This window comes from Chelonia mydas, chromosome 23 (assembly GCF_015237465.2).
Source record: "Chelonia mydas isolate rCheMyd1 chromosome 23, rCheMyd1.pri.v2, whole genome shotgun sequence".
NCBI classification, from domain to species: domain Eukaryota; kingdom Metazoa; phylum Chordata; order Testudines; family Cheloniidae; genus Chelonia; species Chelonia mydas.
Window position 1 is genome coordinate 9,537,261 of NC_051263.2, and position 126,108 is coordinate 9,663,368.

The 126,108-nt window shown below is 57.0% G+C and overlaps 6 protein-coding genes across 14 annotated transcripts; all 6 read left to right on the forward strand.

The window, feature by feature from the left end:
• Nucleotides 1-28,913: 28,913 nt before the first annotated feature.
• LOC102946517 (serine/threonine-protein kinase SBK2) lies at nucleotides 28,914-32,294 on the forward strand. The gene is made up of 4 exons (XM_037884588.2): nucleotides 28,914-29,001; nucleotides 30,435-30,602; nucleotides 31,013-31,215; nucleotides 31,551-32,294. The coding sequence occupies exons 2-4, from the start codon at nucleotides 30,437-30,439 to the stop codon at nucleotides 32,142-32,144; spliced, it is 963 nt and encodes a 320-aa protein (XP_037740516.1). The 5' UTR covers nucleotides 28,914-29,001; nucleotides 30,435-30,436; the 3' UTR covers nucleotides 32,145-32,294.
• A 20,135-nt stretch (nucleotides 32,295-52,429) lies between these two features.
• On the forward strand, nucleotides 52,430-59,037 carry ZNF628 (zinc finger protein 628). 6 transcript variants are annotated; one of them, XM_043534841.1, is made up of 3 exons: nucleotides 52,430-52,742; nucleotides 54,312-54,587; nucleotides 55,018-59,037. In XM_043534841.1, the coding sequence occupies exon 3, from the start codon at nucleotides 55,029-55,031 to the stop codon at nucleotides 58,029-58,031; it is 3,003 nt and encodes a 1,000-aa protein (XP_043390776.1). In that variant the 5' UTR covers nucleotides 52,430-52,742; nucleotides 54,312-54,587; nucleotides 55,018-55,028; the 3' UTR covers nucleotides 58,032-59,037. The 6 variants fall into 6 exon arrangements, with proteins under 6 accessions (XP_043390776.1, XP_037740507.1, XP_037740508.1 ...); XM_037884580.2 differs by lacking the exon at nucleotides 52,430-52,742 and adding an exon at nucleotides 52,916-53,078; XM_043534840.1 differs by lacking the exon at nucleotides 52,430-52,742 and adding an exon at nucleotides 53,128-53,231.
• Nucleotides 59,038-60,449: 1,412 nt separating this feature from the next.
• On the forward strand, nucleotides 60,450-65,037 carry NAT14 (N-acetyltransferase 14 (putative)). 3 transcript variants are annotated; one of them, XM_027825918.3, is made up of 3 exons: nucleotides 60,450-60,528; nucleotides 61,475-61,579; nucleotides 63,425-65,037. In XM_027825918.3, the coding sequence occupies exons 2-3, from the start codon at nucleotides 61,499-61,501 to the stop codon at nucleotides 63,968-63,970; spliced, it is 627 nt and encodes a 208-aa protein (XP_027681719.2). In that variant the 5' UTR covers nucleotides 60,450-60,528; nucleotides 61,475-61,498; the 3' UTR covers nucleotides 63,971-65,037. The 3 variants fall into 3 exon arrangements, with proteins under 3 accessions (XP_027681719.2, XP_037740524.1, XP_037740523.1); XM_037884596.2 differs by lacking the exon at nucleotides 60,450-60,528 and adding an exon at nucleotides 60,536-60,555; XM_037884595.2 differs by lacking the exon at nucleotides 60,450-60,528 and adding an exon at nucleotides 60,830-60,906.
• A 130-nt stretch (nucleotides 65,038-65,167) lies between these two features.
• LOC119564338 (soluble scavenger receptor cysteine-rich domain-containing protein SSC5D) lies at nucleotides 65,168-91,213 on the forward strand (the record flags this gene model as incomplete). The annotated part of the gene is made up of 10 exons (XM_037884301.2): nucleotides 65,168-66,510; nucleotides 66,983-67,009; nucleotides 68,082-68,396; nucleotides 69,078-69,191; nucleotides 78,709-79,023; nucleotides 80,231-80,545; nucleotides 83,821-84,027; nucleotides 85,342-85,464; nucleotides 90,413-90,553; nucleotides 91,026-91,213. Coding segments are annotated over exons 1-10 (1,833 nt in total), but the record flags the coding sequence as incomplete, so codon positions are not given.
• Nucleotides 91,214-92,226: 1,013 nt separating this feature from the next.
• On the forward strand, nucleotides 92,227-95,852 carry LOC119564383 (proteoglycan 4). 2 transcript variants are annotated; one of them, XM_043534845.1, is made up of 3 exons: nucleotides 92,227-92,798; nucleotides 93,051-94,263; nucleotides 94,966-95,852. In XM_043534845.1, the coding sequence occupies exons 1-3, from the start codon at nucleotides 92,352-92,354 to the stop codon at nucleotides 95,553-95,555; spliced, it is 2,250 nt and encodes a 749-aa protein (XP_043390780.1). In that variant the 5' UTR covers nucleotides 92,227-92,351; the 3' UTR covers nucleotides 95,556-95,852. The 2 variants fall into 2 exon arrangements, with proteins under 2 accessions (XP_043390780.1, XP_037740514.2); XM_037884586.2 differs by having other exon boundaries at nucleotides 92,227-94,263; nucleotides 94,966-95,845.
• A 12,482-nt stretch (nucleotides 95,853-108,334) lies between these two features.
• CD5L (CD5 molecule like) lies at nucleotides 108,335-114,051 on the forward strand. The gene is made up of 6 exons (XM_037884589.2): nucleotides 108,335-108,420; nucleotides 108,840-108,869; nucleotides 109,522-109,830; nucleotides 112,214-112,543; nucleotides 112,869-113,194; nucleotides 113,482-114,051. Exons 1-6 carry the CDS (start codon nucleotides 108,387-108,389, stop codon nucleotides 113,488-113,490), a joined length of 1,038 nt encoding a protein of 345 aa, XP_037740517.1. The 5' UTR covers nucleotides 108,335-108,386; the 3' UTR covers nucleotides 113,491-114,051.
• The last annotated feature ends 12,057 nt before the right edge of the window (nucleotides 114,052-126,108 follow it).

Genomic DNA, 126,108 nt, shown 5'->3' on the forward strand with positions numbered 1-126,108 from the left:
CAGGGGGGACCCAGCCCCCAGTCTCTGTGTGGGGGGGGAGACCCAACACCCAGTCTCTGTGCAGCGGGGCGGGAGAGGAACCCAGCACCCAGTCCCTGACAGTGGGGGGGATCCCAGCACTAGGGTTGCCAATTTCTAATCGCACAAAACCAAACACCCTAGCCACACCCCTTCCTTCCCCAAGGCCCTGCCCCCCACTCAGTATGTTCCCCCTCCCTCAGTGGCTCGCTCTCCCCCACCCTCACTCACTTTCACGAGGCTGGGGTGCGGGAGGGGGTGAGGGCTCTAACTGGGGGAGTGGTCTCTGGGGTGGGGTCAGAAATGAGGGATTTGGTTGGGGTTGATCCTGCTTTGAGCAGGGGGTTGGACTAGATGACCTCCTGAGGTCTCTTCCAGCCCTAATCTTCTATGATTCAGGGTGGGGGAGGGGGCTCCGGGCAGGGAGTTGGGGTGCAGGGGGGTGAGGGCTCCTGCTGGGGTTGCAGGCTCTGGGGTGGGGCCAGGGATGAGCAGTTTGGGGTGCAGGAGAGGCTCCAGGTTTGGGGGAGGGGGGCCTCAGGGCTGGCGCAGGGGTTGGGGCATGGGCTTACCTCCCACGGTTCCCTGTCAGCGGTGCAGCGGGAGGGCTAAGGCGGGCTTCCTGCCTGTCCTGACTCCACGCTGCACCCTGGAAGCGGCCAGCAGGTCTGGCTCCTAGCTATCTTCCCCGCCTATGTGCACTGCTCTCGCCTGCACGCACCGCCCCCACATCTCCCATTGCCCCTCCCTCCCACCTAGGAGCTGGACCCGTTGGCCACTTCCGGGGTGCAGTGCGGTGGCAGGATAGGTAGGGACTTACCTGCCTTAGCACCGCCGAGTGGACTTTTAAGAGCCCGTTTGAGCCGCCAGGGTCCCTTTTTGACCGGGTGTTCTGGTAGAAAACAGGACACCTGGTCACCCTACCCAGCACCCAGTCTCTGAGCAGCGGGTGACCCAGCACCCAGTCTTTGGGCAGGGGGAACCCAGCACCACGTCGGTCTGATTGAAGGTGTAGCTAGGCCCCGCTTATCCTGCACCCTGCTGTTGGAGTTCCACAACCTTCTCGGGTCCCCAGTGTCCCAGCGTAGCGCTTGTGAGCCTCTGCTGTGGGTTGTGGGGGAGGCTCAGTAGGGAGCGGTCACAGAGTCACAGGGCCTGTCCCGTTACCAGCCTACTGGGAGTGACCTTGTTAGTATGCCAGGCCCCAAGGACCCACACCATTCCACAGGGGTAGGCCCAGGACCTCCACAATTCCCAGCCTGGGACTTGAGCTCCAGCGACCCCTGTCTCTCCCCATGGCTCCCTGTAGTGAGTCCAGCACAGCTTTGCTGGGCTGGAGGAGGGGAAAGTGGATAGAACTGGAAAACCTGGTGGGATGATGTGTATTGACTGGAATGTTAGCGTCGCTGGTTGCAGCCCATAGAGGAAGGGGAGAGAGAATCAAAGTGGTGGGCTCGGTGGCACTTGACATTAGACATGTCATTACCTGTTTAAAGTTCTTGGTTATAGAGAACCCCAGGACCTCAAATGGACAGGGGTCAATCGGCTAACTAACACAGCCCAGCAGGGGAACCAGTTCACTGAATCCAAACCAGGGGATGTTTCTCCTTTAGCACCTGTCTGTGACTTGTAGGAAGACAATTGGGTAAGCCTGGGGGACTTCCTGTTGGGTGACAGATGGGGGAGGTCTCACGTAGCCAGTGGTAAATCATCCTTGGAAATTTAAAAACATTACAGGTACTTTTATAACACAAACTTTTGGACCCAACTAAGGGTGACTATATTGTGGGCCTCATTGTGGTGCAGTGGTTGCCCTGAGGCCAGTGATCATGTCTTGACTGTCTTCAGTAAGGACCAATAGAGGACAGCCCCAACCAGCCGTATTTACAGTTGGTGCGTTGAAAGGGCTAACTTTCTGAGCAGCTCTCTCCCTCTTGGGGTGGCAGCTGCCTCATCTCAGGACTTGGCCCTCCAGCCAGGTCAGTTCCAAGCTTCTCCCCTTCCAGGTAGTCCATAAACAAAAGCCAAGGAATCAACACCCAACAACTGGTTAGTAGGTGTGAGGGGGAAATGCCTCCCTCTCTGGGTATAACAGAGACAGGTCCCCTTTCCCTCAGGGAGGGACCTTCAGGCAGTTGCAGAAGGGGAGATCCTGCCTTCCCTCAGGACCTGCAAGAACAGTAGAGATTTTTCCCCTTGCCTGGTCGGCTCCCTTTTAAATCCTCCCCCAGTCTGTGCATCCCCTGCAGGTGTGTTGGGGTGGGGCTGGCTGAGGCCAGAACAGCTCCTTAACCCCTTGTTGCCCAGTGTGGGGTTTGTATTCCCCATCACAAGTCCAAACAGAGGGGAAAAAACCTTGAAGTTACAGCTTTCCACACTGTTAATGGCTAACAACCTAGCAGGCCTGAGGGCCTATTTTTGCAAGTTAAGCTTTCAGTTATATATGCTTCAGATGCATATTTTGGGTAGCAAATTGTTACCCCGCCTAGCAGGAACAATGTGAATTTTGAATCCTTTTTTATCCTGGCTTCTCCTTAACTCTTTGGAAGGCAAGTTTAGATGATGCTTCGTGCAGCAGGCATTATTTTGCCCTGTGTCGTCTTGGCTTTTCCGTTGCCTGGGTCGGAAGGAGAGTTGGGGAGAATCCACTCTGCTGCCTGCAGAAAACTGCATTCTAATCCAAAAGTTTGTTAATTTTTGTCCTGATTTCCTCCCTCTCCTGGAAGGTGATATTCGGAAGTTTTTCATGGAGCATGAATTCTAGATCGCTTTTTTAGATTTCTGGGTAGAGAGAATTTTTGTTAACCACCCTACCCCTGTCCCCGGTAGTTTACTAAACCGTTGCACTCATTGATGTGCTGTTCATGCACCATTTCCCTGAATAGCTCCTCTGCATAGTTTGACAGGATCCTACAACTCGCCTGGAAAATTACTAGGTTCCAATATTTCTAAAATATTAAGGGCTTCCCCTACCACAAACAAAGTCAGAGCCAGTATTGGTAAATGTCCCCAAAACACAACATCAGCCTACCCCGCATCAGCCAGATCCAGCTTCATTAATTTTTTTATTGATTTAAAGTAAAATCATTTATGAAAGAGTGACAGAGAAGCATTCCACAATGTTGCAAATCATGGCCTTGTGGACAGACAGAAAGCAAAGTGGGGGATTCTTCCTCCCCCCACCCCATGGTAATACAATGAATATAGCTAAGGCTATGAGTATTTTTAGTAAAAGTCATGGACAGGTCACTGACAAAAAACCACAGCCCCATTGTTAGAGGGCTTTCTCTCAACCCTCCCACTTCCCTGGTTTTTGTCACACAAACAGCAAGCAGCAAAAGACAGAAGTCCGAAGTGCAGACAATGTGATGTTTATTGGGGTTAGTTTCCAAACAAGCATATTCCGAAGCCCTTCACACCAGTTGGGCTTATCTCTATACGCCCACAGAGTCTGTTCCCCAGTGTTCCCTTCCCAGCTCTAACACCGCAGAGCATTTACCCTGTGTCCCCCTTCTCACTGTCCCAGCCCACTCCTGCATCAAACTCCCTCCCAGACCTCGCCCGCCCTCCATTAATATAGTAGAAATGCGCGGCATGTGATGACTTACCAAAATTTGTGGAGTGGCCCCCATATGAAAATTTTTGCCCGCCCCTGCTATAACCCCTGTCCAAGAGATGTACCCCTGTCTCCAAGACCAATGAGGTGGCAGAGCGCGTACTGGTTTATGCAGTGATGAGCTGCCAAAATCTTAACAACGGGTTGCCTCCTCACCCCACGAGGGGGTCGTTGCCCATCCCTGCCCCCCGGGACTCCTGCCACATCCAACCCCCCCACATTCCTTGATGCCCCCCCCCAGGACCCCTGCCTCATCCACCCCTGTCTCCTGACTGCCCCCAGAACTGGGCAGGAGGGTCTCATGGGCCACCGTAGTGGGTGCCCACCCCTAAGAGCAATGATGGGGACAGGGCAGTAATACAGAGCAATCCGGATCCCTTGATAAGCTGGACGCATTCAAACAAAACAAGTTTGAACAGAGCCAAGTGCAAGGTCCTATACCTAGCAACAAAGCATGCTGGCCACACCTACAGAATGGGGAAGTGTATCCAGGAAAGCAGTGACTCTGAAGGGGACTTAGGGGCCATAGTGGACAAGCCGTTCCACAGGAGTGCCCATGGTGATGCTGTGGTGAACAGAGCTAAAGCCATCCTTAGACATATGAGCAGAGCAGTGAGTAGGACAGGGAGGTGACATGGCATCAGTGAGACTGATATTGGAATATGACATCTGGTTTTGGTGTCCATGTTTGAAAAAAGATGTTGAAAAATTGGAGCTGGGGAGGCAAACAAAGGAGAGGCAAACAGAGGGAGTTTGCCTGGGAGTTCACCTGGGGGAGTTCCCACAGAGCTTTTTTGCCTTTCAGGCTTCTGTGAGCAGTAAATACAACATCTGAGGGGGCTCTTAGAAAGAAGACAATATGGATAGTGACTGATCAGCTGTTGTGACCTGCACAGGATGTGCCATGTTTGTCTTTCTCCCAGAGGATAGACATGTAACCCCCAAGGAGATTACCTAGACTCCTGGGACCCTGTCTGCTGGCAGCTCAGGGAGAGGGAGCCAAGGCAGACTCAGAGTCTGCCCGGCAACCAATAGGGAGCGAGAGGCCCTCCCAGGGAGTTGAGAAAAGGGGAGAAGCCACGTTGGAGGCAGTCTGGAGCCAGCCTGAGCAAGGGCAGGACTGGCCGTGTGGGGAGTTGGTGAGTCCCAGGCCTGCATGCAGGGTTCCCCCTGAGAACAGGCCTCTAGGGACCAGACAGCAGATCCCTCAGCTGGGCTTTTCCTTCCGCACTGATGATTCCCAATTTGTAGAGTTTGCTGGGAAACTTCCCCAGCCAGGCTGAGTTCGCCCCCCAGCTCCCCAGGTGAGACCAGTCACCACCACATGGTCAGCTCTGCTCTGGCTGCTCGTCCAGGGAATCTGCCTGCTGAGTGTGTGTCTGGAGGCTGGGCTAGGAGGCTACCGTTTGGGTGTTAGTGTAATTGTGTAACCTACCCCTTGAGCCCTGCACCCCTATGTGCTGAGGGGAAATCCTGGGACCGACCCAGCCTGATTCCTGCTTGAGGAGGATCCCTGCCAGCGGAGAGCAGCCCCTCTGCCGTGACTGAGGAGTCCAGAGTCCTCTTCGAACCTGAGGATCGTGCATGGAGTTTGTGAGTGCACCATCGTTTAGTTAGTTAGTCAGGGAATTTGTTTTGGGGACCCCCTACTCCCTGAACTGTGTCCTCAAGCCAGGGAGTAAGAGTTTGAGGATTTTATAACCTGCTGTATATTACACCTGTGGAGGGATTTACCACCTTCTCCCACTTGTGAGTCCTTTGGGCTGTACTGAACCCAGTCAGCCACGCTTCTAAACCACTGCAGAGAAGAATTTTGTGGTTATAGGTCATCAAGGGCCCCTGCAAAGTACGCGTACCAACGGGACACTAATTTTACATTTGCTACACCAAGTTACGGGTATTTTCAGTGTTGGCACTGGTGACCCTAAAAATAGTGTTTTACCCTGTTATGTTGTATTTGTCTCCTGTTTAATATAATTACTGTGTGTCTTTGTGTTATTTCTTGGAAGTCTCCAACTATCTGGCAAGTAATGGGGATTACCCGGTAGTTAAAATTTTCTGCCCAAGCTGCCCTGGTGACACTGTCAGGAAGGAGTGAGGGGGGTGGAGGCACCACCAAATAATTTCATAGGAAAAAAGAAAGAAGATACACCCTGCTGAGTGGGTGACTAGATCCAAAAGAACCCAGACCTGTTAGCGGATTGGCATTAAAGGAGGTAACCCGGTGGAAAGGGGGCACTACAGACGCGACTTCGTCTGTACGAAGTGAAAGCTGGTCTCCATATTGGGAGAGAAGGTTAAAGGACTAGAGCCCCAAGTATCAACCCTGTGTTGCATCAGATAAAATGAAGACTTTCTGAATAGAAGTCAGCATTTGGTACTGCAGACACAGCATGCTGAAGAATCAGAGTGGGCAGTGATCTGGAGGATGGCGTGGACTGCACCCTCAGCAAGTTTGCAGATGACACCAAACTGGGAGGAGTGGTAGATATGCTGGAGGGTAGGGATAGGATACAGAGGGCCCTAGACAAATTAGAGGATTGGGCCAAAAGAAATCTGATGAGGTTCAACAAAGACAAATGCAGAGTCCTGCACTTAGGACGGAAGAATCCCATGCACCGCTACAGACTAGGGACCAAGTGGCTAGGCAGCAGTTCTGCAGAAAAGGACCTAGGGGTTACGGTGGACAAGAAGCTGGATATGAGTCAACTGTGTGCCCTTGTTGCCGAGAAGGCTAACGGCATTTTGGGCTGTGTAAGTAGGGGCATAGCGAGCAGATCAAGGGACATGATCGTTCCCCTCTATTTGGCATTGGTGAGGCCTCGTCTGGAGTACTGTGTCCAGTTTTGGGCCCCTCACTGCAAGTAGGATGTGGAAAAATTGGAAAGAGTTCAGAGGAGGGCAACAAAAATGATTAGGGGACTGGAACACATGACTTATGAGGAGAGGCTGAGGGAACTGGGATTATTTAGTCTGCAGAAGAGAAGAATGAGGGGAGATTTGATGGCTGCTTTCAGCTACCTGAGAGGGGGTTCCAAAGAGGATGGATCTAGACTGTTCTCAGTGGTAGGAGATGACAGAACAAGGAGCAATGGTCTCAAGTTGCAATGGGGGAGGTTTAGGTTGGATATTAGGAAAAACTTTTTCACTAGGATGGTGGTGAAGCACTGGAATGGGTTACCTACGGAGGTGGTGGAATCTCCTTCCTTAGAGGTTTTTAAGGTCAGGCTTGACAAAGCCCAGGCTGGGATGATTTAGTTGGGCTTGGCCCTGCTTTGAGCAGGGGGTTGGACTAGTTGTCCTCCTGAGGTCCCTTCCAACACTGATATTCTATGAGTGCAGAACGAGGAAGAAAATTGGCGGCATGTGACCTCCAGAAGAAGAAAGATTAGAACCCCCAATGCAGATAGAGTTAAGAAAACATTTTCAGGGTCTCTGCACAGGTACTATGGTGGAGAATGGTTTGGAAGAGTCATCTGAGGAAAGGGATCAGGAGACCCCATTGACTGGAAGGCATGGGATGCATTGTCCTAGGAATGGGGGTTCCACAACCACCACTCCCAAGAGGAGGAGAACGGTTGGTGGTGGTCGGGGACTCCCTCCTAAGGGGGACAGAGTTCTCCATCTGCAGTCCAGACTGGGAAAATCGAGAAGTGTGCTGCTTGCCTGGAGCTAGAATTCAGGATGTGACAGAGTGTCTGCCGAGACTGATCAAGCCCTCGGACCGCTACCCCTTCCAAGTTCTCCACATGGGCACCAGTGATACTGCCAAGAATGATCCTGTGCAGGTCACTGCAGACTACGTGACACTGGGAAGAAGGATAAGAGTTTGAGGCGCAAGTCATGTTCTCATCCATCCTCCCTGTTGAAGGAAAAGGCCCAGTTAGGGACCATCGAATTGTGGAGGTAAATGCGTGGTTGTGCAGATGGTGTCGGAGAGAGGGCTTTCGATTCTTCAACCATGGGATATTGTTCCAGGAAGAAGGATTGCTAGGAAGAGATGGGATCCACCTAACGAAGAGAGGGAAGAGCATCTTCGCAGGCAGGTCTTGCTAACCTAGTGAGGAGGGCTTTAAATTAGGTTTGATGGAGAATGGTGGCCTAAGCCCAGAGGTAAGTGGGGGAGTGGGATACCGGGAGGAAACACAAGGAGGAGGGTACAAGATGAGAAGCCTCCTGATTCATACTGAGAAAGTAGGGCAATCGGCTAGTTATCTTAGGTGCGTGTACACAAACACAGGAAGTCTGGGAAACAAGTAGGAAGAATTGGAAGTCCTGGCACAGTCAAGGAACTATGATGTGATTGGAATAACTGAGACTTGGTGGGATAACTCACATGACTGGAGCACCGTCATGGATGGGTATAAACTGTTCAGGAAGGACAGGCAGGGGAGAAAAAGTGGAGGAGTTGCACTGTATGTAAAAGAGCAGTATGATTACCCAGAGCTACAGTATGAAACTGGAAAAAAGCCTGTTGAGTTAAGTATAGAGGCAAGAGCAACAAGGGTGATGTCGTGGTAGGCGTCTGCTGTAGACCACCGTACCAGGAGGAGGAGATAGATGAGGCTTTCTTCGGACAACTAACAGAAGTTTCCAGATCACAGCTTTTGCGAACAGGGAGTTTCGAAAGGGAGTTTTCCAGGTGAAGGAGGAGCAAATACACGACCCTTGGGGTAAGTATGGTGGCTTGCCTGCCTGATGCGAAGGTTGTGGATCTCTCGAGGCATCTAGATAGACTTATGTGTAGTTCTGGGGAGGAGCCGGTGGTCTTGGTACATGTACCAATGACATAGGGAAGGGTAAGAGGCCAAATTTAGGCTGCTAGGAAAGAGACTGAAATCCAGGACCTCTATGGTGGCATTCTCAGAAATGCTTCCAGTTCCAAGCGCAGGGCCAGGTAGGCAGGCAGAGTTTTGGAGTCTCAGTGCGTGGATGAGACAATGATGTAGAGGAGGGGTTTAGATTTATTAGGAACTGCGGAAACTTTGGTTTAGGTGGAGCCCATCCTTCCTGTATAGGCTCCCCCTATCCCAAAAGTGGATCCAGACTGCTGGCCCTTAACATTAAAAAGGTTGCAGAGCAGTTTTTAAACTAGGAGATGGGGGGAAAGCCGGTTGCTGCAGAGGCACACGTGGATCGGACAGAGACTTCTCCTAGAGGAGAGTCAGTGGATAGAGATTCTCTAGCTTTTAGTCAGGAGGAGAAGATGGAAGAGGATAAAGTATGGGCCAGATCAAACAAGAAACATTCACATAAGGAATCTGACACATCAGAAAAGGGCAGACAAATAAACAGTGACAAGTTTTTAAAGTGCTTGTACACAAATGCTAGACGTCTAAATAATAAGACAGGTGAGCTAGAGTGCCTCGTGTTAAAGGAGGATATTGATATAATAGGCATCACAGAAACCTGGTGGAGTGAGAACAATCAATGGGACACAGTCATTCCGGGATCCAAAATCTATCGGAAGGACAGAATAGGTCATGTGGGGAGGGGGGAGTGGCAGCACTATATGTGAAAGAAAATGTAGAATCAAATGAAATAAAAATCTTCAATGAATCCACATGTTCCATAGAATCTCTATGGATAGTAATTCCATGCTCTAATAAGAATATAATAGTAGGGATCTATTATTGACCACCTGACCAGGACAGTGATAGTGACGATGAAATGCTAAGGGAGATTGGAGAGGCTATCAAAATAAAGAACTCAATAATAGTGGGGGATTTCAATTATCCACATATTGACTGGGTACATGTCACCTCAGGACGAAATGCAGAGACAAAATTTCTCCATACTTTAAATGACTGCTTCTTGGAGCAGCTGGTACAGAAACCCACAAGGGGAGAGGCAACTCTCGATCTAGTCCTGAGTGGAGCGCAGGATCTGGTCCAAGAGGTAACTATAACAGGACCACTTGGAAATAGTGACCATAACATTTAACATTCCTGTGGCGGGAAGAACACTTCAACAGCCCAACACTGTGGCATTTAATTTCAGAAAGGGGAACTATGCAGAAATGAAGAGGTTAGTTAAACAGAATTTAAAAAGTACAGTGACTAGAGTGAAATCCCTGCAAGCTGCATGGACACTTTTCAAAGTCATCCTTATAGAGGCTCAACTTAAATGTATACCCCAAATTAAAAAACACAGTAAGAGAACCAAAAAAGAGCCACTGTGGTTTAACAACCATGTAAAAGAAGCAGTGAGAGATAAAAAGGCATCTTTTAAAAAGTGGAAGTCAAATCCTAGTGAGATAAATAGAAAGGAGCATAAACCCTGCCAAATTAAGTGTAAAAATGTAATAAGAAAAGCCAAAAAGGAGTTTGAAGAACAGCTAGCCAAAAACTCAAAAGGTAATAACAAAATGTTTTTTAAGTACATCAGAAGCAGGAAGCCTGCTAACCAACCAGTGGGGCCCCTGGACGATTGAGATACAAAAGGAGCACTTAAAGACGATAAAGTCATCGCAGAGAAACTAATTGAATTCTTTGCTTCAGTCTTCATGGCTGAGGATGCTAGGGAGATTCCCAAACCTGAGCTGTCTTTTGTAGGTGACAAATCTGAGGAATTGTCACAGATTGAAGTGTCACTAGAGGAGGTTTTGGAATTAATTGAGAAACTTAACAGTAACCAGTCACTAGGACCAGATGGCTTTCACCCAAGAGTTCTGAAAGAACTCAAATGTGAAATTGCGGAACTATTAACTATGGTTTGTAACCTGTCCTTTAAATCAGCTACTGTACCCAATGACTGGAAGATAGCTAATGTAACGCCAATATTTAAGAAGGGCTCGAGAGGTGATCCTGGCAATTACAGACCGGTAAGTCTAACGTCAGTACCGGGCAAATTAGTTGAAACAATAGTAAAGAATAAAATTGTCAGACACATAGAAGAACATAAATTGTTGCGCAAAAGTCAACATGACTTTTGTAAAGGGAGATCGTGTCTTACTAATCTATTAGAGTTCTTTGATGGGGTCAACAAACGTGTGGACAAGGGGAATCCAGTGGACATAGTGTACTTAGATTTCCAGAAAGCGTTTGACAAGGTCCCTCACCAAAGGCTCTTTAAGTAAATTAAGTTGTCATGGGATAAGAGGGAAGATCCTTTCATGGATTGAGAACTGGTTAAAAGACAGGGAACAAAGGGTAGGAATAAATGGTAAATTTTCAGAATGGAGAGGAGTAACTAGTGGTGTTCCCCAAGGGTCAGTCCTAGGACCAATCCTATTCAACTTATGCATAAATGATCTGGAGAAAGGGGTAAACAGTGAGATGGCAAAGTTTGCAGATGATACTAAACTGCTCAAGATAGTTAAGACCAAAGCAGACTGTGAAGAACTTCAAAAAGATCTCACAAAACTAAGTGATTGGGCAACAAAATGGCAAATGAAATTTAATGTGGATAAATGTAAAGTAATGCACATTGGAAAAAATAACCCCAACTGTACATACAATATGATGGGGGCTAATTTAGCTACAACAAATCAGGAGAAAGATCTTGGAGTCATCGTGAATAGTTCTCTGAAGACGTCCACGCAGTGTGCAGCAGCAGTCAAAAAAGCAAACAGGGATGTTAGGAATCATTAAAAAAAGGATAGAGAATAAGATGGAGAATATCTTATTGCCCTTATATAAATCCATGGTGCACCCACATCTTGAATACTGCATGCAGATGTGGTCCCCTCATCTCAAAAAAGATATACTGGCATTAGAAAAGGTTCAGAAAAGGGCAACTGAAATGATTAGGAGTTTGGAACGGGTTCTGTATGAGGAGAGATTAAAGAGTCTAGGACTTTTCAGCTTGGAAAAGAGGAGACTAAGGGGGGATATGATAGAGGTATATAAAATCATGAGTGGTGTGGAGAAAGTGAATATGGAAAAGTTATTTACTTGTTCCCATAATATAAGAACTAGGGACCACCAAATGAAATTAATGGGCAGCAGGTTTAAAACAAATAAAAGGAAGTTCTTCTTCACCCAGCACACAGTCAACGTGTGGAACTCCTTGCCTGAGGAGGTTGTGAAGGCTAGGACTATAACAGGGTTTAAAAGAGAACTGGATAAATTCATGAAGGTTAAGTCCATTAATGGCTATTTGCCAGGATGGGTAAGGAATGGTGTCCCTAGCCTCTGTTTGTCAGAGGGTGGAGATGGATGCCAGGAGAGAGATCACTTGATCATTACCTGTTAGGTTCACTCCCTCTGGGGCACCTGGCACTGGCCACTGTCAGTAGACAGGATACGGCTGGATGGACCTTTGGTCTGACCCAGTATGGCCATTCTTATGTTCTTACAGGTTCTGGTTCTCATGTGAGACTTCAATCACCCTGATATCTGCTGGGAGACTAATACAGCAGTGCACAGACAATCCAGGAAGTTTTTGGAGAGTGTTGGGGACAACTTCCTGGTGCAAGTGCTGGAGGAACCAACTAGGGGTCGTGCTCCTCTTGACCTACTGCTAACAAACAGGGAAGAATTGGTAGGGGAAGTAGAAGTGGGTGGCAATCTGGGCAGCAGTGACCATGAGATAGTCAAGTTCAGGATCCTGACAAAAGGAAGAAAGGAGAGCAGCAGAATACGGACCCTGGACTTCAGAAAAGCAGACTTTGACTCCGTCAGGGAACTGATGGGCAGGATCCCCTGGGAGGCTAATATGAGGGGCAAAGGAGTCCAGGAGAGCTGGCTGTATTTTAAAGTAGCATTATTGAGGGCGCAGGAACAAACCATCCCGATGGGCAGAAAGAATAGCAAATATGGCAGGCGACCAGCTTGGCTTAACAGAGAAATCTTCGGTGAGCTTAAACACAAAAAGAAAGCTTACAAGAAGTGGAAACTTGGACTGATGACTAGGGAGGAGTATAAGAATATTGCTCAAGCATGCAGGGTTGTAATCAGGAAGGCCAACGCACAATTGGAGTTGCAGCTAGCAAGGGATGTGAAGGGTAACAAGAAGGGTTTCTACAGGTATGTTAGCAACAAGAAGGTGGTCAGGGAAAGTGTGGGACCCTTAATGAATGGGGAGGCAACCTAGTGACAGAGGGTGTGGAAAAAGCTGAAGTACTCAATGCTTTTTTTGCCTCAGTCTTCACAGACAAGGTCAGCTCCTAGACTGCTGCACTGGGCAGCACAGTAAGGGGAGGAGGTGAGCAGCCCTCAGTGGTGAAAGAACAGGTTAAGGACTATTTAGAAAAGCTGGGCATACACAAGTCCATGGGGCCGGATGCAATGCATCCAAGGGTGCTGAAGGAGTCAGCTGATGTGATTGCAGAGCCATTGGCCATTATCTTTGAAAACTTGTGGTGATCGGGGGATTGGAAAAAGGCAAATATAGTGCCCATCTTTAAAAAAGGGAAGAAGGAGAATCCGGGGAACTACAGCCTCACCTCAGTCCCTGGAAAAATCATGGAGCAGATCCTCAAGAAATCCATTTTGAAGCACTTGGAGGAGAGGAAGGTGATCAGGAACAGTCAACATGGATTCACCAAGGGCAAGTCATGCCTGACCAACCTCATTGCCTTCTATGATGCGATAACTGGCTCTGTGGATATGGGGAAAGTGGTGGATGTGATATATCTTGACTTTAGCAAAGCTTTTGATACAGTCTCCCACAGTATTCTTTCCAGCAAATTAAAAAAGTGTGGGCTGGATGAATGGACTATAAGGTGCATAGAAAGCTGGAAAAAGAAAAGGAGTACTTGTGGCACCTTAGAGACTAACAAATTTATTTGAGCATAAGCTTTCGTGAGCTACAGCATGCATCCGATGAAGTGAGCTGTAGCTCACGAAAGCTTATGCTCAAATAAATTTGTTAGTCTCTAAGGTGCCACAAGTACTCGTTTTCTTTTTGCGGATACAGACGAACACGGCTGCTACTCTGAAACCTGTCATAGAAAGGTGGCTAGATAGTCGGGCTCAACGGGTAGCGATCAACGGCTCCATGTCTAGTTGGCAGTCAATATCAAGCGAGTGCCCCAGGGGTCGGTTCTGGGGCTGGTTTTGTTCAACATCTTCATTAATGATCTGGATGGTGGGATGGATTGCACCCTCAGCAAGTTTGCAGATGACACTAAGCTGGGGGGAGAGGTAGATACTCTGGAGGGTAGGGATAGGGTCCAGAGTGACCTAGACAAATTGGAGGATTGGGCCAAAAGAAATCTGATGAGGTTCAACAAGGACAAGTGCAGAGTCCTGTACTTAGGACGGAAAAATCCCATGCACTGCTACAGGCTGGGGACTGACTGGCTAAGCGGCAGTTCTGCAGAAAAGGACCTGGGGATTACAGTGGACAAGAAGCTGGATATGAATCAACGGTGTACCCTTGTTGCCAAGAAGGCTAACAGCATATTGGGCTGCATTAGTAGGAGCATTGCAAGCAGATAGAGGGAAATGATTATTCCCCTGTATTCAGCACTGATGAGGCCACATCTGGAGTATTGCGTTCAGTTTTGGGTCTCCCAGTACAGAAAGGATGTGGACAAATTGGAGAGTCCAGCGGAGGGCAACGAAAATGATTAGGGGGCTGGGGCACATGACTTACGAGGAGAGGTTGAGGGAACTGGGCTTGTTTAGTCTGCAGAAGAGACGAGTGAGGGGGGATTTGATAGCAGCCTTCAACTACCTGAAGGGGGTTTCCAAAGAGGATGGAGCTCGGCTGTTCTCAGCGGTGGCAGATGGCAGAACAAGGAGCAGTGATCTCAAGTTGCAATGGGGGAGGTCTAGGTTGGATATTAGGAAACACTATTTCACTAGGAGGGTGGTGAAGCACTGGAATGGGTTACCTACGGAGGTGGTGGAATCTCCATCCTTAGAGGTTTTTAAGGTCAGGCTTGACAAAGCCCTGGCTGGGATGATTTAATTGAGGTTGGTCCTGCTTTGAGGAGGGGGTTGGACTAGATGACCTCCTGAGGTCTCTTCCAACCCTAATCTTCTATGATTCTAGGATTCTATGATTGAGTCGTATCAGATTATGGCATAATAGCTGACAGATTCTATTTTATTTGTATTTTATTATTTTGAAATTGTGAAGATCAGCAACTACTTAGCTCAGACTGAAGCATCTCATCAAATTTTCTCCATCAAAATGTCTCCTCTTTGTGTGCGATGAGACAATTTAACACACTGTGACAAACAGGAGATGCTTTTGTTTTGCAAACAAATATTTTTGAAAAGAATTTTCATCCAACTTGTTATGATTTCAAGAAACAAACTGATTTAGTCTGAATGGGATTTCCTGAAAGAAAATGGTTTCAATTCAAATTTCCCCATCATCTTAATTCCTGGGCTCTCTCCCTGCCTCTGCGGGGTTTGTTGTGTGTTAGTTAGAACAGGAGTCAAGACTGTTGTCTGGCTCTGCCACCGCGTTACTGTGTGGGACCTTGGGTAGGTCACTTCCCTTCTCTGTACCTCAGGATTCCCATCTTTCCCATGGGAATGGGGACAATTCTCTACCTCCAAGCAGTGGTGAGCATGGGTGAGATAAAGGCTGTTAAAGCCCTCTGTGGGGGAGAAAGGGATGTTTCAAGGTGCTTAGAGCCAAGAATTCTCAACTTTGCGAAAATGTCTAGTCTAAAGAAACAAGAAATAGTTGGGGCCAAATTTTAACCATTGTCTCTTTTAAAGCCCATTCAGGGATATGAGTCCCACTGAGCCATAGAGAAGGGGAGCAACTTGCCCAAAGTCCCACAAGTCAATAGGAAAACCAGCAATGGAACCCAAGAGTCCTGACTCCCAATCCCCTGGTCCAGTCATAACCGCAGAGCGCACACTCTCTCAAAGGCAGGGGGACTGGACGGGAGGGCCTGGTTGTAATTGCCAGCTGTGGGAGGGAGTGTGCAGGACTGGTTAGTGAAGGGGCCTGGAAATAAGGACTGCTGGGTCCCATCCATGGCTCTGACACTTGGGGTGACCCTGAGTCAGGAGCTGGGAGGTGCTGTCACCCCCGCACTAGGAAGTCTTCTGGACCCCTGGATGCTGACTGAGTTTCTCCATCCCTTGGCAATAAGACAGACTCTTGTTTCCACAGCCAATAGATCACCCAGTGTCATCACCCTGTCTGCTGGCTGGGCAGGGTAACTCCTCAGGTCACCACCCTCTCCAACCTGCCTTGGGCTTGGGGAGTGATGAGGAGGGCGAGGGACAGCTGGCGACACTGAACATCCTCCATCCATCTCTCCATCACCTAGAGCAAGTTAGTCGTATTAGGGCTCCTCAGTGGCTTCCTCTGTCTGTCTGGGGAGAGGCAGAAAGAGGGGGAGAGATCCTCTGCCAAAGGAGATTGGATTTGCAAACATCCCCCAGGAGCCCCTCGCTCTCAGACTGGGCAGGGGCTTCTCTAGAGCCGTCTCCAGTGTGTTTGAAAACGTCCCAGCCATGGGGCTCCCAGCCCTTCCCTTGTGGAAGGCTGTTCCCCAGGCTGAGAGTCTCTGAGCTGGACCAGACCCTGTGAGCTGCTGAGCATGGAAATCAATGGGAAACGACGGGGCCCTGGGCTTCCTTTGCCCAGGGACTTTGTGACTTTGACGTGTGGAATGGTTTCCCAGGAGAAGTCCGGACTCCTGGGTTCTGTTCCTTCTCTACCCTGGGCGGAAGTGTGGCCTAGGATGGGAGGAGGTGGTTGCTTGTCCAAAGTGGCCGATGGTCTTTGTGACTGACCCCACTGCTCTAAAAGGGGGAGACTCCCTGGGTATTGCAGCACCGGGGATGATGAGGGGGAACGTTGGGAGCAGATCATGCAATGAACTCCTGCCAGTGTGTGTGTGTAGCTTGCACTCCCTGCACCCCTGTGGGGGGAGGAGGAGCTGCTCTGGCTGGGGCAGGGATGGGGAGGGAACGAAAAGGCCCGTTAGTGAGAGGCTGCCTTGATCCCAGACTCTCGACTGCTCTCTGTTTCGTTCCAGGATGGCCAGGCTCCTGAGGATGTTCAGGAAGAAGGCTCTACAGGTGGCCCCAGAGCCTGAGGGAAGCAGTTGCTATTTTCCCCAGGAGCAGAGCGGCCCCTCCGTCCCTGCTGGCGGGGAAGGAGCTCCCGGCCGGGCCAGGAGGTGGAAGTGCCCAGCCTTCTGGTGGAGAAAACCCGCTTCCGGCGCAAGCACTGATCTGGGAGAGGCACTGTCCAGGCCCAAATGGAGCTGGCCCAGGATGTGGCTGGGCAGGTGGGACCCAGCCCAGGAGGGGAGCTGGGCAGGGTAGCTCTGGGGCTTGTTGTGTGGGAAGCCCCAGCCCTGATTCCCGGCAGGAGACATCATCCGGTCACTGAGGACCTTCCAGCCTCCCCAGGGCAGGAGGTGGAGTGTCCCTGTCCCAGCAACAGCAGCTCCCCATGGGACAGCAGCAGCACCTGGGACTCTGGCAGCAGCGAGGCCGATGGCTGCCGCTGTTTTGTACCAGGTGAGGAGCCGGGCTGGGCTCAGGGAGGGGTGAGGACGGGGCTGTGAACACCCTGGGCCCAGGCACTCTACCGGTGCTATGTGGGGCGGGTCCCCAGCCCAGGGTCTGGACTGAGCACCATGAACCGCACTGACACCAGCAGCAGTCACACAGCTGCCCCTGCAGCAAGGGGAGCTGGCGGGTGGGGGCAGCGAGAGCTGCTGCCACTTTGGTCCCTTGATGCTCCGGGTTGCGGGGGGCAGGCACCTCCCAGGGAATCCAGCACAGCGGCGGGGGGGCTTCTCTACTAGGGGCTCCTGAAGCTATTGGAGGCTGAAGGCATCCCCGAGAGGGGGGAGTGTGGGGCCCAATCTGCCCTGGGTCCCTGAGGTGGGAAGAGGGAACATTAACCCTGCTCTCCCCATCACGCCCCTGTCCTTCCCCTGAGTGGCAGCAGGAGTCACCCTGTCCCCTTCTCTCCCTGGTGCAGGGACTCCCAGGGACTCAGAGGATGAGGAGGAGAAGGAACGGGTGGACGTGGCCATAGAGGAGGCTGCTCTCAAGGACATCCGAGAGCAGCTCCAGGGCAGAGAAAAGGTACAAATGTTCCCCAGCTAGGCTGGAACTGAAATTGTCCTGCCCACTCCCTGCCGAAGGTCTTGTCCATGATAATCTACCACCCCTAATGGGAACCTTTCTTCTCTGTGATCTGGGACCCCCAAGATGGGTTTGTTTGTCACACACCAGCCAGAGTCTCCTCCCCGCACAGGCACTGTCCCAGTTCCTGACCCTGCTTGTGTAAGAGTCGTGGGTGATTTGGACAATGGGTGGGTCCCCACTATCCCCCATTGGGGAGAGGAGAGAGGAGACATATTGAGATTGGTCACTAGTGGGCAGTGGGGCTGGAGGGGCAGCTGAGGCTGGGGGACAAGGAATCAGATGGTCCCAACTCAGTAGTCGGGATGGTGTTGAATGGGAGCAGTTTTGACGGGTAGGAGGGAAGAAGGGGAATGGGACCAAGCTGGCCGGGAATCCTGGGAGGAGGCCAAGTTTGTTGGGCAGGAAGGAATCGGAGGAGCGGGAGGCAGGTGCGGGGATCCTGCTAGCCGTGGTGGGCGCTGGCTATGTAATCTCCTCACTGGGAAGTGTCAGTGAGGCCCGAATCTCGCACGCTCCTTTGTCTCTCACAGGAGCTCATTGAGGAGCTGCTTGGCAACTCTCCACCTGGTGCCGTCCTCGCCAACTCCCTGATTGCTGTGGGCAACCTCAGGTACCGAGACCCTCTTGCCCAGTTCCCCTAACCCTGGTGCTGCTCAGGCCCAGGGCTGGGAGTCACGGCCCCTCCCACTCCCAGGTCACCTCCCAAGGGTGACTCCTCTGACAGAGGTGGTGGAGAAGGTTCACTCTCCTGGCTCGGCTGTTCTTTTCACTCCAGTAACATTACAGGGGCCTTGGGGCGAGGCTCACTCTCGGGGTCAGATACAGGAGGGGCAGCAGGGTCCAGGGAACAGGCGCTATTCCTGCCCTGCCCCAGATGTGAGGCTTTGGCCTGGTCCTTCCCTGGCTCGGTGCCTCAGTTTCCATTCTCGCCAGACTGTGCCTATTTCCTGCAGTTTCACATCAGTGTTGGTGCCAATCCCACCCCTGCACTGCACAGTCCGATACTGGCTCCTCTCTCTTGCCAGCATCATGAAACCTGCCCTGGAGCCAGAGCTGGAGACTCCCCTCCTGTGAGCTGCCCTGCATGCCGTCTTCACCCTGGGCATGGAGAAGGATGCCACCCAAGATGGCTCTAGATCATCCTTTTCCTCTCTGCCAGGAGCAGGAGTGGCCTATGGTCCCTGCTTCCCTCATTTGCTGGAGCTCCAGAGATAGGGGTGGGGAGGGCAGAGATGGAACAAGCTGCAGGGTTGGATCCTTCCCTCCAGGAGGGATGATGTTACCCCTCTAGGGGGAATTCCTTCCATCCTTCCACATGCTGTGTTTTGCCCAGCAGCCCAGCTTCCATCCATAGCAGCTTGGCTGTTCCATACTCTGCTGCCTACAAGGCCCTCTGCAGAGACCCCTCTTCCCATCCTGCCATGGATCGAAGAGCCAGCTGTCATCGTGCCATGAATCCTTGCTAATTGCCTGCAGTGGGATGTGAATGACAGAGGCTAGGATATGTATTTGGGGGTCTCACCAGTGCTTCCCAAAGACCCCTCTTCCCATCCTGTGGCAGGTATAGCCCCAGTTTCCCTAACTCTGACCCATGGTTCTCCCTTGCTTTGCAGGCTCTGCACAAAGTCTTGCCAGAGCTCCTGGACACCATGCTGGGGAACCTGCTGGCAGAGTCCCTAGACACCGGCAGGCTCCACTACATCTTAGAGGTGAGCCCCATGAGGAGGGGGGCGGGGGGCAATTTTACCTTAACTTTTAGGAGGACTGCTAAGGAGAGACTGGAAGATCCATTTTCCAGTTTGTCCTCCTAGCTGGTCCCACAGTGGGCCATCCTTGGTCGGGGCAATGCCGTGTCAGGCCCTTCGTCTTTGAAGGACAGAAGGAGGAGCTGGGACTTCAAGCCAGAGCTCTGCCTGGTTCTGTTGAGCACTAACCACAGGGCCCCTAGGTGGCTTGGGGAGTGAGAGTCTGAACCCCCCATGTGGGATTCAGGTCCTCAGAGAATAGGCACAGACTCCTTCTCAGAGAAACAGGAGGACCCCAGGGAATCAGCCCTTGTCTCCAACGGGCCCTGAGATTCCTGGGGGGAAGATGCTCACAGTCACTCCCTTCATCCACCAAAGGACTTGAGAGTCAGGGAGGGGTGAGGGTCTGTCTCTTTCCTGGTGAGCTGTTCAGGAATCAGGAGTTCAGGGAGGATGGGACCAGCCCCGACACCAAACACTTTCCCAATCTAGAGAGACACTGACAAGTTGTGACCTGCAGGATACAAGTATCGGGTTGGGGGCAACAATCCCCTTATAAAGCTCTGCGATCAATGCTCAGATATTCCCCCCTTGCGCACAGTGTCTCAGCCCCCTGGGGATGGGAAGGGGCTCATTTGCACAGCACGTGCACCTGCCTATTGATCCTGACCTGCCTCCTTCTCCCACAGCACGTCAACTTGTGGCTCATGTCCCAGGAGAGAGCCAGGGCTGTTAGGAGCATCACGGCCCTGCTCAGATTCACCATCACCCTCCCTGAGTTTGATGTTAGTGACCTCTGACCCCAGCTTCCTGACTCCAGGCGTAGACTGGCCCCAAGTAGGATTTGCTCCTGCAGGGGCTATCAGTTAGGAGTGTTCCCCTTGGGGACACAGAATCAGAGCAGGGAATGAGCAAGGCTTGAGTAAAGTCCTTCTTTTCCTGGTTGGTGGTGACCCTGGGCCTTTAAGGGGACCATGCGCCAGCCTGTGTTCCATCCAGGTTCATGCCTGGCCTTGGGTCCCTTCTTGGTATCCTGGAGCAACTCTAGGCTCCCTTGGGGGCAGAGAAAATGAAGGGTCTAGCTCTGTCTTCTCTCCCCCAGCATCTCCTGCACAGGGGCTGAGGGGAAGGAGACTCCTGGCCCAGGGGGGACTGGGAGCTGACAGAAAAATGTTGATGGAGTCCCCTCTCCTCTCCCTTCCCTTAGATCTCAGCCGAGTTCCATAGAATGGGTCACCATGTGGCACAGCTGGCTCTGTTTGTTGGTGACCCAGCCAAGGACATCAGCCAGCAGGCCAGGGAGGGGGTTTACCGGCTCTACCAGCTGCTGCTGCATCAGAGGGTAAGGAACCCAGCTGGGAAATGGGACCCAATAGGAGACTGTGAGTGACCACAGCTGGGTAATGGGACCCCAGCCAATTTCTCTCAGACTGACCCCAGCTGGAGGATGAGTCTCTCTCTGTCTCGCTCTCTGTTCTGCTCCACCCCCTCCAATTCTATTGGGCCAGGGATGCAGCGAAGACACTGCCCACTGTGCAGCCACCAGAGTTTCCTATCCAGCCCCCAGTGGGAGAGGCTGGTACTAAAGGTCCCACGTTGGAGCCTCTCTAGTTGCCATGATTTGTATGTCTCACATGGATCCATTGCTACGTGGCATAAGGAGAATCCCCGGGTGGGTGAATTAGCGTAGGATTGTGGCTATAGGTGTGTCTCCACAACTTGTCCCCCTGGCTGATACCTGAGGGTCAGAGAGGAGAGCACTGGGTCAGTGAGTCACTATTGCCTGGCCAGACCCTTGCTAGATTCCCTGCCCCATAGAAGCAGAGAAAGGAGGTGGGGTTTGCCCAATGCCATCACCAGTCAGGAAGCAGAACGCCCCAACCTGGGAACTGGGTAGGGGACACAGTGAACTCCGAAACCACTATGGACCATATGCGCCCCCTCACGTCTCCGGACCCGGCCAGGGAATGGTAGAGTGCCTGGACCTCAGCCGCTCTTCCAAAGAAGCCCATTGTCACTGACCCAAGTTGCGGCTACTTGATGCACAGGTAGAAAATCAAAGACTCCCCTTCGCACGTCTGTGGTGAGAACATTCAAACCCTTGAACACCCCATAACGCAGTGCCCCAGAATTGGAGTCCAAGGTGAAATGGGGGATCTCCACAACATCACAGAGGAGGCCTTGGAAGGGCTCCTGGATCTACAAGTGCATCTACAGAATGCTGCTCTGCAGACGCCGCGTGAGAGAGACACTGAGCTTGTCCTCCCTCCCACAAGCTGAACTGCTGCCCCAGAACAAAAGGTTCACAGGCGTGTCTGTGTGTTGGGGACTGGGACCTGAGTCTCCTGATCCTTGTCATGGTGCAGTTTGGATTCCCCTTGGGAGAAGCGCAGGAGCTGCAGGCGCCAGACCCAGCTACTAGAGAAATCACTCAGTTGGGGGGAATAGAGCTTTGGTCTGTCAGCTCCAAACACAACACCCCCCCCCCCACACACACACACACTCTACCTCTAGCCACTGAAGTGCAGGAGATCTCTCTGCTGGAAGCAATGCAGGGTCCTCTGTCATAGCTGTGAGCTGCACACCAGAGCGTCCCTGCTCCCACACACAGAAAGCCATTTCCAGCCCAGCCCCTGTGATAAACTGCCCTCCAGAAAGAGCCACTATAGGCTTTGGATCCCTAAGTGCCTGCCACCTTTTACTAAAGGGCTTCCCTGAGCAAGGGGCCCCTGAAAGCCTCCAGGGAATGAGCTGCCTGGGCTGGAGCAGCTCTCTGCCCCTGGGTCACTAGAGGGTGATGCTGTTCTAGCCCCAGCACGTGGAGCCTGGCTTTGGGCAACCTGCTAAGGCCTTGCGTCCTCTTGGTTTCAGGTCTTCGGAAAGTTCTTCTCAGAGGGGAGAGAAGATTCTTCCTCCAGATGGCAGTGCTGGCCATCCATTCCCCTCTGCTGCGTGTCAGCCAGGCTGGGCTGGTCCTGGCCTCCTCCCTCCTGGGGGAAGTCCAGCAGCTGATGGGGGACAAGGTGAGCAGCTGCATTGGACTCAGGAGATTGGGGCGGGGGGGCAGGGCCTCATTCCCATCCTGTCGCCATTCACTGGCCTGGGAGCAAGGAGCCTGGTGGGGAATGAGAGTCGGAGCAGGTGCCATCTTTAGCAAGGCTAATTAATTGCAAGCATTACCTCATCCTGGACTTACGTTCTTAGGACACGATACTATCGGTCCTGGGAAGGGCAGGAGAGTCCCCTAAGTGCCCTCTGCAAGCCTTTCCTGCCTGCCCCACAGGGCCGCACCCAGTTCCCCGTGGCCTAGTGTCCGTGTCACCCGAGCCACCATCCGAGTTGCTTCCATCACTGGCAGCCTGGGAGGCCAAGGATTGACTGGTGACGGCAACTGACCGGGCAGGGCCGAGGCACATGGGCGGGGGAAGCTTGTCCTGCTGCCGGCAGGGCTGGACCCGCACTTGAGAGAACAGGAGGATTCAGTCAGCAGGGGCTACGGACCTGTCCCATTCGCCAGGGCTGCCATCCTGCGGCTTCAGCATTAGTCACTGGTGTGACTTGGGGAAGGATCTCAACCTCCCACCATCCCACTTCACTGCTGCCAGAATCCCTCTGCCCCCCCACCCCCCCACTGGAGCCCCCTCCCTGCCCTACCTGGGTAGAGGTGGGGGTGAGGGTGGAGGAGAGGGTTCTGAGAACTTGAGCTGTATCCCCAGGTGGGTCGGGAGTGGAACAGCTGTCAGGGGCATTGAGGGGGACGTGGCAGGAGCTCACCCTACAGGGACGGCGGTTGGTACTAGAAGCCGCTAGAGAGGACAAGAAGACTCCATCCTGGGGGTCAGGAGGGTGAATCCATCCCTCGGACGTGCGCAGGTGCTGGGGGGAAATGCTGCTGGTTCCAGGTGCCCTTAATCCCGTAGGCGCCGACTCCGTGGGTGCTCCGGGGCTGGAGCACCCATGGGGAAAAATTGGTGGGTGCTCAGCACTGCCCCCCCCCCCAGCTCCCCTCCGCTCCACCTCTGCCTCCTCCCCTGAGCCCGCCACCACCACTCCACTTCTTCCCCCCACCCCCGGTTCAAGGGCACTGCAAGCCTGGGAGCGGGAGGGAGGGGGGAGAAGAGGAGTGGCGGCAGCGCGCCCAGGGGAGGAGGCAGAGCGGAGGTGAGCTGGGGCAGGGAGCGGTTCCTCTGCGCCCCCCCCCCCGGTTACTTCTTGAGGGGGCCCGCCCCCGCTCACCTCTGTTCCACCTCCTCCCCGATCGCGCCACCACTCCGCTTCTCCCGCCTCCCTCCCAGGCTTCCGGGGAGGAGGGGAAATGCGGCGCGCCCGGGGGAGGAGGCAGGGCAGGGAATTTTGGGGAAGGGGTTGGAATGGGGGTGGGGTCGAGGGCGGAGAGGGGGTGGAATTGGGGCGGGGCTGGGGGCAGGGGGACACGAACACCCACCGGCGCCGGCTAAAGTCGGTGCCTATGGTTAATCCTGGGGGGCGTCTGAGTCTATGACAGGTTCTCGTTCCCTTGCAGCAGGAGGACGTCACGGCCAATATTAGGCACCAGCTCCGCATCATCCGGCCCTTGCGCCTGCTGCCCAAGGTGCCGCATCGGATGCCTTGAAAGGTTCCCCTCCTATGGTCAGCAGCTCCCGCTCCCTGCTGCAGGTCCTGCTCTGGTTCCCTGTAAATGGGGAGCTAGCGGACAGGGAAATGGAGCCCCCCGGCAGTGATAGAAATTCTCTCCCCTCTCTGTGGAGCAGGGTCCTTCCCTCTGCCCCCAAAATTCCTTCATCTGGGGCATGAGCTCTTCCTCTCACTCTCTTTCCCCTCCCCCCATTCCTTGGCCTGACCCCTATCCCATTCCTCATGTGCCCAGGCAGAGCTCTCCCTGACCCATATGGTGCAGAGAGGTCTTTGGGTCATGGCTACAGCCCCTCTGCCCAACTGAAGCTCGGAAAGCTCCACTTTTGAGGAGATGGGGATGGGACAGAGACTCAGGGCTAGCTTCGCCTTCCGCCCTTTATTCTCCCCTTGGCCCTTTCACGGGATCTCCGAGTGGGAAATGGATAGGAGCCTCCTCCCCAGCTGTCTCCCAGGCCCTGGGATCTGTCACCGCCTCCCAGACGGGGGCAGCCTGCAGCTGAGCCACCTCAGGGAGCAGTGGGGACAGGTCACTTCGTCCCATCAACCCAAGCAGTGCTGGGTCTCAAAGCGGCTTAAATGGAAGACCCCGCCCCCTCGTGGAGGTAAGAGCCATTTACCCCTCGGGGCATCTCTGAAGGTGGGGATAATCCTGACCCGCATTTAGAAAGTGTTTGATCTTCTGCTCTTGCTTCCCAAGTCCCTGCCCTCCTTGCCCCATATGGGCCTCTGCCCTATTCCTCAAACTTCCACACACAAATCAGTGCCTGTCTGGACACACCCCCCCCGACCCACCCCGCAACTGCAAGGTCTCATATACAGTCTCCTGAAGCTGCCACTGGATCCGAAACAGGAAATCGCAGTTCCTGTGCACTGCCCTGCATGGAGTATAAACCATGGCCATGGGCAGGTAGATCATCAACCTACTCCTCTGTCCCAGGAGCAGGAAGGCCTCTGGTCCATGGATGCCACGCTGAAGAGCCTGCTGACAGCAACCTCCAGCACATCTGGGAGTTGAGCACAATGGGGAGGGGCAACAGGAATTTTACTGTAACTTGGGGAGGCCTGGAAATGAGAGACTGGATGATCCACATTTCCATTGTGTCATGCTACCTGAGAGCACATTGGGCCACCCTTAGTCAGGGCAGTCAGTGCAGAGCAGTGTTGGGGCCCTGCCTCCTTCAGGGACAGAGGGAAGGCGCTGGTGCTCTAAGACGGGGCTCTGCCTGGTTCTGCTGAGCACTAGCTCCAAGGCCCCAGGCAGGCTTGCAGAGTGAGAGCATCAGACTCCTGTGAGATCCAGGAGAAGGTCCGCAGAGAAGAGCAGTGGCTCCTTCCTAGGGAGCTGCTGAGAGTCACAAGGAAGGAATCAGCCCTTCTCTCCCGTGGACACAAATTATTGTAAGGAGCAGGAGACTGTCCTTTGTCCAGCAGAGACCTGCCCTAGATCTCACCCACAAACCTGGGAGAGACCTGGGAACTGAACTGGGTCTCACCCCAGCACTTCCCCTGCTACACTCTCTTCTCTTCTCCCACTTTGGCTATGTTGCTATGGGTCTATGAGCGTGAAACAAACAGGAACTACTTCTCCATCTTTGAGGTTCTGCTCAGGACACCCAGAACCATCAGCCACTGTTACCCTGTGCCAGACACGCCAGCCTCTCTACCTTGCCAGCAAACTCTTCAAGACTCTGCCAGACTAAAACTAACTTGCAGGTAACAATCAGTGAACCACGCCAGCCCGGCTCTGCCTTCCCTGGTGCTGCCGCAGCCCAGCCTGGGGGGCAGGCACCTCCCAGGGAATCCAGCACAGTGGCGGGGGTGGAGGGGGGCTCCTCTACTAGGGGCTCCTGAAGCTATTGGAGGCTGAAGGCATCCCCGAGAGGGGGAGTGTGGGGCCCAATTTGCCCTGGGTCCCTGAGGTGGGAAGAGGGAACATTAACCCTGCTCTCCCCACCACGCCCCTGTCCTTCCCCTGAGTGGCAGCAGGAGTCACCCTGTCGCCTTCTCTCCCTGGTGCAGGGACTCCCAGGGACTCAGAGGATGAGGAGGAGAAGGAACGGGTGGACGTGGCCATAGAGAAGGCTGCTCTCAAGGACATCTGAGAGCAGCTCCAGGGCAGAGAAAAGGTACAAATGTTCCCCATAAATTGTCCTGCCCCTTCCAAGCATCCCCACTCCCTGCCGAGGGTCTTGTCCATGATAATCCACCACCCCTAATGGGAACCTTTCTTCTCTGTGATCTGGGACCCCCAAGATGGGTTTGTTTGTCACACACCAGCCAGAGTCTCCTCCCCCCACAGGCACTGTCCCAGTTCCTGACCCTGCTTGTGTAAGAGTCGTGGGTGATTTGGGCAATGGGTGGGTCCCCACTATCCGCCATTGGGGAGAGGAGAGAGGAGAAATATTGAGATTGGTCACTAGTGGGCAGTGGGGCTGGAGGGGCAGCTGAGGCTGGGGGACAAGGAATCAGATGGTCCCAGCTCAGTCGTCGGGATGGTGTTGAATGGGAGCAGTTTTGACAGGTAGGAGGGAAGAAGGGGAATGGGACCAAGCTGGCCAGGAATCCTGCCTTCCCTGGTGCCGCCGCAGCCCAGCCAGCCCGGCTGTGCCTTCACAGGGCCCACGCCAGCCCAGTTGACCCGGCTCTGCCTTCCTTGGTGCTGTGCTGGCCCAGCTCTGCCTTCCTTGGTGCTACACCAGCCCAACCAGCCCGGCTCGGCCAGCCTAGGCAGCCCGGCTCAGCCTTCGCAGGGCCCACACCAGCCCAGCCAGTCCTCCTGGCGGCTCTCTGTCTTGAATACTATCCAAGGAGATCAGTACAGAGTCACACAGACAGTTCATAAAATGCTACAGACAATCCCCACCTTTGTCACAAGGCACTCTCCCCTCACAGTCGCTGCTGGCTCCGGCTGCCCCTCTTGGACCTGATGGCTGATGTTGAAAAACTAAGGACTCAGACTGTTGTGGAGGGTTCCCTAACCCAGGTCGTTTCCCCCTGGAGTCTGGGAGTGAAGCTTGGGGCCTGGACAAACCTCCACAGCCCACGCAGAACTGCATCTTGGCACCGGGCAAGGGGTCCCTGTATAAACAGCTGCACCAAACTAGAGGTGGCTGCATCTCAGCACCAGGGAAGGGGTCCCTGTATAAAGTCCCCACACTACCCCAAAGCGGTTTGGTGTCTGTGGGGTCTGGCCCTTGGGCAGAGAGCAGGAGCATGGCCCTGGTTGTCCTGCCTGGGAGCTGGGGGGGTGGCCGAGTCTCACCAGGTCTGGTGCCCCCTGTTCGTTGGCATCTGGTGTCTGCGAAGTGCAGCCCAGCCTGGTCTTGTTACCACCGGGCGTGGTGTCCCCAAGCCAACCTGTTCCCAGGGGAAGGCCCCATGCTGAGGAGGTTGCGTGTGGCCCAGAGGGTGGGGGGCTAGTGGTGGGGGAGTCACATGCTGTCCCTGCCACCACCACCACCCCCTGCCCAGAGCAGATGCCATGTGCTGTATCTGGGGCTGTCGCCATGGCACAAGCACAGAGCCCCCCTGAGGGGATCCCAGAATAGGCCTTTGTTGTGGCCATGTTGCCGTGGTTCTGGGAACAGCAACGGCCCAAGTCTCTGATGCCCGCCTGAGCCGTCCCTGCCCTGCCCCCAGGCCTCCTTTGCCCTTCCTCCCCCCACCCAGAGACTCAGGCAAACAACAGAGGGAGCGGGAGCAGGCCTCCGGGACTCGACCCTGTGGGGGTGTGGGGCTCAGTTGCTCATGAGCGCCCCAGAGCTTCCCCAGCCAACCCCAACCTCTGCAGTTCCCCAGACTGGCAGGGCCCCCCATGCTGCCCCTCACAAGCCAGAGTCTCCAGCAGGAAGCATACCTGGCAGGCAGGGCAGGATCTGCAGGGGGCATGGGGAAGATAAAGGGGTGGCAGCTTGTACCAGCAGGGCCGGGGACAGAACCCAGGAGTCCTGGCTCCCAGCCCCCCTGGTAGATTCTACCAAGGACAACCCAGAGTTGGGATGGGGGGCTGGCTGGGGGCAATTCCCAGCAGTCAGTGCTTACCCCCAATGCCCCCATGTGGTGAAAGGGGCCTCATATCTGTCTTACCAAAAGTAACACCACAGGCCCAGACTGTAAGTGGGGTCCTCACATTGCAGTGTGAGGGAGACATGTTCTCTGATGTCTCGGCATGAACCACACGTCCTGGACAATCCCGGCTACCTTCCTTCTTGAGAAATGTTCCCATCTCCATCTCCCTATGCCCATGCAGCCTGTCCAGGTGCTAGTCCACCACTTCCACACCCACCCCAGAGGTGGCTGCATCTCAGTGCCCGGCGAGAGGTCCCCGTTTAAACAGCCCCTGCTCCCAGCCCAGAAGGGCTGTATCTCAGTGCCCGGCAAGGTGTCCCTGTATAAACAGCTCCTGTGCCCCACCCCAGAGGTGGCTGTATCTCCGTGCCCGGCAAGGGGTCCCTGTATACCATGCCAGAAAATGCTTTGTGCTCTTTTGGGGGGAAGGTGTTTCCTGGAGCTTCACCCCAGCAGGGTCTCTGCCCTGCTCCAGCTCCCCAGTGGGTTTCCAGGGTGGGGAGCTCCCCTGCTGTCAGGAGCTGACTTTCCAGGAACATCTGGGACAAGCTAATCCTGGACAGAGGGTACTGGGGGGCCAGGGGGAGGGGAGCAGTAAATGAGAGTGGGGGCTGGGGGACTGGAGTATCCAGTGCCAGCTGGTAAAAATAACCCAGATAAGTGCCTGCTAATCCCGGCGCAGCGAGTGCCAGCCCCCGGCGCTGACCGCACCCGACCCCTGGCTCGCACTGCCAGCTGGGACCTGCCAGACACCACGGGACCCTTTCCAGCTCGGGGTGGACGGGATAAAAGGCTCATCCCAGGCCAGCGGACAGACAGACGGGAAGGTAGAGGGCTGGAATCAGCGGCTCCCCTGTGCATACTGTGGGGCTCCAGCTCCAGGAGGCAAGTAAGTGGGGTCCCTCTTTCATCTGGTGCCCCCCAAGCCCACAGGGCTCCACTGATTTATCTGGGTGGGCCTCTCAATGCTGCCCCTCTCTTGCTGCTGGCAGCTCCCAGCCTGAAGATGCCAAGGGGTGTCCAGGGCTGCTGGTCCCGCATTAACTGCACATGGTGCTGGGGGCACTGACACCAGGGCCACTTCCTCCCCTGCGCAAGTCCAGGTAGCAGCCGGGACTCCTGGGTTTTATCCCCAACTCTGGGAGGGGAGTGGGGTCTAGTGATTCCAGCAGGAGGGCTGGGAGCCAGGTTACTTCCCTGGCTCTGCCTCTGACTAAGGCCTTGACTGCGCTCGGAAGTGATACAGGGTTTGCTGTCGGTATGAATTTGGTGCCGGAACCCAGGGTTGTAGAGGGGCCTGGGGCAGTTCAGGCTCAGTGGGGCAGGAAGAGGTGTCACCGAGGCAAGGGAGCTGCTCTTCCCCAGGTGCAGAGCATCAGTGGGACCTGGAGTCTGCCCAAACTCCACAGGCTGGAAGGGGAGCCCAGTGCGGGGGGTATGTCCCCTTGGTCCACAGCTGGGCATCTACAGGAAGCCATGTCTTGGTGCCCCAGGCCCATGCAGAGAGGGATGGAGAAGCTGCTGTCAGGCCCCAAGGGGCTTGGGAGGGGCTGTTATTCAATGGGACATAACCTTGTGTGAAACAAACCCTGCACCCCATCACAGGTGGCTACGTCTCAGCACCGGGCGAGGTCCCTGTATAAACAGCCCCCCGTACCCCTCCCCAGAGGCAGTCGCATCTCAGCACTGGGCGAGGGGTCTCTGTATAAGCAGCTATCACGGATCCACAGGAGCAGTGCTATGCCCCAGCCATTAAATTGTCTCTTGGAGGAACCCTGAGTGCCAAACCCCTGAGGGGTCTCACTCGCCCTTCAGGGCAGGCCACGTGGCCTCACCGCCCCCAAGACTGAGCCCCTGGGCTCCAGCCTCCTGCTCCACCCTGTGAGCTCTGCCCAGTGAGCCCACCTGAGCCAGAGCCCTGGGGGAGACTTGTCCGCTGTGCAGGGGCCCAGGCGTCCCAAAACGGAGCAGGGTGCATTAGCCAGCTGGGCACGGCATGGGCATAGGGTTGCCAATTTTCTACTTGCACAAAACCAAATACCCTTGCCCTGCCCCTCCTCTGAGACCCCGCGGCCAACTGGACGGTCAATGGCCCAGTCAGCGGCGCTGACCAGAGCCACCAGGATCCCTTTTCGACCAGGTGTTCCAGTCGAAAACCGGACGCCTGGTCACCCTAGGTGGGCAGCCCTGAGGCCAGCATGGCGAAGCAAAGGTGCCGACGCCGGCCGTGTCTCAGTGCTGGGCTGGTGATGTCTGTGTCCCCGGGGGGCCGTCTGGACACTACTCCTGGTGGTAACAACCCCATCCCTCCCCATCCCGCAGCCATGACCCTGCCCGCCCCGTGGGGCGCAGAGCAGCAGCTGGAGGAGATGATGGAGCTGACGGCGCAGAACCTGCCCAGGCTGGAGGTGACCCAGTCGTACACCATCCTGAGGGAGCTGGGCAGCGGCTCCTATGGCCACGTGCTGCTGGCCGTGCACCAGCGGCAAGGTAGGGCCTGGGCTGCCCCGGGGGGGGGGGGGCAGTCTGTGTCCATGTGGCCCCACCTCCCACAGAACTCACTGCTCCTGTTCCCCCAGGAGCGCCAGCACTGAGCCCACCCCCTGATGGGCACCGGCTGGGGAGGGGGAGCCCTGTCCAGAGCCAGGCATGGAGCACTGAGCCCCTCTGCCCCCCGACTTCACACCCTGGTTAGCTGCCGGGCCCTGGGATCCTACAGCCTGACAGCCCTTGGCCCCACAGAGCAGCATGGGGTGGCAGGGGGCTGATCCATAGGGGGTGTGTGGAGAATATGTGGGTCTGATCCAGTGCAAGGGAAGGGTCTGATCCAGCATAGGGGAGGGGGTATGATCTGTGGGGGGCCAGCAGCCTTGACCCCTCCGCACGTCCCTCCCCCCCAGGCAGGCCGTTGGCGTTGAAGTTCATCGAGAAGCGGGACACTGAGCTGCGGGACTTCCTGAGCGAGTACTGCATCTCGCTGAGCCTGGCCGCCCACCCCTGCATCGCCAGCGCCCTGGGCATCGCCTTCCAGACCGAGCACCACTATGTCTTCGCGCAGGAGCTCGCCCCTGCCAGGGACCTCTTCTCCCTGCTGCAGCCACAGGTACTATGAGCCGGAGTCTCCGACGTAGCCACACTGAGGACGGGCATGGGACATGGGCCTGTCCCCTTTAGGGGACGCCCCACCCGGCCTCAGGACGGGGACTGGCTGGCTCAAGGGGTGGGGATTGGGACATGGGACCTTTCCCCTCTATCGGGCACCAACTCAGATCCAGCCCCAAGGCAGGCACAGGGAATGGGACAGGAGGCCTTTCCCCGCTGGGGGTGGCAGGGGGTGGCTCCCATCCGCCCCAGGGCAGGGACTGGCTGGCCGTGAGGTGGGCAGTGGGACCCAGAGCCCTTCCCCTCCAGGGCACTGTGTGTAACCTCTCTCCCTAGGTGGGGTTCGGGCTCGCGGAGCTGTATGTCAAGCGCTGTGCTCTGCAGCTCGCCAGCGCCCTCGAGTTCATGGGGGCCAAGGGGCTGGTTCACCGCGATGTCAAGCCTGAGAACGTGCTGCTGCTCGACCTTGAGTGCCGGCGTGTCAAACTGACCGACTTTGGGCTGAGCTGCCCACAGGGCACTGCCATCGAGGCCCTGCCTGAGAACCTGCCCTACACGGCACCCGAGCTGTGCCTCCTGGGGCCCTCGGCCCGCCTGCCGGCCCAGCCCAGCCTGGACGCCTGGGCCCTGGGCGTGCTGCTCTTCTGCGTGCTGACCGGCTTCTTCCCCTGGCATACGGCCGCCGACCGGCACTACCGGGACTTTGAGCGCTGGCATCGCAGCCCCCGTGTCCGCCCGCGCCCACCCCGCTGGGGGCGCTTCACCTACGAGGCCCAGGAGATGCTGCGAGGGCTGCTGACCCCTGACCCCAGCCAGCGCAGCCCAGCCAGCATTGCCATGGCCCACATCAAGTGCCTCTGGCTGGAACCCAAGGAGCCGGGCACTGCCCGTGGAGGCAGGACTCTGCGGGGGAGTAGCCATTGCCGCTGAGCCCCAGCCTCATGGGCACTGCCGCCAGGCACAGGCACCCGCCACGGCCAAGGGGCCGCAGGGACCAAGGACTTGCAGGACACATTGCTTAGCGGGGACCATGGCCAGAGGCTGGTGCTGGGGGCCTGGCCTGGGGGATTGCAGAGATGGCAGGGGGACGGGGGGAGGGAGTAAAAGCACAATCCTAACACTAGCAGCTCGGAGCTTCCTTCAGCATACCAGAGCAATGGGTCCACCTGCCTGACACCGTCCTCCACGACCCACAAAGCCCCAGATCAGACCCACGGCCCATTCCCGCTCCTCAGTCATTGCTTTCGTCCCACAGGCCCCAGGCTGATGTTACTGGCCCCAACCACCATGGACTCTCTGAGCTGGGCCAGCTGCCCACGACGGGAATGTATGGGGCAGGAGGGCAGGGACTGAGCCCCGTGGCTGTATGGGGCAGGAGGGCAGGGACTTGCAGTGGAGGTGCATGATTTGAAGGGAGGGCCTGAGACTCCCCACGGTGGGGCTGCATGGGCAGTGGGGTCAGCCCCTGTGGTGGAGACTGTGGGGCGTGGGGGCTGAGCCCCACGGTGCACATCCCGTACAGGAACAGGGCTGGCTTTGCACCCTGTTTCCTGGCTGTGTTTCCGGCATGTGGCCTGTTGCTGACCCCAGATGCCAAAGGCCTCAAGACACGAACCTCCGGGCACAGCTGTAATTGGAAACTGTCAACAAGTGGCGAAGGCATGCGGCCGCACACGGCCACTAAATATAACTGGGCTGGCAAGGGGGCTTCTGTACTGCAAATGGGTCCAAGACATGGTAGGGACCTCAGAGCTGGGGTAGCTGGAGGCTGCGGCTTGGGATTGAGGGGCATCCAATCCATGCATAGGGTGGGGGGAACGCAGCACCCAGTCCGTGCGTGGGGGGGGAACTCAGCACCCAGTCTGTGCATAGAGGGGTGGGGGGAGGGGAACCCAGCACCCAGGCTGTGCGCTGGTGAAATCAACAGGGCAGCAACATGCCTGACACTAAGCGAAGGGGGCTATCTGGACTCGGAGGACAGAGGATGAATTTTGGGGCTATGAGCAGAAGGCAGAAAGACCCCCTTTGTCCTGCACCTGGGCAGTGCGGATACACTTTAGCCAGATTAGCCTGGGCAGGTGGGTTTAGGGCAGGCTCCAGACACCAGGTGTTGCTTTTGGTTTATGTGGCACCCTTCTGTTGCCCCTGCCCTTCCTCACTGGCCTCTCTGGGACCAGAGCTCAGGGCGGGGCTGTCGTGCAAGGGGCTGCAGCGGAACTGGGCACGCTGGTGTGTGCCCCGGTCCCATGGGGGCTGCAGCCCCAGCATTACGGGGTGTGCTCAATGGAGAGGGGGCAGCACACCACAGCGGGAGGTTTTCTGAGGGGCTCAGGCCCAGCTGTTCACCCACGAGGCAAACGTGGGCTTGTACGGGGAGACTTTGGCAAACCAGTAAAGTGCCTGAAACCAGTATGGCTTCAAGGCAGCAGGCTCTACACTGGCCATTCAACAGTCTCAGTTTAACCAAGGTGGCGGGGGGGGGGGGGGGGGGGGGGGGAGGGGGGGGTGCCACAGAAAGGGCAGCTTGACCCCGCATCCTTCCTGATAAGAATTGTGTTGAAGTTGCTGATACACACATTTTGGAAGAGCAGGATGTGCCCCAGGAATCTCTACCTGGGCCTCAAGGCTGCAAACTCTGGAAAAACCCACCCCTGGTTAATCAATAATCAGAAGGAGCCTCTTTCTTGCCCATTGGAACTACTTGCTTAACAAGTTTTCTTTAAGGGACATGTCATGCTATTACTCATGTCTAAATAAGGATGGAAAGTTTGAGGTAGGGGGACTCTTCGGGACTGGACTCTCCCTCTGGAAGCATCTTGTGTTCCCCACCGGCAGACGGGCTGCCGCTGTGCCACTCGAGAGCCACACTCAGCTTTGGTAATGATCAAGGGTTGGGGGTGATTTACTAACCTGTTGCGGACGTGTGTATAAGTGCTTGAGACTAAGTAAAGTTTAGCTTTAAGTGAAAGCCCTCTTGTGTTGTCCTGTTTGTGCCAGCCATCGATGGGTCGGCCAGCCGCGTCTCCCCTGATTTATTTCCTGACACCACCTCGCACAGAGTAAAAGTTACCAAGCGCTTTGGGTTGAAAGAACCCCGGGTAACAGGCTGGCCAGTGGCTGCCAGGCTGGAGGGATCAGGGAGCTGGCACCCAACTAAGCACCAGCAAGTCTGTCTGTGGCTGGAGGCAGCAGGGGGTAACATGGTGACGCCCAACCCTGGGCACCCCGAGAGCCATCCCAGGGGCCATGGTGGCCAGGCTGAGGTGGTGCCAGCGTGAGAGGGCCAAGTCCTGTCCTGAGCAGAAACCGTCTCAGAGACCGGGCGAGGGCAGGTGAACAGCAGGTGCCAGGGCACTGCAGGGGGCCTGGTTAGGAGCAATGGGGAGCACCCAGTACTTAGGCTGCCTTACACCTTCCATCCTAAAAGAGTCCTTTCTTGTCGCCCCCCACCCTCATCGTTTGCTGCAGGCCTTTGCTGTCTGGCACAGGAAGACCCTGGCTCCAGCAGTGCCTTTGTTGCCCGTGAAAATCCACCGGGCTTGGCCAAAATGCTTGTTATTTCCAAAATGCGTCATTTCCCATCTTTCGCCGGCGCAGGGAAAAGGGGGCCGTGGCCGAAATCATCACTGGCCATGAACCTTGTGAAGATTTCGGCCACGGCCCCCTTTTCCCTGTTGCAGCAGCAACAGGCACGGCCCTGGGAAACGGCTGGGAGAGCCCCTAATGAGGGGGAGAGCCCTGAGCACCCCAAGTACCTGCCCCCCCTCACTGCCCATCCCCAGCCAGCCTGGATAATGGTCTCCTGCTGCTGCCAGCTAGCGCAGTCAGTCCCGCAGCTCAGGCGGTCGCGCTCCGGGCTGGGGGGCCAGAGCCCAGGCGCTGCTGAGGAAGCCTGGTGGGAGGCTCTTCGGGCCGCATTTAAATAAAGCCATTGTGCTTTAAGGCCCCGGGGAATGACACACAAGAGGCCATTCCCAGGACGTCTGGCAGCTGCTGTGGGAAAGGCTGACCCTGGCCTAGCTGCTGTCTCCCTGCTGCTGAAGCTGTGGGTCTCTGGGGCTGATACAGAGTCATGCACCTGGGTGGTGGGGGTGGGAGGGGAGGGACGTCATTTGACCTCCTCAGACCTCTCCCTGTGTCTGCACTAAATGTCCCTGCTCAGAGACCGGTCCATGGGTGGTGCTGCCCGGCGCAGGGCTCCGTGGGCAGGTGGCGATGCAGAGCAGGGGTGAGCAGTAAGACAGAGCCATGCATTTCAGGCTGCTCCCAGGGGAGCTGATTTCAGACAACACCCACTGAGCCTGGGGAACTCCCTGCCACCGGACTGCGTCGGGCCAGGCCTCAGCATGCAGCAAGCCTCTCTCTGGGTAACAGGGATGTCCAGGGTCCAACAAAAGGGGCAGTGCCCCCCCGCACCATGGAGGGGATGGGAAGGCTCTGGCTGTGGGGGTTTGGGCATCTCAAACTCCCAGCGCCCTGGGCACAGTTCAGGACTCTGCATCCCCCCTCTCCTGTGGCACAGATGTGATGGCACTGGCTCTGCCTGCATAACCACAGCTCTGCCCCATGGGGCCCAGTGCTTCCCTGCTGGGCAGTAGGTACCGATGCCCTGGCGTTTGGTGTTCATGTGGGGCGGGGCCCACAGGCTGAGGAGTTACACAGAGCACCGTGGCAGCAGGGTGCATTGGGCTCCCTGGCTGGCTGCATCCCAGCGAGATGGGCTGCCCCTTGGACCCCGTCACACGCCCCAGGGCTGTTGACCCCCATCCCTGTTTACTGGGCCAGATTTACTGTCCCTCCAGGGAACACTGGCTAATCCCCCCGTCCCCGCCTTGAATCGGTGATTAAAGGGAAGCCAGGTGCAGAGCCAACACCCCGTGCCCTACGCCTGCTCAGCTCCAGGCAGGTCCACTCTCCTGCCAGCCCAGCCCAAACCACTTCTGTTTATCGCTGAGACATGTCACTATCTGCAGGCTCAAGGTGTGACAGCAAGAGAGCAGCCAAGGGACCCGGGGCTGCGGTGGGGAGCTGCCACAGCAGGTGCTGTGGGTCGGAAGTGAGGGGCATTGGCAGAGAACTTGAGGAGGAGTCCAGGGCTGGGATAGTAGGGGCTGTGGGTTGGGATTGAGGGGCACTGGCAGAGCTGCCTGGGTGGAAGCCCAGGACTAGCAGGGGCCAGGGAGCTGCGGGTTGGGATTGAAGGGCACTGCGGGGGTCAGCCCACACCTCCCCCTTCCCCACTCTGTGCTCCCTGGCTGTGTAGCGTCCAGCTGAGTTGCAGCTCCGCAGCAGCCCCCTCCTCCCCTGCCCCCCGGCTCTGTGCCAGCCATTTCTAATTCTGCTCCTGGCAGCAAGCCAGCCTCCCTGCTCAGCCCAATGGAGGTCTGGCCCTGGCACTGCCCATAAATCTCTGGCCATGTCCTGGATCTGCCAGCACTCAGCACAGAGCCATGTATGTCATGGAATCCCACTGCACGTGGCTGGTTGAGTCCAGGGGACATAAGAGTGGCCATACTGGGTTAGATCAAAGATCCCTCTAGCCCAGTATCCTGTCTTCCAACAGGTTTCAGAGTAGCAGCCGTGTTAGTCTGTATTCGCAAAAAGAAAATGAGGACTTGTGGCACCTTAGAGACTAACCAATTTATTTGAGCATAAGCTTTCATGAGCTACAGCTCACTTCATCGGATGCATTCAGTGGAAAATACAGTGAGGAGATTTATATACACACAGAACATGCAAAAATGGGTGTTATCATACACACTGTAAGAAGAGTGATCACTTAAGATGAGCTATTACCAGCAGGAAAGCTGGGGGGGTTGGGGGGGGAAGAAAACCTTTTGTAGTGGTAATCAAGGTGGGCCATTTCCAGCAGTTAACAGGAACGTCCGAGGAGCAGTGGGGAATGGAGGGTGGGGAAAATAAACATGGGGAAATAGTTTTATTTTGTGTAATGACACATCCACTCCCAGTCTCTATTCAAGCCTCAGTTAATTGTATCCAGTTTGCAAATTAATTCCAATTCAGCAGTCTCTCGTTGGAGTCTGTTTTTGAAGTCTTTTTGTTTTAATATTGCGACCTTTAGGTCTGAGATCGAGTGACCAGAGAGATTGAAGTGTTCTCTGACTGGTTTATGAATGTTATAATTCTTGACATCTGATTTGTGTCCATTTATTCTTTTACGTAGAGACTGTCCAGTTTGACCAATGTACATGGCAGAGGGGCATTGCTGGCACATGATGGCATATATCACATTGGTAGATGTGCAGGTGAATAAGCCTCTGATAGTGTGGCTGATGTGATTAGGCCCTATGATAGATGATGTCCCCTGAATAGATATGTGGACACAGTTGGCAACGGGCTTTGTTGCAAGGATAGGTTCCTGGGTTAGTGGTTCTGTTGTGTGGTGTGTGGTTGCTGGTGAGTATTTGCTTCAGGTTGGGGGGCTGTCTGTAGGCAAGGACTGGCCTGTCTCCCAGGATTTGTGAGAGTGATGGGTCGTCCTTCAGGATAGGTTGTAGATCCTTGATGATGCGTTGGAGAGGTTTTAGTTGGGGGCTGAAGGTGACGGCTAGTGGTGTTCTGTTATTTTCTTTGTTGGGCCTGTCCTGTAGTAGGTGACTTCTGGGTACTCTTCTGGCTCTGTCAATTTGTTTCTTCACTTCAGCAGGTGGGTATTGTAGTTGTGAGAATGCTTGATAGAGATCTTGTAGGTGTTTGTCTCTGTCTGAGGGGTTGGAGCAAATGTGGTTGTAACGTAGAGCTTGGCTGTAGACGATGGATCGTGTGGTGTGGTCTGGGTGAAAGCTGGAGGCGTGTAGGTAGGAATAGCGGTTGGTAGGTTTCCGGTATAGGGGGGTGGTTATGTGACCATGGCTTATTAGCACCGTAGTGTCCAGGAAGTGGATCTCTTGTGTGGACTGGTCCAGGCTGAGGTTGATGTTGGGATGGAAATTGTTGAAATCATGGTGGAATTCCTCAAGGGCTTCTTTTCCATGGGTCCAGATGATGAAGATGTCATCAATGTAGCGCAAGTAGAGTAGGGGCGTTAGGGGACGAGAGCTACAGATACAATTAACTTCGGTTTGAATAGAGACTAGGAGTGGATGTGTCATTACACAAAGTAAAACTATTTCCCCATGTTTATTTTCCCCACCCTCACTCCCCACTGCTCCTCAGACGTTCCTGTTAACTGCTGGAAATGGCCCACCTTGATTACCACTACAAAAGGTTTTCTCCTGCCCCCCCCCCGCCCCCCCCGCTCTCCTGCTGGTAATAGCTCATCTTAAGTGATCATTCTCCTTACAGTGTGTATGATAACACCCATTTTTTCATGTTCTGTGTGTATATAAATCTCCTCACTGTATTTTCCACTGAATGCATCCGATGAAGTGAGCTGTAGCTCACGAAAGCTTATGGCCAAATAAATTGGTTAGTCTCTAAGGTGCCACAAGTACTCCTTTTCTTTTTGTGAATACAGACTAACATGGCTGCTACTCTGAAACCATTCCCTGTTGTTCATTCGCAGCTTCTGGCAAACAGAGGCAAGGGACACCATCCCTGCCCATCCTGGCTAATAGCTATTGATGGACCTGTCCTAGTTCTTTTTTGAACCCTGTTATAGCCCAGGGGCTGGGGGTTCTGCCACCCAGTGCCTCCTGCTCACACGGGGGGCCATGGCAGATGGAGAGCACCAGGAGCCACCGTGCTCCTCAGCCCAGCCACGGTGGGAAAACTGAGGCCCATAAAGGGACGGCTCTGCCTGCCACTATAGAGTCCATCAATTGAACAGAACCCAGGAGTCCTGGCTCCTAGCCCCCTGCTCTAACCCACTAAACCCCACTCCCCTCCCAGCACCAGGGACAGAATCCAGGAGTCCTAGCTTCCAGCAGTACTTCTCCCTCCCAGCTCTATTTCCTGGTCCCCTGTGAAGAATGGGGGATTTTTTTTTTCAGTATTTTTATGAAAAACAATTCACAGAATCATAGATTCCAAGGCCAGATGGAACCATTGTGATCATGTATACCTCCTGTATAACACGAGGCATGACTCAGTTTCCCCATTCCTGGTGCATGGATCCTCACTGGCTGGGAATGGGTTGATTTTTCCTTGTGGAGTGGGACTAGCCTAGCTCAAGCTGAGTGTCATGGATGCTTTCTGGGTTGGGACCAGAGACATTAACAAGTTGTGAGGAATTTGGAATTTTTTGTAATATTTTTATTAGTCAGCTGTGTGCCTCAGTTTCCCCCATTATTTGCATGGCTACTCAGTGGGGGGAAACAGGTCCAGGTTTGCTCTCAGGAAAGGCTAAAAGACACAGGTTTGTGTGTGTGTCACCTCCCAGTCTGGGTGCAATGAACTGAGTCATTAAGGAATTGGCTGAAACAGACCCAGATTAGCAAGGGGACCAGAGAGAAAATGTCAGCTCCAATGACTCATGGAGCAGGTGCTCAAGGAATCCATTCTGAAGCACTTGGAGGAGAGGAAGGTGATCAGGAACAGCCAACATGGATTCAACAAGGGCAAGTCATGCCTGACTAATCTAATTGCCTTCTATGATGCGATAACTGGCTCTGTGGATATGGGGAAAGCAGTGGATGTGATATATCTTGATTTTAGCAAACCTTTTGATATGGTCTCTACAGTATTCTTGCCAGCAAATTAAAAAAGTATGGATTGGATGAATGGACTATAAGGTGGATAGAAAGCTGGCTAGATCGTCGGGCTCAACGGGTAGTGCTCAATGGCTTGATGTCTAGTTGGCAGCGGAGTGCCCCAGGGGTCAGTCCTGGTGTAGAACTGATCAATAAAATTGTTTTTAATTGTTCACTTTATTCATATAACTTCATAAGCAAAGTTTTATGAATTAAACAACATTCATTCATAAAACCAGTTACCCCAATAACTGGCTAATTGAGTTTCGCTTTCAATCCAATTGCTGCTTAAATCACTGAAACTTGCACTGCTTCAACATTGTAACTTCTGTTCACTGTTTGCCATTCCTTATACATGTCCATATTGTAACTCAAACTCCATTTTAAAATGCTCACTCCATTTTGTAAAAGCTTGCTGCAACCTTCCTTTTGCAAAACCCTGATGTAATCTTATTAGTTTAGTTTAGATGTGGGAATGAGGTATGTATGGATGATGGAATCAACCTCCAGCCCCAGCCTGTCCTGATGAAATAAAGTGTAAACACCAAAGGCTGAAGATGCAGACAACAGCCCTGACAAAGCAAGAAGAGTCCACCCTAAAAAGAAAAGAACAAAGGTACAATTGAAGGAACATCAAAGCCAGGTCCCAGGCTGAAAGTCATGTTTGCAATTGACGGGTGATCAATCACCGGACCCAGAGGCAGCGTGACACAGCAAGACCGATAGACTCTGGATTCAGACTAAAGCCTACAAAAAGGATAGGTGAGATGGAAGACTTTGGAGGGGAACGTTCTCCTGCCAACATCAAGGGGCATCGGTGCACGCCCGACAGAGACCCGGCTCTTCCTCGTGCCCGGCTTTCCTGGCCAGTTAGCTGCCATGAGCCACAATTCCAAGCTGCGAACTCAAGCCATGAACTCAAGCTACGTTCAGGACTGGTAACTATCCAGCAGCTGCAGAACATTTGATGTGTGTGTGCGTGTGTGTGTGTGTGTGTGTGTGTATAAGAATGCCACGTGTCACCTGCGGAAGCACATCGGCTGCCGCTGGGTGTGGTGCGTGGAGCGCCAGGAGCTGGGAGTCCTGGTGCCGCAGATCAGGTCTGAGGACAACACCATCGTCACCCCGAGCGCCAGGGGCCTGCTGGAGAGGACGCTGAAGGCAGCCACCCACTCGCTGTACGTAGAAGCCCTGAAGCGTAAACCGGACCAGGGTAAAGCCTTCGAACTGACCAGCAAGTGGGACGCCAGCAACCACTTCCTCGCCAGGGGCGGCTTCACCCGTTTCGCCGACTGGCGGTTCATCCATTGTGCCCGGCTCAACTGCGTCCCGCTCAACGGAGCCGTCCGCCACGGGAACCGAGACAAGCGTTGCAGGAAGTGCGGCTACTCCAACGAGACCCTGCCCCACGTCCTGTGCAGCTGCTAGCCCCACTCCAGAGCCTGGCAGCTGCACCACAATGCCATCCAGAACCGCCTGGTGAAAGCCATCGCACCGCGCCTGGGGGAGGTCACCGTGGACTGCGCCATCCCCGGTACTGACAGCCCGCTGCGACCTGACGTGGTAGTCACCGACGAGGCCCAGAAAAAGATCATCCTCGTCGACATCACTGTCTCCTTCGAGAACAGGACCCCGCCTTCCGTGAAGCCCGAGCTCGTAAGGTGGAAAAATACGCCCCCCTGGCCGATACCCTGAGAGCAAAGGGCTATGAGGTGCAGATGGACGCCCTGATCGTCGGAGCCCTGGGCGCTTGGGACCCCTGCAACGAGCGTGTGCTGCGGACCTGTGGGATCGGTCAACGCTATGCACGGCTCATGTGGCACCTCATGGTCTCAGACACCATCCGATGGTCCAGGGACATCTCCATCGAACACATCACCAGCCACCGACAGTACCTGGAGGTGTGAGCCGGTACGACATCGTGCATCAACTATGGGAAAGGGACTGAGAGACTTTTTCCATTGGACCATATGAACGGGAACCATAAACTCACTGAACATTAAATCCCACCAAATGAGGGTAGATACATCCCCATCATCGTAGCCACTTATTATACTCCAAACCTGAACATAGTTTGAATCCAGAGAAGCTTACAAGAAGTGGAAGATTGGACAAATGACCAGGGAAGAGTATGAAAATATTGCTCGGGCATGCAGGAGTGAAATCAGGAAGGCCAAATCACACCTGGAGTTGCAGCTAGCGAGAGATGTTAAGAGTAACAAGAAGGGTTTCTTCAGGTATGTTAACAACAAGAAGAAAGTCAAGGAAAGTGTGGGCCCCTTACTGAATGATGGAGGCAACCTAGTGACAGAGGATGTGGAAAAAGCTAATGTACTCAATGCTTTTTTTGCCTCTGTCTTCACGAACAAGGTCAGCTCCCCGACTGCTGCACTGGGCAGGACAGCATGGGGAGGAGGTGACCAGCCCTCTGTGGAGAAAGAAGTGGTTCGGGACTATTTAGAAAAGCTGGACGAGCACAAGTCCATGGGGCCGGATGCGTTGCATCCGAGAGTCCTAAAGGAGTTGGCGGATGTGATTGCAGAGCCATTGGCCATTATCTTTGAAAACTCATGGTGATCGGGGGAAGTCCTGGACGACTGGAAAAAGGCTAATGTAGTGCCCATCTTTAAAAAAAGGGAAGAAGGAGGATCCTGGGAACTACAGGCCAGTCAGCCTCACCTCAGTCCCTGGAAAAATCATGGAGCAGGTCCTCAAGGAATCAATTCTGAAGCACTTAGAGGAGAGGAAAGTGATCAGGAACAGTCAGCATGGATTCACCAAGGGCAAGTCATGCCTGACTAATCTAACTGCCTTCTATGACGAGATAACTGGCTCTGTGGATGAGGGCAAAGCAGTGGACGTGTTGTTTCTTGCCTTTAGCAAAGCTTTTGACATGGTCTCCCACAAGTATTCTTGCCAGCAAGTTAAAGAAGTATGGGCTGGATGAATGGACTATAAGGTGGATAGAAAGTTGGCTAGATTGTCAGGCTCAACGGGTAGTGATCAATGGCTCCATGTCTAGTTGGCAGCCGGTATCAAGTGGAGTGCCCCAACGGTCGGTCCTTGGGCCGGTTTTGTTCAGTATCTTCATAAATGATCTGGAGGATGGTGTGGATTGCACCCTCAGGAAGTTTGCAGATGACACTAAACTGGGAAGAGAGGTAGATATGCTGGAGGGTAGGGATAGGATACAGAGGGCCCTAGACAAGTTAGAGGATTGGGCCAAAAGAAATCTGATGAGGTTCAACAAGGACAAGTGCAGAGTCCTGCACTTAGGACAGAAGAATCCCATGCACCGCTACAGACTAGGGACCGAATGGCTTGGCAGCAGTTTGGCAGAAAAGGACCTAGGGGTTACAGTGGACGAGAAGCTGGATATGAGTCAACAGTGTTCCCTTGTTGCCAAGAAGGCCAATGGCATTTTGGGATGTATATGTAGGGGCATTGCCAGCAGATCGAGGGACGTGATCATTCCCCTCTGTTTGGCATTGGTGAGGCCTCATCTGGAGTACTGTGTCCAGTTTTGGGCCCCACACTACAAGAAGGATGTGGAAAAATTGGAAAGAGTCCAGCGGAGGGCAACAAAAATGATTAGGGGACTGGAACACATGACTTATGAGGAGAGGCTGAGGGAACTGGGATTGTTTAGTCTGCAGAAGAGAAGAATGAGGGGGGATTTGATAGCTGCTTTCAACTACCTGAAAGGGGGTTCCAAAGAGGATGGATTTAGACTGTTCTCAGTGGTAGTTGATGACAGAACAAGGAGTAATGGTCTCAAGTTGCAGTGGGGGAGGCCTAGGTGGGATATTAGGAAAAACTTTTTCACTAGGAGCGTGGTGAAACACTGGAATGCGTTACCTAGGGAGGTGGTGGAATCTCCTTCCTTAGATATTTTTAAGGTCAGGCTTGACAAAGCCCTGGCTGGGATGATTTAGTTGGGGATTGGTCCTGCTTTGAGCAGGGGGTTGGACTAGATGACCTCCTGAGGTCCCTTCCAACCCTGATATTCTATGATTCTATGATTGCCATTATATGGACAACATACCTCCACATCTCAATGTCTGTACTTTGACTGGTTAAACTTTTACCCCCAATCGGGGAGATTGCAGAGTATGTATTCCTTACGCCACCCGTTCCGAAACCGAATTTCGCACCCCTTGATAATCTGTACCTTATTCCCTGATAACCAGAAACTTCTATGCTTAAACTCTGTACCGTTTTCTTTTTTACTTCAACATTATGTATTAGCTAGTGGTTATAGATCAAATTGTTATCATAAAGATAAACGTGGCATCTTTGCCTTGTCCCCTAAAATGATCCTGTGTAGTTTTGTCTGCATAACACTGGGGCCAGTTTTGTTCAACATCTTCATTAATTATCTGGATTATAGGATGGATTGCACCCTCATCAAATTCGCGGATGACACTAAGTTGGGGGGAGAAGTAGATATGCTGGAGGGTAGGAATAGGGTCCAGAGTGACCTAGAAAAATTGGAGGATTGGGCCAAAAGAAATTTGATGAGGTTCAACAAGGACAAGTGCAAAGTCCTGCACTTAGGATGGAAGAATCCCATGTACCACTATAGGCTGGGGACCGACTGCCTAAGCGGCAGTTCTGCAGAAAAGGACCTGGGGATTACGGAGGATGAGAAGCTGGATATGAGTCAACAGTGTGCTCTTGTTGCCAGGAAGGATAAAGGCATATTGGGCTGCATTAGTAGGACCATTGCCAGCAGATCGAGGGAAGTGATTATTCCCCTCTATTTGGCACTGGTGAGGCCACATCTGGAGTGTTGCGTCCAGTTTAGGTCTCCCCACTACAGAAAGGATGTGGACAAGTTGGAGAGAGTCCAGCGGAGGGCAACAAAAATGGTTAGGGGGCTGGGGCACATGACTTAGGAGGAGAGGCTGAGGGAACTGGGCTTATTTAGTCTGCAGAAGAGAAGAGCGAGGGGGGATTTGATAGCAGCCTTCAACTACCTGAAGGGTGTTCCAAAGAGGATGGATCTAGGCTGTTCTCAGTGGTGGCAGATGACAGAACAAGGAGCAATGGTCTCAAGTTGCAGTGGGGGAGGCCTAGGTGGGATATTAGGAAAAACTATTTCACTTGGAGGGTGGTGAAGCACTGGAATGCGTTACCTAGGGAGGTGGTGGAATCTCCATCCTTAGAGGTTTTTAAGGCCCGTCTTGACAAAGCCCTGGCTGGGATGATTTAGTTGGGCTTGGTCCTGCTTTGAGCAGGGGGTTGGACTAGATGACCTCCTGAGGTCTCTTCGAACCCTAATCTTCTATGATTCTATGAGTCCTGGAACGACACTCTGAACAGGGAAGCTGGACACAGACCCCAACTGGAGAACAGAGGACTGGGACTGAGAATAAGTGTGGGATTCTGGGTCTGGAAGAAAGCTTGGGGCTCTCACTTGGGAATGACTGAGGAAGTCAGAGAGAGACACAGATTCTGAACACATTCACTGCAGCTCAGCTGGGCCAGAATGGGCTCTGCTTGCACCTCAGCTCTCTGTGTTCAGCTAAGGACTTCCTAGGCTGGGTGCCAATTGGTAGCACTGTAAATCTGTGGTGGGCGCATTATTCCCTGCAGCGCGGAAAAGGCTCTCCCAGGAGTCTGGCTGAGCAGCACTCGCTGGGCAGAGCTCGCAGGGTGAAGCAGGAGGGAGGGAGCCCAGAGGCTCAGGCTATGTCTTCACCACTGCAGTGTGGCCCCTCACTACAGCAGCAGGGGATTCTCCGCAATCCCTCTCCCTGAGAGGTGGTAGCTGGGTGGATGGATGAATTCTCCCGTGGACCTAGTGCTGTCTGCACTGGGGGTTAGGTTGGCTTACCTGCACCCCACAGGGGTGTGGATTTCTCACAGAGCTGGGTCGACCTGACTTTTGAGTGTAGACCCGGCCTCAGTCTTAGAGATGGTGAGGCTGCGTGGTCCTCCTGGGGGTCTGGCAGGCTGAAGTGGCTCCTCCTGGGGATGTTTAGACTCTGTGGCGTAGCACTGATCCTGGGGATCTGTGACACAAGGCCTGACTGGAATCACCACACACAGCTGGCGCCAACGCCGGGGAAGCTGGACAGCAACTGGGGGAAGAGGCAGGAGGTGTTGGTGGCTGTTTATAAGGTGCCAGAGAAACCTAGGATGTGAGGAGCTTGGACTTGTTGGACACACAGGGACAGGGACAGAGTCAAGGTGGATCCCAAGGAGGCAGAGCCGGGGGCAGGTGAGGAGTCAGGGGGCAAATGCTCCTTCCCATAGTGACTGTCTGCAGCGCAGCTTCCCCAGGCTACAATAACGACTCTCTCATGCTGGGTGCAGGCGACTATTAAATGCGGCTTGTCTTGAATGGGCCGCGCTTCCTCGCTGCACACGCTCCCCGGGGTGTGCTTCCTGCTGGGACTGAGCCTCTAAACAGCTTCGGATCAGCAGAAAAACAGGCTGTCAGCCAGAAGCGTGTCAACAGAGCCGGGCAGAGCACAGACCCTGCCAGCTCGGGACTTCCAGCACAATTTCTGGGTAACTGCACCTTTGACCGCCCTTCCGTGGTCTGCTCCAGGAAAGCCCCTCCGGTCTCAGGGCTCTCCCTGGGCAGGGTCCCACGTCCCACTCCCTCCAGAGCAGGGGTTTAGGCTGCACCTGCTTGCCACTTGCCCAGCAACGCCAGTGGGGCCTGGGGAGCAGCCAGCAGAACAGACGTCCGAGAAACGCCTCCCAGAGAACACACAGCTCTCCCCGGACTCTGCTAGGAGCAGAACTTCCCACCGCCTGCCCGAGGCTCTGGCAGGGATCCAGCAGTGTGGCTCCCCCCTTGGCCCAAAGGTCAGGTCCGTCTGACGGCCCCTTGCTCAGGCTGAACCCAGCCTTTCACAGCACACGCCTTTTCTTTGTCTCTAGGCCTCTGATCCCTGGCTGAGCCAGCCTATGCCAGCCACCCTGGGCAGGGGATGTCTCTGGAGCGGTTTCCACACTTGCCGGCAGGGACAGCAGTGACCCCCCCACCCACACTGCTTCCAGCTCCTCGGGGAGCGGCAGTGTCCCTTCCACATGGAGTCGCCCACAGTGACCTACAGCACATTCATAGTGCTAACCCCATAAGGCCCCCGCAGATCCCACTGCAGTTGCAATCTGTGCCCCAGCTGCCCTGCTCCAGCCCGCTAGGCTGCCTGGGTCCATGGCCCCAAGTACTGGCTCCCCAGGGAAGCTGACGGAGCTCCAGCTGGTCCAGGACAGCTCTGTAGTAGGGGCTCTGCCACACCATCCTGGCCCCTGCCCCCCTTGCAGTCTGCCCCATGGGAGCAGCCAGCCCAGGGCCACCCCAGCTGGAGCAATTCCCCAGGGCAGCCCCTGTGTGCAACAGGGGGCAGATGCATCCTCGTAACCTCCTGGGCTGCATGGCTCATTAGCGCAGCAGGGCCTAGTTGGGTCACAGTGTGGAGGGACAATCCAGCCCCACAGGGAGCAGGGCAGGGGTTCTGTAGGGGACTCTCTCCCCTCACAGTCACTGCTGGCTTTAGTGCAATGATATATGGGGATAGGAGATGAGGCAAAACCAAGGTCCTTTTGATGCGTCAATACAGCTCCCTGAAGGGGATGAGCCTTGCACCCCACTCCACACCAGCTCCAGCATGGGCCCACTGGTCGTAGGGCCTAGCCATGCCCTTGGTGCACTCCTGCCGTGGCTGGATGGCAGCCAGAGGGCTGTTGTGTAACAGGGGGGTGGGGGGTGGCGGAGGGGTGTTGCTTCACATGCAACAAATTTAGCTGCGTGGGTGAGATCTCTCATCACCATTCCAGGGATCAGCACACTGGCCGCTGTTCTGTCAAGCTCTGTGTGTGTGTATGTGTGTGCATAGCTCTACGTCTGTGTGTGACGCTGGCAGACCAGGTGCCAGCTCACGCCAAGCCCCTAGGTCTTGACTGAACACCGACCAACCCATCGCTGGATCCAGTCTGGCTCCTCTGTGTGTTAGGGTTGTCACAATAGGTATTAGAGTTATAAGAATGTGTTTACTGCTTAGACTTTGTGAAATGCTTGTGAGTTGCCGCATGCAATAATCTCACTTATAACAGCTGCATCCCGGCTATAAGACTATTTGTGAGCATTTGCTCTGTAACTATAAATCACCAGACAGGAGAGAAGCATTAACCAGTTTGAAATACTAGTTGCCAACAGGAGGTGTTATCCCCTGACCAACAAGAAGGCCCATCAACACTAGAGGAACTATTGTGGAATATCAGAGGACAAAAGACTTTGTTGTTTGCTCCCTCACCTCGCAAAGAGGAGATGGCAAGCGAATTCCTTCCATCAGCTGAACTTGCAGCTCAAAGCAGGAGGGAAGAATAAAAAGTCCTAACAAGGAGGAACTGTATGCTGCTGGGATTGTGAGAGCATGTGCACACAGCAACGAGACACTCACGGCTGGCCTGTGCCAGCTGACTCGGGCTCTAGGGGCTCAGGCTGCGGGGGCTGTTTCATTGCTGTGTAAACTTCTGGGCTCGGACTGGAGTCCAGATTCTTGGACTCTGTGAGGTGAGAAGATCCCAGAGCTCGGGCTCCCGCCTGAGCCAGGAGGTCTACACTGCAATGAAAAAAGAACGAGGAGTACGTGTGGCACCTTAGAGACTAACAAATTTATTTGGGCATAAGCTTCGTGGGCTAAAACCCACTTCATCAGATGCATGCAGTGGAAAATACAGTCGGAAGATATACAGTACAGACCCGTTTACGCGTGGATGTCGGGAGTCAAGCCATGACTCCCACATGTTAATGGACTGCAGGTTAGGAGGGCCATGCTGAAAAAAGTGTCTATGATTCACTTAATAAAAAATGCCATCATTTTCTGCTAGGTCTGGCTCGCACTTGTTTTCTTTCTTAAGAAGTCTGTCATTCGCGTTCCCGGCTGATTCATCTGCTGATCGGCTTTCTCCAGAAATCGATACCTGCGCTATGCCATGAAGCTTTTTAAAATGACTTATGAACCCCTTGCTGGCTTGGAATGATTCATCCCCCATTAAATTTCCAAATTTTGTTGCTTGGGCTTGAAGAATTGGCCCCCTTAGTGGCATTCATAGAATCATAGACTATCAGGGTTGGAAGGGACCTCAGAAGGTCATCTAGTCTAACCCCCTGCTCAAAGCAGGACCAATCCCCAATTTTTGCCCCAGATCCCGAAATGGCCCCCTTAAGGATTGAACTCACAACCCTGGATTTAGCAGGCCAATGCTCAAACCACTGAGTTATCCCTCCCCCCTTCCTTTCAGTCTTTCCTGAGCAAACCCTGTGCATGTGGCTTTGTCTACTGTGGGTTTTGCTGAATAGCGCACAAGTTTTTGCTTAAGCCCTGTGGCAGAATTGATATTTTGTACCAAGCCGTTCAATTTAGAATTCTTTTTTAGCCATCCTTGGAGAGTAGATTCGGCAATGCCAAGATCTTTTGAAACTTTGGCCTGGGTTTCTCCGCTATTTATTCGATCTGTTACAGCTAGCTTTTCTTCTACAGTGTAGGAACGCTGACGCTTGCCCTCTGCCATTATATTAGGCCTATGGTTAAAATTTTCTAATGTAGTATATATATTACTATATAACTACTATATATTATATCTCTCTGTAGTGTGACAATGACTCAGCGTGCCTGATACGTCTTCAGCAATATCGGTAAACACGATTCTGCTCTGTACTTCCTGTCGATTTCTATGTCAGTGAGTTAGTGAGCAAATCTGTAGCGCTACATAGCAAGTTCCTGTACCGCATGTTAACGAGTCTCATGTTTTAAATAGGTGGCACTGGGAGGCATGGCACTACCGCGCTTTAAGCGGATTCGCATGTAAATGGGTCGCGCGTAAACGGGTCTGTACTGTATATACACAGAGAACATGAAACAATGGGTGTTGCCATACCAATTACAAAAGGTTTTTTTCTCCTGCTGATAATAGCCCACCTTAATTGATTAGTCTCATTAGAGTTGGTATGGCAACACCCATTGTTTCATGTTCTCTGTCTATATATATCGTCCTACTGTATTTTCCATTCCATGCAACTGATGAAGCGGGTTTTAGCCCACGAAAGCTTATGCCCAAATAAATGTGTTACTCTCTAAGGTGCCACAAGTCCTCCTCGTTCTGTTTGCTGATACAGACTAACACGGCTACCACTCTGAAACCTGACAGCAATGAAACAGCCCCCCAGTCCAAGTCTGCTGGCACGGGCCAGTCCCAGGTGCCTAATTGCTGTGTAGACATTGCTTGAGGGGCAAGGATCACTAAGCACAAGCAAAAGATCCCCAGTGCTTAGCATGGGTTAGCCCTGAAGGACACATAGAGCTTGCCTGGCATCCAAGCTTCTATTACTTTTTGAAACTTAAAACTGAAACTCATTTGTGTACCTGCTTTAACCTTGTAAATAACTCTGATTTCCTTTTCCTATAAAATAAATCTTTAGTTTGTAACAGGACTGGCTGCAAGCATTGTTTTTGGTGTGAGATATAAGGTGCAATTGACCTGGGGTACATGGGTGCCAGGTTTGTGTAATTTTTGGTGGTGCTCAGAATGGGTGCAAGCAGAGCCGTCCCCTTCATAGGAAGGACTGGGGCAACCGCCCTGGACCCCGTCCTTTGGGGAGCCCTGCACTTCAGGGGGACGTGGGGTCCAGGGCGGCCTGGGGAGTTAGTGGGGGGCCTGGCGCCGGCAGCAGCAAGTGACCTGGTCCCAGCCCGCTCTGCCCCACCCTGCTGGCTCCCGGTGTTGCTCGGGGGAGGGGCCGGAAGACAGAAAGAGGCGGGGAGGGGGCTTGGGAGAAGGGGTGGGAAGAGGCGGGGCAGGGGCTTGGGGAAAGGGGTGGAGTGGAGGCGGGGCGGGGGTGGACCTGGGGTGGGAAAAGGCGGGTCAGGCTGGGGCCAGGTTGCTCGCTGCTGCCAGCCGCAGGCCCCCCGCTAATCCCCCAGGCCGCCCTGGACTCTGCATCCCCCTGAAGCGCGGGGCTCCCCAAAGCACAGGACCCAGGGTGGTTGCCCCGGTCCATCCTCTGATTAAATATAAGCCCAAACATTGGTGGAGCCAGGCCCACATTCCTGAATGTTGGTGGAGCACGGGCACCATGGGCCCATATAACTTGCAAGCGCCGCCCATGCTGGGGTAAGCGACTGGTCCTTTGGGAGTAACCTGCATATTACTGTGATCTTTGGAATAAGGGACCATCTATCACAGAGGTAAACTCATCCAGGCAGCAAGACAGCTTGAAGAACCCAAGGGGACTGTCTGTGACTCCCTGGTCAGGCTATATAATGCTTGGAGTTCACACTGGATACTTGGGTGGTGAAATGTAAGTCTAGAACTCACAGCCAGTTTGGGCCGTGTGCCCTGCTTCAAAAAACAGTCTGCCCTGAGCCACTGCAGGACCCCTTGCCAGTGTATATGTGACAGCAGGTGTGAGTGTAGAGCTGTGTGTGTGCACAAAGCTCTGTGTGTGGGTGGACACAGCTGTGTGTATCTGTGCATAGCTGAGTGTGAATTTGCATAGCTGAGCTCTGTGATTATGTGTGAGTAGCTGTGTATATGCGTGTAGCTGACTGGGGGGCTGGCATAGGGCTGTGTGTGTAGAACTACGCGTGCACCCAGCTGGCCGTGGAGGGTCTGGTGTGTGTGGGGGGGTCTATGTGTGTATGTGGCTCAGTGTGCGGGGGGGCCTTGGTGTGTGTGCATCGCCGCAACCCATTGCCTCCTGCAGGTTGGAGGGGAACTGCGTGCTGTGTGCCCTATCCCCCGCCCAGCGGGCTCTGTCGGCGAGGGACAGGGGGTGCAAGATCTGGGCCCCGGAGCACTGGGGAGGCTGGCGGCCTGTGGTCCCCCAGGAGAACCCCCAGCCCTGCCGGCCGGGACCGCCGCAGCCAAGGGCTGGGCTGCCCAACCGACCTCGGATCCGCGGCGCCAGCGCCCCAAGGCAGACGGAGGGGAGCCCCGGGCGGCGAGGAGCTGGGGGCAGGCTCGGGGAGCCGAGGCGTGTGTGGACGCGGAGCGGGAGCGGCAGGGGCGATGCAGGGCCTGGGGCAGGGGAGGGGCCAGGTCAATCCCGGGCGCCGCCGGGCCTGTGGGCTCCCTGCGGCCCCACCCTGCGGGGCAGTACCCCACGGCCGAGCCCTGGCGGGGCAGCGCTACGCCACCCGACGGGCGGGAGCCGGGGGGCGGGGAGCCAGGGCGCCCGGGCGCTCTCCCGGGGACGCACAGGCCCCGCCCCGAGCTGCCCCGCCCGTGGGGACGGGCCCAGGCCGCCCGAGGGGCCCCACTGCGGAGCCGCCCGCGCCGGGGCAGGAGCTGAAGCGCCTCAGGGCCGAGGCCAGCGGGGTCACCGCGGGGTCGGGGGTCACCACGTGGGGGTCATTGGGGGGGCGAGTCTGATGATGCTCCGCCTGGCCCCCCGCGCAGCCCCTCATTGGCAGCCCCCCGGTGACCTACGCCCTGACGTCATCCCTCTGTGGGCCTTCCCTCACCGCGTGGTGACGTCCCCATAGGGCGATGAAGTCACTCTACCGCGAGGCGGGGCTTCTCGCCCTCCCGGGCTCGGATTAGCCCCGCCCCCAGCTGCCCTCACCCAACATGGCCGCCCGCCTCGTTCGGGCCGTCTAACGGACTCCGTCTACCAGGCTGCCCCGCGCGGAGGCAGCCGGCCAATGGGCGCGGGCGGAGGGGGCAGGGCCCGCGCGCGGCCCGGTGGTTAGTGTGCGCGCGGTAAAGGTTGGGTGTCTCGCGCCGGCGGCCGTTGGGAGGCAGGAGCGGCCCCGCCCCCTCGCTCCCCCCGCGGGGCGGCTGCCCTCTCCCCCCCCCGGGAAGGGGCCCGGAGCACGAGGCGGCGAGGCGGGAGAACAGCCCCTCCCTTCCGCAGGTGAGATTGCAGGGGCCTAGAGGGAGGGGCGGCGCGGTGGGCGCTGTGTTTAAAGGGGCGGGGCCGCTCTTAAAGGGGCAGGCACGCGACGCCGATTTTGTGTCCGCTGGCCTGTGTCACGGGGCGGGGCGAAGGGCTCTTAAAGATGCGGGGCCGACCCGAAGCTGGGTGGGGCCCCGGGGCGGTTAAAGGGGCAGGCGGTGCTGCCGTTAAAGGGGAAGTCCCCGCTCCTCAATGGGGCGGTGCTGTCGGCCGCGGGGGGAGCGCGCCCCTTGTGTGCTGCCCTCGAGGCCGCGGGGGGAGGGCGCCTGCCGAGGAGCCGCCGGGGGCGGCTCTGTGAGTCTGCAGCGCGAGCCCCGCGAGGGGCCGGCGCGCCGCGAGGCCTGGCGGGCTTATTTGGGCGGAACTGTCACTCGAGAGCTTCCGCCCCAATAAATCCCTGAGTCTCTGAGCTGCCACCAGACTCCTCCTTGTTTTTGCCAGAGAAATGTAATGGGGGCTGTGTGACACGGGGGGGCCTTTACCCAGGGGGGCTGTGTGACATGGGGGGGGGCCTTGACACGGGGGGGGGGCCTTTACCCAGGGGGGCTGTGTGACACGGGGTGGGCCTTTACCCAGGGGGGCTGTGTGACACGGGGGGGCCTTTACCCAGGGGGGCTGTGTGACACGGGGGGCTGTGTGACATGGGGGGGGGCTGTGTAACACAGGGGGTGGCTGTACTCGTGAGGGGAGAACTACCTGGGGGGCTGTGTGGCTGGGGGGCTGTACTCATGGGGGAGGAGGCTGTACCCAGGGTGGCTGTGTAACACGGGAGGGAGGAGGCTGTACCCAGGGAGGCTGTATAACCAGAGAGGGCTGTACGTGGGGGGCGTGGGCTGTGTAACACTGAGAAGGTGGGGGGCAAATAGCTCTTCACACAAGCTCCCTGCATATTGCTGCAGCAAGGGGGCCCATGAGACGCTGAGCTGGAGTAGCTGGCGGATTGCAGGTGGAAGCAGAGAGGTTATTTTCTCTCTTTATGTGGCCCTGGTGGAACCACGGCTGGGATCCCCTGCCCAGTCCTGGTGCCCGCAATTGAAGAAGGATGTTGATGAATTGGAGAGGGGTCAGAGAAGAGCCATGAGAATGATTAAAGGGCTAGAAAAGCTGCCTCAGAGTGACAGACTCAAGGAGCTCAATCTATTTAGCTTAACAAGAGAAGGTTAAATGGTAACCTGATTACAATCTATAAGTACCTACATGGGAACCAATATTTAATAATGGGCTCTCAATTGAAAGGTAGAACATGAGCTAATGAATGGAAGTTGAAGCTGCACAAATTCAGGCTGGAAATAAGGTGTAAATTTATAATGGTGAAATTAATTAACCCTTAGAACAATTGACCAAGAACAATTGACCAAGGGTTGTGATGCATTCTCGATCGCTGACAATTTTTAAGTCCAGACTTGATGTTTCTCTAAAAGCTCTGCTCTAGGTCTTATTTTGGGGCAGGTCTCTGGCCTGTGCTATGCAGGAGGTCAGACTAGATGATCACAGTGGTCTTTTTTGGTCTTTGAATCTTATTAACAGCATGACAGAACAGTGGAGCATGAGTCAGGGCAGGAGGTGCCAGGCCCAGTGACAGGGACGAGTGGGGATGTGGTTCGGCTTTTTGACATCTAGCAAGTTTCCAGCCAAAATCCTGTTTGGATCTCAGAAATCACTGCTGGATTTGTTAACAGCCACCACATCCCAGACCAGAGGCCTTCAAGCATTTCAAGCCTGTGCTCCCAGGGATCTAGGCTGTCACCAACGCAGCACCAGGACACAGCTGGTACTCCCAAAGTGGGGTCAGCATCCACTCAGGTAACAGCAGGCTGTAATCAGTTGTATGGTAAGCAGGAGGGAGCCAGAGCAGTGGGTGAAGGACTGATTCCTTTACTAACCCTGCTTTGAAAGAATGCCGCAGAGAGTCCCAGCAACCAAGGGGTTAATGTGAACCATGAAGTTCATAATTCGAAGACAAATCCCCCCTTTGTATTCCAGAGTAAAGCTGGAGTCACCCCATGACTGCTGGGGGATCAGGATTCTGATCTGGAGTTACCCTGCCATCGCTGGCTGGCTCTGGGCGGCTGTGCGCTCTGAGTGACACTGGGCTCTGAGTGGCTGCAGATTCTGGCTTGGCCCTGGCTGCCAGTGTGCTCTGGGTAGGCGTGGGCTCTGGCTGGCAGTGAGCGACTGCGGGCTCTGGCCCGGTTGTTGGTGTTCTGCTGACCTGCCCCCTCTTTCCCTGCAGGCTTGGGTGAGATGGTGGGAGCTCAGCAGCTGGAGATGGCGGAGATGCAGCCAGCGCCAATGCCGCAGCCAGGCACCAGCGACCACCAGTATGAGTGTCTGGAGTGTGGCAAGGTGTTCAAGTGGTCATCGCGGCTGATTCACCACCAGCGCACGCACACGGGTGAGCGCCCCTACAAGTGCTCCGAGTGCCCCAAGGCCTTCAAGGGTTCGTCAGCCCTGCTCTACCACCAGCGCAGCCATACGGGCGAGCGCCCCTACAAGTGTGCTGACTGCGGCAAGGCCTTCAAACGGTCGTCGCTGCTGCAGATCCACCAGAGCGTGCACACGGGCCTGCGTGCCTTCAAGTGTGCTCTGTGCGGCATGGCCTTCAAGTGGTCATCTCACTACCAGTACCATGTGCGCCAGCACACAGGCGAGCGCCCCTACAAATGCACGCTGTGTGAGAAGGCCTTCAAGAACTCCTCCAGCCTGCGGCGCCACCGCAACATCCACACGGGCGAGCGCCCCTACGTCTGCGCCGCCTGCGGCAAGGCCTTCACCCAGTCCACCAACCTGCGGCAGCACCAGCGCATCCACACAGGCGAGCGACCCTACCAGTGCACCGAGTGCCCCAAGACCTTCACCCACTCCTCCAACCTGCTGTTGCACCAGCGCACCCATGCCGGGGGCCGGGCCCACAAGTGCCAGGCCTGCGGCAAGGCCTTCATCTCGGACGCCTACCTGCAGAAACACCTGCAGACACACGCGGTCAAGCCGCTGGCACCCTACGGCGAGGCGGAGCTGGCCTGCACACCGGCCAAGCTCTTCCTGGCTCCAGCCGAGCCAGTAGAAACGGTGGAGATGCTGTGGAAGTGTGGGGAATGCGAGCTGACCTTCCCCAGCGAGGAGCTGCTGCTGGGCCACCAGCAGAGCCACCTGACCCCTGCTGCACCCGCTGAGCCACCCATCCCGCCACTCTACTCCTGCGCTACCTGTGGCAAGACCTTCAAGAACGGCTCGGGCCTGGCACGCCACCAGCACAGCCATGTGGGCGAGCGCCCCTATAAGTGCTCCATCTGCGAGAAGACATTTGTGCAGCTCTCCAGTCTGCTGGGGCACCAGCGCAGCCACCCGGCCGAGCAGCAGCTCATCCAGGCTGAGGCCGAGGTCACCTGTCCCCAGACCACAGCCGAGCCGGTCCCACCCCCCGTGCCTCCCGAGGTGGCTGAGCGCCCCTACAAGTGCACCGAGTGCGGCAAGGCCTTCAAAGGCTCATCGGGGCTGCGCTACCACCTGCGCGACCACACCGGTGAGCGCCCCTACAAGTGCTCCGAGTGCGGCAAGGCCTTCAAGCGCTCCTCGCTGCTGTCCATCCACCAGCGTGTGCACACCGGCCTGCGCGCCTTCAAGTGTGCCGAGTGTGGCCTCACCTTCAAGTGGTCGTCGCATTACCAGTACCACCTGCGCCTGCACACGGGCGAGCGCCCCTATGGCTGTGCCGACTGCGGCAAGGCCTTCAAGAACACCTCGTGCCTGCGGCGGCACCGCCAGCTGCACACAGGCGAGCGCCCCTTCGCCTGCCTGGTGTGCGGCAAGGCCTTCACCCAGACCTCCAACCTGCGGCAGCACCAGCGCACCCACACGGGCGAGCGCCCCTACAGCTGCCAGGAGTGTGGCAAGAGCTTCACCCACTCCTCCAACTTGCAGCTCCACCAGCGCACGCACTCCAGCGAGCGCCCCTTCAAGTGCTCCATCTGTGCCAAGGGCTTCGTCATGGCCTCCTACCTGCAGCGCCACCTGCGCACCCATGCTGCCGAGACCAAGGGGGAGGGCCCGGCCCCAGGCCTTCCTGCCCCACCTGCCACCCAGGAGGTGCACATTGTGCCCAACCTGCAGGCCACTCTCAACCTGGAGGTGGGCACCGCCCCCAGTGCCCCCAACTCGCAGACCTTCCTGCTGGTGCAGACGGCTCAGGGACTGCAGCTCATCCCCAGTGTCCAGCAGAGCCCCCAGAAGCTGCTGCTTCTGCCCAGCACGCAGCTGGTGCCCACGCAGCAGAAAGTGCCCATCCTCCAGAACACCCCCAATTTCACACTGGTGCCCAGCAGCCCTGTGGCCCCAAGCAATCCTGCCCCGCGCCAGCAGAGCAAGGCTAGGAAGCCGGCAGCACCTGGCAACCCCCAGAACATTATCCTGGTGCCGGGAGGTGGGCCGGCGCTGCCCAGTGTGCAGATCCAGGCGATGCCAGGCACACAGCGGGCACCAGTCCTCCCGGCTGGACAGAACATCATCGTGCTGCAGAACATGGCTGATCAGGCCCCTGCAGAGGTGTCTGGTGTCCGGATCCAGGCTCAGCCTCAGGAGGTGGCTAGCATCCAGCTGCAGGCCCTGCCACCACCCCCTGCTGAGGCATCCAGCATGCAGGCTCTGCCTCAGCCCCCGGAACTGGGCAGCATGCAGCTGCAAACTCTGCCGCAGCCTCCCCCAGCAGGGGGTGAGGAGCAGCCCCTGCCCTGCTCCTCAGCCCTTCCGGACACTGTGGGTTCCGGGCCAGAGGTGCCAGGCCTGCAGGAGAGCCAGGACCTGCTGGTGGTGCAGAGCGGGCCAGGGGAGGAGCTGCTGGGGTCGGGTGGCGAGGTAGGTGTGCATCTGGAGACACTGCAGACAGAGGAGGGGGTGCAGAGCGTGCTGGTGCTGCGTGGCGCTGACGGTGAGCAGACCCGACTCTGTGTGCAGGAGGTGGAGAACCTGCAGGAACTGCCCCCGGACAGTGGGGTGGGGGCCCTGGCACCATCCTCAGGGCAGAAGCTCTTCATCATCCGCAGCGCGCCCGGTGAGCAGACCCTGCAAGTCCTGGAGAATGTGGGCTCTGGCAATGGCGTGGGGCGAGGGGGGCCAGCTGGTGGGCAGCCCTCCACCACCAGCACCCAGATGGTACAGTTGCTGCCAAGCCCAGTGCCACCCCCACAGGAACTTTCCTCCATCCAGATTGTGCAAACGGTGCCCAGCGTGCAGCTGGTTCACACCTTCTGAGCACCTTTCCACAGACGCCAGCCAGAGGGTGTGCAGCTTGGGTTGGCATCGCAGGATCTGCCAGAGCTCTTGCTCCCTGTCGGCGTCCCCCACCCCCATTGTCCTGCCCAGGCAGCATGGAGACAGCGGGATGCCCCCACATGATGACCAGCATGGGCAGAAAGCTGTGGGACTTATGCAGGCAGCTTAACTCTGCTTTTCCCTCGCTATCTTGGCTACAGCCTTCTGGGATGCAGGGCTGGTGTCTGTGCTGCAGTCAGAGCCATGCTGGCATTAACTGTGCTGGGACAGGATTGCCCAGCAGCACTGTGATCTAGGAGGGGCAGGACCTGGCACAAAAGGAGCCCTTTGCCCACCCCTTGGCGGGGTCAGTGTGGTGAGCTGAGCAGGGCCCTCATCCATTGCCATTCCTGACACTCCTCCATGTCAGGCCTAAGGGCGGTGACAGATACTCCTGCCTATTAAAGAAGAGGTGTGGGAGCCAGGATTCCTGGGTTCCGTCCCTGGCTCTGGGAGGGGAGTGGGGTCTAATGGTTAAAGTGTATGTGGGGAGGGCAGGAGGGGGAATGGTTTGGGAGCTAGGACTCCTGGGTTCTGTTGGGGGCTGGGTGACCCTGAGCAAGTCCCTCCCTGGCTGTGGCGTTTTCACTGCTGTGGGTGGGGGCTAGCACTCAGGGTGCATGAATGAAAGTTGGGAGTTCTGCAATCACCAGGTGAGGGGAGCAGCTGGCACTTGTCACTCTGCAGGGGTGGGGTGTTCCCCATGACTCTGGCAGGCAGAAGACTGGCATGAGAGCAACTGCCACCTCCTGTATCCCTGTCCTGGCAACCAGGTAATACCTGCTTCCTGAAGCCCTGGCCTATTCCCCCAATGCCCAGATGGCCTCCTCTGTAGGCAGAACACCCCCAGTCTCTTCCAGAGCCCACTGTGTATGATGGCACCTGGCGCTGCCCCAGGGGGTGTGGTTCCTTCAGCCTAGAAGGCAAATAAATGACTGCTTCAAAAGCGCCTCTATCTGGTTTGTTCAGTGCATGGGGGGGACACAGCCTCACGTCCACTCCCATCTCACTAGGGCTGAGCCGGCAGGTACCACACAGGGCTGCATGAGAACTGGGCCCAGCTGGTAGATGGTGCCCTCCTGCTGCCACCACAGCTGCAGCCCCTGTGCCGAACCTAGCTGTGGCTGGTGCGTGCCTGCGGGCTCAGCCCGGCAGCTGTGGATGCATGAAACAGATCAGTATGTGCTCAGACACAGAGATGGGTCCCTGTGCTGGAGCAGCTGGGGGAGAGGGACCCGGGGACCTGCCAAGCTTGAGGAGTGTTCATCAGATAATTCTAGTGCTGGGGGCTGCGGGGCTTTGCCACAGGAAAGCAGCAATCAGTGCTGGTCCCAATGCCCCAGGATGGTGCTTGGGGGCCTGTACTGCAGAGAGTGGGGTGGGGCTCAGCAAGGGCCCCTTTGCCCCCCATATCCTGCACTGTACATTTGACCCCTGAATACGTGTTGGGTGGGTCCTGCCTGTCAGGTCACTAGGTCCATCTTGGCTTGTCCCCTTGCTCAGTGGTCACCAGGTCTGGCCTGGCTCACTGGGTCCAGCTCAGCTCAGTCATTGGGTCTGGCTCAGCTTGTCCGTTCACTTGGTCACCGGCTCTGGCTTGGCTCACACACTAGGTCCGACTTGCTTCGCTCATTGGTTGCTAGATCTGGCGTCACCTGCACACCGGGTCAGTGGATCCAGACTGGCTCGCCCTCTAACTCATTGGTCACCAGGTCCCCCTGGGTCCAGCTTGGCTCACCCCCTCGCTCAATAGCCACCAGGTCCGGCTTGGCTTGCCAGCCCGATCACGGGGTCTGGCTCGTCCCGCCCCCTCACTCACTGGTCAGTGGATCGGGGTCGGCCCACCTGCTGGGTCACTGAGTACAGCTCAGTTTGCTCCCTTCCCTCCTGGGTCACAGTCTGGCTCAGCCTGCCCCAGGGCGCATCCATCCACAGAGACCCAGGCTGGCCTCTGGCTGGCTGGCGGCAGTTTGTGGGGAGGCCTCTGGAGCAGGCTGGCCAGGGCCGCTGGCCTGGTCATGGCTGCAGATCAGGCAAGCGGTGGGGGCAGTCCTGGCATCTTGTCCCAACATGCAGGCAAGCATGGTAGGAACCTGGCTCTGGGGGGGGCCATTGCAAGAGCCCTCATAGCAGTGCCATGGGTAGGGGCCATGTCCCTCCCACCCCCAGGGATTGGTGCCCGTTTGGTGAGTGCCCCAGGAGGAGCCCCCATCCTTGCACACACCCCACTGTCCTCCTGCAGGACCCGGCCTCAGCCTCCTCGCGCCCCCTCACTGCGAGGTAGGCCCTATGCGGCCCGCTGGGCCGCACTTGCTGCCTTAGCAACGGTTGCTAGGTAGTGCCAGGGCGGGTGGGGGAAGAGTCGGAGGCGTGAGCTGTGGCGCATGCGTACTGGGCAGGAGGAGCGAGGCCGCCGGTGGCTGCGCACTGGGCTGGGGTGAGAGGCTCTGAGACCGTGGAGCAGGTCCATTGCTCACAGCGGCGGGGGTGGCGGGTTGTGGGAGGTTCCATTCTTCATTGTGGGCTGCCGGGGAGCTCCATCGCCTGTGCTGCAGGGGTCGCATTTTCTGGGGAGGAGGACTGTACCATTCTGTTCTTGGGGGGAGGAGGTGGTTGCAGGGGCGGGCAGTCCCATTTCTTTAATGGGGGAGGGGGGCAGTCCCATTCCCTTTAATGGGGGGAGGGGCCGTGGGGGCAGGGGTGGGCAGTCCCTTTCCCTTTCATGGGGGGAGGGGCATATCTCCATTATCTCCCTGTGAGGGGGCTACTCTGCCTCTGGCGGGGCAGCAGCAGGAGAGCAAAGATCTCATCAGTGGTGAGAGCTGCTTCTGCCCCACCTTGTCTCTCTGACCCCTCTGCCACCTGGGCCATGGGGCCCTTTCCCCTCTAGGGGGTGCTGGCTCCCACCTGGCCCCAGGGTGGGGAATGGCTGGCTGAGGGGGGCAGGGAATGGGACGTGGGGCCTTTCCCCTCTAGGGGGCTCCAGCTCCCACCCAGCCCCAGGGCAGGGAATAGCTGGCTCAGGGGGTGGAGAATGGGACGTGGGGCCTTTCCCCTCTAGGGGGCTTCAGCTCCCACCCAGCCCCAGGGCAGGGAATAGCTGGCTCAGGGGGTGGAGAATGGCCTTTCCCCTCTAGGGGGTGCTCTCTCTGCTCCTGCCTGGGAACACCCTGTGGATTCAGCCCCCTGGGCCTGCCCAGCTCTTCTCCGTGCTGCAGTCGCTGAATGACTCTAGTGCAGTGATGGGTGGCGCTGGCCTGGGGGCAGAGCTGGCTCAGCAGGGCCTGCTCTCAGTGCTGGGGGAGTGAGCCATTCGGAGCCTCACCAGGTCTGCAAGGGGAAAGAGAAAGCCCCAGCTCTCAGCCTTGTCTCCTGCCTTGCAGGTGCTCTCACTCCTGCCAGACGAGATGCCCATGCTGGACCCTAGCCAGCTCTCCATCCATGAGATGCAGGAAGATGAGGAGCAGATGGTCCTGGAGCTGCTAAAGGTCTGGGGAGGGGCCAGTCAGTGCCAGTCTGTCCAGCCTTGGAGCTGTCTGTCTGTCCGACCGTTCAAGCTCTAACGCTTTGCCTGCCTTTAGCACCTGCCCTGTGGGGATCTCAAAGCTAGTTAATGATCCTGCATGTCCCCCCGCCCCTAGCTCGGGGTGGGCAAACATTTTGGCCTGAGGGCCACATCTGGGTAGGGAAATTGCATGCAGGGCCATGAACGTAGGGCTGGGGTGGGGGTTAGGGTGCAGGAGGGAGTGCTGAGTGTGGGAGGGGGTGTGGTGTTAAGGGGCTCAGGGCAAGGGGTTGGGGCAGAGGAGGGGTGCAGGGTGTACGAGGGGGCTCAGGGAAGGGGGTTGGGGTGCAGGAGGGGTGCACAGTGCAGGAGGGGGTTCAGGGCAGTGGTGCAGGGAAGGGTGTGGAGTGCGGGAGGGGGTTCAGGGTAGGAGGGAGGGGTGCAGGGTGTGGCAGGGGACTCAGGGCAGGGGGTTGGGGTGCAGGAGGGGTACGGGGTGCGGCAGGGGGCTCGGGGTAGGAGCTTGGGGTGCACGGTACGGCAGGGGGTTGGGGTGCAGGCAGGGGGCTCAGAGCAGGGATTTGGGGTGTGGGGTGCAGGAGGAGTTCGGGCTGCAGGCTCTGGCCCGGTGCCTCTTACCTGGAGCAGCTCCAGGGTGGCAGCGGCACGCACTGGGGCCAGGGTAGGCTCCCTGCCTGCTGCCCTGGCCCCAGCCCCTGCGCCGCTCCGGGAAGCGGCTGGCACCACATCCCTGCGACCCCTGGGGGAGCGGGGGCAGAGGGCTCCATGTGGTGCCCTTGCCTGTGGGTACCTCCCTCGAAGCTCCTGTTGGCTGCGGTTCCCCGTTCCTGGCCAGTGGGAGCTGCGGGGGAGGTACCCACGGGCAAGGGCAGGGCGCGGAGCCCTCTGTCCCCCCTCCCCTAGGGGCCGCAGGGATGTGGTGCCGGCCGCTTCCCGGAGTGGCGCAGGGCCCAAAGTGCCATGGAGCTGGCAATCCTGCAGGCCGGATTGACAGCCCTAAGGGGCCGGTTTTGGCCCGCGGGCCGTAGTTTGCCCACCCCTGACCTAGCTTGTTGCAGCAGGTCAGTGAGAATACCATTATTCATGGAGGAAACTGAGCGTATGTCTACGCTACCCGCAGGGTCGGCGGGCAGCGATTGATCCAGCGGGGGTCGATTTATCGTGTCTAGTCTAGACGCGATAAATCGACCCCCGAGCGCTCTCCCCTCGACTCCTGTACTCCAGCTCCGCGAGAGGCGCAGGCAGAGTCGACGGGGGAGCGGCAGCAGTCGGCTCACTGCAGTGAAGACACCACGGTAAGTCGATCTAAGTTCGTCGACTTCAGCTATGTCATTCACATCGCTGAAGTTGCGTAACTTAGATCGATCCCCCCCTAGTGTAGACCAGACCTGAGGCGCAGAGAGCTGTGGCAACTGACCCTTGAAGTCACACAGGGTCAGTGCAAGACCTGCTCTTGACCTGCCATTTCCTGCTGTGAGCACTAGACCCTGCTGGCCTGCAAGGTACAGAGCTAGAACCCTGCTCCTTTCCCTCTACCCCTGGTCTTTGTGCTCTGTGTGCAGTACCTGTGAGAAATGCATGGGATTGAGGCACTGTGTCGCACCCTGCACTGCCCTCGATGCCATCCCCTGTGGCTGTGCTGCCCTTTCAGGTGGGGTGACATCCCTCAGGGAAAGCTGCTGCCCGGGGCGAACCCGACATCACAGCCTGACCCTACGTTGCACTCTCTCCCTCCCCCCAACCTCCCTGCTTGTCCTGCCTGTGCTGTCCTTGTGCCAGGCCCTGCTGACATGCCCTTTCCCCCCAGGATGGGTTCAAGGACACGGAGAACCGGCTGATCCTGTATGTCCTGACACGGCCCGTGGTGCTGCTGCTCCTCGCTGTGGTGAGCAGCGGCCTCCGCTTCCTGCTCAACTCCTTTGTAGCGGCGCTGCTGGGGCCCGTGCTCCTCACCATCCTGGCCCTCAAGCTGCTGCTGCGGCGCTCGCCGGACCTTGGTGGCCTGGGCGCGTACTACCGCTCGGGGCAGCGTGGGCTCTGGGTGGCGGTGTACGGCGGCGACGACGTGTGTGGCTGCGTGGCGCTGCAGCCCCACCCGCAGGGGGCGACCCGCACAGCCGAGCTGAGGCGCTTGGCCGTCAGCCGCTGGTACCGTCGCTCCGGCGTGGGGCGCCGCCTGCTGGCCTTCCTGGAGGCCCAGGCCCGGGCGCAGGGCTACGAGCGCATGGTGCTCTACGCTGCCGTGGTCACCAAGGCTGCCATCAGCCTCTTTGAGAGCAGCGGCTACCGCCCCACCGGCGGGCGCAGCTGGCTGGGCTACACCATCCTGCAGGAGTTCAGCAAGGAGCTCTAGCAGCCCCTCCCTCCCCCCTGCTCTGCTGGGTCGGGGGAGCGGCTTGCAGAGAGCAATTCCGGCCAAGGGCTGGCGGGCCGTATCTATCCTCATGCCCAGGAGTCCCTCTGCTCCATGGATGCCACCGAGGGACACAGGGCAGCGATGGCCGGGATGTGGGATTTAGGGCGTGACAGCCCCGGCCTTCACTCCCAGGACAGCAGTGCCACCTTGTCCTGGACTGGAAACCACCTGTTCTGGATGAGTCCCTTGCTGGAGCTTCAGCAGGACAAGACCAGCCGGACCTGATTGTGACTGGGGGGGGGGGGAGGGAGGAGAGTTAGCTCAGTGGTTTGCGCATTGGCCTGCTAAACCCAGGCTTTTGAGTTCAATCCTTGAGGGGGCCATTTAGGGATCGGGGGGAAAATTGGGGATTGGTCCTGCTTTGAGCAGGGGGTTGGACTAGATGACCTCCTGAGGTCCCTTCCAACCCTGATATTCTATGATAGAAGATCACAGACCCGATTGTGACTGTGACTGCGACTGCTGGGGGGGGATAGATCACAGCCCCAATTGTGACTGTGGTGGGTGGGGATCACAGGCTCTATGGTGACTGCTCTGGGGAAAGGAATATAGGGTGGGCGACCCTGACATGGAGCGGAGCAAAAGGGAACTTGAGCTTGGAGACTGGGGATGTCCTGCCCTTGGGGTGGAGGTGCAGGCGTTGCCTCAGGGGTGGGTGGGACCCCAACATTAGAGCAGGGCTGTGGAGGAGTGTCTCTCTCCTGCCCCAGAGTGGGCTCTCCCCAGCACCAGCTTGGCTGTGTGATGGAGTCATTTGGCCATGGTTTGCCATGGGCAAATTCCCAGGCCTGGGCCTGGCTGAGGATCGCATTGCTGCAGCCAGGAGAATGGGGACTCTGGAGCTGTCAGTTGCCCCCGCAGTCTGGCAGCTGCTGTCCAAGCACCCAGAGCTCACACTGCCCCACCCGGGGCCATGGGACCTTGCTGCAGTCACGCAGGCTGCCAGCTGTCACTGGGTACATATATGTTCGAGCATGTGTGTGAATAAATCTTGCCATTGTAGATACAGCAGCTCCATCTATCTCCCACCCCCACGGGCCTGAGGCAGCTCCCCAGGCAGAGGCCAGCCAGCAGAAACACACAGCAAGGGGATGCACTCAGCCCAGGGGGGTCGTCAGGAGAGTCACTGTCAGGAAAGGCCAATGGGAGCTGTCTCTCGATCTCCAGACATGTTCTTACAACAGCAAATATCCCTCCTCCCATCCTAGTGTGCATGGGGGACCAGCGCTGAGGGCCAGGGGAGAATGCCCCCTACTGAGCACCCCACTTTCTGCAGCACAGGCCCCCTAGCGCTGCCCTGGGGCATTGGGGCTAGCACTGACTGCGTGGGGAGAGAGCCCCTGCCTGCTCCTTGCAGCCGCCTGCCTGTTCCTTGGCAGTCTCCCATCCACGGCGGGCCAGGCAGCTGCTGTTTAGCGGGATGTTTGGTTGTATGACAACACAGGTTGCTATGGTTGCCAGTACCCTGGAAACACAGCCCTCAGCGGCGACTGCCCTGCGGTGCAGCTGGCTGGGCAGGGGCAGTGCCTGGCATGGGGTGCCAGGTGGCCAGGGTCCCCTGTCTACAGGCAGGGTCCCAGAGACCTGGGCTGCGCTGTGTCTCTGCCCGCGGCACTGCTGGCTGCAGGCCAGCCCGGCTCGCACAGCACTGACTCAGTCTTTCTATGACTCGCCCCTGGCTGGGACTGTGAGGCCAGGACATCCCCAGGGCTGTGGGGGGAGATGAGCGCCAGCCAGGCCACGGCCCCCATGGCAGGACAGGACCCCTCCCCCTGTCCCCTCACACGCCTTGGTCCGGACATGGCACAGCACACAGGGCGTGAGGCCAGCCTGGCAGCTGGAATCACAGGAGGACGTGTCAGTGTGCGCGCACAAGTATGTCAGTGTGTGTATATGTGTGAATGACTGACTATGTGTGTGCGTTGGCATGTGTATGAATTGACAATGCGTGTGTCAGTGTGTGTGCACATGTATGTCAGCAGCTGTGTGTGTCTGTGCGTGTGCATCCCTTTGCATGAATATTTGCACACACATGGGCGGGCATGTAGGGATGGCTGGGTGTATGTGTGGCCCTGGGTGTTAGTTTGTGCTGCACACACAGGCATGAGCCCAGCTGTTGCAGCTGTTTCTGTTGCAGCTCATTAACCCATTGCCTGCCAGTGGCCTGGCTGGAGGATGCTGCTCTCTGTCCTGGGACACGTGGCTGGCAGGGCTCGCCCAATCCGGCATCCCTGGTGTCACGCTTGCCTACTCCTGGGCACAGGGTTCCCTGCCACCCCTGGCTTTCCAGGCTCCGAGTTCACCACCCTGAGCTGTGGGCGTTGCAAGGCTCCCTCCTTAGAAATTGTGGCCAGGCTGAGTCATCCCCTGGCCTGGCCAGTCCTGCTCCATGAAACACCCCTTCCTGACACTGTGCAGACCTGGCCCCAGGGCTTGCTCCCCACCAGCCACCATGCGGCTGCCCCTGCTCCTCCTCGGTGAGTACCAGCTGCTTTGGGGGCGAGGCTCAGGCACTGGGGAAGCCCAGCCCCTTCCTAGCCCCAGGGTCCCACCTCAGGCACTGTCAGAACTCCCGGATGCTGAGGGCTGCAGGGGACACAGTGCTGGGCAGAGGTCACTGAGCATTGGGAAGCTGGTGCTGAATGCTGGGCAGGGGGCGGCAAGCAGGGGGCACTGGGCGGTGGGTGCTGAGCTCAGGGCAGGGGATACTCAGTTTCAAAACCCCAGGCAGGGAGTTCAAGGTGCCTGGCACTCCAGGGCTCACTCCTTTCACAGGCATTTGCAGTGTATATCTAAGTGCTGCTCACACTGGTCGTTCCCGGGTTGGGGGCTCAGACTGGCTGCTCCCCCACACCCAGCCAGGCCCCCCCACAGGACAGTCCTGACCCACTGGGCAGGAGATTAGCCATCTGCTGGGCTCTGCTCACCCGTTGCGCTCTTGTTTTTCAGTTGGGTTCCTGGAATTTCACTGCACAGGTAACTGCGTATTGTGGGTGTGTGTGCGCACCTGTGTGTGTCCCTGTGTATGTGTCCCTGTTGGCTCTGTGTGTGTGTATGCGTGTACCTGTTGTCCCTGTGTGTGCTCCTATGTATGGGTGTCCCTATCCCTGTGTATGTTGGGGGGAGGCGGGGCACAGGACTACCTAGGACCTGTGCGAGCCTGGTGTGGACGCAGCTCACGGAGCGGTGCTTGGCCCAGCCCAGCTGAGCCACCTTGATGATGCAAGCTCTGTCCTGCAGGTACCACTAAGGACTCTGCTGACAGAGCGATGTTGGGCAGGGGTGACACCTCTTCACACCCCGCCCAACAGCCATGCCAGCAAACTCTGCGTGTAGGCCTGGCCAGTGTATCCCTAGCCGTGTGTGTGTCCACCCCTGCCTGTCTCACCCTAGCACTGTCTGTCTGGGCCTGGCACTGTCTGTGGGGGTCCCCTCTCTGCCTCCAGCTCTTGCTGGCTCTAGGGTTTCTGAAGTGATGGGGATGGGACCGGGCAACCACAACTCCAGCCCATGTGAGGCAGGGGTATGAAGAGTCGCAGTATAGTGAAAGGGTTGCAGTGGGGTGTAGGGTTGCAGTGGGGTGAAAGGTTGCAGGGGGTGTGAAGAGTTGCAGGGGGTGTGAAGTGTTGCAGTGGGGTGGAGGCTCAAAGGGGTTGAAGGTTCACAGGTGAGTGAAGGATCATGGGGGTGGGCTCAGTGGGGCGGAGTGGCCCATGGGGTGATGGGCACAGGGAGGAACAGCCCCATTATGGGGTGGGAGCCTGGGAGGGAAGGACTATATGGGGTTGGAATTTCCTGTGGGGAGGGGCCCTCAGGGTGGAGGGGCCCTCTAGGGAAGGGGCCTATTGGGGTGGGGCTAGAGGAGAGCAGTCCCATGGAGCAGAGAGGACTGTGGGGGGATGGCGTCCTGGGAGGAAGGAGTGGTGCAATGGGGCCCTGGGGGTGGGGATAAGGCCCCGCGGGGCTGTGTGGAGAGGGGAGGGCCCTATGGGTCAGAGGGGCCATGAGAGAGGGGTTGTGGGTCTGACAGGCGGTGCCATCCCTGCAGGCCCATTCCTGGTGCGTCTGGCTGGGGGCCCCAGTGAGTGCGTGGGGCGTGTGGAGATCAACTACAAGGGCCGCTGGGGCTCGGTGTGTGACGACGAGTGGGACCTGGCCGACGCAGCCGTGGTGTGCAGGCAGCTGGGCTGCGGCACCGCGCTCTCCGCCCCGGTGGGCGCCTGGTTTGGGGAGGGCTCGGGCCCCATCTGGCTCAATGAGGTGCGGTGCCAGGGCTCAGAGCAACATCTGCGCCTCTGCCGCCACCGGGGCTGGCGCCAGCACGTCTGCAGCCACGAGGAGGACGCCAGCGCTGTGTGCTCAGGTGGGGCCAGCCGGCGCATGCGACGTGGCAGCTGGGAAAACCACACAGCAGCGCCAGGCGGTACCCAGCTCTGGGAGAGCTGGAGCCAGCGCTCCTATGGGGATCAGGTCCCATGAGCCATTCCCCACCCCCTGAGCCAGACTGGTCCCCTCCTGGGGCCAGAATGGAGCGGACCCCCCTAGAGGTCCCCATGTGCCATTCCCCGCCCCATGAGCCAGCCAGTCCCCACCTAGGGCTGGAGTGGAGCAGATGTCCCTAGAGGGGACAGGCCCCATGTCCCGTTCCCCACCCCCTGAGCCAGCCAGTGCCTGCCTGGGGCCGGATGGAAGCCGGCGCCCCATAGAGGGGACAGGCCCCGTGTCCCATTCCCCACCCCCTGAGCCAGCTGGTCCCCGCCTGGGGCCAGAGCTGAGCGGATGCCCCTAGAAGGCCCCATGTGCTATTCTCCACCCCTTGAGCCAGCCAGTCCCCACCTGGGGCCAGGGCGGAGCGGATGCCCCTAGAAGGCCCTGTGTCCCACTACAGCATGGTGTGGCTGGGTCTCTGGGTATGGCGCAGGTGATATGGCCTGTTCCATTTCAGTGCCCATTGTGGCTGGCACCAATCCTTCCAGGGCCCAAAGGCCACACTCTCCCTGTGGCCACGTCTATGTGTCCCTGTCTGACCCTGCTGTGCCCACAGCTCACCGCTTCCTGCCCATCATCACCACTGAGCCCTCGGTGCAGCCGGCCCTTGGGGACCACAGCCCCCCAGCACAGAGCACTGCCAGGCCAGCTTCCACCACGCCAGAGCACAGTGAGTATGAGACAAACCAATTCCCCCCCAGCAGACCCCCACCCCCAATGACCCTCCCACTCCTTGGCACATGCCTCCCTCCATTCCATCTCCCCAGCTTCCTGGGGCTTCATCCCAGGGGAAGTAGAATTGCTCGTTTATGAGCATTGATTGGAGCTAGCTGCTATTACTGACCCCTGATGGGATAAGCCGCAGAACTGGAATGTTAAAATCAAGGATTAGAGCCTAGGTAGGAAGCCTCAAGTGGGCAAACGGGGAGGGAGGGCACCCGACCTTAAAAGTGGCATTGCTTGTTTCTGAGTCACTTCTCTACCATGTGTGGAAGAACAGCTGTATCCTGGGGGACTTCAATTCTTTTCAATTCCAAGGCCAGAAGGGGCCATTGTGGTAATGTCTAGTCTGACCTCCTGCATAACACAGGCCCGAGAACATCCCCCAAGTAATTCCTAGAGCAGAGCTTTGAGAAAAACCTCCAATTGGAGTGACCTACCCTGGAGATCTCACACTGCCAGGATCAAACTGTCGTAGGAATTTCAGAATATTGTAGGTTTCAGAGTAGCAGCCGTGTTAGTCTGTATTTGTAAAAAGGAAAGGAGTATTTGTGGCACCTAAGAAACGAACAAATTTATTTGAGCATAAGCTTTTGTGAGCTACAGCTCACTTCGTCGGATGCATTCCGATGAAGTGAGCTGTAGCTCACGAAAGCTTATGCTCAAATAAATTTGTTTGTCTCTAAGGTGCCACAAATACTCCTTTTCTTTTTGAGAATATTGTAGATGACAGTTTCCTAACCCAGAGAGTGCTGCAGCCAACACAGGGGAATTTTACACTTGAGCGTGTCTATAAACTGTTACCCGCACACTCTAGGACACCCCACCTTTACCCTACCATGGGCTCAAGACATAACCTGGTTGATTTAGTTCCTAGGGCAATGGGCAAAAGGCACCTACCCTTACCCAGTTCTTAGGGCTCAGGGCCCCCACCCCCATTCTTAGGGCTCAGGAAGTAATCAGCGGGTTTGCGGGGCCTGTTTACCAGTGAAAGAGCCTTATACAGTAATATCCTTAACTTCTATTTATTAACACTTACCAACACAGAATACACAGGCTAAGCATACAATGCTGACCACTCCCAATAAGGCAGACGAAATTTTCCTGATGTCCAGTCAGGAACAGGTCATCCGGGGCTCTAGCTTCCAGCACGGTGTGGTTGGCGGGGTGTTGAGGTTTGACAGCTCTGATCTTGAGCTGTGTCCTGGAGTTAGGTTCTAAAGAACTTCCTTTTGGAGTTGGGACCCCAATTTATATAGTTAAACTTGAGTCCTGCTTAGCTATACCTTAACCAATTGTTTTAAACTAAACTACTACAAAACAGTATTTTTCACATCCTAGCCCATTACAAAACAATTCTTTAACCAATCATCCCCCACCACCTTAATTGATTTAAATCTTGCAAAACGAGTTATGCAACAGACAGAAACAATCAAAGAACCAGACAGAGACCATACAGATGAACATGAGAGAAGTGGGGACCAACAAGGCAAAACAATAAAGAAGTAGATTTCACACCCAGTGGCAAGTGGTTCCTTGCCAGACAGAATGCTATCAAACAAAATTTTCTTTAAACATTTCTTTATCTGGTGATGGTGGGTACTATTAGGACAGGAGCACCTCTTTAACAGCCCGATATTGCTTTGCTTTGATATAATTTAGAGGGAATGTGAGGATGTGACTTTCTGCTTCTTATCTCATGGCTAAGGCTGTGAGTCTGTCATGGATTCCGTGACTTTCTGTGACCTCCATGACTTCTGAATCTGCTGGTGCAGGCTGAGGGGCGGCCCAAGCCTGGCAGCCCCTGGGCCAGCAGCAGCAGTTCGGGCGTGTGGGAGGGGGTTGGGGAGTGTTGGGGGGTGCTTACCTTGGGGTGGGGGGCGCCCTGGCTTCCACTGGCATGGGCCCCCTGCAGCTCCCGGTTAATGAGAGCTGTGGCAGCCAGCACTTGTGGTGGGAGCAGTGGAGCCCCTGCCCTGGCCTGCCTCTGCTGCTTAGGAGCTGAAGGGATGTGGAGCCAGGTAGGAAGCCTCTGCCAGCCCCGCCGATCACCCCCACCCCAGCACCAGCAGGGGTCCTGGGCCACCTCCCCCAGCACCCACGGCGCCCCCGGACTTCCTCCGCCCGCCCGCCCCAAGCAGCTTCCCCGCCCAAGTGTTAGTCAGGGCGGGTATTTTTAGTAAAAGCCATGGACAGGTCACGGGCCCGTGAATTTTTGCAAAACAGGAACTGATCAGAGAACTAACAATGAATGGCAACTTAGGTTCAAGGGTCACGGAGCCCCAGGATTGGTACTACACCCCAGTGTTTAAACAGGCTCTTGGAGGAACCTCTGCAGTGTGCCAGACCCCACAAGGGGTCTCACTCTTCTGCCAGGCCATGGGGCCTCACTGCCCCCGAGACTGAGCTTTCTGGGCTCTTGCCTCCTGCTTTGCCCCACGAGCTCTGCCCAGCATGTGAAACTGAGCCGTACTCCGGGGACAGCCTTGTCTGTGTGAAGGGATTCATGCACCTGGCGGCGTTTTCAAAGCAGTCGGGTTTGTTCGCCTGTGGCATGCAGCACAGGGAGTCCTTAGGGCAGCACAGAGAGAAGAAGGGTCAAGCAGAGCTCATTCTGGTCAGCCCCGAACCCAGTCGAGCGGGAGCAAACCCCATCTTCAGACTCTGTTCCTTAGTCAGTTGCCAGGTGAGAACCCCCAAGCTTCTGCCAGAGCCTACGCTTATCCTCTGCTGGTCACCTCCCAGTCCTCTGTCTCCAGGCAGGGCCATGTTGAATTCACAGCCGCACCTGCTAGAGCAGCGGTGGGCAAACTTTTTGGTCCAAGGGCCACATCTGGGTGGGGAAATTGTATGCAGGGCCATGAATGTAGGGCTGGGGCGGGGGTTGGGATGAGGGAGGGAGTGTGGGGTGCAGGAGGGGGTGTGGAGTGCAGGAGGGGGCTCAGGGCAAGGGGTTGAGGTGCAGGAGGGATGCGGGTTGAAGGAGGGGACTCAGGGCAGGGGGCTGGGGAGCAAGAGGGGAACAGCAGGGGGCTCAAGGCAAGGGGTAAGGGGGCTCAGGGCGGGGGGTTGGGGTGTGGGGTGCAGGAGGGGTACGGGGTGTAGGCTCCGGCCCAGTGTCGCTTACCTCAAGCAATGCTGGGGTGGCAGCGGCGCGCAGTGGGGCTAAGGCAGGCTCCCTGCCTGCCCTGGCCCCGCACCACTCCCGGAAGTGGCCAGCATGTCTGGCAGTGGCTCGTGGGGGTGGGATGGGGCAGGCGGCTCCGCCGCGTGCTGCCCTTGCCTGCGTGTACCACCCCCGAAGCTCCCATTGGCCACGGTTCCCCATTCCCAGCCAACGGGAGCTGCGGAGGGCAGTGCCTGCAGGCGAGGGCAGCGCACTGAACCCTCTGCCCCCCCACCTCAGGGGCTGCAGGGATGTGGTGCCAGCTGCTTCTGGGAGCGGCGCGAGGCCAGGGCAGGCAGGGAGCCTGCCTTAGCCCTGCTGCACCATGGGGCTGGCAATCCTGCAGGCCGGACTGAAAGCCCTGATGGGCTGGATCCGGCCCGCGGGCCATAGTTTTCCCTCCCCTGTGCTAGCGCGACCCATGGTGGAGTATCCATTGATCACTCCTTGGAGCTTCCATTGTTCCTCTGGACCCCTTGTTGCTCTAGGTCTGTTTCAACCAGTTCCGTAATGAACCATTTGTTCCACCCAGACAATGAGATGACACATACCCCTGTGTGTCCTGCACTATTCCAGCAGTAGTGCTATCCCACTGGGTAGCAATGCAAACTACAGAGGGAAACTGAGGTGCACATAGGATTCATAAAAATATTACCAAAAATTCCCACTTTGTCACAAGTGAGCATGACCTGATCACATTTATAATGTTCAAAAAGGAGAAACTCCAGTCCAGCAATCTGTATACTTGGTGCTTTAGAAGGGACAATTTCACAAAGCTGAAAATAATTATGAGCCAAATCATCTGGGAGGAAGAATTTAATCAGAAAAATGTGTATAGGGAATAGTTTGAGAATTAGATGCTCCAAAAGCCACAATTCCACAACTGAGGAAGAAGGCCTTGCTGGTTAAAAAACTGACCTGACTGAAAGGAGGAGCGAAAGCAGTGATAAAAATAAAAACAAATATATATAACAAATGGAAGAAAAAAGGAAGTTGGCAGTAATGAATATAAATCAGAAGCTAGAAATTGTATAAAATTGATTAGGGAATACTTTTAAGTGAAGTCGTAACGAAAAGAATCCTGACCATGGTACTGATGCATTACTAGATGGAAATGGTAGAATTATCAATAATAATGCAGAAAAGGCAGATGTGTTCAATAATTATTTCTGTTCTGTATATGGGAAGAAAACAGATGATGCAGTCTCATCATAGAATGATGATAACACTCTTCTTATTCCACTAATATCTGGAGGATATGAAATAGAAGCTACTAAAGTTAGAAATGTTTTTAAATCAGCGGATCCAGATTACTTCCATCAAAGAGTTTTAAAAGAGCTGCCTGAGGGACTCACTGGACCATTACTGTTGATTTTCATTCAGTCTTGGAGCATTGCAGTAGCTCCAGAGGACTAGAAGAAAGCTAACATTGTGCTAATATTTAAAAAGGGTAAACAGGATGACCCAGGTAATTATAGGCCTGTCAGCCTGACATCAATCCTAGGCAAGATAATGGAGCAGATGACATGGGACTTGACTAATAAGGTATTAAAGTAGAGTAATGTAAATATTGCAAATCAACATGGGTTTATGTAAAATAGATCCTGTCAAATTAACTTGATATCTTTTTTGATGGGATGACAAGTTTGGTTGATAAAGGTAATAGTGTTAATGTAATATACTTAGTCTTCTCTGAGGCATTTGACTTAGCACTGCATGACCACCACTCCCAAGAGGAGGAGACAGGTGGTGGTGATCGGGGACTCCCTCCTAAGGGGGACAGAGTCATCCATCTGCCAGACCGAGAGACTCGAGAAGTGTGCTGCTTGCCAGGAGCTAGAATTCAGGATGTGATGGAGTGTCTGCCGAGACTGATCAAGCCCTCGGACCGCTACCCCTTCCTACTTCCCCACGTGGGCACCAATGATACTGCCAAGAATGACCTTGAGTGGGTCACTGCAGACTTTCAACTAGATTCGCCAGGGGACGGTGACCTAAGCCCTGAGGTAAGTGGGGAAGTGGGATACCGGGAGAAAACACAAGGAAGAGGGTGCAACAGGGGCAGCCTCCTGATTCATACTGAGAAAATAGGGCAAGCAGCTAGTTATCTTAGGTGCCTGTACACAAACGCAAGAAGCCTGGGAAACAAGCAGAAAGAATTGGAAGTCCTGGCACAGACAAAGAACTATGATGTGATTGGAATAATAGAGACTTGGTGGGGTAGCTCACGTGACTGGAGCACTGTCATGGATGGGTATAAACTGTTCAGGAAGGACAGGCAGGGAGAAAAGGTGGAAACGTTGCACTATATATAAGAGAGCAGTATGATTGCTCAGAGCTCCAGCATGAAACTAGAGAAAAGCCTGTTGAGAGTCTTTGGGTTAAGTTTAAAACCAAGAGCAACAAGGGTGATGTCGTGGTAGGCGTGTGCTATAGACCACTGGACCAGGAGGATGAGGTGGACGAGGCTTTCTTTGGACAATTAACTGAAGTTTCCAGAACACAGGCCCTGGTTCTCATGGGGGACTTCAATCACCCTGACATCTGCTGGGAGAGCAATACAGCAGTGCACAGACAATCCAGGAAGTTTTTGGAGAGTGTTGGGGACAACTTCCTGGTGCAAGTGCTGGAGGAACCAACTAGGGGCCGTGATCCTCTTGACCTGCTGCTCACAAACAGGGAAGAATTGGTAGGGGAAGTAGAAGTGGGTGGCAACCTGGGCAGCGGTGACCATGAGATGGTCAAGTTTAGGATCCTCACAAAAGGAAGAAAGGACAGTCGTAAAATACGGACCCTGGACTTCAGAAAAGCAGACTTTGACTCCGTCAGGGAACTGATGGGCAGGATCCCCTGGGAGGCTAATATGATGAGGAAAAGAGCTCAGGAAAGCTGGCTGTATTTTAAAGAAGCCTTATTTTGGGCGCAGGAACAAACCATCCTGATGTGCAGAAAGAATAGCAAATATGGCAGGCGACCAGCTTGGCTTAACAGTGAACTCTTCAGTGAACTTAAACACAAAAAGGAAGCTTACAAGAAGCGGAAACTTGGACAGATGACTAGGGAGGAATATAAAAATATTGCTCGAGCATGCAGGGGTGTAATCAGGAAGGCCAAAACACAACTAGAGTTGCAGCTAGCAAGGGATGTGAAGGGTAACAAGAAGGATTTCTACCTGTATGTTAGAAACAAGAAAAAGGTCAGGGAAAGTGTTGGATCCTTAATGAATGGGGGAGGCAACCTAGTCACAGATGATGTGGAAAAAGCTGAAGTACTCAATGCTATTTTTGCCTCCATCTTCACAGACAAGGTCAGCTCCCAGACTGCTGTCCTGGGCAGCGTGATATGGGGAGGAGGTGAGCAGCCCTCAGTGGTGAAAGAACAGGTTAAGGACTATTTAGAAAAGCTGGACATGCACAAATCCATGGGTCCAGATCTAATGTATCCAAGGGTGCTCAGGCAATTGGCTGATGTGATTGCAGAGCCATTGGCCATTATCTTTGAAAACTCATGGTGATCAGGGGAGGTGCCGTACAATTGGAAAAAGGCAAATATAGTGCCCATCTTTAAAAAAGGGAAGGAGGAGAACCCAGGGAACTACAGACCGGTCAGCCTAACCTTAGAAAAACTAACCCTGGAAAAATCATGGAGCAGGTCCTCAAGGAAACCATTTTGAAGTACTTGGAGGAGAGAAAGGTGATCAGGAACAGTCAACATGGATTCACAAAGGGCAAGTCATGTCTGACCAACCTGATTGCCTTCTATGATGAGTTAACTGGCTCTGTGGATATGGAGAAAGCAGTGGACATGATATATCTGGACTTTAGCGAAGCTTTTGTTACGGTCTCCCACATTGTCTTGCCAGCAAGTTACAAAAGTATGGATTGGATGAATGGACTAAAAGGTGCATGGAAAGCTGGCTAGATTTTCGGGCTCAATGGGTAGTGATCAATGGCTCAATGTCTAGTTGGCAGCCGGTATTAAGCAGAGTGCCCCAGGGGTCGGTCCTGAGGCCAGTTTTGTTCAACATCTTTATTAATGATCTGGAGGGTGGGATGGATTGCACCCTCAGCAAGTTCGCAGATGACACTCAGCTGTGGGGAGAGGTAGATATGCTGGAGGGTAGGGATAGGGTCCAGAGTGACCTAGACAAATTGGAGGACTGGGCCAAAAGAAATCTGATGAGGTTCAACAAGGACAAGTGCAAAGTCCTGCACTTAGACAGAAGAATCCCATGCACCGCTACAGGCTGAGGACCGACTGGCTAAGCAGCACTTCTGCAGAAAAGGACCTGGGGATTACAGTGGATGAGAAGCTGGATATGAGTCAACAGTGTGCCCTTGTTGCCAAGAAGGATAAAGGCATATTGGGCTGTATTAGTAGGAGCATTGCCAGCAGATCAAGGGAAGTGATTATTCCCCTCTATTCGGCACTGATGAGGCCACATCTGGAGTATTGCATCCAGTTTTGGGCCCCCCACTACAGAAAGGATGTGGACAAATTGGAGAGAGTCCAGTGGAAGGCAGCGAAAATGATTAGGGGGCTGGGGCACCTGACTTATGAGGAGAGACTGAGGGAACTGGGCTTGTTTAGTCTGCAGAAGAGAAGAGTGAGGGGGGATTTCATAGCAGCCTTCAACTACCTGAAAGGGGTTTCCAAAGAGGATGGAGCGCAGCTGTTCTCAGTGGTGGCAGATGACAGAACAAGGAGCAATGGTCTCAAGTTGCAATGGGGGAAGTCTAGATTGGATATTAGGAAACACTATTTCACTAGGAGGGTGGTGAAGCACTGGAATGGGTTACCTAGGGAGGTGGTGGAATCTCCATCCTTACAGGTTTTTAAGGCCTGTCTTGACAAAGCCCTGGCTGGGATGATTTAGTTGGGCTTGGTCCTGCTTTGAGCAGGGGGTTGGACTAGATGACCTCCTGAGGTCCCTTCCAATCCTAATTTTCTATGATTCTATGACCAACTAGAATGAAACAAAACAATATAAAATTAACACGGCACACATTAAATGGCTTAAAAACTGGCTAGCTGATAGGTCTCAAAATGTAACTGTAAAGAGGGAATCATCAACGAGCAGCAGTGTTTCTAGCGGGATCCCACTAGGGTCAGGTCTTGACCCTATGCTCCTTAACATTTTTATCAATGACTTGGAAGAAAACATAAAATCGTCACTGATAAAGTTTGCAAATGACACATATATTGGGGGAGTGGTAAATAACGAAGGGGACAGGTCACGGACACAGAGCGATCTGGATCAGTTGATAAAGTGGGTGCAAGCAACAATATGGGTTTTAATATTGCTGAATGTAAATGTATTCATCTAGGAACAAAAAATGCAGGCCATACTTACATGGTGAACTCTCTCCTGGGAAGCAGTGACTCTGAAAAAGATTTGGGGATCGTGGTGGATAATTGGCTGAACATGAGCTTCCAGTGTGAAGCTGTGACCAAAAGGGCTAATGAGATGCTGGGATGGAGGGAATCTCAGGTAGAAGTAGAAAGGCATTTTTACCTCTATACTTGGCACTGATGCAACCACTTCTGTGATCAACCAGTTCTGGTGCCCACAATTCAAGAAGGATATTGATAAATTGGAGAGGGGTCAAAGAAGAGCCACAACAATGATTAAAGGGTTAGGAAACCTGCCTCAGAGTGACAGACTCAAGGAGCTCAATCTATTTAGCTTCACAAAGAGAAGGTTAAGGGAGGATGATCACAGACTATAGATATCTACATGGGGAACAAATATTTAATAATGGGCTCTTCAGTCTAGAGAGGAAGGTCTAACACGATCCAGTGGCTGGAAGTTGAAGCTGGACAAATTCAGACTGGAACTAAGATGTACATTTTTAACAGTGAGAGTAATGAAGCGTTGGAACAATTTACCATGAGTTGTTGTGGATTCTCCATCATGGACAATTTTTGACTCAAGATTGGGTGTTTTTGTAAACAATATTCTCGAGGAATTATTCTGGGGACGTTCTCTGGCCTTTGCTATTCAGGAGCTCAGACTAGATGATGAAAGGGGTCCCTTCTGGCGTTGGGATCTATGAATCTACAAGCTTCCCCTTCTGTCCGCTCTGATGTCACCAAGCATGCCAGAGCCATGACCCTGTCAGAGACTTGCCCCCACCCATCAGCCTGGGCAGTGGGGCTCCCTTCCCTTGGAAAGACCCCCCCCCATGCCCCAGCCTGGCCTGTGGCGCCCCTTCCTCTACAGAGAGCCCCAGCCTCTTAGTCTGGCCTATGGGCCCCTCTGTAATCCCCATCCCCTGGTGACCTATTATCTGCCCTGCAGGTGGCGCCCCCCTGCGGCTCGTGGGGGGCCCCCACAACTGCGCGGGGCGTCTGGAGGTGCTTCACGGGAGCCAGTGGGGCTCGGTGTGTGATGACGGCTGGGGGCTGCTGGAGGGCGCCGTGGTGTGTCGGGAGCTGGGCTGTGGCGCAGTGCAGGCTGCCCCCGGGGGGGCGCATTTTGGGACTGGCACCGGCCCCATCTGGCTGGATGATGTGGGCTGCAGTGGGAAGGAGATGTCCCTGCAGCAGTGCCGGGCACGGCCCTGGGGGCGCACCAACTGCCAGCACGATGAGGATGCCAGCGTCATCTGCACAGGTACCCCTTGGAGCTATCCCCCGCAGGAGCTACCTACCCGCCTAGGACCAACTACCCCCCAGAGCTACCCCTCCCCCAGAGCTACCTCCCCCAGAGCTACCTTCCCCCCCAGAGCTATTCCCCAGAACTGCCTCCCTCACAGAACTACCTCCCCAGCGACTTGCTACGCCTCCCCCAGAGCTACCTCCCCTACAACCCGACGAAGTATTCCCCAGAACTACCTCCCCTACAGAGCTACCCCGCACCCAGAACTATCTACTTCCCCAGAGTTACCTCCCCCCAGAACTACCTACCACTCTGACAAACTACTCCCCAGAGCTACCTACCCCCCAATAAACTATTCACCAAAACTACCTCTACCCCAGAGCTACCTCCCCCAGAGCTACCTCCCCCAGAGCTACCTACCCCCCAGAGCTACCCCTCCCCCAGAGCTACCTACCCCCCCACAAACTACCCCCGAGAGCTACCTACCCCCTGACAAACTACTCCCCAGAACTACCTACCTCCCCAGAGCTACCTCCCCCTGACCTACTACTCCCCAGAACTACCTACCCCTGACCTACTACCCCCCAGAGCTACCCCTCCCCCAGAGCTACCTACCCCCCCACAAACTACCCCCAGAGCTACCCCCCGAGAGCTACCTACCCCCTGACAAACTACTCCCCAGAACTACCTACCTCCCCAGAGCTACCTCCCCCTGACCTACTACCCCCCAGAACTACCTACCCCTGACCTACTACCCCCCAGAGCTACCCCTCCCCCAGAGCTACCTCCCCACCCAGAACTACCTACCTCCCAGAGCTACCTCTCCCCCAGGACCAACTATCCCACTGAGCTATTTTACCCCCAAAGCTACCTCCGCCCCGAACTACTTATCTCACCAACCTACCTCCTACCCAGAGCTACTGACCCCCTCAACCAACTACCCCCCAGAGCTGCCTTTCCCCCCCCGCCCCCAAACTACCTACCTTAGAGCTATTTACCTCCCTGGGAACAACTATCTTTCAGAGCTCTTCCCCTCCCAGAATAGGTCCCCAAGAATGACCTCCCCACCCCCCAAACTACCTACCTCCCAAAGCTACCTAGCCTTCTAGGACCAACTACCTCCCAGAGCAGTCTTCTCCCCAGAGCTACCTACCCCCAGACAAACTGCCCCCTCAGATCCCTGCTCTCTCCCCAAGGGGGCTGATCTCTGCTCTCTCCCCAGGGGGTGCTGTGCTGCGGCTGGTGGGTGGCGCTGGTTCCTGCTCTGGGCGGCTGGAGGTTTTCCACCAGGGCCGCTGGGGCACAGTGTGTGATGACATGTGGGCGCTGCCAGGTGCGGCTGTGGTGTGCCGGGAGCTCGGCTGCGGAAACCCACTCTCTGCTCCCAGGGGGGCCTTTTTTGGTGAGGGCAGCGGTCCCATCTGGCTGGACAACGTGCGATGCCAGGGCAATGAGTCGGCGCTGAGCCGGTGTCGGGCTGCACCATGGGGCGTGCACGACTGCCAGCATGCGGAGGACGCTGGTGTGGTGTGTACAGGTAACGTGTGTGGGGGGAATCTCTCGTCTCTTGCGCTGGGCTCTCGCCTGCCGGCACCCAGATTTTAACTCTCTCGGTTTCTCTGCTGCTTCCATCAGCAGGTGGCGCTGGTTTGTGGCACATTTCCTCCATGCTGCGCTGAGCCAGAGGGTTTGGTTCATTCTCATGTAAATCAGAATTAGCCTGACGGTTCACTGGGATCCCTCCGTTAAGCAGTTTCTTTTAATATTCCAAAGTTATACCATGGGTAGGAGCCAAGATCTGGCATTCTTCCCTTCCCCTCCCTGGGCTGGACCCCTCATCGCACTTCTAGAGCAGGACGCCCAGCTAGAAACAAAACCCTGGATCGGGCCTCTGAATGCAGGGCCCAGCCTGGATGTCCCCGTACTGAATGGAGAGCAAGAGGCACTTCGCTGCAGTGCAAACAGGAATCCATTCGGGGCAGTTCTCTGGCCTGTGAATGTGTGAAGGAACACAACCAAGGGTTTGCCCAAGGAGAGCTGTCGATGGGGTTCGTAAGGCACACAAAGGAACGGGCTAGTTGGGCGTGAGATATGTGTCTGTACGCTGGAGTTCAGCTAGTTTGCTCGCGAGGCCGTTCAGCTGTCTGGGCGCACAGAGAGCTCTTCCTAGATGGGTTTTTTTCACACTCCTCTCTAACGCTTGACTTACCCCTGGCAGCCGGGGCTCCCCCTGTGTGTTGAACCTTGGAGGGTCTCTCTAGTTGGACAGAGGGAGAGAAGCTCTGCTCCTAGGTGGCTGTCAGACTTGCTTGGTCACTGAGCAGGATGTAGATTTGCTTTAACCATTGCATCTGTTAGTCCTGGGCTCATGGAAATTCCTTAGCCAATGTGTCTAAAAGGCGTGTAACCCTGCTGCCAGCTAGTGGTCGCAGCGACAAGAGCCAGGTTCAATATCTAGGGGTTCCTCTTAACACCACAAAACAGAACTGATTCAAGCCCCCACCCAGAAATCTGGGAAAAGTTACCACCTCCCCATGTGCCTCCAAGAGGCAATGCTTCCCCCTCACAAGCTCTGAGTCTGTGTACAGTATAGAAGAGAAAACTTCTAAGAAAAGGCAAAAGGAACCCAGCATTAATTTGAGAAGACACCACAACAGTGACTCCCAAGTAAGCAATCAGTAAGTAAAACACCCGCCCGGCAGTGTCCTTTGCCTCAGTTTCCCACATTGCAGTGTGAAAGTCCGATGGACAAGTGTCCCTTTAGTATGCCACTCCCCTCCCCCTGCGCTGCACCCCACTTGGTTGTCTGAGGTGGGCGAACTCCCAGAATTCAGGGGGCATTCACAGGGTTCAGCTCCCGCTCCTGAAGGAGGATTGGGCAATACCTCTGTCACTGCCGCTTGCTGCAATGCCGTGGTCTGACGCCCCGTCCGCAGGGATTTCACCAGACAGCGAGGAGCCTAACTGCTGCAGCCTCTGCCGTGCTTTCACCACCCCACTGTCCCGACACCCGCGCCAAGGCTCATCCTCAGGTCCTGCTCTAGTGAGCGCTGAGCAGAAGCTAGGCCTCTCCATGGAGTCCACTCGGGGCTCTCTTTACACCCTGGAGAAGCATCAAACAGTAGCTAAAACGCTTTAACCCCCAGCTAGAAACCTCTATTCCGGCCCCTGTTGCTTTTCCCTGGGGTTTGGCATCACTGTGCCTGCTTAGTGAGGAGGTTAGGGAGACCCTCTCAGTCAGGGCAGGCTAAGTACAGGTCTGCTGCCCTTTACTCCTGCAATAAGGACAACAATAAGGCGCCCTGCATCCAAGACTACTTAACCCTTAAGAGCCCAAATGGATCACTTTGGCCAGGCAGCTGTCTGCTGAGTGCCTAGGCAAAGGAGGCGGTGTCTATGCAAATACAGCCTGTTCCTCGCATCTTGCCCCCTAGTTCGTCACTAGAGGATAGGGCAGAGCTTATTCAGATCCTGCTTGCCCACGGATTGTGGGCAAGTGATGGGATGAGCCAGGGCCATCTCGCAACCTTCTTCAGTACCCTCGCTAGGGGAACACAGGGAGAGCAGCTGATCAAAGGCGCAGGGGAGCATATAGCTCTTACCAAGCTATTCTAGACACATTTAACCTCTGTACATCTTACTGTGTGCGCTGTGTGTGCATGTGCACAATGTGTGCACGTGTATGTGCATGCAGCGTGTGTGTGCAGTGTGCATTTTTGTGCAATGCAGTGTGTGTGCATACAGTGCATATGTGCAGTGGGGAGTGTGTGGGTACATTGTGTGTGCTGCAGTGTGTGTGTGCAGCAGTTTGTGTGTGCAGTGTATACATGTGCGTGCAGTGTACAATCTGTGTGTGCAGCAGTGTGTGTGTGCAGTGTGCATGTGCGCAGTGCTGTCTGTGTGTGCAGTGTATGCATGTGTGTGCAGTGTGAATTGTGCATGGGCAGTGTGTATTTGCAGTGTGTGCAGTGTCCATGCAGTGTGTCTGTGTATAGCGTGCACAGTGTGTGTATATCTCTGGGAGTGTGTTTGTGCCAACCCCTTCAGGTTGCTAGGATCTCCTTGTCAGGGAGTCCCTGGGCGATGCTCTGGAACTGCTCCCTAAGAAGTCAGTCAGGACTCTGGGGAAGTCGCCTTTCTGTGAGCAGCCTGTCTGCAGGGCAAACAGCTCACACAGCTTCCACCTTCCTGGGTCTGACCTCGGAGCATTCAGCATCCTCTGCCCCTCCGTGAGCTTCCCACAGCGAGTCCGCCCAGGCAGGCTCCTGGGGAAGCCAGAGGGTCCTGCACCCCAACTTCACAGTCAGACGTGACTCTCAGCCAGCCAGTAAAACAGAAGGTTTATTTGACGACAGGAACATGGTCTAACACAGAGCTTGTAGGTGCAGAGAACAGGACCCCTCAGCTGGGTCCATTTTGGGGGGCAGTGAGCTAGACAACCCCGTCTGCACTTCACTCCTCATCCCCAGCCAGGCCCAAACTGAAACTCTCTCCAGCCCCTCCTCCTCTGGGCTTTGTCCCTTTCCCGGGCCAGGAGGTCACCGGATTCCTTTGTTCTCCAACCCTTTTAGCTCTCACCTTGCAGGGAGGAAGGGCCAGGCCATCAGCACCCAGGAAACAGGGTGTCGGCCATTCTCTGTGTCCAGACCCGTGCACGCACCTGCCCTCTAGGGCTCTGCAACGATCATACACCCTTACCCCACCACCTAGATACTTAAGAACTGCATAGGGGAAACTGAGGCACTCCCACAATATTCAGAGGAAACATTAAGAACAGTCCCGCTTCGTCACACTCCTCCATCTCTTTCACAGACGAATTGGCCCATGTGAGGCAGCGCTTTGCCAAGCCCATGGCCCCACAGCCACGAATGCAGAAGCCACGAATGCAGAAGCCACGGACGCAGAAGTCACGGACGCAGAAGCTCCGGCCCCAGCCCCGGCCCCGGCCCCGGCCCCCTTCAGCGGCACGGGAGGAGACACAGGCACCAGCCCAGGTATCCCCACAGGCAGTGCTACCAGGTGAGTGAGCGGTGGGGACTACCCTCCCCAGCCAGCCCCCCGTTCCGGGCCAGCCAGTCACCAACCCACTCCCTAGTCCAGCCTCCAACCTGCCCCATCCCAACCCAAAGCCATCCCCCTGCTAGCTCCCAACCCATCTGTCCCTGATCCTCAGGATCCTGCATTAGACAGTCCCTTGAAGGAACCCATCAGTGTGCTAGACCCCCAAGGGGTCCCAATCTTCCTCCAGGATCAGCCACACCGGCCTCACTGCCTCCGAGACTGAACCTCTGGGGTCCAGCCCTCCTGCTCCACCCGGCGAGCTCTGCCCAGCGCGTCCAGCTGAGAGACTCCTGGGAGAGCCTGGGCCGCCCTGCAGGGATTCCTGCACCTCAGCCGGGATTGACAGTGACACCTGGCGTGGGGCAGGCCTTAGGGTAGCAGGACGTTGTCCAGAGTGGCCAAGCCAGGACTCTCTTGAAGGAACCGTGCCACCGTGGTGTCCTCTCAACCTGCTCTGCCCCAGAGCAGCTTCCCTCCCTGCCCCTGGCAGCCCTCCCTAGCCCAGGAAGGCACTGCCACGCCTGCCCGTCAGAAACATAGTACCAGCAACTCCTGCCTTGGCACACTAGCCCTTAGTCCGGCCCCATCCTGCCCTCACCCGCCCAGGCAGCCCGCAGCCCCTCATTTGCCCCAAACTTCACCTGCCCAGCCAGCCCTCAACCCCCCACCCTCCCAGCCAGCCCTCAGCCCCCCATGTGCCCCTCCAGTCCACCCCACCCCACCCGCCCAGCCAGCCTTCAGCTCCCCATCTGCCCTCCCATCCCGCCCCACCCGCCCAGCCAGCCCTCAGCCCCCCATCAGCCCCTCCAGTCCAGCCAGCCCACAGCTCCCCATCTACCCCCCAACCCACCCCACCCGCCCAGCCAGCCCTCAGCCCCCCATATGCCCCTCCTTCCACCCCTGCAGTCCAGCCAGCCCTGTACTCCCCTCTGCCAGGCTGTCCCTCTGCTGCTGGCTGGGCTCCTGTTTCCCGTGTGCCTGGGGCAGGTCCGGCTGGTGGGGTGTGAGGGGGGTCCTGGCTGGCGGGGGATGAGGGGGTCCGGCTGGTGAGGGGTAAGGGGGGTCTGGTGGCAGGGGGTCCTGGCTGGTGGGTGATGAGGGGGGTCTGGCTGGCGGGGGGTCTGGCTGGCGGGGGATGAGGGGGGTCCGGCTGGCAGGGGGTCTGGCTGGCGGGGGATGAGGGGGGTCCGGCTGGCAGGGGCTCCTGGCTGGCGGTGGGTGAGGGAGGTCCTGGCTGGTGGGGGGTGCTGAGCCAGCTGCTCTGTATTCCAGGGAAGTGGAAGCCGTTGTCTTTGCTGGAGGTCACCAGCCCCCGGGAGGCCGCCCAGCCAGAGGGGACCACGCGGAGCCCCCCGCCCTCAGGAGAGCCAGAGCTGCCCACTGCTGGACCCGCAGGTCAGTCTGGGAACCTGCAGCTCGAGCTGCCCAGCCACCCTCGCTGTACCCATCCTGCCCTGGCTCCGAGCACTCCGCCCAGCAGAGCACCTGTTTTTTCCACTGCTGTCTGTCCAGATCTCCCCAGCACTTCTGCCCGGGAGACCCTCCCTACCCCCCTCCCCCCGTAGGGGACGCCTGCAGCTCGAACGGTGCTGGCCTCACTGCCAAAGCGACCAGCCAGGGGCCAGCTAGTGCTGTGGGTGATGCCCTCTTGGGCTGGGCCTGAGCCCCCAGGGGCCACCAACCAGCCCCAGGGCAAAGAACCAGGCTGGGTTAGGCCCTCATCTTTGCTCTGCCCTTCTGCCCCCCAGTCCCCTGCCTGTCCTATCTCCCAGCCCCCTTCCCCATGGGCTGGGGCTAGGCAGTGGCTACCCACCTCCCTTGTAAAGTGCTGTGAGATGGAGGGGTGGAGAGGGCAGAGTGGGGGAGCGGTGGTGTTATTGGGGTGTGCACATGGGGACAGACGGCTGGACAGACGGGGTGTATGGGGACTGAGGGTTAGTGTGTCAGGTGCAACCTTCTGTAAACTTTACATTGAAATGTTCCCAGTTGCTATTAATATGAAGTTGTGAAGGATAAAGGTGCGATGAAACCCAGCTTAGCTTTCAGGATCGAGCCTCTGGAGCGCTGACAAGCCGTGGTCAGTGGAAGGCCACAGGGCAGCACTCGGAGGGATAAAACCAAGCTTTGCTTAACTAATCATTTTCCTTTTCAACGATTGCCACGTAGGCAGCACAGCGGTTATACTCGCACCAAAGATGGATGGGTGTACCACGGACAGCAGAGTGAAGTGAACCGAGCGGTGCCCTTTGGATGTTAACTGCTATTCAGCAAAACTGTTTCTTTCATAGGTACCAGCTCCATGGGTGCTCCAGAGCTGGAGAACCCATGAAAAAATGTTCGTGGGTGCTTAGCACCCACCACAGCCAGCTCCCGCCCTTCCCCCACAGCGCCTCCCGTCTGCTGGCGGCCCCACAGATCAACTCCTCCCCCTCCCTCCTGCACTCAGCTGTTCCACGTGTGCAGGAGGCACTGGGAGGTAGGGGGAGGAGCGGGGACAGGAAACGCTGCGGGGGGGGGAACTGGGCTGGAAGGGGCGGGGCAGGGGTGGAGTGGGGGTGGGAAGAGGCAGGGCAGGAGTAGGAGCTTGGGGAAAGGGTTAGGCCAACCCCTAATTTGTAATTAACATAGGCTACAAAGGGGACAGATAGACAGACAGATAGAGGGGGTGTATGAGGATAGAGAGATAGAGGAGGAGAATGGGGTAGATAGAGAGATAGAGGGGGTGTACGAGCTGGGTGGTGTGGGGCCGGGCTGGGCAGACTGAGCTGGGTCAGCGCCGGGCTGGGCTGGGCTGGGTGGTGTGGGGCCTGGCTGGGCAGACTGAGCTGGGTCAGCGCCGGGCTGGGCTGGGTGGTGTGGGGCCGGGCTGGGCAGACTGAGCTGGGGCAGGGCTGCGTTTGGGTGGGCGGTGTGGGGCCTGGCTGGGCAGACTGAGCTGGGTCAGCGCCGGGCTGGGCTGGGTGGTGTGGGGCCTGGCTGGGCAGACTGAGCTGGGTCAGCGCCGGGCTGGGCTGGGTGGTGTGGGGCCAGGCTGGGCAGACTGAGCTGGGACAGGGCTGGGTTTGGGTGGGTGGTGCGGGGCTGGGCTGGGCACACTGAGCTGGGTCAGCACCGGGCTGGGCTGGGTGGTGTGGGGCCGGGCTGGGCAGACTGAGCTGGGGCAGGGCTAGGTTTAGTGGGTGGTGCGGGCTGGGCTGGGCACACTGAGCTGGGTCAGCGCCGGGCTGGGCTGGGTGGTGTGGGGCCGGGCTGGGCAGACTGAGCTGGGGCAGGGCTGCGTTTGGGTGGGCGGTGCGGGGCTGGGCTGGGCACACTGAGCTGGGTCAGCGCCGGGGTGGGCTGGGTGGTGTGGGGCCAGGCTGGGCAGACTGAGCTGGGTCAGCGCCGGGCTGGGCTGGGTGGTGTGGGGCCGGGCTGGGCAGACTGAGCTGGGACAGGGCTGGGTTTGGGTGGGTGGTGTGGGGCCGGGCTGGGCAGACTGAGCTGGGTCAGCGCCGGGCTGGGCTGGGTGGTGTGGGGCCAGGCTGGGCAGACTGAGCTGGGGCAGGGCTGGGTTTGGGTGGGTGGTGTGGGGCCGGGCCAGGCTGGGCAGACTGAGCTGGGGCAGGGCTGGGTTTGGGTGGGTGGTGTGGGGCCGGGCCGGGCTGGGCAGACTGAGCTGGGGCAGGGATGGGTTTGGGTGGGTGGTGTGGAGCCTGGCTGGGCAGACTGAGCTGGGTCAGCGCCGGGGTGGTCTGGGTGGTGTGGGGCCGGGCTGGGCAGACTGAGCTGGGTCAGCGCCGGGCTGGGCTGGGTGGTGTGGGGCCGGGCTGGGCAGACTGAGCTGGGGCAGGGCTGCGTTTGGGTGGGCGGTGTGGGGCCTGGCTGGGCAGACTGAGCTGGGTCAGCGCCGGGGTGGGCTGGGTGGTGTGGGGCCAGGCTGGGCAGACTGAGCTGGGTCAGCGCCGGGCTGGGCTGGGTGGTGTGGGCCCGGGCTGGGCAGACTGAGCTGGGGCAGGGCTGCGTTTGGGTGGGCGGTGTGGGGCCTGGCTGGGCAGACTGAGCTGGGTCAGCGCCGGGGTGGGCTGGGTGGTGTGGGGCCAGGCTGGGCAGACTGAGCTGGGTCAGCGCCGGGCTGGGCTGGGTGGTGTGGGGCCAGGCTGGGCAGACTGAGCTGGGTCAGCGCCGGGCTGGGCTGGGTGGTGTGGGGCCTGGCTGGGCAGACTGAGCTGGGGCAGGGCTGGGTTGGGTGGTGTGGGGCCTGGCTGGGCAGACTGAGCTGGGGCAGGGCTGGGCTGGGCGGTGTGGGGCCGGGCTGGGCAGACTGAGCTGGGGCAGGGCTAGGTTTAGTGGGTGGTGCGGGGCTGGGCTGGGCACACTGAGCTGGGTCAGCACCGGGCTGGGCTGGGTGGTGTGGGGCCGGGCTGGGCAGACTGAGCTGGGGCAGGGCTAGGTTTAGTGGGTGGTGCGGGGCTGGGCTGGGCACACTGAGCTGGGTCAGCGCCGGGCTGGGCTGGGTGGTGTGGGGCCGGGCTGGGCAGACTGAGCTGGGGCAGGGCTGCGTTTGGGTGGGCGGTGCGGGGCTGGGCTGGGCACACTGAGCTGGGTCAGCGCCGGGGTGGGCTGGGTGGTGTGGGGCCAGGCTGGGCAGACTGAGCTGGGGCAGGGCTGCATTTGGGTGGGTGGTGCGGGGCTGGGCTGGGCACACTGAGCTGGGTCAGCGCCGGGGTGGGCTGGGTGGTGTGGGGCCAGGCTGGGCAGACTGAGCTGGGTCAGCGCCGGGCTGGGCTGGGTGGTGTGGGGCCGGGCTGGGCAGACTGAGCTGGGTCAGCGCCGGGCTGGGCTGGGTGGTGCGGGGCTGGGCTGGGCAGACTGAGCTGGGTCAGCGCCGGGCTGGGCTGGGTGGTGTGGGGCCGGGCTGGGCAGACTGAGCTGGGTCAGCGCCGGGCTGGGCTGGGCGGTGTGGGGCCGGGCTGGGCAGACTGAGCTGGGACAGGGCTGGGTTTGGGTGGGTGGTGTGGGGCCGGGCTGGGCAGACTGAGCTGGGTCAGCGCCGGGCTGGGCTGGGTGGTGTGGGGCCAGGCTGGGCAGACTGAGCTGGGGCAGGGCTGGGTTTGGGTGGGTGGTGTGGGGCCGGGCCGGGCTGGGCAGACTGAGCTGGGGCAGGGATGGGTTTGGGTGGGTGGTGTGGAGCCTGGCTGGGCAGACTGAGCTGGGTCAGCGCCGGGGTGGTCTGGGTGGTGTGGGGCCGGGCTGGGCAGACTGAGCTGGGTCAGCGCCGGGCTGGGTGGTGTGGGGCCGGGCTGGGCAGACTGAGCTGGGTCAGCGCCGGGCTGGGCTGGGTGGTGTGGGGCCGGGCTGGGCAGACTGAGCTGGGGCAGGGCTGGGTTTGGGTGGGTGGTGTGGGGCCTGGCTGGGCAGACTGAGCTGGGGCAGGGCTAGGTTTAGTGGGTGGTGTGGGGCCGGGCTGGGCAGACTGAGCTGGGGCAGGGCTGGGTTTGGGTGGGTGGTGTGGGGCCGGGCCGGGCTGGGCACACTGAGCTGGGGCAGGGATGGGTTTGGGTGGGTGGTGTGGAGCCTGGCTGGGCAGACTGAGCTGGGTCAGCGCCGGGCTGGGTGGTGTGGGGCCGGGCTGGGCAGACTGAGCTGGGGCGGGGCAGGGCTGGGTTTGGGTGGGCGGTGCGGGGCTGGGCTGGGCAGACTGAGCTGGGTCAGCGCCGGGCTGGGCTGGGTGGTGCGGGGCCTGGCTGGGCAGACTGAGCTGGGGCAGGGCTAGGTTTAGTGGGTGGTGTGGGGCCGGGCTGGGCAGACTGAGCTGGGGCAGGGCTGGGTTTGGGTGGGTGGTGTGGGGCCGGGCCGGGCTGGGCAGACTGAGCTGGGGCAGGGCTAGGTTTAGTGGGTGGTGGGGGGTAGGGCTGGGCACACTGAGCTGGGTCAGCGCCGGGGTGGGCTGGGTGGTGTGGGGCCGGGCTGGGCAGACTGAGCTGGGGAAGCATCCGTGTAGGCTGGGCAGTGTCGGGTAAGGCTGAGCAGACTGAGCTGGGGCTGGGCTGTACGGTGTGGGGAGCAGGAGGGAATTGGCAGCACAGCTCTGTGTCAGAGGCCCTGCACTGCAGGCAGAGGAGGGGAGTCTCCATTGGCTGGAGCAGCAGGGCGCTGTTCTCTGTCCCCCACCCTGTGGAGCTGGCAGGGCCCAGCGAGTGGCTCGCTGTGCCGGTGCCGGCCTGGTGTCTGTGCACATCCCTGGGGAAACCCACCATCCGGACCCAGCCCCTGGAGCTGCAGGTGGAAGGGCAATCAGGGTGGGGGGGTTCTGCATGGGGAACATTACCCGCCTTCCAGCTCTGCGGCTTTGTCCCCACAGCCCAGGCTGTGACAGATGCTGCCATGGGGGTGAGCAGCCCCAGGGATGGGCTCCATCCGGAACGGCATGGAGCCCCAAGGGCGCAGCGCCCCGTCCCGAAGAACCGGCGGCCCCACCCCAAAACATTGGAGACACGCACAGGTACCAGTGTCACTGCGTGGCGTGCTGTGGCCAGGCCTGCCCTCGGGGTCTATGGGAGAGGGTGTCTGTGCTGGCCCCGATGCCCAAGGTAGCGCTAGGGGTTCTGTGCTGCCGGGAGCGGGGGGCTCCGTAGGGGGCGCTGTCCCCAGCTGTCTGTGCTGGCCCCGATGCCCAGGGTGGTGCCAGTTGGGCCGTGGTGCAGGACAGTGGTCATCGGGGGAGGTGTTGAAGGGGGCCTGTTGGTTGTTACAGTCAGTGGGGCAGGGTATGAACCCTGGCGTCCTGGCAAAATGCGTCCAGGCAAAATGCGTTCTGCCCCTGCCAGGCAGTGCAGGACACAGTGGTCCGGGCTGGAAGGTGTCGTGGGGTGGAGCCCGTTGGGCACTGGGGCGGGGCAGGGCTGGAAAGACCCAGCCGTCCCCAGAGCGCTCTGGAAACCTGCGTCCATGTGTCTGTCCCCTTCCTTACATAGACGCCATCCGGCACCGAGCTCCTGCTGCCACCCCCACTCTCGGGACCCGCGCTGGGGCCCGGACTGACCCCAACGTGCCTCGTCCCCCACGCCGGCCTGGGGATAGCACCCTGACGACTGTGGCCTCCGCAGCCCACCCTTCCAGCCAGCCCCAGAGCGCCTGGACCCGCCCAGCCACCCCCACCCCCACTCCCGGCCAGCCCCACAGCACCGGGACCCGCCCAGCCACCCCCACTCCCACTCCTGGCCAGCCCCACAGCGCCTGGACCCGCCCAGCCACCCCCACTCCCGGCCAGCCCCAGAGCACCTGGACCCGCCCAGCCACCCCCACCCCCACTCCCGGCCAGCCCCACAGCGCCTGGACCCGCCCAGCCACCCCCACTCCCGGCCAGCCCCACAGCGCCTGGACCCGCCCAGCCACCCCCACTCCCACTCCTGGCCAGCCCCACAGCGCCTGGACCCGCCCAGCCACCCCCACTCCCGGCCAGCCCCACAGCGCCTGGACCCGCCCAGCCACCCCCACCCCCACTCCCGGCCAGCCCCACAGCGCCTGGACCCGCCCAGCCACCCCCACTCCCGGCCAGCCCCACAGCGCCTGGACCCGCCCAGCCACCCCCACTCCCGGCCAGCCCCACAGCGCCATGGACCCGCCCAGCCACCCCCACCCCCACTCCCGGCCAGCCCCACAGCGCCTGGACCCGCCCAGCCACCCCCACTCCCGGCCAGCCCCACAGCGCCTGGACCCGCCCAGCCACCCCCACTCCCGGCCAGCCCCACAGCGCCTGGACCCGCCCAGCCACCCCCACCCGCACTCCCAGCCAGCCCCACAGCGCCTGGACCCGCCCAGCCACCCCCACTCCCACTCCCGGCCAGCCCCACAGCACCTGGACCCGCCCAGCCACCCCCTCCCCCACTCCCGGCCAGCCCCACAGCCCCTGGACCCGCCCAGCCACCCCCACCCCCACTCCCGGCCAGCCCCAGAGCACCTGGACCCGCCCAGCCACCCCCTCCCCCACTCCCGGCCAGCCCCACAGTGCCTGGACCCGCCCAGCCACCCCCACTCCCAGCCAGCCCCACAGCGCCTGGACCAACCCAGCCACCCCCACCCCCACCCCCAGCCAGCCCCACAGCACCTGGACCCGCCCAGCCACCCCCACCCCCACCCCCACCCCCACACCCGGCCAGCACCAGAGTGCCTGGACCAGCCCAGCCTCCCCTAACCCCACCCCTCCTCCCAGCCAGTCTCACAGCACCTGGACTGGCCCAGCCTCCTCTACCCCCACCTCCACAATCACCCACCCTCCTGGCCAGCCCCACAGCACCCGGATGTACCTGGCCTCCCCTACCCCCATCCCCAAATCCATGCACCCCCCCAGCCAGCCCCACAGCACCTGGACCAGACTAGCCTCCCCCATCCCCACAACCACCCCCCTTTCCAGCCACCTCCACAGGACCCAGATGCGCCTGGCCTCCCCTACTACCACCCCTATCCTCACAATGACCCACAGAGCCCAAACAGACCCAAGCATCCCCATCCCGGCAACCACCCAGTCTCTGAACATGGCCCACAGCACCTGGCCAGGCCTGGCCCCCACCTCCCCCTCCGACACAACCACCCAGCTTCCTAGCCAGACCCACAGCGCCTGGATGGGCACAGCTCCCTCCGACCCCACAACCACCCAGCCTCGGGACGAGACCTACAGTGCCCAGATGGGCCCGGCTCCCTCCGACCCCACAATCACCCAGTTTCCTAGCCAGACCCACAGTGCCCAGGTGGGCCCAGCTCCCTCAGACCCCACAAGCACCCAGCTTCCTAGCCAGACCCACAGCACCTGGATGAGCCCGGCTCCCTCCGACCCCACAACCACCCAGCCTCAGGACGAGACCCACAGCGCCCGGATGGGCTCAGCTCCCTCCGACCCCACAACCACCCAGCCTCAGGACGAGACCCACAGCTCTCGGATGGGTCCGGCTCCCTCCGACCCCACAACCACCCAGCCTCAGGATGAGACCCACAGCGCCCAGATGGGCCCAGCTCCCTCCGACCCCACAACCACCCAGCCTCAGGACGAAACCCACAGCACCTGGATGGGCCCAGCTCCCTCCGACCCCACAACCACCCAGCCTCAGGACGAGACCCACATCGCCCGGATGGGCCCAGCTCCCTCCGACCCCACAACCACCCAGCCTCAGGACGAGACCCACATCGCCCGGATGGGCCCAGCTCCCTCCGACCCCACAACCAGCCAGCCTCAGGATGAGACCCACAGTGCCTGGATGGGCCCAGCTCCCTTCGACCCCACAACTGCTCAGCTTTGTAGCCAGACCCACAGCGCCCAGATGGGCCCAGCTCCCTCCGACCCCACAACCACCCAGCCTCAGGACAAGACCCACAGCGCCCGGATGGGCCCAGCTCCCTCCGACCCCACAACCACCCAGCCTCAGGACGAGACCCACAGCGCCCGGATGGGCCCAGCTCCCTCCGACCCCACAACCACCCAGCCTGAGGACGAGACCCACAGCGCCCGGATGGGCCCAGCTCCCTCCGACCCCACAACCACCCAGCCTGAGGACGAGACCCACAGCGCCCAGATGGGCCCAGCTCCCTCCAACCCCACAATCACCCAGCTTCCTAGCCAGACCCACAGTGCCCAGATGGGTCCAGCTCCCTCCGACCCCACAACCACCCAGCTTCCTAGCCAGACCCACAGCACCTGGATGGGCCTGGCTCCCTCCGACCCCACAACCACCCAGCCTCAGGACGAGACCCACAGCGCCCAGATGGGCCCAGCTCCCTCCAACCCCACAACCACCCAGCCTCAGGACGAGACCCACAGCGCCCAGATGGGTCCAGCTCCCTCCGACCCCACAAGCACCCAGCCTCGGGACGAGATCCACATCGCCCGGATGGGCCCAGCTCCCTCCGACCCCACAACCACCCAGCTTCCTAGCCAGACCCACAGCACCCGGATGGGCCCGGCTCCCTCCAACCCCACAACCACCCAGCCTCGGGACAAGACCCACAGCACCCAAATGGGCCCAGCTCCCTCCGACCCCACAACCACCCAGCCTCAGGACGAGACCCACAGCTCCCGGATGGGCCTGGCCTTTCCCTCCAAGCCCCAGGGCAAGCCTCCTGGTACTCGGACGCACTATGCCAGCCCAGCAATTAATGGGACAGGTTGTGCCAAGACACCTGGAGCGCCCTGGCTTCCAGGCACCCCAGCTGCACAGACAGGTAGGGGTCTGGGGGCACTGGTCCCAGGAAGGGGGGGTCCAAAGGCCTGGGCCAGAGGGTGTGTGGACAGCATCTAGACACCAAGGCTGACTGGAAATGTCACCATGTATGTGTGTCAGGAGGATTCTACTAGGTCCTCCTGGGGCAATAGCATCCTCCCTAGACTGGCCGGGCCAGACCCGGCCCTCCAATAACCCATCCTTCTCCGCCGTGACACCCAACCAATATCGTCCCAGGCCTTTACACAGGGGAAAATACCATTATCCACCTTTGTAGGTGGATAAACTGAGGCATGGACTCTTAAGTGAGTCAGTGCCTAAGCTGGAGAAAACCCTGAAGTCCTGGCCAGCATGTCCCCTCTCACCCTAACCCACTGTGCCTCATGCCCCTTCCCAGAGCTGGGATAGAACCCAGGACTTCTGGCTCCCAGCCCTTCTGCTCTAACCCACTAGACCCCACTCCCCTCGCAGAGCTGGGATAGAACCCAGGAGTCCTGGCTCCCAGCTCCCCCTCCCCTGGCTCTAACCATTAAATCCCACTCCCCTCCCAGAGCTGCCTTGGCCTGTGCAGTAGCAGACAAGGCTGTTGTCAGTGGGTGAGTGGCTGGTGGCCAGGCCCCATGGTGGCGTGCGGGGGGCGGAGGGGGGCGTGTCTCTCCAGCATGGAGCTTTACAGGTGGCTTCCTTGTGTCCCATCCCACAGATGCTGCCACCACGCCAGGCCAGCCTCAGGGACCCGTCCTGGAGATGCCACACCCTGCCACCCGCGCCCTCCCAGCCACTGCCTTCCCCCCAACCATGCCCTCAACCCTGGCCCTCCCATCCCTGGCCACTGCTCCCCACACCACCACCCCTCGGGCCACCACCACCCCTGCTCCGCCCCCTGCCCAGGGGGCAGTGACTATGGTGTGGGAGACAAGAGCCCCCGTACCGGCTGCAGGGCTGGGGGCAGTCAGGGGGAAGGGGGATTGCCAGGAGCCAGGCTACAAATCCCCCCAGCTGCAGGAGCTGATCCAGGTGGTGCGGGAGCTGCGCGGGGACTTGCACGCCCTCGTCCATACCCAGCAGCAGGAGCGTCGCCAGCTGGGAGCCATCGCTGGCAGCCTGGCCGAGCTGGCGGGGGCTGTACGGCAGCTGATAGGGGAGCTGCCCAGCCAGATGCTTCGGGGGCAGAGCCAGCTCCCCCTCCAGCGTGGCGCAGGCAGGGCCCTGCACCCCACACTGACAGCCTTGCCTGATACCTACCTACCAAAGAGCCCCACTGAGAGACAGACCCCCCCCTCCCCAGCCTGAACTAACCCCCCACTGAGAGACAGACCCCCCCCCTCCACGGTCTGAACTAACCCCCCACTGAGAGACAGACCCCCTCCCCGGCCTGAACTAACCTCCCACTAAGAGACAGACCCCCTCCCTGGCCTGAACTAACCCCCCACTGAGAGACAGACCCCCTCCCCAGCCCGAACTAACCGGCCACTGAGAGACAGACTCCCCCTCCCTGGCCTGAACTAACCCCCCACTGAGAGACAACCCCCCCCCCCCCCATTCTGCACTGCCGCCCCCCCTCTGCTGAGAGGCAGATCCCACGGCCTGCACTCCCCCCCGCCCCCCCCTCCACTGAGAGACAGATCCCACAGCCTGCACTGTCCCCTGCCCCCCTGCTGAGAGACAGCCCCCCCCCACCCTGCATTACACACACACACACACACACACACACACACACACTGAGAGACAGACCCTCCGGCCTGCACTGCCCCCCCCACCCTGCACTCCACCCCCCCCCCCCGCCGCAGAGACAGATCTCATAGCCTGCACTGTCCCCTGCCCCCTGCTGAGAGACAGACCCCCCCCCTGCATTACACACACACACTGAGAGACAGACCCTCTGGCCTGCACTGCCCTCCCCCACCCTGCACTCCACCGCCCACCCCCCCCCCCCCGCCGCTGAGAGACAGATGCCACGGGCTGCACTGCCTCCTGCCCCCCTGCTGAGAGACAGACCCCCTGGCCTGCATTGCTCCCCCCTCCGCTGAGAGACAGACCCCTCCGGCCTGCACTGCCCCCCCCCACGCTGACAGACAGACCCCCGGGCCCCCAGCCTGCACTGCCCCCTTGCTGAGAAACAGACATCCCCAGCCTGAACTCACCCTCAACCTGCACTGCCTCCCTGGTGAAAGACAGAACCCCCACCCGCCTGTACTGCCACCCTGCTGAGAGTAGACCCCCCTCCAGCCTGCATTGCCCCCCATGACAGACAGACCCTGCCACTGAGATGCACTGCCCCACTACTGAAAGACAGACCCCTGTGACATTCCCCTCTGGGATTATCTGGACCAGTGATCTGCTAGGTCACTCCAATCCTCGACTCTAGGAGCCAGCCTTACCCTGCTCTGCTGTGAGAACCCGCACTCCTGGGCTGTTCACGCACAGCCTCTGGCATGTAAACTGCTCCTTGGATTGTGCAACTGAACACTAGACAATAGCGCCGATCCCAGACACAACCCTAGGAACCTCCATCTTGCAGTGTCCAGTTATGCCCTCTGGATGCTGCAAGCTTATATGAGTTTGTCAGTTTAACAAAGAAATTGATGTGTACCAGGCTTGTTATCCCAAGTGGAGTCTCTGATACACTTCAAACCAAACACACTGCTTCAGGTAGAATAAACATACAAATTTATTAACTAAAAAGATAGATTTTTAACTGATTATAAGTCAAAGCATAACAAGTTGGTTTGGTCAAATGAAATAAAAGCAAAACGCATTCTAAGCTGATCTTAACACTTTTAATGCCCTTACAAACTTAGATGCTTCTCACCACAGCCTGGCTGGTTGCCCTTCAGCCAGGCTCTCCCCTTTGCTCAGCACTTCAGCTGCTTGGTGGTGGTGTCTGTAGATGTAGGTGGAAGAGAGAGATCATGGCAAATGTCTCTCCCTTTTAGCATGTCCTTTCTTCCCTCTTGGCTTTGCCCCCCCACCCCTCACTTCAGATTCAGGTGAGCATTACCTCATTGCAGTCCCAAACTGACCAAAGGAAGAGAGAGTCCAACAGAGCCTTTGTTGCTGTCTAGGCCAGTGTCCTTTGTTCCTGTGAGGCTGGGCTGAGTTTGTCCCATACGTGCCTTGATGAGGTGTGAACTGCCCCTCTGCTCTTAGAGAGTTTTTGCCTGGGACACATTTTCAGCCTCATAACTATATACATGAAATTATAACCTATAACATTACTATAAAATTACTGTAACGACAATTACTATAATATCATTATAACAACAATGCTCAGTACATCATGAGCCTTCCGAAGACACCCGACACGGCAAACTTTGCATTGGATACCACACAATCATTTTACAAGAATGAGCATGGGGGTGCTGGGTCTCCCTCGAGGTACAGAGCACCACACCTCCCCTCTTAGTTTACTGCAAGAGGGTTAGTCCCTGACTACCTCAAAGGCAGTTTGTGTTATAGTTCTTTTGGCATCCAGCCATTAAGGCCTTGAGGCACCATGCCTCAGTTTCCCCATTCACACACAGCAAACCAGGTTTTTTATGGTTTCTCTGCTGTGATAAGCTTTAAACCTGTTTACAGGTATTAATTGGAAAGTAGCATTATCATAAGGTTTAACATCCTTGTCAAAATTCTTATCCCCAAAACTTAACATTAATACCAAAATTTTTATCACAGATGTGTTTTTACAAGTGTCTTTATGATACCACACCCTCTGTTCAAAAACAGACTCCAACGAGAGACTGCTGAATTGGAATTAATTTGCAAACTGGATACAATTAATTTAGGCTTGAATAGAGACGGGGAATGGATGGGTCATTACACAAAGTAAAACTATTTCCCCACGTTTATTTCCCCCCCCCTCCACTGTTCCTCAGATGTTCTTGTTAACTGCTGGAAATGGCCCACCTTGATTATCACTACAAAAGTCCCTCCCCCCCCCCCCCCCCCCCCCCCCCCCCCCCCCCGTGCCCTCTGCCCAGCTCTCCTGCTGGTAATAGCTCATCTTAAGTGATCACTCTCCTTACAGGTTTTTTGTTTGTTTTTTTTCCCCTTCACGTTCTGTGTGTATAGAAATCTCCTCACTGTATTTTCCACGAAATGCATCCGATGAAGTGAGCTGTAGCTCACGAAAGCTTATGCTCAAATAAATTGGTTAGTCTCTAAGGTGCCACCAGTACTCCTCTTCTTTCTGCTTTTACAGGAGATTTGGGATGAGGGTTAAAGGAATGGTTTTGGGTAAGAGAATGTTTAGGCTCCCAGCCCCCTTCTCTCTTCCCAGGGGCAAAATGGGATCCTCCCTTCTCACCAGTTTTAAACCCCACTTTCTGTGGCCTGCCCTCAATAGACGCCTGAGTCTGTTCGAAGGCATCAGCCAAAAAAGCCATCTCATCCACAGACTTTACATCCTTGTCCCACAGGCGCTGCTTCACCTCAGCCTGACACATGCCTAGGAAATGCTATTGAGCAACAAGATCCAACATCCCCTCAGAACTCGCCCCCTCTTTGCCCCTCACCCATTTTCCCCACAAATCTTTCATTTTGTTCACATCTTCCCCATTACTCATCCCAATATCCCTCTTGAGATTCCGAAATTTCACTCTATCTGATTCAGGGGTAATCTGAAACCTTTGCAAAACAATATTTTAAATTTACAATAGTCTAAAGCATCTTCACTCGGCATTCCATTGACGACGTTTCCAGCGTTACCAGTTACTTTCGCAATCAGGGCAGGAACTCTCTTGTCATCAGGGATTTCCTGTATTACACACAGCCTCTCGAAGGCAGTCAGAGCTTCAGCAATATCATTGTCCTCACTCTGTGCGGGGCATAAGTGTTCCCATTTGTGGATTTTAGGAGTGATGGGGGTCCTTGGGGTCAGGGGGTTCTCATTCTGCTTCTCTAGCGTGCCCAGTTGGTGTTTTCACTCTCTCTTTTTCTCTCTCTTTCGTCTCTCTCTCTTTTTCTTCCATAGCCCTTCGGTGGGCAGCCTCCTCTTCTTTGAGCCTCATTTCAGCATCATTTCATGAGCCTTCCGAAGACACCTGATGTGACAAACTTGCATTAGGTACCACACGAGCATTTTACAAGGCTGAACATGGGGGTGCTGGGTGTTCCCCCAAGGTACAGAGCGTCACAACCCCGCAGCCTGCACTGCCCCCATTCTGAGAGACAGACCCCCCCCAGCCTACACTGCCCTGCCCGCTGACAGACCTCCCCACTGAGAGGCAGACCCCCCCGCCTGCACTGCCCCCTGCTGAGAGACAGACCCCCCCCAGCCTGCACTCCCCCCCCACTGTTGAGAGAGAGACCCCTCCCAGCCTGCACTGCTACTCCCCCCGCCCCCGCTGAGAGACAGACATCCCCTATCCTGAACTCACCCCAGCCCACACTGCCCCCCGGTGAAAGACAGACCCCTGCTGCCTGTACTGCCCCCTGCTGAGAGACAGACCCCCCCAACCTGCACTGCCATCCCCCTACTGAAAGATAAATCCCCTGGGCCCCTGGCCTGCACTGCCCCTTTGCTGAGAGACAGACTTCCCCCCAGGCTGAACTCACCCCCAGCCTGCACTGCCCCCTGCTGAGAGACAGACCTCTGCTGCCTGCACTGCCCCCCAACCTCCAGTGCAGAGCTCTGTGGGATCCATCCTGAGATCATGCCCGTCTGCCCCCCTCATTGGCACCGAGCTCCGGGCTGCAGGCGTCAGTCTGAGCCCAGCCCCCAGTAAAGAGGAAGGAGCTGGGTCTGCGGCATCTGCTTGTCTGTCTGTTCTGGGGAGCCCTGTTTGCAGAGGGCAGTGGCCTGTAACTCCTGGTAGCCCCAGCACAGGGTGCTCTGCAATGCAGGGCCCCCGGGGTCCGTGCTCTGGGTAGCTGGCTGGCCCCCTCGGCCTGGCTGCCCAGTTTGCCCATCTTCCCATTGTGGATCCACAGGGTCTGGTTTAGGTCACCAGTCTCCTGGGAGTGACCCCTTTAATATGCTGGGCCCTGAGGCCCCCCCGCCCGTCCCCAGGGGCAGGGCCATGCCCTCGGCACCAGCAACCCCGTCTCTCCCTGTGGCTCCCTGCAGTGAGCCCAGGCCAACCTGCAGGAGTCTTGTACTGAGCCCCTCCAGGGCACCTGGCCAAGGGAGCCTTCCCAGCCACACCAGCAGCCTTTGCACAGAGAGCAGGACTAATTAGTCACCTGGCTGCCACATCCCGCAGCCCGGGGACTAGCATGGAGAGGCAGGGGCTAAGCCATTGGCCAGGCTTGAGCTCTCGGTGTCCTTTTCAGTCCCCGGTGAGCCCTGAGCCTCTCCCCAAAGGCAGCTCTTAGCTGCTGCCTGCCACACTCAGCCCCTTGGCGCCGGGCAGGGCCGTGCTGAGTTCACAGCAGGCCAGGGAGACACGAGTGTCCCGTGATCAGCACTGGGGCTTCCCTTGGCTCTCTGGACCCTCTGCTGAGTTGGGTTGGTTTCAGTTCTTTAGTGACCCAGTCACGCCACCCAGCCAGCAAGAGGCCTTGCTTCTGCTTGGCTCCAAGAGCAGCGTTAACCCCTGTGCCCCCGCTGGGTAGTGATACAAACCACAGAGGGACCCTGAGGCACACACAGGAGTCGTAAAAATTATACAGAAGATTCCCACTTCGTCACCCCCCTTCACCCGGGGCCGGGTGAGGCTTTGAGTGATGGGGTGCAATATGAAGGGTGAACCGCTGACCTGGCTCCTCCCACCCCATGCCCTGGGTTCTGCGCCCCACCCCCCTGGACTCTGTACCCCATCCCCTGGGCTCTGCACCCCACTCCATCCCCTGGACTCTGCACCCCACCCTCTGGGCTCTGTGCCCCATCCCCTGGGCACTGCACCCGACCCCATCCCCTGGCCTCCACGCTCCACCCCGTCTCCTGGGCTCTGCACCACACCCCATTAACCCCTGCGCTTTTGCCTCCCATCCCATGAGTTCTGCACACACACACACCAACCCCTGGGCACTGCACCCTCTCCCCCCCCACCCCAACCCCTGGGCTCTGGCCAGGGACAAGGACATGCAGAAGCCCCAGCGGGATGCTGTCCCCAGGGCTAAATGAACAGGAGCCCCGCCCTGCAGCTGGGTGGGGCAGCACCTGTCGTGGGGGTGGGGAGCTCCCTGCCCCTGCGGCCCTTCTCAGGGAAGAGCTCCCCTGCTGGGTGGGAGATGCCCAGGTTTCATATGGCCTGGTTTGGACGCAGCTGGGGCTGCAAGGGCCGAGCAGGGGGTGGCACGGCACCACCTGGCAGACACCCTAACGGGCTGACCATGCCAGCAACCCGGGCAGCAGGGGGCTCCAGCATCTCTGCCCTGGACTGGGCAGCGCTACGCCGGGGAGATCGGTTCATGGCGCGTCCTCCATGACAGAGCTTGGGAAGCAGCCGGTGACCCCAGCAGGTCACCATCTGCTCAAAAGTTCGTTACTCCTGGGCATTAACACCAGCTTCCCTGAGTGCAAAGGCCCCGGGAACTGCCAGCAGAAGAGGGCTGGCGACCTAGGCAGGGCACCTGGGAGCTGCACAAGGAGAGAGCCACACACCAGAAGATGCAGCCCGGGCTGGCCCAGCCAGAAACTCACTGACCCAAGGCAGCCGGGGAAGGCCAGGAGAAAGACACAACATGGCAGGCAGGGACAGGACCCATGATGAGGGAGCGGGGTGTCAGCAGGAACCCGACTCACCTCCCACGTGGGGGCTGGTGGAGGTGGTGCTGTTAGTGGGTCCCTCCCCGGGCCTGGTCTGTCAGGACGTCTCTCTCAAGCTCAGGACAACAACGGGCCAAGTGTGTCCCAGTGGGTCTCGGGGTCCCAGGTGCTGGGGGACAGCCAGGCTGGGGGAGCAACCTCCTTCTGATCAACCCATCTCCCAGCTGGATCTCTCCCCCAAAGTTGCCTTCTAAGGTGCCTGCAAGCGGGTGGTGGGTGGAAGTGCCCAGCCCCTCGGTTCTCTGCTCACTGACTAGGCCCAGGTGCTGCCCCCGCCCCAGTCAGCCCGCTGCTGGTCTGGGATCCCGTCCCTGCCCACATAGAGTGGGTACCTACCTTCTCCCTGGTTCTAGCCCATTCTCTTCCTCTCTCTCTGCACTGAGCTAAGGGTGGGAGTGCACTGAGCACAGGGCTGGGGGTGAAGGATCAGGGTGGGGTTGGGGTGTAGGATCTGGCCAGGAGCTAAAATGAGGGAGGGGGCTCACGGTTGGGGCAGGAGGTTTGGGTGTGGAGTGCTTACAAGGGCAGCTCCTATTTGGTGCGAGGGGTGCAGGTGGGAATGTGGGGGGGGGTGCAGGAGCTCCCGTTTGGTGCTCAGGGTGGGGGTGGGAATGTGGGGGGTGCAGGAGTCAGGGCATGAGGTGTGGGGGGCCTGGGTATGTGTGTGGGGTGCTGGAGTCAGAGCTGGGGTCATGGGAGAGGTGCAGGGGTCAGGGCAGGAGGCTGGGGTGTGTGAGGGGGGTGCAGGGATCAGAGCCGGGGGCTGGAGGTGTGTGAGGGGGGTGCAGGGATCAGGGCCGGGGGCTGGGGGTGTGTGAGGGGGGTGCAGGCATCAGAGCTGGGGGCTGGGGGTGTGGGCTTGGGTCCTGGACGTGCTCCCAGCCTCCTGCCCAGAGTGGCTCACGGCAGGGGACCGGAGGGGATATGCCGTGATTCCACCTTCCTTCCCCAAGGCCCCATCTCCACCTCTTCTTCACCTCCTCCCTGGAGCAGCGAGCGCGCTCTGCCTCCGCTTCTCCCCCTCCCCCTGGGTTTGGCAGCAGACTGAGCGGGGCCGGTGGCTGGGACCCAGCAGGCAGCAGCGTGCCATTAAAAACTGGCTCGCGTGCCGTCTTTGGCATGAGTGCCATAGGTTGCCGACCCCTGGTCTAGATGATCCAGGACTGTGGACCCACTTGAGCAGTAGCCCGAGGGACTTCCTTGTACTGCATGGGCCACAGCAAGTAAAATACTTCATGTTCCCCAAAGACAATGAAAATAGAAGTTTCCATCCAACACATTCCTGGCGTGAAATCTCCAATGGTGACAAAGTGGAGAGGCCATGCCTTTTGTACTCAAAAACCCAGAATGCTGCATACTGTTTTTGTTGCAAACTCTTCCAGTCTAATGTTCCAGCCACCTTGGGTTCTATAGGAACAAAGAACTGGAAAAATCTCCTAGAAATCTGGCATGCCATGAGAAGGCAGCAAATCACCAGAGAGCATTCATTCCATAGGTGGAAAGAGCTTGAGATGAGACTAAGGTTAAAGGCCACCATAGATGATCAGCATCAAGAGAAGATTGCATCAGAGTCTCTTTACTGGCAAAATGTTCTGAAAAGGATTATTGACATTGTGAGAATGCTTGCTACCCAAAACCTAGCACTGTGTGGCACTTCAGATCCGCTGTATGTGCCAAACAATGGAAACTTCCTTAACATTGTGGAGCTGATGGCTGAGTTTGATGCTGTACCCCAGGAGCATCTAAGAAGAGTCACCACCCAAGAAATGTACACACACCACTACTTTGGAAAAACAATTCAAAATGAGATCACATAGTTACTGGCAACAAAAGTCAAACAGAAGATTGTGGCAGATCTGAAGTCAGCAAGCTATTACTCTGTTATTCTGGACTGCACACCTGACATCAGCCATACGGAACAAATGACTTTAATGGTACGTTTCGTAACAAAAACAGAACCTAGTGAAAATGTCCCTGCAATGGTGACTGCCAGAGAGCATTTTCTAGAATGTAGTGACATTGATGATACTACAGGAGCTGGTATGACAAATGTGCTTCTTAAAAAGCTGGAAGATACGGGAATTCTGATACCTGACATGCAAGGTCAGGGCTACGATAATGGTGCCAACATGAGAGGAAAGAACAGAGGAGTGCAGACACGGATCGGAGAGTTAAACCCTCGAGCTTTTTTTTGTCGCATGCAGTTCTCATTCATTGAACTTGATGGTCAGTGATGCAGCATCAGCTTCTAGTGAGGCTGCTGAATTTTTTAATGTAATTCAAAGCATCTATGTATTTTTCTCTGCATCAACTCATCGATGGCAAATTTTGAAACAACATCTGGGAACATCCTCTCTGACACTGAAACCACTGAGTGCCACACAATGAGAAAGTCGAGTGGAGGTGATAAAGCCTATCAAACACCAGATTGGGAAGATGGATGATGCTATAATTGCCATTATGGAGGATAATGCTATGACAGGAACTGTTCGTGGGAGAACAGTGGCAGAGAGAAATGGAATCACCAGAAACATACATAACTTCAAATTTCTGTGTGGTTTAGTGTTGTGGCATGACATACTGTTTGAAATAAATGTTGTAAGCAAGAGACTCCAAGCTGCTGACCTTGATATATCTGGAGCAATGGAACAACTGGACAAAGCAAAGTCATACCTACAGTCTTACCGGTCAGATTTCAAAAAGGTGTGAAGAATGCACAGAAGTTGGCAGAGGAACTTCACACTGAAACTATTTTCCCACCCATTCAAGAATACAAGAGTCACAGAAGAAGACATTTTGATTATGAGGCACGGGATAATCCCGTAAGAGACCCCTAACAACAATTCAAAGTTGAATTATTTAACCAGGTGCTAGATTGTGCAATACTGTCAAAACAAGTCAGTTGAAGAACGTTTCATGCAGCTCAAGGAACACAGCAGTATATTTGGGATTTTGTATGATATTCCAAAACTCCTCACTATACCTGAAGAAGACCTATACCAGCAATGCAGGGCACTAGAGACAGTGTTGACACATGATGACATGCGCGATATTGATGCGACTGATTTAGGTGATGAACTGAGAGCCCTTTCAAGATACATTTCAGCAGGATCAACTCCATAGGCTGTTCTGGAATATATGTGCACAAATAAGATGGCCACCCTCTTTCCAAATGCTTTTGGTGCTCTGTGCATACTTCTAACGCTTCGTGTAACCGTTGCCAGTGGAGATCGCAGCTTTTCCAAGCTGAAGTTAATAAAAACACATCTATGCTCCACAAGGACGCAGGAGAGGTTGGTCAGCTTTGAAACCATCTCAATAGAGCATGAGCTGGCCCAGACTGTGGACCTTCAGCAGTTCAAATCTTTGCAACCAAGAAGGCATGGAAAGCACCACTTTGATTATTCAAACAGATGAAAATGCCAGTGTTCATATGCAGAGAAGAAAAGTTACATTTGCTGTTCAGGCATTTGAAAGTTAAGTGTTACTTATGTAAGCAGAGTCAGAATGAGCTCTGCCCTGACATCTGGTGGTGAGCTGTGGAAAAGGACTTCAGGGGCTGATCTCATTTGCATGGGCACTCTCGTTTGCATGGGCACACCCACCCTGCCTAGTATGATGGGCTGCTTGACCAAATGGTAATTTAGGCTGCTGTGGGATCCCCAGTCTCTCTGTTATTGGGGCAGGAGTAATAAAGCGTTGTTATCTTGGTTATGTGAATCAAGGACAGTAGAACTGTACTTGGCATTTTATGACAAAGGGAGTCGCCCTCACCTAAGTAGCACTTGCCACGCAAGGGACATGGGTTCCAAAATCCAGGGACTGGGACTGAGTAGTGTGGGCCCTTAATAGTACTTTAACCTCTTCTCTTGCTTGTTTGTTATGTGCTGTAGAGTTGAAATCACTGATACCTAGGTCTAAGCATTAGACTTACTTTGGGGTAGTGACAGGTTTCAGAGTAACAGCTGTGTTAGACTGTATTCGCAAAAAGAAAAGGAGTACTTATGGCACCTTAGAGACTAAATAAATTGGTTAGTCTCTAAGGTGCCACAAGTACTCCTTTTCTTTTTGGGGTAGTGGTGCACCAGCCCTGAGGCTCCTCCTGCTACCAGCTAAAAATCACTGAGAGCTGAAATCACTAAAGAGTTGAAGCTGTTGAGAGCTGTGTTAAGTAGCAGGGGGGGCCTGAAGACAAGTTAGTGAGTAGATGGCTGGCGAGCAGAGTGTGGTGGTAAAGACTGCAGCAGAACCCCACGGGGAGGCATGGCACTTGGCCATCGAGCAGCGTGGCATGTAAGATGCCCCCCCCATACCTCCCTTCACTTCCACCCAGGCTGGGAGGTAAACTCTGCAGATGAACTTCTGAACTCTGGGGGCTGCACTGACCAAGGACAGCAACTGTGGTGGGGGGAAGGTGACTATTGGGTTGCGGGACTTAAGACCCTGAGGGGGAAAAGACACTGCCAAACTTAATTGGGGGTGGGTCTTTTACTCGTGGTTGGTGTTATGAATCCTGTTTGTGGTGTTTCCCCAACATAATCCCGCATTGTTTCCCTCCTTTATTAAAAGGTTTTTGCTACACTCAGACTCTATGCTTGCGAGAGGGGAAGTATTGCCTTTTAGAGGTGCCCAGGGGGGATGGTATATATTTGTCCCCGGTCACTGGGTGGGGGCTCGAGCCGGTTTTGCATTGTGTTATTGAAACGGAACCCCTAGATACTGAACCCGGCCCTTGTTGCTGCCAACTCTGACGGGCAGACGGGTTACACTTAACATTTTTGAACAAGGCATTTTAAGTTGTTAAAAGAAAAGGAGTACTTGTGGCACCTTAGAGACTAACCAGTTTATTTGAGCATGAGCTTTCGTGAGCTACAGCTCACTTCATCGGATGCATAGCATATCGTGGAAACTGCAGTTTCCACGATATGCTATGCATCCGATGAAGTGAGCTGTAGCTCACGAAAGCTCATGCTCAAATAAACTGGTTAGTCTCTAAGGTGCCACAAGTACTCCTTTTCTTTTTACGAATACAGACTAACACGGCTGTTACTCTGAAACCTGTCTTTAAGTTGTTAGTTCTCCTTTATTAAGGTAGGTAGCAGAGCAGTACCATGAGTGGAGTAGAACAGGAGGAAGGCAGAATTGAGATCTTTCAAAGTTTTGGCCCAAACGAGGGGGCATGGGGGCATTATTTGAGCTCCCCGCCTCATGTGCCAAAATGTTGTGGGCTGGCCCTGGGAGGAAGGGAGCCCAGAGCCAGGGCTCTGGCCCTCCTCCTGTGCCCCAAGCCAGTGGAGACTGACTCGCTTCCAGCTGCCTGGCCCCTGCCCTGCCCGTTGCTCCTCCTCCGGCCTTTGTCTCGCTTCCCAGGCCAAGAGTCACCTGGTTGCATCCCACTCCTGGATCTCAGGTTATGAAGGGGAGGCCATAGCATCCCTGCATTCGTCACACCTCCTTCACCTCCTTCACCAGGCATAAGCACAACATCAGCCTTGAGTTACAGCTGGAGACCAGTTTGTCTGAACTCAGCCAGCGGCTGGCTCCCAGAAAGTTGGGCCAGAGCCATGGGACTCAGGACAGTCACGGAGTGGGGAGGTGCCTCTGAGGTCCCTGCTCCCAGCCCCCCTGGTCTAACCACCAGATCTCACTCCCCTGCCAGAGCCAGGGATAGAACCCAGGAGTCCTGGCTCCTAGTCCCCTGCTCTAGCCAGCATATCCCACTCACTCCACTCCCAGAGCCAGGGAGAGAACCCAGGAGTCCTGGCTCCCAGCCCCCTGCTCTAGCCAGCATATCCCACTCACTCCACTCCCAGAGCCAGGGAGAGAACTCAGGAGTCCTGGCTTCCAGCCCCCTGCTCTAGCCAGCATATCCCACTCACTCCACTCCCAGAGCCAGGGAGAGAACCCAGGAGTCCTGGCTCCCAGCCCCCTACTCTAGCCAGCATATCCCACTCACTCCACACCCAGAGCCAGGGAGAGAACCCAGGAGTCCTGGCTCCCAGCCCCGTGCTCTAGCCACCAGACCCCACTCCCCTGACAGAGCCAGGGATAGAACTGGGGCCAGCACTGACTGTACGGGGAGACTGCCTCCCACTGAGTTCCTGCCCTGCTTCCTGCAGCACTGGCCATCCATTGCCACATCAGCAGGTTTATTTGCAGGCAACACTACTGACCTCAGTGTCACTCCCCTGCCCTCCTTCCCCCAGCCCTGGGACACGTGCTGAGCCCAGTGCCATGGTGCCAGGAAATGATCTTGTGATGGGTTCATGGGCCAGCCCCTCACTCCGGATCCTCCCCTGCTGACCTGGCAGTCCTGTGCCAGACCTTAAAAAGGGCTTCCTGGGCGGTGTGGGGTGAGACGAGCTCTTGGCACCGGATCGCAGCAGGACGGAGCTGCTCGCCCCGGGGGAGCCATGGATCTGCTGCTGTGCCTCTTGCTCTGCTTCGGTGAGAGCCCCTCTGGGTGTGGAAGGCACCCGCCCCTTCAGGGGGAGGTGCCAGCTCGGTGGGGGTACAACGAGCTCACCTGTTCTTCCCCAACCAGGGGATGTGGCGGAGCCCTGCCCTGCCGAGTCCCCCCACAGGGAAAGGGCCTCAGTCTGAGTGCTAGTGGGGCCAGACAGTGCCCTCATGGGGCTGGTCTGTGCACCAGGGAGAGGAGCAGGGCAGAGCAGCCGATGGGCAACCGGCCTGGGGCTCCCCCATTCCCCTGGGTCCCAGCATGTGTCATTGCTGTGTCTGGCTCTAACTGCTCCGGACTCTGTCCCGCCCAGCCCCACTTTCCTTCAGGTGCCTTGGGACTGGGAAGCTTTGGGGTGCACGGGCCCCTCTCTGCTCCTGACAGTTTCCCCCTTGTCTCTCCCCAGCTGCCAACGTGGGAGTCTCCTCCTCCTCAGGTAAGTATGTCTGGCCCCCAGGGGGCTGCCCTTTGCCAGAACCCAGGCCAGGATCCCAACCCCCCGGCATCACGGCTGGGGCCTGAGCGGAGGTGACCACGGCCACCCTTTGGAGAGTCAGCTGCCCAAGCACAGGTCCCGGAGTGCAAAGGCATTAGGCAGCTGCCTGAAGTTAGGTCACAGAATGCAACAGGAGTGAGGAGGCTGCCCGAACGCAGATCCCAGCATGCAATGGAAGTGAGGTGGCTGCCTGAGTGCAGATCCCAGCATGCAATGGGAGCAAGGGAGCTGCCTGGGTTCAAGCACACAACGGGAGCAAACTGGAGCAGGGCACTAGGAGCTGCCTCTATGTGAGCTGTTACTCATTGCAATGGAGTCACTTCCTGTCTCTGTGCCTCAGTTTCCCTTCTGTAAAGCAGGGGCACTGATGCTGCACCATTTCCTGGGGCTCAGTGACCTGTCTGTGCAGCACATGGCAGGAGGGAGGTGCCGGAGAAGGGCCCAGGGTTAGTGTTGCGGGAAAGCCCATTCTGCCCTGTTCGGCACTCGCTGGCAATGCCTCGCGCTGCGCTGGGCCTTCAGTCCCTGCAGCCCCTGGGGTCTCCCCGCGCAGTCCCGGAGCAGGTGTCCCAGCAGCTGTTTGCTTTGCCAGAGGTCAGGCTGGTAGGTGGCCACCACCGCTGCGCCGGGCGGGTGGAGGTGCGTCTGGACGGGCGCTGGGGCACCGTGTGTGACGACGGCTGGGACCTGAGCGACGTGGCCGTGGTGTGCAGGCAGCTGGGCTGCAGGCAGGCCATGGACGCGCTGAGTGGTAAAGTGTTCGGCCCGGGCCCCGAGTCACTCCCTGTCCTGATGCTGAACGTGGAGTGCGAGGGGACAGAGGCGGCGCTGGGGAGCTGCCCGTACACGGATGCAGGGGACTTCTGCCAGCACGATGAGGACGCAGGGGCCCGTTGCCAAGGTGAGCTGGCCTGGAGAGCCCTGGCCCTAAGGGAGGGATGGGAGGATGCCTGGAGTCCCAGGGGAGGGTGCTCTTTTCTGACTGAGCGGCCTTGCTGGGTGAGCACTGCACAGTCTGCCCAGGGAGCAGGGAGGGGACCTGACAGGCCCGGAGGGTGGGACAAGCAGGGCCTGGGCTCTGCTCACTGTCATGTGCCATGGGGCAAGGTTATGAAGGGAAAACGCTCTCATGCAGCAGGGTCAGCATCCACACACACCATCTGCTACTAATACATCCCCAGCAGGGCTGGGAGCCAGGACTCCTGGGTTCCATCCCCAGCTCTGGGACGGGAGTGGGCTCTCGTGGATTGGGGGGCTGGGAGTCAGGTCTCCTGAGGACTATTCCTGGCTCTGGGAGGGTGTTACCTACACACTCTAGGGCACCCACCTTTACCCACTTCCTAGAGCTTAAGGTGTAACCTGGTTGATTTTGGCACCTTGACCCTTTCCAGTTCCTAGGACTCCAGGGGAAAGACACCTTCCCTTACCCAGTTCCTAGGGCTCAGGGCTACCCATACCCAATTCCTAGGACTCAGGGTGTAACCTTCTGTGGGTTTGTGGGGCCTTCCAGGGAAAGAGCCTTACACAGTAATACCAGTTGTCACGGAGCCCCCGGGCGATGCTCCAGAACTGCTCCCTACGAAGCCAGGCAGGACTCTGGGGAAGTCTCCTTTCTGTGAGCAGCTTGTCTGCAGGACAAGAAGCTCACATGGCTTCCACCTTCCTGGGTCTGACCTCGGAGCATTCAGCATCCTCTGCCCCTCCGTGAGCTTCCCACAGCGAGTCCGCCCAGGCAGGCTCCTGGGGAAGCCAGAGAGTCCTGCACCCCAGTTCCGCAGTCAGACGTGACTCTTAGCCAGCCAGTAAAACAGAGGTTTATTAGACGACAGGAACATGGTCTAAAACAGAGCTTGTAGGTACAGAGAACAGGACCTCTCAGCCGGGTCCATTTTGAGGGGCAGAGAGCCAGACAACCACGTCTGCACTTCACTCCACTTCCCCAGCCAGCCCCCAACTCACTCACTCTCCAGCCCCTCCTCCTCTCCTGGGCTTTGTCCCTTTCCCTGGACAGGAGGTCACCTAATTCCTTTGTTCTGCAATACCTTTAGCTCTCATCTTGCAGGGGGGAAGGGCCCCGGCCACCAGTTGCCAGGAGACAGAGTGTGGGCCATTTATGTACACTGGCCCTTTGCTCTGCAACAATTACACCGCCTTATCCCTCCACCTAGAAACTTAAGAAATGCATAGGGGAAACTGAGGCACCCCTACAGTACTCAGAGGAAACATTAAGAACAGTCCCACTTCATCACACCCTTAACCTATATTTATTAACAGTTACCAACACAGAATACACAGGCTAAGCATACAATGCTCAGCACTCCCAATAAGGCAGATGAAATTTTCCTGCTGGCCAGTCAAAATCAGATCATTTGGGGACTCCAGCTTCTGCACAGTGTCGTTGGCAGGGTGTTGAGGTCTGGCAGCTTTGGTCTTGGGGCTGTGTCCTGGAGTTGATTTCAAAGAACTTCCTTTTGGACCCCAGTTTATATAGTATCAGAGGGGTAGCCGTGTTAGTCTGTATCCACAAAAACAACCAGGAGTCCGGTGGCACCTTAAAGACTAACAGATTTATTTGGGCGTAAGCTTTTGTGGGTAAAAACCCCACTTCTTCAGCTACATGGAGATGAATGCAAGTTTATATAAAGAAACTTGAGTCCTGCCTAGCTATACCTTAACCGATTATATTAAACTAAGGAACTACAAAACAGTATTTTTCACAACCCTAGCCCATTATGAAACAATTCTTTAACTAATCAGCCCCCACCACCATAGTTGATTTAAATCTTATAAAATTAATTATGCAACAGACAGAAACAATCAAAGAACCAGACAGAGACCATACAGATAAACAAGAGAGAAGTGGGGACCATAAGGGCAAAGCTATAAAGTAGAGATTTCACACCCACAGGTGTTGATAAGTGGTACCTTGCCAGACAGAATGCATCAAACAACATTTTCTTTAAACATCTGAAGATCTGTTTCTTTATCTGGTGATGTGGGTACTATTAGGACAGGAGCCTTCTTAACAGCCCGCTACTATATTGTTTTAATGTAACTTAGATGGAATGTGAGGATTTGACTTTCTGCTTCTTGGCTCATGGCTGCTGCTCTCCTAATAAGGCCGCAGAAAAAAGGCTGCAGACCTTACATGGGGAGTGGAGCCTAGTGGTTGGAGCAGGGGGCTGGGAGCCAGGACTCCTGGGTCTTTCCCAGCTCTGTAAGTTGCTCTCTACAGCCCCTGATCTCTCCCTGATCCTCACTCATATCTCTCCCCCGGTCTCTAGCTGCAGAGCTCCCAGAGCCACCTGTCCGGTTGGTGGGCAACAGCACGCGCTGCAGTGGGCAGGTGGAGATTTACCATGATGGCCGCTGGGGTGCCGTGTGTGGGTTGGGCTGGGACCTGACTGATGCCAAGGTGCTCTGCCGGGAGCTGGGCTGCGGGAGCCCGCGGTACGTCACCCACCACTGCAGCAAGTTTGGTCAGAGCTCAGCACCCATCCTGCTGGGCCAGCTGGAGTGCACCGGGCAGGAGGCCTCGCTGACCCACTGCCGAGTCCAAGCCTGGGAGGGGCGGCACTGCCCCCACCACCGGGACACCGGAGTCATGTGCCAAGGTGAGAAAGCAGCGCTGGCACCAGGCCATCACCACCTGCCAGAGACCCAGGTCAGGCAGGGCTGGCTGCACTTTTCCCCCTGCGTGCCAAGCTGGTCCCCTTGGAGCAGGGCCATCCCCGGCCTCCTTGCCCACTGGGGCAGCGTGTGCCATGGCCCCAGCTGAGCCTGGCAACAGCTGCCCCTCCTAGTTGGGCACAGAGAGCACAGCACTGGCGCCCCTGCGATGTGGGGCTCAGTGCCGGGCAAGCCCCCTGCACCAGCCAGGCCATGCCTTCCCAGCATGCATTGGGGCACCGACCCAGCTGACCCCCCGCTTCCTCGCAGAGCCCTTCGCACTGCGGCTGGTGGACGGCCGAAGCAAGTGCTCCGGGCGGCTGGAGGTGCGGTACGATGGGGTGTGGGGCACCGTGTGCGATGACAACTGGTCAGTGACCACCGCCCAAGTGGTATGCCGGGAGCTGGGCTGTGGCCCAGCCGAGCCACTGGCCCCAAAGCCGCAGGACTGGCCCCGCTTTGGCCAGGGTACGGGGAAAATCTGGCTGGACGACATCAGCTGCAAAGGCACCGAGGAGACCTTGCAGAACTGTGCCCACCGCTTCTGGAGCTACAACGACTGCACCCACTGGGAGGACGTCAGCGTGGTCTGCCAGGTGCATGCCCACAGCCAGGGAGAGGGAGATACAGGGAGCCCCACAACTTCTGGGTTCTATCCCAGCTCTGGGAGGGGAGTGGGATCCAGGTGGCTAGCAGGGGGGCTGGGAGCCAGGACTCCTGGGTCCAGGCAGGGAGTGGCCGTAGGCACTGGCTGTGTCAGTGAAGGGGTGAGAATGGGGCTGACAGAAGCACACAGTTGGGTGAGGTGCCTGGCACTCCCTGCAGCCCTCGCCCGAGGCCATGGGCAGTGCTTCCTAACCGCCGTGTTCTCTTCATCCTGCAGGACAGCTGAGCCGGCCACAGCTCCTTCATGGCTTTCCATTGATTCCCCCCCACCTCGTCCCCGAGCTTTCAGTGCATCCCCCCTGCTGCCAGGCCCTTCTTCTCTGCTGCCAGGCTCCCTGACCCTGCCCGCCCAGCCCGGGGATGGCTGTCGGCTGTGCAGGGGCATGGCTTGGTTAGTGCCTGGGGGGATTCCCATTTCAGGGATGAATCACAGGAGCCCAGGGCATTCCCCTCCCACTGTGAGCCACACTCTGTGGGCTGCCGCACAATGCTGGCACAGACTGGGGCTCGTGTCTCGCTAACAATGGGGCAGCTCGCCCTGGCAGGCCCCGCTCAGAGCACGGGTCTCCAGGGCCGTCGCCCCAACTCCGGCCAAGAGAGCCGTCCCTGATAAACCCCGCCATAGCTGGGGTGGGGCTGCACCCCCCTCGGGGGCCGGGATACACGACTGTCTCCCCCGGAGGGGTCCGTGCTGCATGGACAGGCAGGAGCCGGGAGGGGGAGAGCCCCGGGTGCCGCACGCCATCCCAGGCTGAGCAGATGCGAATAAAGAGCTGAATCCGCTGGATGACCGACTGCCCCGTGTCTGCCTGCATCTGCCAAGAGCTCAGCGCTGCACAGGCAGGCCCGGGCCTTACCCCAGCAGGTTCAGAGCTTGAGGCACTGGGAGCAGCCCAATTCCTGAGAGCGGTGGGCAGAGGGGTCCGGAGGGGCCAGGCACAGCAGTGCCTGCAAGGGAAGGAAGGTGCTGCCTCCAGAACTGGCCCAGAGACAGCGAGCTCCTGCAGGCTTTGGGAGTCCCCGCTTCCGCCAGTAGATGGCAACAGTCTGCATGACAGCGCACACAGCTGTCATCAAAGTCAGTCCCTCCCAGAGCTGGGGATAGAACCCAGGAGTCCTGGCTCCCAGACCCCTGCTCTAACTACTATACCCCACTCCCATCCCCTCCCAGAGCCAGAACCCAGGAGTCCTGGCTCCCAGACCCCTGCTCTCAGCAGCTGCACCTGTTCCCTCACGACTGGCTGGTGTCCCTGCCGACACTGGGCCAGTGTAACCTCTCCCAGCATCTCTGGGCTGTGACCGTGTGTCCTGGAGTTGGGGGCTGGAGGGGCATCCTCTTTTTGGTCTGGTGCAGTTGGGGCAGCTCCTCCTCCCGAGGGTTCCCCATTCATGCAGACGCCCCCTGTGCACAGCTCCCCTGCCCAACCTGAGGGAGTGTTTGGGGCCCTACAGTCAGAGAAGGGGTGGACAATGTGTCTGGAAACCCTTTCCTCCCCTTCAAGGCACCCACTGCAGCTCCCAACCTCCACATGTCTATGGGGGGTGCTGGAGAGGGAGCTGACCCTGTGCCCCGAGGAGGGAAGGGTGCTGGGAATGGAGCTGACACTGAGCCCTGAGGGGGGGAGCTGGGGAAGGACAGGACCCTGTGTCCCGTGTAGGGGAGAGGCACCCAGGAGGGAACAGACCCTGTGCCCCATGGAGGGGAGAGGGGCTGGGGTGGGAGCTGACCCTGTGTCCCGAGGAGGGGAGGGGGCTGGGGAGAGAGCAGTGTCACAGAGTGTAGGGGAGTCAGGGCCCTGCACCCCGCACTTCCTGCAATTCACCATGACTCTCAGCCAGCCAGTAAAACAAAAGGTTTATTAGGTGACAGGAACACAGTCCAAAACAGAGCTTGTAGGTACAGACAACAGAACCCCTCAGTCAGGTCCATCTTGGGGGCAGGGAACCCAGACCCCGATGCTGGGCCTCCCTCCGTTTCCCCAGCCAGCTCCAAACTGAAAACCCCTCCAGCTGCTCCTCTGGCCTTTGTCTCTTTCTGGGGCCAGGAGGCCACCTGATCTCTTTGTTCTCCAACACCTTCAGTTGACACCTTGAGGGGTAGAGGCCCCGGCCATCAGTTGCGAGGAGACAGGGTGTCGGCCATTCTCTGTGCAGACCCCTGAACACCCTTTCCCCTCTAGGGCTCTGCAACAATCATATGCCCTTATCCCACCACCTGGATACTTAAGAAATGCATAGGGGAAACTGAGGCACACACACAGTATTCAGAGAAAATATTAAGAACATTCCCACTTCGTCACAAGTGGACCCTGCACCCCGAGGAGCAGAGGGGCGCTGGGGAGGGAGAGGACCCTGTGCCTTGTGGAGGGGTGGGGCACTGGGGAAGGAGCTGACCCTGTGTCCCAACGAGCGGAAGGGTGCTGGGGAGGGAGCTGACCCTGTGTCCCGAGGTGGGGAAGGGTGCTGTGGAATGGCAGGGTTGCATGCAGCTAGAGGTTCCACTGGGGCGATTACTGTGCTCTGGGTCATGGGGTGCATAGGTTCTGTGCTGTGGGTCCCAGATGTGTATGGGGGTGGGCTCTATGCTGTGGGTGCATGGGGCTGTTTGTCTCCTTGCCATGGGTTCTCAGATGGGTTTGGGGGTTCTCAATGTCATGGGTCTGGGGAGGTGAGGGGTCTGTGCTGTGGGTCATGCTGGCAGGGAATTGTGCATGCCGGGCACTCGGGACACGACTGGGGTTATATTTAGAGTGGGCTGATTAGGGGACAGTGCACCTCAAGCGGCCACTGTTGGGGGGGGCATGCCTGAGAGCTGAGCCTAGGTGCAGTGTGACTAGGCCTGGAGCAGCATCCTCCCTGGCACCCACACTCTGTCCAACTAGCAGTGACCCCCCTTTGGCTGCAGGGACCCCTCCCCCAGTTGCAGGGACACATGAGAATGGCCATACTGGGTCAGCCCAATGGTCCATCTAGCCCAGTATCCTGTCTTCCGACAGTGGCCAATGCCAGGTGCTTGAGAGGGAATGAACAGAACAGGGCAATTTATCAAGTGATCCACCCCTTGTTGTCAAGTCCCAGGTTCTGGCAGCCAGAGGTTTAGGGACACCCAGAGCATGGGGTTGCATCCCAAACCATCTTGGCCAATAGCCACTAATAGACCTATCCTCCATGAACTTATCTAGTTTCATAGATTCATAGATATTAAGGTCAGAAGGGACCATTATGATCATCTAGCCTGACCTCCTGCACAATGCAGGCCACAGAATCTCACCCACCCACTCCTGCAATAAATCTCTCACCTATGTCTGAACTATTGGAGTCCTCAAATCGTGGTTTAAAGACTTCAAGGCGCAGAGAATCCTCCAGCAAGTGACCCCTACCCCATGTTACGGAGGAAGGTGAAAACCCCCAGGGCCTCTTCCAATCTGCCCTGGAGGAAAATTCCTTCCCGACTCCAAATATGGCGATCAGCTGAACCCTGAGCATGTGGGCAAGATTCACCAGCCAGATACCCAGGAAAGAATTCTCTGTAGTAACTCAGATCCCACCCCCTCTAACATCCCATCACAGGCCATTGGGCCTATTTACCATGAATAGTTGAAGATCAATTAATTGCCAAAATCATGTTATCCCATCATACCATCTCCTCCATAAACTTATCGAGTTTAATCTTGAAGCCAGATAGGTCTTTTGCCCCCACTGCTTCCCTTGGAAGGCTATTTCAGAACTTCACTCCTCTGATGCTTAGAAACCTTTGTCTAATTTCAAGTCTAAACTCCCTGATGGCCAGTTTATATCCATTTGTTCTTGTGTCCACATTGGTACTGAGCTTAAATAATTCCTCTCCCTCTCCAGTATTTATCCCTCTGATATATTTTGTAGAGAGCAATCATATCTCCCCTCAACCGTCTTTTGGTTAGGCTAACAAGCCAAGCTCCTTGAGTCTCCTTTTGTAAGACAGGTTTTCCATTCCTCGGATCATCCTAGTAGCCCTTCTCTGTACCTGTTCCAGTTTGAATTCATCCTTCTTAAACATGGGAGACCAGAACTGCACACGGTGTTCCAGATGAGGTCTCACCAGTGCCTTGTATAACGGTACTAACACCTCCTTAAAAGCAGTTCTTTTATTAACCCAATTTTACGTCTGGCCTTCGCAACATCCCCGGCAAAGAGTTCCCCAGATTGACTGTGTGTTGTATGAGGAAATATTTCCTCCTGTTTGTTTTATACCTGCTGCCTATTAGCTTCATGGGGTGACCCCTTGGCTTTTGTATTATGTGAAGGGGTAAATAACATTTCCGTACGCCCTTTCTCCACACCAGTCACGATTTTATCAGGCCTCTGCCATATCTCTCCCCTTACCCATCTCTTTCCCAAGCGGAACAGCCCCAGTCTGTTTATCTTCTCCCCCTAACCATTTTTGTTGCCCTTCTCTGGACCTTTTCCAATATATCCTTTCTGAGATGGGGTGACTAGAACTGCACACCGGGTACAAGATGTGGGTGTACCATGGATTTACATAGAGGCCATATGATATTTTCTGTTTTATTATCTAGTCCTTACCTAATGGTTTATAACATTCGGTTCGCTTTTTTGACTGTGCTGCATATTGTTTTCAGAGAACTATCTACGATGACTCTGAGATCCCCCCACTTGGCTGCAGGTACCCATCGCCCCCCAGCTACAAGGATGGGCGCCCAGAACATAACATAAGAACGGCCACACTGGGTCAGACCCCAATGTGCATCTAGCCCACTATCCTGTCTTCAGAATGGCCAATGCCAGGTGCCCCAGACACTCCGCCTGCAGCTGCAGGGACCCCTCCCTGCCCTGGCAGCAGGGATCCCTCCCTTCCCCCAGCCCCGTGCTGAAAGGACACCACTCCAGCTGAAGGGACCCCCCCTCCCCACACTGCAGGGACCCCCCTCACCCTCCTGGGTGGGGGGACACCCCCCACCCAGCTGCAGGGACCCCTTCCTGCCCTGGCTGCAGATCTGGAACCTCCCCCACCCCATGCTGCAGGACCCAACCTGCCCACCCCCACGTTGCTCAAGTCCTGTCACATCCTGATCTCTGACCCTATTATGAAAGCTGGTTAGCAGCTAATCCCACCCCTCCCCCGCAGCCCCCGGAGCTGCCACCTGTCGCTGGCTCTGGCCCCTAGCCCATGACTGTCCCCAGGGTCACGGCACTGTGGAGGGAGGAACCAGGCAGAGCAGCTCTTGGTGGGGCTTAGACTAGCCTGGTGCAAAGGGCCCCCCACCAGTGTTGGGTTCACAGCCCAGTTCAGTGGCCCTCAGCCTGTATCGTAACAGAACCAACCAGTGTTTTCGGGGCTTGTCGGGTCGCAAAAAATATTGAGAAATTTGAGCTTGTTCTGAATTGGAGTAAAACCAAGGTCTGGACAATTGCCCCCTGCCCCCGCCTGGAGCCCCACGGCAGCCAGCTCCAGCTGACCCCACTGTGAAATGAGCAGGGGGCGCTCTCCCTGGCAGTCCGTTCTGGCTCCAATGCCCAGGGCGGTGCTAGGGGGCGTCTGCTGCAGGGAGTGGGGCAAGGGAGTTGGCTAGATTGTCGGGCTCAACGGGTAGTGATCAATGGCTCCATGTCTAGCTGGCAGCTGGTATCAAATGTAGTGCCCCAAGGGTCGGTCCTCAGGCCGGTTTTGTTCAATATTTTCATAAATGATCTGGAGGATGGTGTGGATTGCACCCTCAGCAAGTTTGCAGATGACACTAAACTGGGAGGAGAGGTAGATACGCTGGAGGGTAGGGATAGGATACAGAGGGACCTAGACAAATTAGAGGATTGGGCCAAAAGAAATCTGATGAGGTTCAACAAGGACAAGTGCAGAGTCCTGCACTTAGGACGGAAGAATCCAATGCACCGCTACAGACTAGGGACCGAATGGCTCGGCAGCAGTTCTGCAGAAAAGGACCTAGGCGTTACAGTGGACGAGAAGCTGGATATGAGTGCGTCCTTGTTGCCAAGAAGGCCAATGGCATTTTGGGATGTATATGTAGGGGCATTGCCAGCAGATCGTGGGACGTGATCTTTCCCCTCTATTTGACATTGGTGAGGCCTCATCTGGAGTACTGTGTCCAGTTTTGGGCCCCACACTACAAGAAGGATGTGGAAAAATTGGAAAGAGTCCAGCGGAGGGCAACAAAAATGATTAGGGGACTGGAACACATGACTTATGAGGAGAGGCTGAGGGAACTGGGGATGTTTAGTCTACGGAAGAGAAGAATGAGGGGGGATTTGATAGCTGCTTTCAACTACCTAAAAGGGGGTTCCAAAGAGGATGGATCTAGACTGTTCTCAGTGGTAGCTGATGACAGAACAAGGAACAATGGTCTCAAGTTGCAGTGTGGGAGGTTTAGGTTGGATATTAGGAAAAACTTTTTCACTAGGAGGGTGGTGAAACACTGGAATGCGTTACCTAGGGAGGTGGTGGAATCTCCTTCCTTAGATATTTTTAAGGTCAGGCTTGACAAAGCCCTGGCTGGGATGATTTAGTTGGGGCTTGGTCCTGCTTTGAGCAGGGGGTTGGACTAGATGACCTCCTGAGGTCCCTTCCAACCCTGATATTCTATGATTCTATGAAGGGGCTCAGTGGGGGGCGCTCTCCCCAGCAGTCCGTGCTGGCCCCAATGCCCAGGGTGGCACTAGGGGGCATGTGCTGCAGGGAGCGGGGCAGGGTCTCAGCTGGGGGCGCTGGGTGGGTCTATTGTGTAAAGTGAGATGTCTCAAGCGCTGGATCCGGCACCCAAGTCGCTGGCCTGGGCCCCGATTACAATGTGCAGCGTTTTCAAAGCAGTCGGGTTTGTTAGCCCTTGGCACGCAGCACAGGGAGTCTTTAGGGCAGCGAGAGAGGATTCTGAGCCCCTTCTGGTCAGCCCCGAGCCGAGCTGAGCTGTAGGGAACACCGTAGGCCCTACGTTTTTCTTTTCCCCAGCGGATGCTCCACCCCTGCTCTGGCCCGAGGCCCCACTCCTCCCCCAAGGTCCCTCCCCCACGCCTGCTCTGCCCCAAGGCCCCGCCCTCGCTCCACTTCTTTCTGCTCCTTCCCCGCCCCCTTCCCTGAGGCCCCCGCTTGCTCACTGCTCTCCGCCCCCCCCAGCCCCTCCCCCAACCAGCAAGCAGCCAATTGGGGGCACCACCAAACAGCTGTGGCTGGTGGGTGCTGAGGACCCACTGTCTTTTTCCATGGGTGCTCCAGCCCCGGAGCACCCACAGAGTTGGCACCTATGGGGAACGCCTTTTTCAGGCTCTGGGTCTTTCTTCCTTAGGGTTTGTCTGCACTTAAACCGCTGGTGCTGTACTGCCGTCGTATGTCCGTGAAGACGCTGCCTACGCTGACAGGCGGAGGTCTCCCCTCGGTGCAGTCAACCCCCTTCCCCGAGAGGAGAATTCTCCTGTCGACCTAGCGCTGGCTACACCGGGGTTCGGGCGGGTTACCTGTGGGGCTGAGAGGGGTGGAGTTGCCGCACCCCTGGGAGACGTAGTTGTACTGAACTAATTTCCTAGCGTAGATCAGGCCTAAGTCAGTTCCCAGGGGACAGAGCTCCAAGGATCTCCCAGAAGCTAACTCTTATCCCCCCACCTCCCTGTCCTTTGTTCTCCTGCTGGGCTCTGCACCCAGCTTCCCTGCTGAGAGCGTTGAGCCTGGAGTCACTGGAGCTGGCATCGTCTCTCTGGCCCCGGGCTCATCTGGGTCAGTTTCAACCCGCTCCCAACAAGACTCTTTGTTCCACCCAGACAGGGAGGGGACACACACACTCACACACAGACCCCTTCCCCCCACTGGGTAGCCATGCCTTGTCACACATAGGGGAAACTGAGGCACACATAGACCACATAAAACATTATAGAAAATTCCCATTTTGCCACACCCCCACCAACGCCTGTGCCAGTCCCCTTTGGATTGTGCCCCCTCCACCAGATGGGATTGGGGTCTGGTGGGTTAGAGAGGGGGTCCTGGGAGCCAGTACCAGCCCCCTGGGGTCACTGCCCCACCCACCGCCACTCCTCATGACCCAATTCAAGGGTCACCCAGGAGCAGCAGCTGCATGGCCCTAGTGCGCTGAAGCACAAGCCACACTCATCACACAGCCTGGCCACTCGGGACCTATTTCCAGCTCCACGTGGCTATTTATACCCCGGCCACTGCACTCTCTCAAACATCTCCTGGCAAGCTTGTCAGCAAATGCCGCCACGTCCTCCCCAGGGGACAGACACCTACGTTCTCCCGCCCCACCCAGGGCCTGGGAAGGAAAGGACTGGTTATATATGGGCACTAGGACTCCTGGGTTCCATCCTAGCTCTGTGGGGGAGTGGGGGCTGGAGGGTTAGAGCAGGGGGCGCTGATGGTGGGTAATTCTAGTGAGTCTCTCCCGCTCTGTCATCCTGCCCGGGCTGGTAACTTTCCCACCCCTCCATCCCCAACCATCAATCTCCTCTCAGAGAGTAAACACTTCAGCTGGCTATGCAAACAAGGGCAGCCCACGGAAGTCTTTGCTGGGACACAGCTGCCTGACCTTTCCTCTTCAGCCGCCAGCCAAGCCCAGGTGCTGCTAATGCGCTGTCAAGTATTAATTCCTCTCCATTGAAGCTGGGGTCAGGACAGCTCTGAGCAGCTGGCAGGGGTGGCGATGGATCAGATGGGAATGGGACAAGGAGCCCCTGGCTGGACGGGCACAGGCCCATCCTGGGGCTACACAGAATTCAGGCCCTTCTGGGGATGTGGGGTGGGCCCTGTCTCTACTGCAGGTGAAACCCTCTCTCCCCCCCAGTCCCCACTGTAAACCCCGCTTCCTTTCCAAAGCCAGGGATAGAACCCAGGCTCCCAGGCCCCCTGCTCTAACCACTAGACCCCACTCCCCTTCCAGAGCCAGAGATAGAGCCCCGCAGTCCTGGCTACCAGTTTATCAGGCTGTCTCTAGGCTCTTAGAAGACCACTGCAGCGCAGGGTCTGAGCCCCTTCTCCTCTAACAACTAGACACCGGCGGTCAATACAATCTTACTCTGTTGGCAGGACACGCTACCCTTGTGCTGCCAAGAGCACTGCCAGGATAGACGCCTCCTGAAATAGACCCCCGGAGCATTCCACGTGCAGAGGCTCAGCTGTGAGCTGTAGCAGGGGCCTGTGGGGACCCAGGCAGCCCGGGGCTGCGGGTCGGGATTGAGAGGCACCGGCGGGGCTCTGGGAGTGCGGGGCCGGTTTGCTCTGCACAGTGCTAGCTCTGGCTGGCAGCGTCACTCTGTCAGTTTTTGCCCCTCACCTTTGATATGATCCTTTCCCCACTCCCAGCCCCAGGAGATGTCCTGCAGGAAAGGGGGACATGGGGATTGCCCAGCTCTGCAGGGAGCCTGGGTCCCCCCATCTGCCAGGTGGGGGTGGGGCTGCGCCTGGCTCCCAGCGTCCTTTGACTGCCCAAGACTGGAGGAAACAGTTGCAGGGTCAGCATCCTAACTTAGACTGTTCCCAGGCAGATTAACCCTTTCAGCACCCCCCTCCCTCCAAGGGGAGCCCTCAGGGGCTCTGGGCCCTGGCTCTGCAGCGATAGGGTTGCCAACCCTTCAGGATTGTCTTGGGGTCTCCAGGAATTAAAGGCTAATCCAGAGGCACCGACTTACTGGTTTCCTCCCCCTCCCCCCGAGCTGATCACCGGCAGCACCCATGGAGTCCGCGCCTATGGGTTAATCTTTAATTAAAGATTATGTCATGTGATCAAACCTCCAGGAATACGTCCAACCAAAATTGGCAACCCTACAAGGCGAGGGGGTGGATTCTGGCTCTGCTCTGGTGATCAACTCTTGCCCAGGTTTGTTAGCTGACCAGAGGGCTCAAATGTGCAGTGAGGGATAGAAGGACATGTCCATGGGACCACGGGCGACGGGTATAATAGGCCTGGGGAGGCCAAGTCTTCTCTGGAGCAGCCGACCCCGAGGTGGCCCCTCCCCTTCCCCGAGGCCCCCCCATACACCGCCTGCTGCTGCTGCCTCCTGCCTACCTGCACCCCACATCCCCTCCCCACACAGGTCCCCACTGCTCACACTTGGGGGCAGGGAACTGAGGAGGGATGCTGCGAGCCAGCGGCAGGCGCGGGGGTCTGGCGGGGAAGTGAGGCAGCTCAGCCGGGCACTGGGGCCGCCAACTCGGGGAGGGCGGATAGGGTTGCCAACTTTCTAATCGCACAAAACCGAACACCCCAGCCCCGCTCCTTCCCCGAGGTCATGCCCCCTTCCCCACCCCTTCCCACAGGCCCTGCCCCCTGCTCACTACATTCCCCCTCCCTCGGTGGCTCACTCTCCCCGACGCTCACTCACTTGCACTGGGCTGGGGTGCGGGAGGGGGTGAGGGCTCTAGCTGGGGGAGTGGTCTCTGGGGTGGGGTCAGAAATGATTCACCACACGCAAAAGGGGCCATCTCTGTGGCTGAAACAAATTCCTGTGGGGGGAGGGATAGCTCAGTGGTTTGAGCATTGGCCTGCTAAACCCAGGGTTGTGAGTTCAATCCTTGAGGGGGCCATTTAGGGATCTGCGTAAAAACTGGGGATTGGTCCTGCAGGGAGTTGGACTAGATACCTCCTGAGGTCCCTTCCAACCCTGATATTCTATGAGTCTATGATGGGTTTGGGGTGCAGGAGGGGGCTCCAAGCTGGGCAGTGAGACAGAGGAGTTCAGGGTGTGGGAGAGGGCTCAGGGCTGGGGTAGGGGCTTGGGGTTGGGGTGCAGGCCTGCCTCAGGCGGTTCCTGGTCTGTGGCACAGCTGGGGGGCTAAGGCAGGCTTCCTGTCCTGTTCCCAGCCAATGGGAGTGCAGAGCCAATGCCCGGGGCAGGGGTAGCGCATGAAGCCCTGTGGCCGACCTGCTGGCTACTTCCAGGGCACAGCGCAGTGCCAGCCAGGGCAGGTAGAGACTAGCCTGCCTTAGCTCCGCAGCACCACCCACCGGACCTTTAATGGCCCAGTCGATGGTGCTGACTGGAGCCGCCGGGTCCCTTTTCTACCAGGTGTTCTGGTCGAAAGCCAGACACCTGGTCACCCTAGGGCTGGCGCTGCCCAGCACTAGGGTGGGGGCTGCTCGGCCTGGTGCTCAGGTGTGGGGCAGGGAGGAGTGGCTTGGTACTCTGGCAGGAGGTGGGGGGCAGTGGCTCGGCCTGCTGCTCTGGGCAGGGGACAGTGGCTTGACTCATCCGGCCTGGCCTGGCACTCGGGAGGGAGCGGTTCGGCCAGGCCTGGTACTGGGAGTGGCCTGGCATGGCACTCAGCCTGGGGCTCAGGGAGCTGGCCCGGGGTGGCTGGGGTGGGTGAGCCAAGGCTTCTCTGGTCATGTGAGGGAGGGCTCTGGGCTCCTCCAGTTATGGGGGGGCAGGTTTCAGGGCTCCAGCCTGTGGGGGGTGGGGCCTCGGGCAGAAGGGGCAGGGCCAGCAGGCTAGCCTCCCTAAAGTGGGGGTTCACCTGCCGCCCATGCATGGGACAGACAGAGAGAGGGGGCTGTGAATGTAGCGGTGCAGGGGGATGTGTTTGTGGGACAGACAGACAGGGCTGCGGACAGAGTGGGGCAGGAGGATGTGTCCACGGTGTAACAGATTTACGTTACCAATCTGCCTGAGGCGTCAGGTGATTAGGCTGAGGCCGCAGGATCGTTTGGGGAGGAGATGACGGAATTTTAAAAGTTTTATTGATAAAATAATAGTGGAGAGTGCTGGGTGGGGGCGTTCCCCATGTTACTCAAAGGAACGAAGAAAGTGTTAACCCACTTTCAAACTCATACTCACGCTACCCAAGGCTGGCCAGGCCTGGGTGTAATGTAAGAAGAGAGGGAGGGATGGATGAGAGTTCTATCCTGTGCGCACAGGTCCTCCAGGGTCCACTGTTGATCTCTGATTTGTTGTGGCTTTTGGGAGGGTTTTTAAGTCCTGGGTTCTTCTGGGGGCGTTTTTATTTGGTGGCTTTTGTTTTTGGTGCTTTTTGTACCAGTCTAAACCGGCTCACTGTGGCCTCCTTGGCTTTCCCAAAACACACCGGCTTTAGAGACTTTGTTTTCCCCCCTGTTGGCCTTTGCCATTTTTTTTGTTTTTATTGTAATTTTTGCAGCCCTGCTTTGCTTAGTTTTTTTTTTTTAATGGCTGGCGGGGGGGCGGCGGGGGGTTAGGTAAGATGGAAAGCAGCTGCCGACTTCTTGTCGAGCCCCTGACCTTGGATGGAGCTAGCAGAGGTGTCGAGTTAACCCGTTTTTTGCTTTTTTTCCCCCTCCCCATTTTGGCTTCTCACAACCTGCAAAGGAATCTTCCACTCCACATTCATACCTTTGACCCTTTCCCAACATGCCTTGTAATGCTTGCAACAGCATTAGCAACATACAGTGCTGATTTGCCTCCCCAGGGGACCCCCTAAGGGAGGGGGCCCTTGGGTTGTGACACTGGAACAGACAGTCAGATGGGGCTGGGGACTGTGATGAAGTGGGGGGTTTTCTATGGTTTGCATGCAGAGGGGGTGGGGCGCAGTTTCCCTGCGTGTTACTGGTTTCACGAGGTGATGGGAGAGGGAGTTGGTTGTTGCAGAGGACCACAACGGAACTTGGGACCCCGGCCAATGGCCTGGAGAATGGATACTCCAGCGACTGATGACCTGGTGACGCGGTGACCCGGAGGCCCAGCTCAGGAGTCACAGCTGGGTTTGGCCAGTGGGAGGACAATGGGCTGCAGAGAGAGGACCCCGGTGACCTGACCAGCCGGTTCCAGCCAGAGGGGGCCAGAGGATGGAAGAGAGGAGAGGAGGCCCAGGCGACCCGGTTTACCAGGAGAGAAGACAATGGACAGAGGTGGGGCTTGGGGC

Bases quoted from the DNA above. Each gene is read 5' to 3' on its own strand.
- LOC102946517 (XM_037884588.2), top strand. From the start codon at position 30,437: ATGACCCTGCCCGCCCCGTGGGGCGCAGAGCAGCAGCTGGAGGAGATG. The intron at 30,603-31,012 runs GTAGGGCCTGGG...CCTCCCCCCCAG, and splicing joins GGCCGTGCACCAGCGGCAAG to GCAGGCCGTTGGCGTTGAAG. The intron at 31,216-31,550 runs GTACTATGAGCC...CTCTCTCCCTAG, and splicing joins TCTCCCTGCTGCAGCCACAG to GTGGGGTTCGGGCTCGCGGA.
- ZNF628 (XM_043534841.1), top strand. From the start codon at position 55,029: ATGGTGGGAGCTCAGCAGCTGGAGATGGCGGAGATGCAGCCAGCGCCA.
- NAT14 (XM_027825918.3), top strand. From the start codon at position 61,499: ATGCCCATGCTGGACCCTAGCCAGCTCTCCATCCATGAGATGCAGGAA. The intron at 61,580-63,424 runs GTCTGGGGAGGG...CTTTCCCCCCAG, and splicing joins TGGTCCTGGAGCTGCTAAAG to GATGGGTTCAAGGACACGGA.
- LOC119564383 (XM_037884586.2), top strand. From the start codon at position 92,352: ATGTACCTGGCCTCCCCTACCCCCATCCCCAAATCCATGCACCCCCCC. The intron at 94,264-94,965 runs GTAGGGGTCTGG...CCCATCCCACAG, and splicing joins CACCCCAGCTGCACAGACAG to ATGCTGCCACCACGCCAGGC.
- CD5L (XM_037884589.2), top strand. From the start codon at position 108,387: ATGGATCTGCTGCTGTGCCTCTTGCTCTGCTTCG. The intron at 108,421-108,839 runs GTGAGAGCCCCT...GTCTCTCCCCAG, and splicing joins GTGCCTCTTGCTCTGCTTCG to CTGCCAACGTGGGAGTCTCC. The intron at 108,870-109,521 runs GTAAGTATGTCT...TTGCTTTGCCAG, and splicing joins GGGAGTCTCCTCCTCCTCAG to AGGTCAGGCTGGTAGGTGGC.